Raw genomic sequence first — 144,179 nt, forward strand, 5'->3', positions numbered from 1 at the left:
AATATATTGGCTTCCCTGATGGATCAGATGGTAAAGAATCTGTCTGCAATGTGGGAAACCCAAGTTTGATCCCTGGATTGGGGAGATCCCCTGGAGAAGGAAATGGCAAACTACTCCAGTATTCTTGTCTGGAGAATCCCATGGACAGAGGAGCCTGGCGGGCTACAGTCCATGGGGTGGCCAAGAGTCGGACACGACTGAGCAACTAACACTTTCACTTTCACACTAGATTATACGTTTTAAATGGGTGAATTTTATGACATACCAATAAAGCTGTTAAATAAAGTGGAGGCAGCAGTGGTGGTGGTCGTGGCGGGCTCAGTTTGGTGGGGTGATACTGGAGAGAAGGAAGATGAGAGTTGATTGACATCTAATATACCTCAATCCATGTACAGCCAAGTCTGAGTACTACAGATTTTTTCTATGGATTTTTTTTTCCTTTGTGCCTTCTGGTTGAATTACATTTCCCCCATGGCCAACACTGAATCTATGCATAAGAATTTGTGAAACAGATTATAAAAATCAAGCCATGTTTCAATTGCCATTGGATCATGTGTAGAAGGGACACTTTTGCTTTTCCCATACGGTGTCCTTAGCAGGCAAAACTGACTTCTTAGGAGTGATGGGACTGTAGCCAGACTTCTTCTTCTCATGTGAGTACAAACTCAGACAGGGTCCATGAAGAAATTAAAGCAGACATCTGGGGTCTATAAGTTTTAATAATTTTAAACTAGCTACAAAATGTCAATCACATCACAAACTGACAGAGGAGACAGAAGGAATTTAATATTACATGCCGTAATGATATTTATCTCATAGTTTATCTATATTTCATTCATTTACATTATTTTTTTTAAAGGTTTCTTTATCAGCTACTAAATATCTCAGCAATTTGGTGTGCATAGCTCTAGATTAAGCAACAGAGAATTGTACTGATAACAAACCACAGGGGAAATAGTGATTAATAAGAGTCAGCCTTATAAAATTTACATCTCCACACTGTTTCACAGCAAGGTTGCTTTCTCCAAAACACAGTCTTCAAAAGCAGCAAACAAACTCTATATTACATCCATTGGACATAATTTCAGTCAAACGTGTGTTTTGCTGGAAATGATTAAATGGTGAGTATGTCAAACCCATCTTTTTTTAAAATTATTTTTTTTTAAAAAGGATGATCATGGTTGATAAGTTTAAATATTGACAGAAAGAAAGTGACACCACTGCAGTTTTGCTGGTATAACTTAATCTTGACAGTGCCTCAGTACTGAGCATGCTTTGTTGTTGTTTTCTGTTGTTGCTGTTGTGTGTGTGTTTTCTCATCAGTATGCTACTGTCATGGAAAGATTTTGTTTAAGTAGGAATCTAAAAATCTATTTAGTTCTCATGCATAAGTGCATAAATCACATCACTTTGAGTGCAATGCCTGTTATGTGATTCCACGTTGTCTAATCATGAAATCATAAAGACAGACACCAGCCATGAGGAGCAAAGACAGCGGGTTTTGAGTTTCAGAGCCTGATGCCCGAAGAAAGGACCGTGGCAGCAGCTCTGCGGAATGTCACAGTTTTACAAGAACAATACTGTGGATTGAAAGAATCAACAGCACATCGAGCATTCCTAAATTGTTGTCATTCAGCAAACACCACTGAAAAGAGAAAAGGTAAAATGAAACCCAAGACATCTTACATAAAGTGTTAGAGCCACCAAATGACCACTATATACAGCCTTTGGAAAGAAAGAGACCCAGGAAAAACAGAAGACACACAGTATCGTTGGGCTGATGGACGACACAAGACATTCACAATGGGGGCAGGGTGATGTGTGCACGTGTGCAGACCTACTAGGTTATACCATGAGAAAAGCATGAAGGTGCTAATCTTGCCCAACAGCATTTGGAAGAAGACACAGATGGGCCATTTAACCACTCCCCAGCATCTTTGTTGCACGTTGGTTGGCCTCATCAATTCTGGTTTTGTTGGAATCAGCCTGGAAAAAGGGGAAAGAAAAACAACTCAGTTTACCCATTAAAATGCTATTGGACCCCTTCAGGGCCGAGTTCAAATGCCTCCTATTGGGTGAAGGCATCTTGAAACTTTCCTTCTCATCAGAATGACCCATCCCTTCTTCTGTGTTCCCAGAACCATTGGCTGGACTTGAGCATGATCAGAGAAGTTTGATCTCATGACCTAGTTCTCATGACTGTTTCCCCTACCACAGACTGTTCTTTGGAGGACAGAGACATATCATTTATCTTTCTCTTCTGGAATGACACCCAATGACTTCTATGGCAGACACTCACATCTGTTAAACTGAGTTGAATTCCTGCTATTTGTACAGTTACTAGCGTCACTTTGGCCAGGTTACTTAACATTTTGGGGGCTCAGCTTTTTGCGCTGTAAGCTGGGGTCAGTAAAGAACACTGCTGGTGAGCACAGTTCCACTACTATGTTCCACTCATTCAACTTGGACAACATCAAGATAGATATCAACACTGAGGTATATACTGTTACTAGCTCCTTTTCCAAGTGAGGAAACTAAGCAGAGAGGATTTAGGCAATTTTGTCTAATGTCACAGCACTAATAAATGGGGAAACCAGGGTCAGAAGGCCTGGCGTCAGAGTCCACACTGTAATCACTGTTAGCATCTTACTACTTAGGTTTGCTATGAGGATGAAATGAGTTGCTGCACATAATGGTCTTGGAATAATGTTTTGCAAAAATGAAGTGATCAATATATCTTATCTTACAATTACAGCTGTTGGGTGAAAACGTGGTTTGCTTTTGCAATATTAAATATTTTTTAGTCCCATTTCTGAAGACTTACTCCTGTGAGCTTGATAACTGGCTTGTTTTAACAGAGACACACTTACTATCATTTTGTATTTTGACCGACTGCCTCACTGCTTGAGTTCTCTTTTGCTCTACATGCATCATGAAACCCAGGGCTACTACCTGGATATACTTTTAACCTTCAGAAAATGAACTATTCCTAACATCACTGAGGAACATATGAGCCAGCAAGCAGAAGAGAAGACAAAAATTCCTTTCTGGCTGTTGTTTTTGCTCTACTGTGGTTGGCAGGGTTGTCTGTCTCTCTCCAGCCTGGGAAGAGGGGAAGGGAACTGAGAGGCAGTGTAGGGACACTGGGCTGTTTTTATATCAACCAGCACTTAGTCAGTGATTACTGATTTCACATCAACAACTATTCTTGGTGCTTTGTAATCTCCACCAAGTCGTGTCTTCTTTATCCAGTTTAGTTGTGAATTCCCAGGACACTAGAGTTATCGCTATTCAAATAGAAATTTGCCAAGTGAAAGAAAAATATTTCTAGACTGTTCATAACTTTGAATTATCTGGCAATAGCTCCTTACCATCTGTTTGGATAGTTAAGAGTTGACTTCAAAACAGATAAGGCAGAACAGTAATTTTCCTTGATGGCTTTGATCTATAGACTCATGGTTTTGACCTTTAGGTTTGTAATTTGGAAAATGGGTATTTCTCTCCAGTTTTCCCGAATGCTTTAGTATTCCCTCTTTAGCTACAAATCCTATCAGAAGTAATAACACTTTGATCTAAAGGAAAATTAGAAGCTCAGATCAATGTGAAATGTTCCTTAAGATTGGATTATGCTGATTATTTTTCCAGACTTAACTTTAAGAACTGCTCAAATAAGGAAAAAACATACATTTAAAAACAGACAGCATTTCTGAAGGCAAACATTCTAGGATTTCTTGCATTACGAAGGCACTGGTGAGTCTTCATGTGATGGTACAAGAGGATGTTTTGAAGTAGAGCATGAGGCTACTCTTTGGATACCCTCAAAGAATCTGGGAGGAGCTAGAACAGACATATCTTCAATGAGCATCTGTGTTGTCCACCTCAATTCTTTCTGAAGTGTATCAAAATTCCAGTCCATACAATACCTGACACCAAAGGAGCCAAATCTTTATTATATTATATAACATATGTGCTTTTAGGAAAAAAATCCTGAGATAATCTTCTTTTAGTTGTCTTCCTGGTATTTGGAGAATGCATCTGTGTTTACTCTATTTATATCCTGTAGGACATATTTATGCAATATATCCCATCTCTGTTTTCACATTTCTATTTAGAGAATCCTAAACTCGCTAATACACTCAAGATACACTACATAACTTGCCTTTGTGAGGAAACCAGGATGCTGATGCAAAGAACCTGCGAAAGAGGTAGAAGGGCTGTTTAGGGGCTGTTCATGCTTCTGAACACTCTGAAATCTCAACTCCAGACCATGGCAAGTAAGCTCAGACTTCCAAAAGATGATATCTCTAACTTACATGACAGCCTGTTCTGATCCCAGATTTTAACTGTTCTCTTATTATTTTTCCCCTGGAGAAGGAAATAGCAATCCACTCCAGTATCAGATGAGGAACCAGGTCATGAAGCTGGTGGGCAGGAAAGCCTTGCTGGAACTCAAGATCTTAGTTTTCAAACACCATGCTTCCATACTGATGCGAGAATGTGAGCAATGCTCAATCTTCAGCTTTACTTTTAACCTATTTTAACGTGTGCATCGCATCTTGCACTGACAATTTTAAATCCAAGTTTGAACATTATTGTTTCCTTAGCAACAGTTCCCATAAAGACATGACAGAAACTTGCCCCATTTTAATAGATTTCTAAAAGAATCATACAATTTCAACCTTAGAAGATTGCCTATTTATAAATACTCTAAATCAGAAAATAGGGTTTTTAAAGGGACAAAGCAATTTCTTGACAGTCCATAGGAATGTACTGAAGACTGCATTATTTTGGATTCCCAAAACTTTACTACTAATTGAAGTGATGAGAAAGGATCATGATTGGTGGGGTTGGGTGAGGGTGGTTGTTTGGGTCATGAGAGAATATGGGAGAAATAGAAGATTCTCTTTAGTCCTACAGTATGATTTTAATCCTAGATATGCAGAAGATCTTTGCACACCATTTTCTATGATCAGAAGTAAGAACTTGCAAAAGAAGGTAGAAGTCTACTAATAATCATGTAACATGTATCATTTGGGGCAATGCTGAATTGAAATGGGCTTTATGTCAGTCATATCTGCATTGTTGTTTTGAGGAAAAAAAGGCTAGTTATTTGAAGGCAACTAGACCCTTGCCCCACTTCTTAAGCAATTCAGCATCCAAGGATGAGATAAACTGTAATGGCTATTTCCTATCCTCTTGCCTGACTTTTGATAAAACCCAATAGCTGCACAAGTCTTGGCTCTTGTAAACTAGGCCCAGAATGAAAACTTTTCCCCTAAAGAACAGACCTAGAAATGTGAAGTGGTAGATTAAGACATCACCTGCCTTTCCAGGAAAACTGCTTGCTTAAAGCCCAGCTCTGTCAATAAAGATTTGACCCCTCTTTCTTAGTAGAAGTTCTCTTTCTAGGACTCTAATTGAGTTAGAGATACATTATCTCCCTATATCTGTGAGTCAATTGGGTCCTTTGATAGAAAAATGGCTACTTTTCTTTTTTTTTCCCCCAAATCATTTTCCTATTGGAAGGTGGTTCAGCAATTATTTCTTAGTTCATTTTTCTGGGCCATAATGGGTTAGATCCATTTCTGTTGGCTCCAGTACTTTTGGAAAGTCTCAATATTGTTCTAAAAACCTATTGATCTACACAGCTTAAAAGCTTTAGCACATCAAAGGCTCTTACCAACAATAAGCATGTCATGACTTGCGAAGTAGGCAAAGCACAGGTATTTTGTCAACCACACTGACATATGTGTATCTCAATATTGATTAGGCAAAATATTATGCAGTCAAATATCTTTATAAAGTGCATAGAACACAATAGGGCAAAGCGTTCCCTTTATGTCTACTCATTCCTTTCTTAAGTCAGTGGAGGATGCTCAGATACCAAGAAACAGAGTATTTAGCCTTATGATTCAAGAGAGCACAAAAACCGTCCTTCTACCCCCAACCAAAGTGGAATGAGTTGTTGAAAAGAAACTCAGGGTTTCAGGCTCAAAATTTCAGTACCTTCCAAGGAATAAACTCACATCATATAAGATTAGCTAAGTAGAATTGATTATAGATGCACAATTACCATTAAACTCATAATTTGTCTATTTCTTCCTGTTGGTATTTGGATATCTTAAGAAATTATAAGTAATATTTAGGAGTCTATTGATTAGTGAGGGGATGGAATACAAAGACATAGAGACTGTATCAGATTTGCATAGTGTAGAATATCCGGTGTGGGTGCCCCAAATCTTGTTATAAAAGCTTTCCAGTGCTTCTTTCTGTTCCCTCCTAATCTGAAGCCCCCAACCCTACCTTTTACCACTTGACCGTCTCTCCTCTTTCTGACACTAGGCGGCTCAGTCTGAGTGTGACATCTGGTGTCCTTACATGAACTCAATTTCATTAGATTATGTTCCCTACTTTGAGATCTGGACGTGTGCACTCTTGAACTGAAAATGGAATCTGGGCCTTTTTAAACTATCATTTAAGCTTCCGCACTTATAAAATCAAAGCTTCTATTCATCTTACGGCTAACCTAAAATAACTGTCCTTCCCTCCATTTCCTGATTCTATCCCTACATCATCTCTGACAAGCTCACCAACCTTCAAGACTCGATCCAATTTCAACTTTTTGGGTGAGATTTCCCCATCCCCTGACCCTTGAAATCTTTCCCCATCTAACCTGACTTAGCATTTGATGTGCAACTTTCTTGACAAATTATATTTTCATCTGGATGCTCACTGCCTCCCATAGGCTGTGAGTTTCTTGGAGTGGAGATGGTGTCTTTCTCATCTTAATATGTCTTTTGAGGCCTAGCACAATGCCTGTAGTAAAGGTGGCCCTGAGGAATATCTGCTAGAGTAAATTCTACCCTATTATTTACTTATCTGTTGCTGCATTTCTGACTCGGAAAATTAAGGGGAAGATGTCTATCTACCAGGACCTGAATCCAAAGTCACGGTTTGCGGGTCTTGTTATGCCCTCCATGCTTCCTCGGTGGTTATTTCAGAGAAGGTGATGAGCAACAGAAACCTGCTGACTGCCCCATGCTCACCTTCTCCATGATCCTGTCGATCTGGCGGTTCTGTGTATCAATCTCATTGCCCATATCCAGGGCCATATGACGGAGGTTTCCAATGATGCCGCTCACCTGCTCCAGGTTTTCATCCATTTCATTTTCTCGGGCATCATTTGTTACCCTGGGCATCAAAGAAGAGGTTTTAGAAGATAAGAAAAACTCAAATGCCCAGGACCCAAAGCTTAGTGAAAATCTATTGATCTCCAGGTATTAATCTGATCCTTTTAAAATCTCTGTTCAATATGAGAACATTTTAGCTTTTGTAGATAGGAAAATAATTTGTAAATGCATTATTGAACACTTAAATTTCTACTTTTAAAGAAGGCACATTAAGCAGATTAATATATCTACTTCTCTCAATTCTACCAACACATCATTTCCTCCCTTTATGATTATCCCAATTTTCATGTTTTAAGGCTAAAATTATTTTAGTTGGGAGGATTCCAGGTCAGAGAATGAAGGTGGAACCAGTTAGAAACTGTATTTTTCTTTCTGAAATGTCAATGAAAATCTCCAAGACTCAAACTTATAAGAAAAGCTATTGCACTAAGTCAGAGAGTTTCTCCACTCATCTACTTCTCCGTTTGGGACCAACGTTAATGGGAAGAGTAATGAGAATAACAGTCTGCCCCTTAATCCTATTTGCTCCCAAAAACTCCAAAGGGAGCTACTTTTTCAAGATGACTTTTACTTGCTCAGGTTTCAATGCTATGTGGTTTTTAGTGACATTGTGAATAGGTGATTTCAAGGAAGAAACTGTGATAAAATATTGTTTCAGCCTAAGTAAGGAGGGAGGAATTGGCTCTCAAAATGCCTTACCCAAAGGGAGTTCCCATGTTTTTCATAACTCAGCTTAACAGTTAAGAAGGCACTTTTTTTTTCTTAAAAAAACTTTTAATTGCAATTTAATTATATATCATATTTACTAATAGTTACTATATAGCCACAGTTCACCCCCTGCACTGTATGGATCCATGCACTGCTCAAACTGTCTTTAAGAAAGAACTCATTTTTTTAAAAAAGAAAGAAAGAACTCATCGCCCAGTTGCAAGGAGTGTGGTCAGCTGACAGCTTCTCATTGTTCATTCCTTTAGGTCTGCCTTTGAGCTGAGGTCATGTTCTTCTCAAGGTGGCCCCAGCCAGTGACAAAGCAAGACTTTTTACAAAGACTTAGTCATTTCTACCTACCATGGAATTCCTCCAATGAGCAACTTTGCTGTGGAGCTCCCAATGAGTTGGTCGATTGTTTGCCAGCTCTGCTTGATGGTCTGACAGCTCTTCCCCAGTCTTACTTCCCCCCTTTCCCTTCCCAGTGTTACTCTCTAATAAACCTTTTGCATTCTCTCTCATTCTTGGCACCTGCTTTTGACCCAGCTGATGGACAAGGGCACATACAGCACTAACTCTTTATCGTAAATGGTAAATACTTATTTCAAAATGTCTGAGTTTTCCCCACCTCAGATGGCGACGGGCTAAAATTTGCTCACAGGGGTTAAAACCCATCCCTCATGGTAAATCCCAATGTAGACTGCTCCTGTAGGATTTTTAAAGCAATCTAGGCCAGACAAAGTTAAAGGAGAACTTCCCAGGTTTCATATGTAGAAAATAAATTTACATAAATGATTGTCAGCAGCTATGACTTACCTCTGGTTCCATAGTTCTCAGCCTTCTTTTCATATTAAAATTTGAGGGGCTCTAAAAACTACTGACACCTGGATCTCACTTCTAGAGATTCTGATTCTGATTCAGTTGGTATGGAGTAAGCCCAGGCATCTCAACCTCTGCCCACAGCCATAACTACTGTTGGGTTCTGGTGACAGTTCTCTCCTGTCCCTTTAGGATTCTTCCTGCCATTGCTAGTTCATAGATGTTTCACCATTCCTTATTATTGACCCTTCCCACATCTCTGTACATCTCATAAATTCTGTCCAATCAAAGTCATGGAGTGAAACATTTGTTGACTGCCACACTGGTGTTGGATGTAGTCACGAGGCTGGCTTTGTCCAGTGAAATGTGGGCAAAGGCTTGATAAATGCTTGCATATGGGAACCTGCCCCTTGGTGCTGCCAGCACCATGCAAGAACCATGGGCTTTCCTGGGGAGAGGTTGCATAGAAGAGAAGGGACGCCTCATACCCACGGCCCCAGCCAACCACCAGACAAGGAAGCACTGCTGTCTTAGATCATCTTGTGCCCACTGGCATGTAATGAGCGAGCCCAGGAGATGCTCTCAGAAGATCTGCTCGGACAACACAGAGATTCAGAAGTTAAAAAAAAAAAGAAATGGTGTTTTTTCTCTTTTTTTGGCGGCACCACTCGACTTGTGAGTTCTTAGTTCTCCGAGCAGGGATTGAACCCAGAGCATGATGGTGAAAGCACTGAGTCCTCACCATTGGCCTGCCAGGGAACTTCCCAGTGCTGTTTTAAGAACCACTCAGGTTGGAGGGGTTTGTCACTCAAAAGTAAGCAACTGCTACAGGGCCAGCTACACAAGGCTCACCTGCGGATGAAGCCACCACTGATGGCCATCTGCTCCCGTTCGTCAACCACCCGAGCAGGCTGGCTGGCCACAACTCCATCCTGATTATTGCCCCAGGCTTTTTTGTAAGCATCACTTGATTTAAGCCTATGCAAAAAAGAGGGTGAGTGACAAGCAAAAGGGGCGGCGCATCAAGCTCACAACAATCATTACCTCTTCAAGCTCAGAACCGAACCAAGCGAATGAGTTTTAATTCGAGGCATTAGAGAATACCGATATATCATAATCCAGACCCAAACAGTTGGCCACCACCAAGCCTCAGCTACTCAGGATTTCATTTTTGTTAGTTTAGTTGGATTTAAGACAAGGATTAACGTAGTTGGAGGACATTCAATTCTATTTCAATGACATGGTTATATTTTGAGACACAAAACACAGAAAAAAACATACTGGCAGACAGACACAAAACAAGACTGCCAAGTAGAGTGTGTATATCACACCACAGCAACACACTGTCATCAAGAAAAACATCCTGGACCAAGTTTTTACACACCATCATGCAAAGATTCCCGTTTTAATTGTTTTCCCCCAATGCATGTGCAGAACCAGGCATTCTCACTCTGCATGGAGAAAATATAGGATTGGTGGCTGGCCAAGGGTGATGGTCTTTGAATTGCCTCTAGAGTGATTTGAATTAGATAATATATCGGTACTTCCAAACAGTCACCATACATCCAGAGTCGATGTACAAACCTTTGTCCACAGAGACAAAAAGTAAAAGAGGCATAGTAAAATGAATGCAGGAAAATAGAAGAGAGAACAAGCCATCTAGCACCAAAAAGGGAAACCCCTCTACATCTTCTTCATGCACCAGCTACAGGCATGAGTAGAAAGTGAAGCATTCTCATTTAAGCCAAACTACTCCAGAAGTTGACCATTCTCAAAAAAGGCACTAGCAGGACAGTAATAGCCTTCATGAGGATTTGAAACGCAGGTTCAATAGCTTCTTTGTTGGACTGAGGGGCAGGATGGGAGTGGTTACAGCCGCCTACTTCAAACTATCCTGGGATGTGGTAGGGGAAAGTGGTCTGGAACTGGTGTGGTCTCTGTGGGCCGTATTTCACTGAGCTGCCTTGGAGAGAGACTTAAAATCCAGGCATACCTACTGTGCCCAATAGACACGTATGCAGCATATTTTGGTGGGTGTGTTGTAACTGAGCAATCAAAGATGTTTTTATGTTCTTTGCATAGTAGAAACCACACGCTTTTTAGTCCAAGAACAGAACTTCTTTTGGTCCCCTTTTCACATTTTCTATTTTCTATTATATGACACCAGAATTTAACCTTTTTTTTTTCTTCTTTCTTTTACTGGAGGACCATAGCCATCTATTAAAACTGGCACTAAGACTAATACTTGCAGATTAGGGACCAAGAAACCCTGGAGACAAATTGGAAAATTGTACAGATGGAATTTCAGCAACTCCCACATCTAATGTATAATGCCACAGCCTTCAAGCAGGCAGAATTCACTGCTCTAAAGAGCCAGGGCCACTTAGTGGGACAGGATCCAAAAATGAATTTAATAGAGTTGAGAGTATGGCTTTGTTTTTGTTATTTTCCAAATCCCCATCCCCTCCCTCCTCACATTAACAGAAGTTATATGGACCTTGTGATGCTTTCTGCTACGTAAAATGTCTGGTGTACCATCTTTGGCAGTCAAGGGAGTGGGAAAGTTTGCGTTTCTGAACGAAGGCGAATCACTGCACCCACAATGCTGCACATAGACTCACATAACTGCAGGACATCTACCATAGTCCCTTGAAACATGCCGAGACAGGGCGAAGCCCTCGGAGAGTGCAGGGCGCCACCAGCCACTGCGCTGTGACACATGGTTTTTAAAGCATTATTTACACACAATAGGGAACACTTCAGTCAAGCTTTGAAGCTCAGTTAGGGTCTCTTGTGTAATAAGGAATTAGCGCCAACTGGTAGGTGGAATTCCCAGGGGTCATGATTTTATCTGAGCATTAGAATCTGTCACAGGGAGGGAGGGGGCCTGCCTCCACCCTTTGTCCACACACAATTGGTGGACAGGAAAATATGTCTATGAAATTCATCACAAAATACGTAGACATGTCACCTGGGGGCAAGTGGCCACTGAAAATGATGAACAGTTAAATCCTGACTAACTGGAATGCTTAGGAATGCTATTTTGGTGAATTATAGGACTTTCTTAACACAGTGGGCCATGGAGGTAAATTTAGTTTCAAGAGTGATGGCTGACTATCTGTTAGATTCTTGAGCCACTTTCCTGCCTTAGAGTTTTAGGGCAGGGAACATGATCAAAGCATTCCTTGGTTTTGGTTTCTTTTGATATGTCTGATGGCCTTTCCCCTGCAGCTCAGCTTTCACTGCTTGGTCCACTTGGACGTGGAACTTACAGAACGAAGACAGTGAGAGAATGCAAACTGCCTAGACTGACCTTTAGAGAAAGGCTTTTAAGTCCTTGATGGGATTTTTCTCTTTGTTTATTTATCTCGTTTTGCTAAAAGTTGAAAGGAACAAAAATATACATATACTTGAAGGTTCCAGTTAGCTAGATTCCAGTTAGTCAGGTTTTACTGTAGATCATTCTTAAAAAAAAAAACCCAAAAAAAAACCACTTAAATTTATTTGCAAATTGAGCCCCTCCCCTCCTAAATAGGAAGTGGGATATTTTAAATCAGCCTCAAAGTTTAAAGGATGTGAATGGTCATATAATCAGCTAGAAATGACATTGATTTCTATTCTAAAAGCTAGGATCAGGAGAGCTTTTAGAAAAAGGCTTCTGTCCAAAGGGAAGTAGGAGGGGTGAGGGGGATTGGGTAATGGGTTTAATTTTTCAAATGCATGTTGGACAATCCGCTCATGCATTTTTTTTTCCACTGCTAGTCAAATAAGACTACCTTCCAGAACACTTATTTTCAGGTTCCTTCTGTTGCAAACCTTTATAACCACATGTCACATTTCTGCTACATTCCAAATAAGCGTTGCAGAACCTTAACAGTTGAATGTTTTGTGATGTCGTGCATGCAAAATCTACACATTTCAACATTTCGTCCAGTGTACGGGGGATCTTCCAAAAGGAAGAATTGGAGAGGGATGGGTCCAATTTGGCTAAGGCGTGAGCACTTCTTGCTGAAGGACTCATTGCCTCTGCGTTGGGTGCAGCTGCGGCATCTATGGTCTAACCGCTGACCAGATTTGGTAACTGGTGGGCAGTTGAAAGGGTGAATCTCTGTCTTACTCTCTAACTTATGGAATGCTTGTTTGGGCCAAATTACCTGTTACTTTTGCTTCTGAAAAATCAAACCTTGATACATATGTGTATCTCAACTTCCAAACTTACCCCCAGTCTTTTCTAAATCTGCAATTTTGGTTTTGGGGATTTAGAGAACATAAAATTCCCTGGGTGGTGCCTCTCTTTCTTGAGGTTAGTTTCTGTCTTGAGGTACACTTTCTGGAAAATGTTGAAACGTTCATCAATAAAAGTTGCTGACAGTGAAGCTTTCACTGTAGTATGCCTGATTTTTAATGCATCAACAGTTAACTCCCACTAATATCATCTATGCTATGAGATGAATGCATTAGATACGGTATTGATCTGTTCTGCATGCCACATACTCATCCTGCCTTTGCACCCAGCAGGAATGAGCTTGTCAAGGCTTGGAGATGGGCCTTGGGAAACCAAAGCTTCAGGCAGGCAGGCAGCACCTACTTGTTACAGGGACACACACAAAGCCCGCAGAATTTTCCTAGATCCGTCAAATTCTTTTCTGCTTCTTTCATGTCCTTATTGATTTGGTCCATCCCTTCCTCAATGCGTTCCAGTTGTTCTGATTAAACACAAGTATTTTATCCCCACAGAATGAAGCGGATGGAAAAGGACAAAGAAAAAAAAGACAAAACTTCAGACATTCACTTTGACATTAAAAAAAAAAAAAGAAAGAAAGAAAGAAAACTGGACGCCACAGATTAGAGCTGGTACCCAGTACCTACTTGTTACAAGGACATATGAAAAGGCCACAGCATTTCCCTAAATCTTTTAAATTTTTCTCAGCCTCCTTCATGTCTTGGTTGATATGGTTCATGCCTTCTTCGACACGATCGAGTTGTTCTGGTTAGGACAAAGGGATGACAGTGTGGAATGAATTTTTTGGGGGTTTTCAACAGAACATGAGAAATGAAACGGAATTTGAAAAAGAGGGAGAGCTATTACAATGCATTGTCTGAGGAGATGCATTGCTAGAATCGGCTGTCGATGCCCTATGCAGCCAGGGGTGGAAGGAAATGAACAAAAGTGATGCTCATATAGTTTATAGCTCAGACATGATTGGGATGGGGTAGGTAAGCCTGCTTGATTCTGAATGTCCAGGAAAACAGCACAGCATATTCACTTACTCAGACACCAGTGAAACCCAAGAGAAAGAAAATGGGGTGTTAGTTTATGTTTTAAGTGTTCAAACGCAATGGTACTAGAGAAAGTGTCTGCTTCAACTTTAAAACATCTCTCTCTTTTGGTTTTTAGCATCCTCAACCAGCTAAGGATAGAAAATAATCCACTTTCTCCTTTGGGAAAAATAACAACTATAGAGATAATTAGCAATAGGTACCATATCCTTTTTCCCCCTAGCAGTGGCTGTCTAGCCAAAGACAGGCCATAGGCAGTTTTTGGTTTTGAATACTCAATTCATAGAAGCTGTTAAGAAAAGCAATATCAGCATAGCAACATTACAGGTACTGGAACATTAAATTCCTGGAGAAAGGTGATGGATTGGAACATGAAACAGTACTAAGTCATCACTGCCAGGAAAGCTGACCTTAGACAGTATCTTAAGATATAGATTGATGGCCATAAAAAAAATCATACTTCTAACTTGCCAGGGTTAATTAATCAACTTGATTAATTTTTCAAAAGTGGTGTCATTAAATTGAGTAAACTATAAGTTCCATGAAGTGATTTTTAAAACAGCTTTTATGACAATTAGAGCTTTCCAGGTAGCTCAGTGGCAAAAAATCTGCCTGCCAATGCAGGAGATGAGGGTTCCATCTCTCGGTCGGGAAGATCCCATGGAGAAGGAAATGGCAACCCACTCCAGTATTCTTGCCTGAAAAATCCCATGGACAGAGGAGCCTGGTGGGCTACAGTCCATGGGGTCACAAAAAGTCAGACGCGGCATAGCGACTGAGCACATAAAACCATTAAGGCAGCAGTGGGATGTCTTGGCCGTCTATTTACAAAACCTAATTACATTTTTATTCCTCTTTTCAACTATATTTTCATACATGCATGCCTATGCCTCTGGGAAGAAAGGCATGATTAGAATAAAACTGGTAAATACTTTCCTGTATAAAAGGGCATAAATAGTTACTTAAAAACAATTTCACATTAAACTGTCATTCCAAACTGGAGAGACTGTCTGTCCATTTGTAAAATAAGAAGCTATTGTGTTGTCCTTTGTGGGGCTGAGGAACAGAATTCAGCTTATTAGGTAGGAATCTGCTGTCTCTGCTCTGCTTTTCAAGAGACAGGGGAAAACAAAATGTTTATCCAGTATCTGATAGCCACAGGAAATAACAGTGCAGTGCTGGCAAACCTTTGCTAAATAAATGTAGGTATAGTCATATTTTTCAGAAAATTTTTGAAGGGGCTTAAAAAAATGGATGACAACTCTTTACATTCCAGAGAATTTTGTACTTTTCCAAACACTTCATTCCAGTTTCCTTAAGGAATGCAATAAATTAGTCTGTAGATCAAAATAACTATCAAATGAGGGGTTGGTTTGGGGAAGAGAAGCCCAGTATCTTCAAAACACATTAAGAACAGACAGAATAGGGATGACAACGCCCAACTGAGGAACTGCTGGTCTGAGGTGGACTGAAGCACATATCTGCTTTCAGTTCAGTTCAGCCACTCAGTCGTGTCCGACTCTTTGCGACCCTATGGACTGCAGTACGCCAGACTTCCCTGTCCATCACCAACTTCCAGAGCTCACACAAACTCATGTCCATAGATGTGGTGATGCTATTCAACCATCTCATCCTCTGTTGTCCCCTTCTCCTCCTGCCTTCAATCTTTCCCAGCATCACGGTCTTTTCCACTGAGTCAGTTCTTCACATCAGGTGGCCAAAGTACTGGAGTTTCAGCTTCAGCATCAGTTCTTCCAATGAATATTCAGGACTGATTTTCTTTAGGAGCGACTGGTTGGATCTCCCTGCAGTCCAAGGGACTCTCAAGAGTCTTCTCCAACACCACAGTTCAAAAGCATCAATTCTTCAGTGCTCAGCTTTTTTTATAGTCCAACTCTCACATCCATACATGACTACTGGAAAAACCATAGTTTTGACTAGATGGACCTTTGTTGGCAAAGTAATGTTTCTGCTTTTTAATATGCTATCTAGGTTGGTCATAGCTTTTCTTCCAAGGAGCAAGCATCTTTTAATTTCATGACTGCAGTCACCATCTGCAGCCATTGTGGAGCCCCCCAAAATATAGTCTCTCACTGTTTCCATTGTTTCCCCATCTATTTGGCATGAACTAATGGGACCAAATGCCGTATTCTTAGTTTTCTGAATGTTGAGTTTTAAGCCAAGTTTTTCACTCTCTTCTTTCACTTTCATCAAGAGGCTCTTTAGTTCTTCTTCGCTTTCTGCCATAAGGGTGGTGTCATCTGCATATCTGAGGTTACTGATATTTCTCCCGGCAATCTTGATTCTAGCTTGTGCTTCATTAAGTCCAACGTTTCTCATGATGTACTCTGCATATAAGTTAAATAAGCAGGGTGACAATATACAGCCTTGACATACTTTCCTGATTTGGAACCAGTCTGTTGTTCCATGTCCAGTTCTAACTGTTGCTTCTTGACCTGCATACAGGTTTCTCAAGAGGCAGGTCAGGTGGTCTGGTATTCTCATCTCTTGAAGAACTTTCCAGTTTGTTGTGATCCACACAGTCAAAGGCTTTGGCATAGTCAACAAAGCAGAAGTAGATGTTTTTCTGGTATTCTCTTGCTTTTTCCATGATCCAGCAGATGTTGGCAATTTGATCTCTGGTTCCTCTGCCTTTTCTAAATCCAGCTTGAACATCTGGAAGTTCACGGTTCATGTACTGTTGAAGCCTGGCTTGAAGAATTTTGAGCATTACTTTGCTAGAGTGTGAGATGAGTGCAATTGTGTGATAGTTTGAACATTCTATGGCATTGCCTTTCTTTGGGATTGGAATGAAAACTGACCTTTTTCAGTCCTGTGGCCACTGCCTAGTTTTCCAAATTTGCTGGCATATAGAGTGCAGCACTTTCACAGCATCATCTTTTAGTATTTAAAAGAGCTCAACTGGAATTCCATCACCTCCACTAGCTTTGTTTGTAGTAATGTTTCCTAAGGCCCACTTGACTTTGCATTCCAGGATGTCTGGCTCTATGTGAGTGATCACACCATTGTGGTTATCTGGGTCATGAAGATCATTTTTGTATAGTTCTGTGTATTCTTGTGCCCTCTTCTTAATATCTTCTGCTTCTATTAGGTCCATACCATTTCTGTCCTTTATTGTGCCCATCTTTGCATGAAATGTTCCCTTGGTATCTCTAATTTTCTTGAAGAACTCTCTAGTATTTCCCATTCTGTTGTTTTCCTCTATTTCTTTGCATTGATCACTGAGGAAGGCTTTCTTATCTCTCCTTGCTATTCTTTGGAACTCTGCATTCAAATGGGTGTATCTTTCCTTTTCTCCTTTGCCTTTTGCTTCTCTCCTTTTCTCAGCTATTTGCAAGGCCTCCTCAGACAGACATTTTGCCTTTTTGAATTTCTTTTCCTTGGGGATGGTCTTGATCACTACCTCCTGTACAATATCATGAACCTCTGTCCATAGTTCATCAGGCACTCTGTCTATCAGATCTAATCCCTTGAATCTATTTGTCGCTTCCACTGTATAATCGTAAGGGATTTGATTTAGGTCATACCTGAATGGTCTAGCGATTTTCCCTATTTTCTTCAATTTAAGTCTGAATTTGGCAATAAGGAGTTCATCATCTGAGCCACAGTCAGCTCCCAGTCTTCTTTTTGCTGACTGTATAGAGCTTCTCCATCTTTGGCTGCAAATCAATCTGATTTCAGTGTTGACCATTTGGTGATGTCCATGTGTAGAGTCTTCTCTTGTGTTGTTGGAAGAAGGTGTTTGCTATGACCAGTGCGTTCTCTTGGCAAAACTCTATTAGCCTTTGCCCTGCTTTGTTTTGTACTCCAAGGTCAAATTTGCCTGTTACTCCAGCTATCTCTTGACTCCCTACTTTTGCATTCCAGTCCCTTACAATGAAAAGGATATCTTTTTTGGGTGTTAGTTCTTGAAGGTCTTGTAGGTCTTCATAGTACCATTCAACTTCAGCTTCTTCAGCATTACTGGTCAGGGCTAGACTTGGATTACTGTGATACTGAATGGTTTGCCTTGGAAACTAACAGAGATCATTCTGTCATTTTTGAGATTGCATCCAAGTACTGCATTTTGGACTCTTTTGTTGACTATGATGGCTACTCCATTTCCTCTAAGGGATTCTTGCCCACAGTAGTAGATATAATGGTCATCTGAGTTAAATTCACCCATTCCAGTCTATTTTAGTTCACTGATTCCTAAAATGTCAATGTTCACACTGGCCATCTCCTGTTTGACCACTTTTAATTTCCCTTGCTTCATGGACCTAACATTCCAGGTTCCTATGCAATATTGCTCTTTACAGCACTGGAATTTACTTCCATCACCAGTCACATCCACAGTTGGGTATTGCTTTGGCTTTGGCTCCGTCTCTTCCTTCTTTCTGGAGTTATTTCTATACTGTAGCGTATTAGGCACCTACTGACCTGGGGAGTTCATCTTTCAGTGTCCTATCTTTTTGCCTTTTCATACTGTTCATGGGGTTCCCAAGGCAAGACTACTGGGGTGGTTTGCCACTCCCTTCTCCAGTGGGCCATGTTTTGTCAGAAGTCTTCATCATGACCCATCTGTTTTGGGTGGCCCTACATGGCATGGCTCATTATACATGCAGGTGTTTTGTGGAAGATGAAAGTGGTTTCTGTGGTGAGACTTCACCTCCTAGAATTATCAAAGTAAAGATTTCTCTTGATGTGTTCACTGTGGGTGGCATTAGCTGTAAAGAATGATTTGAAATACTGGTTTCTACATTGCTTCAAAAATCTGAAGTCTCTCAAGTTCACTTGAGTGATCTTGGCTGAATCTTAGTTGCTCTCATTGAACTTGTGAGAGACTAGCTGAGCATTCCTCCTCTGGGGGAGCTCCACTTCCACCAGCCTTCTGGGTTGCTCTGGAGCTCCACATTCTCCCCTTGTCCCTGAAAGTCTGCCCTCATCAGAGAGGAGCTGAAATGGTCCAGCAGAGTGCTTGAAACCAAGAGGACTGTGGGGAGGCAGGCCCACATTCCCGTATCTGGGTATAGAGGGCAAACATGCTGGGTTCAACTAATAAACTGACACATGCACAGGTTTTGGCATGCGACATACATTCAGGTGTTTGCCCTTCCTAAGGAATTTCTCAAGTTAATACTTTCAGCAAAATATTAACTTCCTGACATCTCAGGAGCCCCACTCACTGTGTCTCTAGGGATTAGAAAATAACATAAATAAAAGTAAATTGGTGCACAAGTGTTAGATTTCTGAGCCAGAGAATTCAAATTAAAATATACAAACAGGCACAGTCAAATCCCTATTTCTGAGAGTGGGCTTCTGCCATGGGTTCCAGCTTGGACAGCAAAGATCACAGCAAAGTGGAATTCTGGAGCTCTTTCAGAACAGCTGATTCTGAAAACCATTTTATATCTACCAATATTGGCTGAATGTATCATTATACACAATGTAAGTCAAATCCTGAAAAAACATCATGGAACAATTTTGTCACAGATATTCTAATGATAACATTTTTTCCTTTTCTTGTCCCCTCTTAGATTGTGAATGCTATGAAGTCAGGGACTTTTGCCTGTTTTCTTCAGTGCCATGGCACATAGTGGGTACCCCAAATAATATCAATCTTTAGAGTGTGATTGAGTTATGTTTGTGAATATGTTTGGAGTATAGGGACTTAACAGCACTTCAATGATTTCTGTGAAGGTATTTCTCAGGAAATGCTTGAAAGCAATCAATATCCTCATTCCATTCTGACATGGACAACATCTCAGAGACTGATGCAATGCAGTATTCAGGCTTGACTGCTCCTTACCTCCTTAAACTTACTTTCTGACTGTTCTCTGTTTATTCTTGGAGACCGGGAGGGAAATAACATTTTGGATTGGGGAGGTGTTCCAGTACATCACACTATCTGTTGGGGCAAGAGATTGTTCTTTCCTGTTTCTGCCATGATATTTGGCGACTGGTTATTTGTGATGGATACACCAATGGCAGGATGCTTAGGGATCTAAGTTTAGATATCGTTTCTACTAATAGCTCAGTTGGTAATGAATCTGCCTGCAATGCAAGAGACCCTGGTTCAATTACTGGGTTGGGAAGACCTGCTGGAGAAGGGATAGGCTACCCATTCCAGTATTCTTGGGCTTTCCTTGTGGCTCAGGTGGTAAAGAATCCACCTGCAATGCAGAGACCTGGGTTCTATTCCTGGGTTGGGAAGATCCCCTGGAGAAGGGAAAGGCTACCCACTCCAATATTATGGCCTGGAGAATTCCATGGACTGTATAGTCCATGGGGTCGCAAAGAGTCAGACACAACTGAGTGACTTTTGCTTTCTACTAATATTACTTATGTAAAGCAGCATGGGGCCATTAGAATCTTCAATCTAGTAAGAAAAAACCAACAAAGGGGACAAGAGATATGGAAGTGAAAGTTTAAGTCATCCCACATTAGAGGTAAGGGTATATCAGGGGGGTTTCTCTTGTAGAACAGAAAAATCCCAGGACGCAGTACATTTCCAGGGCCAGCTGTCATGCTCAGCGTTCCATGGCCTCCTGATACCTGAGTATAAAACAAGAATCCCATAAGGAATTTCTGAGTTCAAGCATTTAGCAGGGCAACCTGGAATGGCTCTTTAGGAGGATGACTGTTTCTTGAGACTTCTGTGCAGCTGAAGGGTAGAAGCAGTCAACACTTTTGGTGTTCAGGCAAAGATAAAATTAGTAGAGCATAAATTGGAGAGAAATTTTAAAGCAGTTATTGATCTACACAACTAAACACAGCATATACAGCATCCAAATACATGTACAATGGCAGAGAAGATAGTTGTTGACTCATTTAAAAAGCTCCTGACCTCTTCTTACAGTATAAATGGAACATATACCACTTAAGACCAGGCAGAAGCCACCTACTTTTGAAGGTTTACAGCTGTGTGTTTCTCATCAATATCAATTATCCATCATGCATCTGGTAAAACCCAGGTTATCCTAGGAAATATGTTCAACTGAGAACTTAGCTGTGTGGCCATAACTGAAATGTCTTAGCTGAGAACACTGACTGTCTTGCAGGGAATATTTGTACTTTTGCTTTGTTTCTCTGAGAATAATATAAAGATATTCTTGGGAATCATTTATGTTTAAGAATAATTTATTTTTGCATTTGTTTGGAGATTTTGGTAAATTTTGTCTCTAGATTTTCTTCATCAAAGTACAATGTAATTTGTAACTCAATATCTTACTTTTTTTTTTTTTTTACCTTCAGATTTATATGTATTATTTTTCATGTCTTTATGTCAAAGTTTTATAGTTAGGGGCAAAATGGCATTATCCTGAACCTTTTTCAAATCTTTCTTTCTATTGGAAGGCTTCTTTTCTACCCCCTTCATATGCAAATCATTAACTAAAGAGCATTAATAAGGTAGAACTCTATATTTCTTGAGTGTATATGTATCAATTTAGCACTGCAAATGAAGTACCACTCTTCTATATGGGCACATGTTGCCTAATTAAATACAATTTAAAAAAAAAAAGCAGTGATAGTGCAACCTGAGTTTCAAAGTCTGGGACATTGTTATACAGATCAAATCAGCAAGTCTTAAAATGTATAGCAAATTCATTTGAGGAGTTCTGAAGACTGCTGTAGCTATTGTAATCCCTTCAAAATACAACTCTCCTAGACTTCATTATTTTTGTATTAATTTTGCAATTTATATCTTTTTAAATGGGGAGGGCAAGTGTTGGGATTGATGTTCATTGTTTTTTTAAAAAAACTTTTCTCTTGATTTTTAAAAACTGGTTAGTGTATGTGTATTTGAAAGTTTTAATACAAATAAATAGTATAGAGACAAATGTCTTTAATGACAGCCATGAGGGTATTACTGAGATCTCCTTCCAAGTGGGGCCCTTCAGTTAGCTGACACCTCCAGCTGTCTCTCTATGATCTCCCATATTTACATGGAGGCCACGCCCTCGCCGGGATGCTCCTAGCCAATGACTGGGCACGACTTACTAGCGAGGAGGCAAATCTGCCCAGCATGGGGTTGCCTCGCTGGGTCGTCTTTGCTCCTGGGCTGCACATCAGTCTGGCTGAGACTTTCTCAGAGCAGCACTGCAGTATGAGATTCCTACCCAATCCTCCGTCCACCCCCTCCCCTCTCAAAAGTGTCAGGCTGACATCACAGAAGGCTCTCCCTGCCTGCTCCTGCTCTTCTCCTCTTCACCAATGTACTTCTAATTGATTCCTAGCAGTTGTTTCTCAGAGGACCCCTAAGAGTAGTTCAGTCCCTCCCAGCCTCTGCCCCAACCCCTCAGAGGTCAGTAAATAAAGATTTATATTATATATTGCAATGGTTGCAGACACTTTATGCAGAATTTCTTTCATGGCCATACCATAGTTGATGTGGTTGGCCTATTCACTGCCAGACACTTAGGCTGTTTCCAGTTTTACACTATTATAGGTAAGGCATGTATATTTTTCTTCACAGATTCGTCAATGAATATCTGCAGCATCTAATTCTAGGAGTGAAATATCTTGGTCGAAAGATGGGTGCACATCAAAATGTGTGTATATTATCAAATTACTCTTAAACGTTTGTATCAATCAACAATGCCCACATGTAGGTTGAGGGTTTCTGTTTTCCTGACATATTCACAGTATTGATTATTATCAGTTGAAAAAAGTTGTGCCAATCAGCTAAACAGTGGCATCTTATTACTGTTGTTGGGTAAACCATCGTTTCATACGTCTACATGTAGGCTGATGATTTACATATTAAGGCAATTTTCCTCTCAATTTGAGGTTTATTCCTGGAGTTTGTTTATGATGTTCCATGTTTTAAATAAATGTTACCTTTTTATCTTTGACATTTAAAAATTTCTCATGATTGCTGAGAGTTTTCTAATGCCGACATTAACTACAAATAGAGAGAAAATATTTCGGCCAAATCTGTTTGTTATGATAAGAATTTAGAATGGAATCAGGTAACTAACTTCTAGCTAGAATTAAAGCATCACTGAATGACTAGACGAATAAGTCAAAGGGAAAAATGTTAGTACTCCCTTCTAGATTCCACTATAGACTATAAAGATGCTATACTAAAATGCTGGTACTCTGATTTTCACTGCCTCTATTTTTATAATTAAATGAAAAAGTTCAAATATTTTAAGTGGTTCAATTTTCCATTTTCCAATGATTCCCCTAGTTTACGTCCTGTTAAAAAAAGCTTCTAGTTATTTAAGGAACTCTCATAATGACTTATAAATCAAAACTGCCAGATGTTGAATTAGGATGGTCAAAATAAATGGGCAATGTGGTACACGATTCTCTCATTCTATCTAGGAATTATTAGAAGAACATCAAATTTATGGGAAAGATTGGGGCTAAGGGGGAGAATCCCTAAACTGTCCAAAATATTTAAAAAATCCAAACAAATGACTTTTGCCTTCAAAATTCTTTTACCCCAACACATATAACAGGGAGTGTAGTACCATTTATTCAACCATGAAGACATTTCTATACATATACCAATTTCTTTGAGAGAAAAAGGAACAAAAAAATAAGATGAAAACTAGAACTCTTACACTTATATATGTGCATAACACATGCAATGACCACCTGTGGATGCACAAATCATTTTTAAATGCATTTTATTCAGAGGAGGAATTGCTCTTACTGAAGAAATCTGAACTTACCTCCTTGTTCATCCAACATAACCAAAGTCCTGATACCAGCATCTTTACTCTACATTCCAATAATGGTAGCAAAGTGGAAAAAGAGTTAGAGAGAGAGAAAAGAGAGAAAGAGAAATCAGTAAGGGGACTATTGGCCCTAGAAATGGAAAACGAAGAAGGATCAAAGGGAAAAGAGGAAGGAAATATGGCGAAGAATATTAGGGGCTGGGGAGGGACTCAGAGGAGCGGGCCACTTATGGACTTGATCCATCAGTGATTCTCAGATAGAAGACGGGGATACAGCTCAGTCTCTAAGGGGCAGGACTGGGGCTGGGGCTTGACATGCACTTGGAATACACATGTATAATATCATACCGTGATTTTATGTCTGGAAAATAAAAAATGCCTATAGTTTTGGTAACACCAACCATAGAAAGAAAAGTCTTTCAAAATCTTTGAGACTAAAACTTCTCTGGCTTGATATATCAAAAAGTTTCCATCAGTGAACTGGGGAAGGGTGGTCCACTGGGAAGATGTGTGTGGGAGGTGGGGTGAGATTTTTAGGGTTATCAAAAAAGATGACTGCATCACAAAGGTTGAGAAATACAGCTCAAAAGGAAATTCAATCTTCCATTTATTTTTCTCTATGGAGAGGTTTTCTACAAGATTTAGAAAAGGGATTGAAAGATGAGAGATAAGGGCTTTTTCTAATGAAATCTAAAATTCTGTACAACAACGTAGTGTGAGAAAATAATTCATCCACAAGTTTTACTGCAGTTTTTCGGGTCAGGGGAAGTCTATAAAAGGCACCCACACCTCACTCCTTATGATCTCAATATGTCCAACAGCCCTGAACTATTTGGTGGAGGGAAGTGTGAGCTGGTGGTGGGTGGGAAAAGGAGCAGAGATATTTGTATTGCTCATACTTAGGAATCATCACTTCCAGGAATTCTAACTAGTTAATAAAGACCTTCCATTTCACAGGGTGACTGTTGATAGGTATTAAATGGTACTGCTTACAGTTTGGATTAATTGGTTTTCCAAGGAACACTCATGACAGCCCTGAGAATAAATTCTAAAATAACACAACTCTCATGGCTCCTTTTATTTTCTACTGGCTTACAGTAAACTAAGAGAGGGAGAGAGATGTTACTGGAGGTCAACAGAAGGTTTGGGTTGTTGTTGTTGTTTGAATAGTTCTTCAAAGATTCAATACCAAGAGTGCTTAAAAAAATTAAAACAATGAAAATTATTTCTGTGAGCTTTTATAAACTCACCATTTCAGCAAATGTGTGCAGTTAACTCTCCCAGACAGAAAAGTCTATTTTGCTTTTTTTTAAAAAAAAAAAAAAAATTGAATGAAAGATTCTTTAAAGTGCTATATAATTTTCACAAGGTTCACATACCTGATTTCATATATCTCATAATGGCCCCTTTTGCCCCCATCCTTATATGGCCCCTTCCCTTTTCTCACTGGCAACCACTAGTTTGTTCTCTGTATCTGTGAATCTGCTTCTTTTTTGTTCTAGTCACTAGCTTGTTGTGTTTTTTAGATTCCACATAAAAGTGATATCATACAGTATTTGTCTTTCTCTGTCTTATTTCACTCAGCATAATACTCTCCAAGTCCATTCATGTTGCTGCAAATGGCAAAATGTCATTCTTTTTTATGACGAATAGTATTCCATTGTGTGTGTGTGTGTGTGTGTGTGTATATATATATATATATATATACCATAGCTTCTTTATCCATTTATCTGTTGATGGACACTTAGGTCATTTCCATACCTTGGCAACTGTAAATAATGCTGCTATGAACACTGGGGTGCATGCATCTTTCTGAATTAGTGTTTGAACACACTTTGATACACTTTAGCTGCAAATTCAGGCTATAGTTTTGACAGTAATATCTCAGCGTGACTTCAAGAGTCATTGACAGCATAGATTCTGTAGCTAGACTCTGCCCTGGAATCCTGGTGATTTTCTTTCCTCGCTACGAGTCCTTGGGCAAGGGTCTTAATTGTTCTGGGCCTCAGTTCTCTCATTTGTAATATAGTGATCATAATAGTTCATATCTTACTGAGTTGTTACTTGAATTCAATGAATTAATAGTCAGCACATGCTAGAACAGTGCCTGGCCTATAGTTAGCATTACAATCGGGTTACTAAAATAAACACCTTCACAAACTGCATCTATAGCAGGATATCTGGGCAAACTAAAATATCATCGTTACCAACTACTGTAAGAAACTTCTAGATCACTGCTTCTCAAACTCTGATGTGCATATGAATCCCCTGCATAGGAAACATCTTGTTAAAATACAGATCCTGATTCAGTAGGACTGGGCAAGAACATTTTGCATTTTGCATTTTGAATAAGCTCATTGATGCTGGCTGGTGCAAGTACGTACACCCTAGAAGATTCTAGACCCTAGAAGATACTTCAAAACCTTGTTCTTCAATGTGCTATAAATGGAAACTCATCTACACTAGCCTGAACTTTAACAGGGGTTTCCCTTGTAACTCAGTTGGTAAAGAATCTGCCTGCAGTGCAGGAGACCTGGGTTCAATTCCTGGGTTGGGAAGATCCCTTGTAGAAGGAAATGGCAACCCACTCCAGTACTCTTGCCCGGAGAATCTCATGGACAGAGGAGCCTGGTAGACTAATTTCTGTGCCCCTTTTCTGAAAATTTTAGCCATTGCTTATGAGAAGAAATTTTAAGAAAGAGAGACAGCTCATTCAGACATACAGATGTGATAATGCAAGTTCTGGTGAGGACAGGCTCATCGTAGGAAGCATCTTCTTTTGTGAGGACCCAACTCAAGGTCATATATGAGATCTCTGTTCCATTCTATTAGGAACAGAGGGTGGGCAACAGATGAGTGATTTCAGTTTAGTCAACCTAGCTCTCAGCTGCTGACCCTTTTTGCTCTACTCATTTATTTTATATGAAGCCCTGCAAGTATAATTTCCTCTTTGTTCAATTTGGTGCTCAATATTTCAGTGCTGGAATGATTCACTGAACAATCCAGATTTGCCCCAATTTGGGAGGACAGAAGTGGTGAGCACAGATCAGAAAGTCAAGAATGCTGGGCCGAGTTAGCTCAGCCGCCACCTGAGACTGGGGAACAGTCACTTGACCTTTCTAGACGCTTCCCCATGTTTTTCTTTAAAAAAGAAAATTAATTAACTTATTTTAATTGGAGGGTAATTACTTTACAATATTGTGGTGGTTTTTGCCATGCATCGACATGAGTCAGCCACGGCGCACATGTGTCCCCCGATCCTGAAGCCCCCTCCCACCTCCCACCCCACCCCATCCCTCTGGGTTGTCCCAGAGCATGGGCTTTGAGTGCCCTGCTTCATGCATGGAACTTGCACTGGTCTAGATGCTTCCCCATGTTTCAGACAAGGACAGAGATGCTAAATAAAACTGGGAAGTTCCTCGGTTGGTTCATTCACTCATTTGTTCATTTACTAAATGGTTATTAACCTTCTACTCTGCCCCTGGAACTAAGGTAAGGGCCAGACAAATACACGGCTGAGAAGACAAGTATTATGTTTTAATTCAAGGAGGGAGAAGAGGTGGTTCTCTATTTGTCTTAGTCCAATACTTGGTTCTTGTTTGAGATTCCTGGGAAACCTGTCTACCCAATAACAGGGGGAGTTGGAGATGTCAGGGACTTTTTTTTTCATTTCCTTTTATTTAACTTTAGTTTTGTCTTATTTTTTTCTTGCTGATGAACTAAGACAATGTTCATAGAACATTTTATAGTCTTTCTGTTGTCATCCTGAAGTGCTTTCTCCAAAGTCCAATATACCTGAGCTAAAACTAGGCCAGTCTGGGCATTCTCTCAACCACTAGAGTTCCAAAACACCCTCCCATCTGTCTACCTGAAAAGAATTGTGCAGCCTGATTTTCCCCCTTTGGTAGAAAGTATGGCATAATAAAGACATAGCTTTAGAATACTTACTTTCTTCTTGTGGCCAAAGTGTTTCAAAAGATAAGTTGGAATGAAAAGAAAAGATGCTAAAATACCCATCAACGTTTGGGAGCCCTCAGTAACCACCACTGCATGAAGCTCTGTGTGGGGCTTTAGGATCAGCCTGCCCTGTAGCAGCTTGGCTTTTCCTGGCTTAGTTTCATGGCCCAAGGCATCAACATGTAGACACCATTTCCTGCAGTTAGTATTATGACTGTCCCTCTAGAATTCACTGTCCTCTCCTTTGCGCTCCTAAGACAGGTGTAGTCTTGACTTTGGAGAACTATTTTCATAAGTTTTCCTGCATGATATCCATTTTTATCTTCTACCCCCAGAGTCAGGCATTCCGTAAATACTTGTTGAAATGCATCCATCAAAACAGCCAGTTCCCAACTCCAGCCTAAGAACCAAGTGCTATGTGATTTCCAATCTTTGTAAGTGTATACAGTATTCAGCTTTTCTGAACTTTCTCCACTGACCTCCATGTGACTTTACATTGTCCTTGATAGGCTCACGGTAGCTTCTATTAAAAAGTAAACCTCCATGCTTCCACTCTGTTACACCCTGAAGTCCACGAGGAATGGCACAAAGTCCTATATTCCACTGAAAGTGGAACTGCTTACCTTGGGGAGACTTCACAAGCTGTATAACCTTTCCTGTCTTTAAGATTGAATTTCAATAACCATTCAGCTCAATTCAAATTATACGGCACTGATGTACTTTGGGATCATGGGCAAGATCCTGGTACTTCAATGCTCGAGTTTTCCTAATGATTTCTGCCCTTGATGAATATTTAATGATGATTCTCTTTAAGGAGAATTTCCTTCTTGATTGAAAAGCAGGGTATCATCTGACTAGCCAATGCCCTAGACATAAGGGGTGTCTGACCATCAATATAAAATAACCCAGGAGGATATAAGAGCAATCAATCTAGTCTCATTATGCCTTGCTCATAACTTCCTAAGGATCGAAAGTCTAATAGCCTCCTCTCTCTCATTAGAGGTAGGAGATAGCATCCATCTGCTTCATCCCCTGATCTAAGATGCAGCTTTATGCTTGATGCAGAGACACTTAGGAGAAACAAAAATGTATGATTTGAGAATCCTACTTCAATCAATAGAGCTTTTGAGATGTTTTCCTCCAGAATAAATTAGAGAATTAGAGCAGATGCTTCTTTTCCAAGACTGGCCAACACTGCCTGCAATTTAAGAAGACACACAAAAGAGAAGTGTGTGCAGCCCAAAGACTCAGGTTGGGGAGGGGCGGGGGGAAAGGTGTGTTGGATACATTTCTCTATCACTTGTCATGTTCTAGGCAGTGTTCCAACGTTGCACAGGTGGGCAAACTGGTGATAGTTTCTGTAGATTAGAAATTTGCTTCACACGTGCATACACACAAATGAAATGAAATATGAGCTTGGAGGCCACAGTTGAAGGTCATACAGATGTATCATTATACATCAAGCTAATGACATCAGCTGACTTCCAAGCTCCCTTCCTTCCAGTCACCGTGATAGCTCATGTGGGGATGTTACTCAGATTTATTCCTTTCACTTGTTCTCATGACAGGTTGAGGGGCAACACGTTTATTCAAGAAAGCCTTGCCAGCACTCTTAGTATATCTGCTTCCTTCTTGGTCCTCAAGTATTTCCACATGAGTGGTGTTCCCAGGATGGAGCAAAGAAAACATTTCTCTTCATTAAGAGAGCGAAGGTTGCCTCCTTGTGTGCCTGCCGGGGGCCCTTGGCTGGCCTGCCTTCCTGTGGGACCAATTTTTGTTACACTGCAGGCTCACACTATCATTTCTCATGACAGCAGACTTCGTTGGGCAGCCCGCCCCCACCCTCCCGGGGGTTGTCCGAGCTCTTGGTTGCCACCTTCTCCTTCCCCTTCCCGTGACAATTCACATTTAGCTTTATTTCATTCTTAGCTGAGAAGCTGAAACTGCAGAAATAAGGGAAAGGATGGCTTCTATAGTGTGAGAGATGGCTGCCCTTCCCTTTCGCCTTATGAAATTTATCTTTTCCTTCTTTCATGTCATTGCAGAAGCAATTAACAGCAGCACGAGGCCAGTAGGCTCATTTAATCATTCTGCTAGAAAACCCCCAAGATCTCTGAAGATGATGACCACACATGAATTCATACGTTGATAAGCATTTTCAAAGCATAGCTAAAACAGCAACTCACTGAATAAAAACGATTAGACTTGTTTTATTCAGTTAAGATAAATATAGCTCATCCCATTCTTTTTCCACTTCGTCTCTCCCAGTGGACAAGTTCAATTAATCCATTTATTCTTCCTGGTTGACTGCTGCTCTCCCAAATTGGAATAAGTGGAGTTTATTGCAAATGCCCTTTTGATTCCATTATTGCTATCTGCCCTATTTTCCCCATTTAAAAATAGGCAAGGATTCATTAACCATGCCTTGCAAATGAATGTTCAGTCCAGAGTCAGGAATGAAAAAAGAGCTTCTATATTTACATGACTAGACTTAATGCTTCCTTTTATTAAGGAATTCTCCTATTATTTCATGAATTTTAGTGCCTGACTCTAAATCTAACAATTTTTGAAAATATGATGCCTCTATGGAGACATATTTTTAAAAGTCATACGTGTGGCTAAAGTCAGAACAGAAAACCAAGATTAGATGCAATTTAGAGGCATCAAAATCAGTACAAATGAAGATTTTTACGTGGATAATTCTTTTGTATATTAAAAAAATATCACTCTGATATGTTTTTGAGATTTCTTGGAAATCTCAAAATCTCAAAAATTTACTTGGAAATACTATTTTCCTCTGCTTTCCAGACTTAGCTTGGGCTGGAGGGAGAGGGAATACTTTGATGTCTACTTGGCAGCTTAAATACAGCATCTCCTTCATTATGTGGCTTTCTGGTACCTACGTTCACACTGAAATCAAAGGGACAGTGGCCAAGGGAAAGACAAAGGGCTTAGGCAAAGAATACGTCAGCCAAAGGGAATGTTCATCTTAAAATATGGTCACTCCTTACCTCTTCAACCAGTTGTAGCATACGACGGGTGCTTTCCAGAGACTAAGACAAAAAAAAAACATAAATATTATGAGTGCAAGATCCAGAGGTCAAGGAAAATCAGAAAACTTTCTTCACTTGGGAAACACATAGGGCCATTATCACATGTTCTTTGAAGTTTGTAACAGAAACACAGTTTCAATCTCTTTCCTATCAGGCTTTCTACATAATAAGATTCCTTAAAGCAATTACATTAAAGCTGATTGTCATAAAATCAGAACCATATGAAGCTGATCTTGATATCAAAGACAAAGTAATCTGGAAAAGATAATTCTGCATGTGGAGGAGTCATGAAAAATTATCTCAAACACTCAGAAGACTAATTTGGTTTCCCTGGATGAAGAATATTGAATTTTAAAGACATTGTTTTTCATGAATTGAGATGAATCTAACATCAAGTTTCTTATAAAGCTCCTAGAAACACAATTGGAAGTTCTTATCAGTACAAATTAAGTTGTTGCCCTAGGGTGGAAAAAAAATCAAGCGTGTTTGAAATGACTAGCCTACAGGAGACAGCTATAATTATCTCCGTCCTGAGATAAGAAAAAATGAATTCTGCACTGGTCCCTTGGGCATAGTGTGGTCACTTTTTTCTCAGTTCTTTTGAAATTATTAGAATTCAGCAACGAGTGTGATTTCTCAAAAGCTGTGCTTTTAAGTGACAAACTTATTTGGAAGAGTTTTCAGGAACATGAAGCATGTTCGTTTTCTGGGAAGAACTGTCAGCAGGCTGCTTTTTGAAATAGAAGAGCTGTAAGCAGTGGTGTGCTGGTAAATGCCTAACAGTAGGCTCACCAGAAAACAAAAAAAAGTGTGTTATTTTAATGATATAAAGGGTGGATATAAATGATATAAAGATGCTATTTATATAATAGCATAAAACTTACCACTAATAATAAAATACATAATACTCTTCATTGAAAATTCCATATAGCCAATGGATTTTCCCAGAAAGCTTTGTTTATTTTGCTGAACTCTTATGTCCATAGCTAAGCAGACAACAAGCACAGCTCTGGCATGAACACTGGTTGATATTTTCATTTACATTAATGAATAAAAGCAAAGTGAAGGAAGATGTTTGTTGCAATTCTATTCATTTGTCAATGATGCAAGTGGCTTCTCTGCTGAAGACAATCATAGTTTTCAAATACTGGAAGATTTTCTCAGTTCTTTTGTGTGTGTGTGTGTGTGTGTATTTTACAGTGTAATGGCTGTGGATGTTCATACTTCAAAATTTAATCTGTTATTAATGTTTTTCCACTTTCTGAAGTCTAGAGGATCAGTAAAACAACAGGTCAAGTCCTGATTTGCAGTGTTTGCAGATTCCATGGTCTAAATATCTTTTCCCTCTCTGATTTCTAAGTTCCCCACGGTGTCGCTTGGGAAGTGACACTTGTGAACTTGGGAAGGTTCAACGATCACATGCGGGTAGACCATATCCGCAGACTACAGATACTGCACATGGCAGGAACTTTGAAAGCATAGATCATGGTAAAATCATTAGGATGCGATGAGATTTAAGTATTTATTAACTTTGATTTTAACAGAATCTATTTAATTTCAGTTTCTATAATTCAATTTTAATACAAGCTTGCAAAGTTCTGGACAATGTAACAACCAGCTTTCAGAAGTAAGCCATCTCCTGCACAACGCTGGCTGTAAGACATCCCCAGGCGTTGCTTTTCTCAGAGGATCTAAGATCCAAGTTGGGAGTTTGGGCTCAGTCACTGATCTGCATGTAAGTTTTATAACCAACCCACCCCTGTCTGCAGAGGCCTTAGGTATATAGGAAATCAACGTTTCTTCTTCTGAAACACGAGAAGAAGCTCTTTCCCCACCTCAGCCTCACTAAAACAGACTACGTGGCCGCCCATCTCTTGCTTGCTTCCCGGGGCTGGGTTCTGTCACCTCATCGGCCAGCTGGTCAGCTCTCCGCTGCATCTCCTCCAGCTCATTGCGCATGTCCGCGTCCTCAGCCATGGTAGCGGTGTGGGCTGGCGGGGCGCCTGGGTCGGGGCGTCAGGGACGGGTTGGCCACGGAACCTGGAAAGAAGCAGGTTTGACCATATGAGTGTTTGCACGTATACACGCTGTTGTGCCCAACTAGGGGAAGCTCTAAATGGTCCACACTCTGTCTCCACGCCTCAGCAATCTTCTGAGTTGGAAGTGGTACTCAGACAGGAGGGCAGAGAATTACGCTGCTTCTCCAAAAGCCACGTGAGAGCCTCGCTGCCTACTTACAGCGGAGCTAGATACTTGACTACCCATGAAGCATCCTGAAAGATTCACACCACCCACGTTTGGAAGGGAGGGATGTGGCTCTGGGTTAGAATTCATTTAACCTTGCATTTGTTTATTTTTATTTTATTCTTATCAGTTCTATTGAGGCATAATTGGCATACGATAAATCCCACATCTTTGAAGTATACAATTTGAGACATCTTGATACATACTCCCAAGGAAACCATGATCGCAATTAAGAATATAAACATATCCATCACCCCCAGAAGTTTCCTCTCAGGCCTTTTGTAATCCTACCCACCCACTCACTCCATCACACTGTACCCCGCGTCCCTGCCTCCCTCCCGGTGCTAAGACAACGGCTTATCTGCCTTCTGTCACTATAAATTAGTTTGCATTTCCTAGAATTTTATATAAATGGAATGATACAGCATGGACTTTTATTTGAGTAGTATTCTATTGTATTTAGAAGCAAAAGGCAGAAAATCTTTAGTCTCTTTCAGTTATTATCACAGATTGTTGGGAGGGCTTATGTGGGGGGTGCATAGAAATTTTTCTGAAGAAGAATGGGTCCTTGGTGGTGAAACGTGACCTGTGCATTTTCCTGGCTATGCTCTTAAAATCCTGTATGGTGCAAATTACAGGAACCAGACTGCTCCCTCCAGCCAATCGGCCCCTTCTTTCCCCTTCCCACCACTTCCTCCCTGTTAGTCACCAGGGTAAGTTCTCATGATACCATGCAGAGTTGTAAATGCTTTGCGTTTTAGCATAAGTCACCATTTTAGAAATTAGGGATCTAGGAAACAGAAATCGGAAGCAATTTTTATACCAAACCACTCCTGAACCTTGAGATGAGCAGAAACAAAATTCCCATGATCCCCTGTGGCTGGGATCTGCTCTCCAGGATAAAGTGGTGACCTAGTGGCAACACCGAGTACATCGTAGGTTGTAGCTGTGATGTCGGAAAGGCCTAGGTGGACTGTTGGCTCTGGCACTCAGCTGCTGGGTAACTCTGGGCAAGTGTATCAATGTCTCTGAGCCCCAGCTTTCTCAACAGGGCACATAATACCAGTCTCCTTGGCTTCCGGGGAGGGGCATATATATTATAGAAAGTTCTGATCAACCTCATTTGTAAGGATGTGGGAGCTTAATAATCAGAAAGGCTTGCACCTTCAGGATAAACCTGCAGCCTTTGCCAAAAGTAGAACCAATCTAGTGTTTCTTAATTAGCTTTCCTTTACTGATAGGAGGCATGTTGCTGCAGTGCTGAGCACCCATGGAAGCCTGAAACCCGGGAACCAGCAGAGGGCCTGAGTCTCCAGTCTCCAAGCAGCACCTCTCAAAGGATTTCCATGTGGAGACAAACACGAGCGCCCTCACCCCTGCTCTCATCTTGGTATTTCTGCTACCTTGGTGGAACTTCTTCCAGCCTACGCAAGAAACCTACCTTTCCTTTGAATAGGCCAGTTTGTTAGAAGGCAGAGGTCTGTGTGCTTGCAGATCTGTAGCATTGCTGCTGTTTCCCACTCCTCTAATCTGCTTGCTTATGGATGAGCCCTGTCTCTCTCAGTTACACACACACACACGTCTCATGTGTTTCCTTGGCAATCTCCTCTTAAAGCTGCTATTCTCAGCACTTGAAGAACAGCTGCAGGGACCACTATGCTCAAGCTCATGGTCACCTTTAGGGATACGGCGAATGGGCAGTTGGCACAGTGGCAGCAAAACCATGATAGACACCTTTTCTTTTTTTTTAAATCATTTTCACAATCCCCCCTCCCTAGGTGCTCCCAGCCCTTGTCTCACTCTAAAGAGTGTGGCTTTGTCTGTGATTGGGGGGTTGGGGCATCTGACAGACCTTGGATGCACAGTATTTCAAAGCTGAGATAGCAGTATCCACTCTCCTGGTAAGAATAGGGGGGACGAAAGCATGGCATGAACCTCCAGATCTTCTGTTGGGATGTTTATTGTTGGTATTTGATAAATTGCCCCCCCCTACACCCCAAACCCATGCATATTAGATTCTAAGCGATAGCACCAGAAGAAGCATAATGATACCGATCAGCAGTAATTTCAGTAGCTGAAAGAATGTTAATAGTGAAGTGGCATTTATTTTCCGGGTGACATACAACACTTCACTCAGATTAGCACATAACCTCCATCCTGGGTGTTGCCCGAGTTGGTAGTGTGGCCTCAGCCAGCAAAGCCTGTTTAGTAAGTGAGGAAATTAGAAGCAGAGCCTCTCAAATCTGTTCCCCGGGGCTCTGATATAAAGTCTCTCTCCATTAAAAGCCCAACAGTATCCTATTAATTAGCTCAAATCACTAGAGTTTATCAAAGGGTCTGGTCCCTCGTAGGTGTTCAATTTACGTTGAATGACTTGTTGAATGAATGAATGGACTGTTCTGACACCCCTAGGTGGCAATTGATGCTTTCAAGATAGCGATTTTCCAGATGTGGTCCAGGGCGGTACCTCTAAAACTTCAATGGACATCAGACTCACCACAAACCTTGTTGAAACAAATCGCTGGCTCTCACTCTCAGAGATTCTGAGTCAGATAGCCTGAGGTAGGGTCCCAGATTCTGCATTTCTAACAAGCGTCCTGGAGATGCTGGTGTTGTTGGTCCACAGAACGCACTTGGAGGCGCTCTGCTCCTCAGAACACTCCCCCGGAATGTTACTAAGTGTCCCCAGGTGGGGTGGGCAAGGCCCTGTGGTTGTTTAGAGCTGGAGAAACAGTGGGCTCAACCAGGGGCTTCCGGAAATCATGCTCAAATCCAGATCACTGCCTGCTTTTATTCTGGCTGAGTGAAGGGTGGTTTTTACATTTTAAGGTGGTTAAAAAAGACTCAAAGCAGAAAAATATTTTGTATATGTCAAGTGTCAGGGTCCATAAACAAAGCTTTGCTGGAGCGCTTCCACACTCATTTGCTTCCCTGTCCTCCATGGTCCTTTTAGGTCACTTTGACAGAGCTGAGTGGTGGCCAGAGACAACAGGGCCCTCAAAGGTGAAAATGTTTACTCTCTGGTCTTGTACAGAAAACAATTGCTAATCCCCAGGCTAAATAAAGTTAAACAGAAATCCTCAGATCAGTTCTTGTCCATGGGCACCATATATTTGCCATAGACGGATACCGGGTGTGTGTGTGTTTCTGTTTGTATTTATAGAATTCCCTCTACCTGGAGCTTCCTGTGATGGGGTTTGTGCCTCCGGGACCACATTTTAAAACAAGAAATGGTGCATGGAGTAAAATATTAATATGAAAGTGAATTTGCCTTTGATAGAGTTTTGGGACTGCAAGTCAGATACACGTGTGATTAATCTGGGATGGGCGCACAGCCCTCATAAAGACTCCTAGCTTTCATGACCAGCTGCAGACCAAGGTTCCTAGCCTCAGCTGCAGCACTGGTTTGCATCAGAGATGTCTTGAATATTTGCCGCTGTTGAGGTGCTCAGTAGAGAGTGGGCTGGCTGCAGTTACCCACTGACATCAAATGTAGTTTGAAACGCTCTCATTCTCCTGCATGCAAGTCTGTTTGAGACCCACGCTGGACATGGGACAGGTGGGCTTTGGAGAAAACCCTTCTCTGTCACGAAGGGGCTTACTCACTTACGTGAGTTAGGTTAAGACTGGACTCAAATATGGGGTTAGGACTCGAGAAGCGCGGGTGAGTATGGGTGTGTAGATGTGTGGCTTTGATGTACAAGGTTGACAGAGACATGGATGGCCATTATGCTGGGAACACCACCTATCAGTCCAAGCGCCAAAGGGCAGGAATGTCATGGAGAAAGTGTAAGGGAGTGTACCCTAAGCTAACATCTATTTCTCTTCATGTTTCACACTTCAATAAAAAGGAAAAAACCTACATACACCAGTATCCATTGGCTGAATTATTACCAAAAGCTGAATCCAACATCTTTGTGTCTCCTCACACTGCTAATCGTTTGAACGAAGCTTCTGTAGGACACATCTCTCTCCTTCTGCAGCTCCCGGCAGGCCAGAATACTGGCATGGGCAGCCTTTCCATTCTCCAGGGGATCTCCCCAACCCAGGGATCGAGCCCTGGTCTCCCGCACTGCAGGCGGATACTTTACCCGCTGAGCCACAGGGTGCCTGTTGTTTATCTATTTAATATGCAGCAGTGTGTATCTGTTAATCTCAAATTCGTGATTTATTCCTCTCCCCCTACCCCTTTGGTAACTATTAGCTTGTTTTCTATGTCTGTGAGTCTGTTTCTGTTTTTTAAAATAAGTTTCTTTGTATCATTTTCTTTTAGGTTCTACATATAAGTGATATCATACCATATTTGTCTTTGTCTGACTGACTTCACTTACTGTGATCATCTCTAAGTCCATCCATGTTGCTGCAAATGACATTATTTCACTCTTTTTTATGGCTTGAGTAATATTCCATATATGTGTGTGTGTATATATATATGAACATTATATACAGTATATATATATATATATATATATTTATGAACATTGGAATGCAGTTAACTTTTCAAATTAAGAATTTTTTTCTTTTCTGAGTATATGCCCAGTGGTGGGATTGCTGGATCATATGGTAACTCTAGTTTTAGATTTTTAAGGAACCTGGGCTTCCCTTGCGGCTCAGCTGGTAAAGAATTCACCTGCAAAGCAGGAGACCTGGGTTTGATCCCTGGGTTGGGAAGATCCCCTGGAGAAGGGAAAGACTACCCACTCCAGTATTCTGGCCTGGAGAATTCCATGGACTGTATAGTCCATGAGGTTGCAAAGAGTCAGACATGACTGAGCAACTTTCACTCACTCACACTCACTGACAGGTATATCTCACATATATTCCAACTTTTGATATTATTTATCATCTCTATTTATGTTTTTAATCTTCAATTCTTTTTTCCCTTACCTTTATTCTTATTTTACTTCTTTTCTTCCTAAGATGTGTTACTGCACTGTTCCTTTTATATCTTCTTGATAAAAGACTCATTTTACATTTTTTCTTATTTTTGGTACAGTATACTGCTTATTGCTATAAATTGTCCTGTGTGTTATTGTGGCCCTTTCTTACATGTTTTGACATATAGAGTGGTCTTTGTTATTTATTTCTAAATAGTTTAAGATCTCAGTTTTAATTTCTTTTATAACTCAAGAGTTATTTGAAAATTTGATTTTAAAATTTAAATTAAATTATTTTTGGTAATTTCTAATTTTACTTTCATTATGATCAATGAAGATGATCCATACAATTCTTGCTTTTTGAAATCTGCTGAGATTTTCTTTGCACCCTAACATATGGTCAATTTCTGAGAAGGTTTAATCTGTGTTTGAAAAGAAGGTGTATTCCATATTTGACACTATCTAGCTACCTACTCCCAACAAATGGAATTGAAAAGGAAGGTGTGTTATTTGAACTCTCTGAAATCCTTAGTCAATTTGATCTATTGATTCCTGTGTATTCACATTCTCCATAGGAGCTATTGCTTTACTCTTTTCTTCTTATGTTTCAGCCCATTTTTGCTTTTTCTGTTTTGCAGCTGTGTTATCAGACATATAGACCTTGCCCAGTGGCTGCATTTTCATGGTGGATTGCAGCTCTTGTCAATGTGAAAGAATAGTATTGTACCTGTGTACCCCATTTCATTATGTTATTTATGTTGCACAACTTAGGTCAAACTCAAAGGAGGGAATATATATCTTAGCTTATCCGTTTCATCTTCAACAAACAATAAATAAACCCAAAGGGCTACAACAACAAGAAGCCAGTATCACACATCCAAGTTGTGGGAGCTCTCACTTGGCTCAGGACTTAGAATCTAACAGTGGGGCAGCCCTCTGTCACTCTGGGCTTTCCTCCTCCCCTCCAGAAGGGGTCAGTACTTGGATGTGGTTGGAGGCAGGTCTCTCTTCCCAACTGTATAAGAATGTGATCAAGGATGGGCCCAGTGCTATTATTTTCCCAGTTGAAATTTCTCCTTGAGCTTAATGCAGCTATAAGATCTAAAGTGCTCATTCTAAGAGAATGGTGAGCACAGTTATTGCTGCTGAGACAAGTCTCTAAGATTCCTCAAGCACAGTGGGAGCATTATTTATTCTGAATTATCTGAATTAAGCCTAGGTTTGAAGCAGCATTTCTTGATTAAGATAAATCAGCTGCAATTATCCAACATTTTATGTCACATAACTCTTTTGTCAAAATATTAGATGTAATAATAGTCATTTATTTAGAATTTAATAAGTGATAGAAATCAGGCCAGGAACTTTACATTAAACTTTATATGGGGTTTATAATAGGGCCCCCCAAACCTTTGCTACTCCAAGTGTGGTCCCCAGACCAGCAGCATCAGCTTTGCCTGGGAGCTTGAAGATGCAGAATCTCAGGATCCACCCAGACCTAGAGAATCAGATCATCTGCCATAGAAGATCACTGAGCATGAAAAGTTTGAGACGTGCTATCCTAAACACACCATCTTCACATTAAGCATGAATGATGTGCCAGCTGATAACCAGCCAAGATCAGAGAACTGCAGTGGAGGAGACCGAGAGCCCCAGCTCTGGAGCCTGACCCTGCCTGTCCCTCCACGCAGACTGGATGCATTACTTCACTCTGCTCCGTCTATACAACCTGCATATACATCCAGCAGCATTTGCTTCCCAAGAAGCTTAAAGCTCCATGGGGCCATGGTTCTAAATGTCTCACAACAGAGTCCTGTCCTTGGAGGTGGACAAACTGGCTGATTTCAATGAGATTAAGTCATTCAGAAAGCCCAGAGAAGATGCTTATAAGAAAAAGCGCACTGGAGACTTTTCATCTTCCCCAAACAATAGAGTCTGTAAAGGCTAAGACTTATTGTTTAAGATCACTAGAACTCAAAAAAGAAAATGTTGGGGATTTTGAATATTGGAGACTCTATGGATGGTCCTGATAAATTCTTCCTCTTCTTCAGAAAATGATGATAATGCAAATGCATGTCTTAATGCTAAACTCAGGACCAGAGCAAAGAATAACGTCAGCAGATGACAGGCAACGAGATTCTGTTTGCAGTTCTATTGTTAAAAATGGCCATTTGTTAAATCTGCTGGGTCCATGGCTGTATAAGTTCTTCAAAGTGTGGACTACATTTGGCTCCCTGTTACTCTGTTTGGAACATTCTTGTGCATGAAATTTAACCTCTTTTCACTATTGGTTTTAATAAATGTCTTAGTTGAGTGAAAAGAGTACCTTTCAAACATAAAGAATAAGTGGCTCATGAATGAACTGACTTACTATCTTACGTCCATTTTATGTCTATTATGTGGTTCACAGATAAGTCACAAGTGACTTAGGGCTTCTCAGCAGCATAGTCTGAGTTCTCCTTGCATCTAAAACATTTTAGTTGCTTACTGAAATACAAATTCCCAGTCACACCAGCTATGGAACAGGATCTATGAAGGTGGGGCTGGCATATGCATTTTAAAATGTGTACCATTTTAAAAGTCTTTATTGAACTTGTTATAATATTGCTTCTATTTTACGTTTTGTTATTTTGCCCCTGAGCCATGTGGGGTTAGCTCCCTGACCCGGGATTGACTTGCACTCCCACTGGAAGGCAAGATATTAACCGCTGCCAGGTCTCAGAATCTGTATTTCTGACAAAACCACATGTCCTTCTTATGCATCCAGAATGGGAGGATCCATGTGCAGTATCATGTAAGACTGAAAGATCCTGCAAGTACTCAGCGGTCTGATAGTTCTATGATAAAACCATCTAGAAATGCAAGTATATGGCTGTCCAGCGTTTCAGAGGTCATCTTGATCTCAAACAGCAGTCTTCTCTTCTCCCCACCATGTTCTCAATATTTGATAGCATAGTATGTGCTGGGTTAGATACCATGAATACACTCCTTATAGGAGAATTTGACTTAAGAACCATCTCAAGTGACAAATATTTCAACCAGCTTGCAGAAGTGTCATTGTGTCCCTTAGTGTTTCTGAAGGACGGAACTGACTACCATTAGAGCCCAGTTCTTTTTAAGCTTGGTTTATTTATCTTCCAAACCGTTGCATCCCACACTATTCCTAAATGTGACTCTATATTTGTACATCTGGTTATATGAATACAGTCCTGATCTGGTTTCCTTTGATAAGGGAAGTCTAACTTCCCAAATGAGCCCCTTCCTGGCCTATTCTGGAATTAATGACATCAAGGCTGACAGGCGGATTTGGCTTGGTTTTTGTTTTTTTAGGGACCGGGGTCAGGGGTGGCCTGGCATTTCAATGCAGCCAGCTTTGGCATCTCTTAATTGCAACAAGGCAGCCAGCCACAACCAACACTGATTATGCCTAAATTTCCCCTTTTCAAAAATGCCAATGTTTCCTTTCTCTGTTTTGCAAATGTGGTCAGATGGGTATTTAGCAATGAGGTTTGTATTATGCAACAGTTTCTGACTGTTTACGTGGGAGCCACACTGGGAGGAATCACTGACCAGGAGAGAGGGAAAGGCAGAACTGAATCTCATCTCATTCACCCTGATCATGGTCAGAGCAAACCCCAGGAACTGGTTGGTCCATTTAACCAGTATTTGCCGAGTGCTCAGATTAGTGCAGCCACACCCAGCCTGCAGCTGGAGAGGAATGGCTTCCTCTAAAGGGTGGCTGTAGGAGTTTGAGCTGGAAGTCTTTGCTTTCAGGTCTCCTCCTCCATCTTGCCTTCAGAAGGAACTGATGAAAATGTATTACAAGGTATCCGGCTTGGTTTCCAAGGGAAGGATAATATCCATGTAAGACTAATACTTGGCCACATGAAAAACAAAATGTCCTAAACAAAACGATCTCACTCAGGAGCACATGAACAAATAGAAGCCAGGACCAGGCAGAAACACCTTCATTCTCATTGGAACAAAGTCTTCTTGTGTCCACATGACTAATCAGCAGTCAGAAGGAAGCCACGGTATGTTCTGTCTCCTGACACCTTGCCTTCAGTTGCAGATGCTTTTGGGGCTCTGCTTGCCCCCCTGTGACTTCCAGCCGTTGTTTCCGTGTGGTCACCCCTATTTCTGTTTCACTCCTGACTCATGCATGTGACCCTCTTCACAAAGCCGCCCTAATGTGGCTTCACCTGATCCGCTCGATCACCTGCAAGTCCCCAGGTCCCTCCGGGCAGACCCACAGCTGGCAACCTGCTGGCACAGGAGTACAGAAGCCCAGCTTTTTCTTTTTTTGTCCTAAAGCGAGAGACATCCTGAACTCAGTGGACGCTCCGGAAGTTTGCTCAGGGTCGCACCTGGAGACCTTGCCTGCCGTTGTCCCACTGCCAGGCTTCCTTTCCCTGGAATCAAGGAGCCCAAAACCAAGTGATATCTGTCAAAATTCACACTCATCACTTTGGGGTTAACTTGAAGTTGGGAGGAGTACAAGGGGGTCAAGAGCTTTGAAATCATATTATACTAAGGATGAAGGAAGGCGTGAGGGTGTTTAGCTGGGAGAGAAGAAAGCAGAACAAACGTGATGGTTACAAGGAAGAAATGTGATGATGCTCTTGGTGAACCCCAGAGGCCCACCTTCCTGAAACAGCTCTTTCAAGTGCTTCAGTACTCTTCATCTGGGATCTACTGGGAGGCTTGCTAATTAACATACTGGATGTTAGGGATGCTTTTTCATTGGTGAATAAGTGTTCAATATATGAGAACTGGCCAGAAATACAGGCACTAATATCCCACATAATATAAAGTGTGTGTGTATATGCATGCATACTTGCACACATACATACTCACTCAGTCCAGACCTGTGCCATTGGCCTAAGGTTGGAATTTGGTCTTTGATTCTGTTATGGTTAGGTAATTCCCTTGCCCACAGACTCTCACCTGAAGAGCTTGCAAAAACAGCTTGTTGAGGTAGTAAGTAACTCTGGAATAGGATCTGATAATTTGTATTTGTAAGAGACTCCCAGGTGATACTGCTACTGACAGTTCAGGGAACACACTTTGAGAATCACTGATATGGTCTGATTACAAGGTCACGTGAATCCTTCCACTAGAATGTTTGGCAACCTCCTGGATTAAGCTTTCCAGGCAAGGTACTTACTGGAGTGTCCAGAAGAACAGAAAGTTGGGATATGCACTGGTAGAACAGGCTGTCCATCTAGGGTTGTGTCTTTTTTCTGATATTTGTATGATGAGAACACTTCATCCTGAATCTTGTTTTCTTTCTAACATAATATCTAGTTTCAAAGTCATGTCAGAAGAGACCCACAGGCTCTAACTATTGGAGGCTGTGACTATCTACGAAATAATTGTCAGAAGACAATGAGCAATGGACTCCAAGGAACAAAACCACCAGCACTGGGGGGAAGTCATAGGAAAAGAGAGTTTGGCTCAATAAAGAACCTTGGAGCCTAAGGTCTGAGTTTGACATCTGGGATGGATTGAATTCCTTTTCTTGGAAATACTCAGGGAAAAGGTGGTGGCCTATGGTGGATGGATTCAATCAAGGGAGAGGACACTGGATTAGGCGATGTGTAAAATTTCTTTTCAAATCTGCATTCTTTGACTCTATAAGGGAATTTATGGTAGTGATGCTGCAAGGCCAGGTCCTTCTCCAGAGTGGGGTCTTTGTGGCCACGGCAACTGGGAGTCACTGATCAGCAACACCATCTGCTTCTCTGTGTTAAAGGATACGGGGTGGGTAGAAACCAGGAAAATATTTCCTAAGTGCTCGAGCTTCCAGGAAGGAGCTGTTTCATTAGCAAAGTCCACTTTATGGAGGTGAGAGAACCCAAAATTCCTACCTAATGGTTATTTCTTGGTTTTGTTGATAATCTCCTATCAAACAATATAGGCATTTTCTCCTGGACTATATAATTTTCACCTCTGATAGATAATATATTTTTTTGTTGGCCTTATATAAGAGCTCTGTCCCTTCTTGAAGCAGCCAGTATCTTCAAACTCAAGCCCACTCCAAGCACACCCATCACGGACCAACCTACTAGGCAATTAAACTAAGAAACTCATGGAAAATTACTTGTTCTAGAAATGAATTCACTTCAGGGTTTCTCTAAATAGCAAAGCTCCTGGCTTACAGTCTAGCATTTTCCAGATCATTAAGTACTTGACAGAGAGAGTGTGAACAAAAAATAAAAAAGTCTGGCCAGAGCATCAGGGACCTCAGCTAAATGCAGAAGGACTCCAAGAGATGGTAAAGTGTCTCTGATGTGATTGTGTAAGTCTTTGGTTCCCAAAGACTGATTTGTAGTATGAGATTTACTCAAATCTTCAGGTGCTTAGAACACGTCACTAGAGCATAAATCTGGTTTCTTCAATGACTTGATTTGGCATTCCTTAACATTAACATGGACTTCCCAGCTAACTCAGTGGTAAAGAATACACCTACAATGCAGGAGATGCAGGTTCGATCCCTGGGTCAGGAAGATCCCCTGCAGTAGGTCATGGCAACCCACTCCAGTATTCTTGCCTGGGAAATCCCATGGACAGAGGAGCCTGGTGGACTACAGTCCATGGGATTGTAAAAGGGTCAGACATGACTTAGTGACTAAACAACACAACACAACAACAACATTAATATGGAGTGGGTGTAAAAAGCACTTTGGATTAAACCTTGTGGGTAGAGGTCCTGGGAGTTTTTTTGCACATACTGAGAACATCAGAGAGAAAGAAGCTTCCTGTGCCCAAGTACTAAGATATTCATGCTGGATTAAGTCCCCACTCAATGCATTTCCAATGTTCGCTTCTATCATTGAATCTGTGTCTGATCATGGATAAATCCAATGCAAAATTCCAGGAAGTTAAAAACACAACTCTCATGAAAATATAGAGTAAAAATATGCTAAATATTTATTTAGGGACTTCCCTGGAGGTCCAGTGGTTAAGATTTTGTACTTCCAATGCAGGAGGTGTGGGTTTGATCCCTGGTCAGGGAACTAAGATTCCACAAGTTGTATAGTATGGACATAAATAAATAAATAAATATCATAGCTTAATAAGGAATTTTCTAAAAATCCATTTGCTTTCAGGTTTAAAAAACAGATTTACTTAATTCATTAGTGAGGGAACAACTAGATGAAAAAGCTTGTTCACAGATAATTCATATATAATGAGGCTGGATTGAGATTGCTAAATTAGATACAAGCTAGTTTATATCTTATAGGGCAGTAAAACCGTAACTTTTATACTAAACAGAAATCATTTAAATCTTTAGCACACAAAAATCTCCAAGCTGATCTTCACAGGGTCTGGAGCCTGATCAGAAGTTAATAGAAAGTCATACAAAGAGAAGTAAGTAATCGTTGGGTGAGTCCCTTAGACTTGTATCCAATTTCTTGTCTCATTTCCAAGTTTTGGATAATTTTTCTTATTGAATAGGTGACTTATGCCATGGGCACCATGCCATGAAATCTGTAGCTGCCACCAGATGAATTTCTTTTGCCTTGGAAGGTAGAGTGTTTTTTCCCGGTGTACTTAGTGAAAAGGAGTGATTTTTTTTGTTTCTCAGATCTGAGGTGGGTGGGGAGGCACATTTGTCTCCTATAGAACTTTAAAAAAAATCCAGATGTCTGTCTCATCGGAGCAATCCGATGAGAATCTCTGAGAATGGATCTAGATAGGAAGATATATTAACTCTGTCTGGGTGATTCTAACTGCAGGAAGTTTGAGAGCCACTGAACTACCTAGAATCGACATATCTGTGTGTATGTCTATAAATAAGTTTACCTTTCAGTTAGAGTATAATGATATATATCATCCTGTTTTTTCTTTTATTAATTATAGTTTGAAAACTTTCAGTAATCATTAAATGTTTCTCAGATATCATTTAAAAAGACTATATACTGTGCTTCATCATATAAATATGCTATGATTCATTGGATTTACCCCTAGACATTTAATGCTCTTTACTTGTTTTCTTTTCCTGTTATAAGTTAGACTGTCATGAACATATTTACATAGAAACTTTATCTATTTCTTGGATTATTTCCTGATAATGAATTTCTGGGAGTGGGTTTACAGGTCAAAATAAATAAATAAATGTTTCACAGACACTTGAGACTTATTACCAAAATTGCTTCCTATAAAGTCTTATCAATGTATACTCTTAAACTGATGATCTCTTCAATTTTTTATTTATAAGCTATTTAAATATTCTAATAACAGTCAAATATTCATTTTCTTTCAGTCTTTCTCAGTGGTTATTTTTAACTTTTTAATCCAGCTTAAATTTATGTTAGAGTGTATACAGAAACAGTTAAAACTATAATTTCATATGTTTTCCAAACAATCCCTTTTCTCAACATTCTTTGTGGAATAATTCATTCTTTCTCTATTAATTTATATAAAATAAAATATGTAGGTTAGTTAACTGTGCTTTGTAATGAGTGATAGACTCACAGATATTCATGAAGGTTTAAACTACTAACAAACTATTTTGACTGTATTCTTGTCTCAATTCTAACCATCACTATTTCTTAGAGATACTGAGTTCTGGTTTTAACGCTCACTCAGAGAACTCTTAGGTATTGAAAAGCAACTCAAATCTCATCCTTCCTAAGATGGCTTTAATCTGTCTGCAAGCAGCTTGTAGCTTTGCCAATAACAGGCCTGCCTAAATCCATCTGTTCTACTTTAAATATTCTCCCTCTGTAATGTTGGTTATACTCTTACATTACCTATGAAGAAAGGTTTTTCTATGTAATGTCTCCAATTGACTTATTACCAATTCTGAATTTAGTGGGATCCCTTTTCATATATTTTTGTTTACATATATTTATTTTTAATATTATTTCTATAGTAATTATAGCCTTGTTGTTCTGTGCATAATAGCCTTACTTAAAATAATTAAATGAAGACCAAATCTATCAAAGTCATATCACATAAAAGAAAAGGAGCCCAGAATTTTTAATTATGCTCAAGAAAACAGAAACATTTCTGATGACTGCAGGACATGAATTTCTCCTTCCTATTCCTTAAAATTCCTCTATTAAATCATAAGAAAGGTAGACTTCCCTACTCAGTCTTTTTCTTTATTTTTACTTTTTATTTTGTATTGGAGTATAGCCGGTTAACAATGTTATAATAGTTTCAGGTGAATAGTGAAAGGATTCAGCCATACCTATACAGGTATCCATTTCCCCAAACTCCCCTCCCATCCAGGTTGCCACATGACATTTCCTACTCAATTTTTTAATGAGCTGCACTTCATTAGCATTATCACCCTTTGTTAGCTTTATTGAGTTTGAGACACCTTCACTATGCATCTCCTATTTCCAGATATTGTACAGACCCCTAGTGACTGTGTGTTACAAAGAGGAAGAGCTGACCTCAGCGTACTTCCATTACCTTGAGAAGGCAGAGGAAATTGTGTGTGTGTGTGTGTGTGTGTGAATCATATGATACTGTTTCAGAAACTGAGACTAGCTTACCCTAACTCATCGACCCTCCCCACGCAGCCTCTATCCTGATCAAGGAGTTACTCGCTCCTCTGAAAGATACACGAAAGACAGTTGCTGAGATTAAAGGTATCATCTGTGGCCAGGGGAACAAGTATCACTTAGAGGTGCTTCCCAGCACCAAAAATTCCTGGTGAGACCATAGGTGGTGCTCATGGTCATTGCATTAACCTGAGGGCCCCTGGAGATGTGTGATCTGGCAAACTCAACCCAGCAAACTTCCAGGTCTTTCCCTTGCCGTAGGACGCGGGCTTCCCTGAGGTCACTTCAGGGACCCTTATTGGCAGATGGCTGGGCTGAGGAGTCCCACCACGTCTCAGCCATCCCCTCACTTCAAATGAAGAAACAGTAGGAAGCCCAGACCCCCTGCTGTGGCTGAGTTCAAGGAGGAAGCTGAACAAACTGTGCCGAGATCAGTGAGGCTCAGAGCAGCCTGTTTGGGGAGAAGCTCCTGAGGCTCTGGGCCTCCCCGTGCATGAGAAAAACCCCCCAGCAATGCAGCTCTGAGCAGAAGGCATCTTGCCTTAAGGACACGTCGTCTGTCCCCTGGAGGGTTCTCAGTGCTGCGCTCTTCACCCACTGCGACCCCAAGCCTCCCACCCTGCTTCTCCTCCTGCACCCAAGGGTTAGTCACGCAATCGTGCCCGACTCTGTGCAATCCCATGGACTGCAGCCCACCAGGCTCCTCTGTTCATGGGATTCTCCAGGCAAGAGTACTGGAGTAGGTTGCCATGCCCTCCTCCAGGGGATCTTCCCGACCCAGGGATTGAACCTGCGTCTCCTGCGTTGCAGGCAGATTCTTTACCACTGAGCCTCCAGGGAAGCCTCTCACAGTGCTTATAAAACCAGTCACTCAGGGTGGGGCCAGTTGCTCAAAACAAGCCCTGACTTTGTAGGAACTTCAAAGTTGGACTGCACATGTACACACTGCTACATTTAAAATGGATAACCAGGGAATTCCCTGGTGATCCAGTGGCTAAGACTCTGCGCTCCTGATACAGGGGGGCTGGGTTCGATCCCTGGTCAGGGAACTAGATCCCACATGCCACAACTAAGACTCTATGCAGCCAAATGAATAAAAATAAATGTTTAAAAAAAATAAATAAAATGGATAACCAACAGGGACCTACTGTGTAGCACAGGGAACTCTGCACAAAGTTAAGTGGCAGCCTGGATGGGAGGGGAGTTTGGGGGAGAATGGATACATGTGTATGCATGGCCGAGTCCCTTTGCTGTTGACCTGAAACTATCACAACACTGTTCACTGGCTATATTCCAGTGTAAAACAGAAAATAAAAGCTGGACTCTCCTCCATAGGGGCCCCACAAGTTCTGGGCAGAAAGACACTTCTATACTGGTGACAAAGGGAGAACGAAGGTGGTCCTGGGCTGACTCCTCCCAGGAGCCAACCCTGAGCCAAGAATCTGTGTACAAGACTCTCCTGGGGAAGAGTCTCAGCAGAGACCTGGGAGAGAACAGAGGGAAGTAGACTGAAGAAGGGGAAGACGTCACCCAACACAGGCTCATCCCGCAGGGAGCCCTGAAGTGTAAAACCAGCCTGAGATTATGTGCTGCCTCGAGGCCAGGGAGCTGGGCTTTCGGACTCCCACCCCAGTTAGTCATGGGCAAAAGCCTCTGCTTGGACAAGGGGCGCGAAGACTCCGCAGGCATTTCTGAGACTCTGTCTGACTGAGGCGAGCTTCGCAGGGCTGTACGCGGGCAGCTCTTTGTATGGCAGGAGGCGGGGGCTGCCTGAGGCAGCAGAAGCTGCGGACACTGGGTGAGGAGCTGGTGAAAAGGACCCAGGATCTCATGGCGGGCCCGCAGCGCCTGGGGGAGGAGCCTCTGGGGATGCATCTTCCAGCAGGCTTGGGCAAAGAAGTACCCCAGAACCAGGGAGAAGTCATCTGGCCAAAAGCAGGTGGGACGCCATCTGTGGGCTCTGTGGGAGCACAAGGCGCCTCCTGTTTAGGGATCCCAGCCAGTCAGCGGGGGGAAAGCCTGGCCAGCTCCCCCTGAGCCTGCCTGCCTGGGCCCTCTGCAGTGTCCACACCTTTCCTCCAGCGCCGGGCTGTGCATGATCACCAGAACTTTAGTGTCATTAGACTGTATGTGCAGCCATCAATCTGCGTTAGTAACACAAACACACCTTTGTAGCTGTTACTGAATGACAGCCCAAAGGGAAATGGTTCTGCATATAAAAATGTCTTCAATCCTCATCCCTCTGAGAAGGGCAACAATGCTCATCAGTTCTGTTAATACAGCCAGGACCCTTGGCTGCTCAGCCATTCATTCCAAGGCCCTAATAATGAGGCAAGGGCCACTGAGCACCGAGCATCTGCCCAGCAGTGCTGAGATGCAGGGTAATAACCAACTCTGTGAGGAGGGTGCTTTTATTGCCTGCATTTTACTGATAGGGAACCAAGGAACAGAAGGGTTGAGTGAATGGCCCAGGGTTCCATAGCTGGAAAGCAGCAGAGTTGAGATTTGAAGCCAGAGAGTCTGAAATCCAGAGCCTTTCCCCTTGACCACTGAGTTACAGCCTTGGGGACCAATAGTTCTAAGAGCTGCGGCGAGTAGCTCCAGGATGAGAAGAAGCCAGACTTCCATCAGGATTTGGCCCAAGGCCTGGTAAGTGAGTTCTACTTTAAGAGTTAAATCCAGCTTGGGCGCTCATCTATTCTTCTCCCAGTCCACAGGTGAGGAGTGAGACGTAATAGGGTGAAGGGAGGTGACGCAGTTCTTTACTCTTGGTGCCTCATTCTTGGTCCGTGTTCTTTCTATCCACCTTATTATATTATCTCATTCAGGCTCCTCAGCTATCCTGGAGTGGGGTGCCATTTCCTTCTCCAGGGGATCTTCCTGACCCAGGCATCAAACCCTGGTCTCCTGCATTGCAGGCAGATTCTTTACTGATCGAGTCAGGGAAGCCCTTTCTTCCTCAGAAACAGTAACTAAAAACAGTGAACACTGACTAGGTCCTCAGTATAATACATACCAGGTGTTTTGCTAGGCATTCCACATGCATTATTTCCTTTAATCCTAGTTATATAGGAGGCTATTTTTAATCTTCATTTTTTTTTCCAGATAGAAAGCCTGGGCTTTAGGAAGGTTTAAATATTTTGGCCAGGGTCACACAACTGGCAAGTGACCAAAACCTAAACCTCTTTTATTCTAGAATCAGTTGTTTTAATTGGTGTCAATAAAAATTATCCAAAATTTGGAAATAAAGGAGAATGATCACATCCTTTTCTATCAGACTGGAGAACTGTCTAACGTTATAGAGGAATGTTTCTTTGTTTGGCTTACTATTTTTCCTCTTTCTCTTTTAACAGCTTTATTGAGGCATAATTGATATAAAATATATGTACATATTTAAACTGTACTGTCACATGTCCATTGCCCATGAAACCAGCACCATGATCAAGGTAATAACTATATTCATCACCCCCCAAATTTTTACTATTTCCTCTTAATTAGAGAACAGACTATCAAGTTAAATGGCACTTTATAGACAACTGAGCAAATGAGTTTTTTGTCCAATAGAGATACAAATGGTTTCTCTTTAGTAGAAAAGATAATTCCAAGTATTACAGTTTTATTGCCCTATAACACATTAATCAGTTTCATACTTAACTGAAAGCATTTATTCTAACATCCCTTTCCCGACTGTTTATATAAATCTTTGTTCCTCAAATGCTCTGTGAATGTGTTTTCCCAGCCTACCAGTTCTCACTAATGACATAAATGAACCTTTAGAATATACTTACTATGGGCTGAGAGGACAGTCACGCTTTAACTCTTTGGACACTACTGAGTTTGCACGTGTGATTTGAGAATGTGTTGATGTATCCCTGTGTCTCCAGACAGTAAGTAAAGGCACCCGTTTTCTTATCCACTTAAGTATGGTAGAACTCCAGATGGTTCTAGAAGGTCATGGAAGCCATGGCAGAAACAAGGCTTACATTGGTATTTGGCATGTGCTGGTGGAATAACCTGGCAGACACGAGAGTACTGAGAATGCGTGCCTTGAGCCTCCAGGTTCCTCTTCCTTTCGTTCCTCCAGGTTTGAGATTTCTTTTTCTGGTAGCTGCACAAATACCTAAAATTTCCATAAATTCACTTTCTAGGAGGCAGGGATTACAGGCAAATGGGCTTTTCTGGGCCCACTGTTCAATTCACTAGAACCTCAAAGGGATGTGATGGGAAATGAAAGATTTCATGAATAACAAAACGGAAACAGAAAAGCCACCCAGGAAAAGGTTGGCCTGCTTTAATCACAAGCGCAAACATAGATCCTTTCAAATCGACTTATGTGTACCTTTTTGGAGGTGGCGGCAGGTTTGTTTAACATTTTCCAAAGAATCTGTCTCATACTTATTAATCATTGCTCCCTCGGGAGCAAGCTTGATGAAAATGCTTACTTACTTTTACTGTAATCCTCCAAATCCCTGTGATTTCGCTTGCCACAGTATCAACTCTAGACTCTGCCCTGCCTTCTTTATTGGGTCAGCTTCTGCCCGGCCTTCAGAATTCAGCACAAGTGGTATCTCCAGGAGGAGGCTGGTAGCCTGGGCCAAGGCCCCCTCTGACTCCTGTGTGCCCTTAGATGTCCTGTCCTAGTATTTCTCACTTCATGTTACACTGGCCTCTCTATGTCACCGACATCTCCACTACCCTCTCATGGGTCCTCAAAAGCCACCCTTTGAGGGAAGCTAGCACAGAGAAAACATCAAGTGCCTGATTTTGAGGACCAGGGCCAGAGCTCAGCCTTCCTTGGAACAGTCTTGTTGACTGACGCTGGGCTCGCACCCTCGAGCAGGCACTCACATACATGTTGCTTGTTTCCTGCGGCTTTTGGGCACCAGTCTTCCTTTGGCCATTGAAGGCAATATGTCCTTAATTAATCTGAGTATGTTAATATTTATTGGAGAATCCAATGAGCAAGTTAAGAAATCACACACACACATTATCTGACCTCTGTCATAGACGGTGGAGGGACTGTGAGAGACACAGAGACCACTCTTGGCCATCAGGTGTCACTTTCGTAGGGCCTGACTAATGTGCCCAGAAAAGGGAGCACAGCCATATTTGCCAGGGACTCTGGTTCTAATGAAACCAGTTGGAAGGCCATCAAAGTTCCCAGAACATGAAATTATGACTGTCTGCCTTGCACCCTTCTCCTCACTTAGACTCAGCCAGCTCTTTCAGAAATGCCTCTGGGCACCAGAACTAGCTCTATTTCAAAACAGTTTTTGTAGTCATTGTTCAGTTGCTCTGTTGTATCTGATTCTTTGCAACCCCATGGAATGTAGCACACCAGGCTTCCCTGTCCTTCACTATCTCCCAGAGTTTGCTCAAACTCATATCCTTTGAGTTGATGATGCCACCGACTTTGGTTAAAAATTAAGTTTTAAAAATAAGTGGTTTTCTGAAGAAAGTGAGTTCCCAAATGAAGAAAATTTCCTTTTAAAATGTAACTATAGAATCAGAGAACTCAAAAAGTTCTTGAAAGTTGAGGTCAGTTTTTTTTTTTTTTTTTTTGGAGAAGGGTGTTGGCTAAAGCAGTGCTAGTTGGGGTGTGATCTAGGGCTGGCAGCATCGCAGCTCTAGGGAACTCTCTGGGAATACAAATTCACGAGCCACACCCCAGGCCAACTGAACTGGAGTCTCTAAGCACGCAGCCCCCAAAATTATGTTTTCATAAGCTCTCCAGGTGATCTTGAGGGTCACTAGATTAGCAAACTCAAAACTCTCCACAGGATCAGTGGTCTTCCTTGGGGAGCAAATCAATCCATTCTACAGAGCTCTCAGAACACCAGAGCTTCTAAAAATGTAGCTGAGTGAAAATCACCAGAAGAGCTTGTTAAACAGAGATTCCTGGGCTTCAACCACAGAGATTCTAGTCCAGTGGGTTTGGGGTGCGGCTTATGAACTTGCCTTTCTGTCAGGCTGCCCAGTGGTTCTGCCGGTCCCTGGACCACACTTTGAGTAGCAAGGGCAGACATCCAGAAAGCCATGAGCTGGTCATACATGGCTACAAAAGCCACACTCCACGCAGTCAGCACATAATGATGCCCTGGCGACCACCAGGAGGGTTTTGATTTTTCCCTTGTAAGAAATCCAGTGAAACAAAAAACAGCATAGAAGGTTTTGGAGCAGGTTCTTTCTGTAGCTTCAAAAGGCAAAACCTTTGTGCAATTTTTTTCTTTCACCTCTTTTGATGAGGACAGTCCCTTAAATATCAGTAACCAGAGGCTGCTGGGAGTGGGGCTCATAAACTGCACATCTCAGGGCTTCCCAGCTGAGCCCCTCCCCAAGGAAAGGAATAAATAAATGAATGAATGAATAACTACAGAAATCACACGTATATACACACACACACTATGTAATACTATATAACTAATAATGAATAACAACCTCCACATCTCACAGTAATACCTGGTTATCAGAGAGCCTGCATATACATAATACATAATTATTCATAATTATTGCTTCTGGACTGTGAGATCATTGTTGACTTTCTTTTTTATACTTTTCTTTACATACTTTTTCTGCAATTAAAATTAATTGTTTTTATAACCAGAAGAAACACTATAAAAAAATGATATGCATTAAAGGAGTGAAAGTGTTAACAACTGAACTGGATGAGGTGCTGGGTTGGCTGTGGAGTATTATATGGGTCCTCATGGGTCTCCTTATCCTTAGAGCCAAGCATATATCTTATTGGCTTATTGTATACACATGTGTGAGTTTGCTCATTCCTATGCAGTCTATCAGGAAGAAAAACATCTTAGGCTTCATTACCCATGCGCATGGGCGCCAGATGATTGATTAGATTGGGGTGACTTCTATACCTCCTTGTATCCACGCAACCATTAGATGAACAAACCCAGGCTGGCCTAGTGGATTATAAGATAGACCATGTGAAACAGAGATAAGTCATCTCGGCTAAGACTACTCTAGACCAACTAGCTGACCTAGAACTGACCATAGAGTGAGCCCAACCAAGGGCAGAAAAACTGCCCAACTGAACTCAACCCAAACTACTGACTTAGAATCATGAGCTAAATAAATGGTGTTGAAGCCACTAAGTTTGAGGGGGCTATTTGTTACCCAGCAAAAGCTAACTGATACACTGGGTATACCTCGAGTTTACTATAGTGCCATCATCCTATCTCCATACCCAGAAATCATTTTTTTAAACTCTTCTATGTTAGGAGTTTTACAGATAGTGGTGCTATCAGGATGAGTAAGCAGCAGGCAGCAAGTAGAGCAGAAATAAAGTGTGCTCGGAAGGCACGTCAGTAATGGAAGGTGCTGTCTTCACATCCTTAATAAAAGAAAATAGGCCAAGAGGAGAAAAAGAAGCCTGACTTAATATAAATTTTTCATATGGCATTTCAGGAACAACCAGCCATTCTATTCTTAACCTTTTCCTCTATTGAAGCTGAAATGTATTTCCAGTTAAACATTTAGCTTGGTCTGAAAGGCAATACTGAAGTTGTGGGCCAGGACAGGAAGAATGGAGTTGGGAAGATAAAATGTGATAATCTCCATAGCAACTCCGTTATCATTTCCCTATCTCATAAGTGAAGAAAATGAGGAACAGGAAGATTAAATAACTCCCCCCAGATCTGAGGCTGGAACACCCGCCATTTAACCCTTACACTAGATGGCAGCCACATGCCAGGACAGTGCCTAGGATGTGGCAGATGGTCAACAAATACTGTGTGGGACTGATCATGTGAGCCCTAATAGGATGTTGCACTTGGGCCTGGTGAGCAGCTTCTGGAGAATGAATATTCGTGATGAGTACTGATCGACTTGCCTCTTTTATCCCCACCTTTCTCTTTATAGGGACACTTTTAGCATATCTATTCTTTATGGATTTCAACAAGCCCATGAATTTCTTTATGGTTTAAAAAGTGGTGATTTGGTAGGAAGTTCAGAAGACTTGTCTGGAAAGTGAGTTTTCCTTGCACACATACTTTTCACTCAAGTTCAGTGAGTGCTGTGGATGACAGCTGGGGGACTGGTGGAGATTCTGGGCATGGTGGGTAGGAAAAGCATCCCCCTAGACACACCTGCCATTGTCAAGGTGGTTTGCCTCTTTCCTCTCGTCTCTATGGTTCAGCCAAACATTAAAATTTCTTGGGTCCAGCTGACCATCCAATCTCCACTAAAAACCTTGCAAGCACGAACTGTTTTCCCTCTCAATAAACTGGTCCGTCCTTCCACCTCCTGTGCCCACCCCACAAACACGGACAGATGTGCACAGAGCACACATCACATGCCCACCACCCATTTTTTTTTTTTGCTCTCAATCAGGAAAATTCAAGTAAGACTCTATCTGTGAAATATTACTGCTCAGAATCAGTTCAGAATCAACATGCCCCTAGTGAAAGCCCTAGAATTCTGCATTTTCCCAGCAGGCTTCAGACGGAAGTGGAATCAGCACAGTCAAGTGCAAGATGAATTCCAATGAGCTCCACTAAATAAAGCCAAACCTCGAGGATACTCATTACCTGGGCTGAAGGGCATGAAGCTTTGAAGTCTCAGATGTAGGTAAAGGCATGTTTAAAATTTCAGTCATGATGTGGATTAATATACTTCTATTCCTTGCCAAATTTGGAAGCAGAAAGATGATTTTACATGGGGACAAGAAAGGACAAGAGAAAAGACAGCTTATGGTTTACATGTGCTTCTGCGGCTTCAAATAGGCTGCAGTGGTAAGTAAGCAAATAGACTTATTCATGAGTCTATTTAATTATAAATTCATTTTAAAAAAAGTACCAAGCACCAGCTGTGTGGGAATTGTCAGTGTTGTGTGTGCGAATAATAAACAGGATAGCATTCCCGTCACCAAGAAGCCTGTAGCCGAGTCCAGATGCAAGAACGTGGATCTGGAGACATAACTCAGGGTGAGGGCCTGGCAGTACTCAGAAACCCACCCATCTAGGAAATAATACTTTCTTTAGACTCGCAAATTTAAGAGAATATTCATTCTCCTGAAACATAGCTAATCTAAGTTTTCACAATCAGAAACTTCCTTTGTGTAACCAAACTCTTGACATAAAAATGACAGCCAGAAAAAAAAAAAAAAATGAAAGCCAGATTCACTTTCTTAAGTGAGCAAGACGGAGCACAAGGATGTGTTTTGAATGGTCCAGATTCTTTCATTCTGACCACCAGTTTGAGTTATTGAAAGCAGTATCCTCCCCGCTCCTATCTCCCCAACATTGAATACCTGCTGAATTTTCCCAAGTGCATACTCAAGAATTGAGAAAGCAAGTCAACAAGTGAGAAGATAAGAAGGAGACTTCCTGTGAAAAGGATACTTAATGTCAAATGGCCTTAGAGAGAACCAAACCTTACCATACATCTCTGCTCTCCTTCCCCTATCTCACTCCCAACTCACTTTCCTGGTATAAGTTTACCCAAGATTTCACAGGTACACTCCCTGATCGGGTCCCCTTCCCCAACCAGGCCATGCCCCATTTTAAACAGTCTCATAACACTCCATACATTTGATAGTACCATTTCAAATACTGTAGTGGTTTTAAGTATAGACTCCAAAATCAGCCCTCCTCAGTTCAAATCCTGGCTCTGTCACTTTCTGGCTGTGTCCTTTTAGGCGAGGTGTTTAACCTCACTGTGCCTCAGTTTTTCTTATCTGTAAAATGGGGTTAAGAGTAGTTCCTACTTCGCCGGCTTTTTTTGAAGACCAAATGAGTTAATATTTATGAAAATGATTAATTAGAACAGTGCCTGGCAGGTGGTAAATACGAAATAAGTGTTCATTTAATACATAAACATAATGGAATGAATTGTTTAATATATTCCTTTCAAATATAAGTTCCAACTTACTGTTTTTCATCACTGAGGTGAATTACCGTGGTACTAGATATCCAATGCACATGGATAGAGTAAGGAAGGCATTACTACTTCTATTGTTACTACTAGTGTTGATACCTAACATTTATGGAATATTTGCTCTGTATCTGGCAGTGTAGTCAAAACTTTATAGGCATTATCTGATGTAATCTTTACAATAAATCTTAGAATAGATATTAATACTCATTTTTCAGATGAGAAAACTGAGGCTCAGAGGTTACTAAACAATTTGCCCAAGGCAACATAGCCAGGAAGTGCTGATTCAGTCCCAGGGGGTCTGAGGAGTATGCCAAGTCCTGGCTCATTTGAGAAGTTTGCATGATAGTGACTGGGAACTAAGGCAAAGAGATGAGGGCAGTAAGTATGGTGGGCATGGAAGTGTGCCCCTCAGGTTCCTGCTGTGAGTGGGGTCTGGGTACCACACACACACACACACATACACACACCCCTTAAGGATGGGCTAGATTCAGTGATGTGTTTCTACAGTGAGCATACAGAAAGGAAAAACGGTGACTCTACAGGGAGAGACTTGCCAAGCACTGCCTTGGGCAAGTGGGCTTAGCAGTAAAGAATCCACCTGCAAAGCGGGAGGCACAGGAGATGAGGGTTCAATTCCTGTGTCGGAAAGATCCCTTGGAGGAGGGCATGGCAAGCCGCTCCAGTACTCTTGCCTGGAGATCCCATGGACTGAGGAGCCTGGTGGGCTGCAGTCCAGGGGGCCGCACAGAGTCAGAGACGACTGACGCGACCGAGCGCGCATGCGCGGGCCCTGGGCAAATTCTGCAGTAGACCTCACCAGTGATACTAGTGGATTTACCATCCCTCCTGCCAGGAGGGGATGAGCAGGACACTTCACTTCTGCCATGTTCTTTCCAAAAACCCACAACTCAAGTCTAATGCTAAGAGCAACAGCAGACAAACCCAGATTGGGGGACATTCTACCAGGTACAGGGCAATGCTCCTCAAGACTACCAACATTTATAAAAATCAAAGAAAGATGGAGGAACTGCCATAGATAGGAGGACATGGGGGAGACGTAACACCTAAGTGCAGTGTGGTACTGGCTTAGATCCTGAACCAGGAAAAGAGCGTTAATGAAAAAGCTGGTAGGATCCAAATAAAATCCGGACTTCCATAAATAGTAAGGTCAGTTTCTTAGTTGTGACAAATGTACCATGTGTCAAATGTAAAATGTGAAAATGTAAGGTGTTAACAGTGCAAGAAATTGGATGGGCAGTGTAATATCCTTGCGATGTGTCTGTAGACCTAAAATTATTCCTAAATAAAACATTTATTTTAAAATGCTTCCAGAAATTGTGACTTGATTGCTCTAAGATATGGCCTGAGCTTTGGAATTTTTATAAGAGCCATGGGAATTCTGATGTGCAGACAAGTTTTAGACACCACTGATCCACACTTTTAGGAGTTGAGCAGTAAAGCTACTTCCTTTTAGGTAAAGTCAAAGGGGCAGCTGTCTTAAGGTGACTCTACACCTGAGCTACTGCTTCCTCCTCTGGGATCTCAGTTCAGTCGTTCAGTCGTGTCCGACCCCATGGACTGCAGCACGCCAGGCTTCCCTGTCCATCACCAACTCCCAGAGTTTACTCAAACTCATGTCCATTGAGTTGGTGATGTCATCCAACCATCTCATCCTCTGTCGTCCCCTTCTCCTACCACCTCTAATCTTTCCCAGCATCAGGTTCTTTTCAAATGAGTCAGTTCTTGGAGTTTCAGCTTCAGCATCAGTCCTTCCAATGAATATTCAGGACTGATTTCCTTTAGGAGGGACTGGTTGGATCTCCTTTCAGTCCAAGGGACTCTCAAGAGTCTTCTCAAACACCACAGCTCAAAAGCATCAATTCTTTGGTGCTCAGCTTTCTTTATGGTCCAACTCTCTCATCCACACATGACTACTGGAAAGACCAAAGTGATATCTCTGTTTTTTAATATGATGTCTAGATGGGTCATAACTTTTCTTCCAAGGAGGAAGAGTCTTTTAATTTCATGGCTGCAATCACCATCTGCAGTGAGTTTGGAGCCCCACAAAATAAAGTCTGTCACTGTTCCCCTTGTTTCCCCATCTGTTTCCCATGAAGTGATGGGACCAGAAGCCATCATCTTAGTTTTCTGAATGTTGAGCTTTAAGCTAACTTTTTCACTCTCCTCTTTCACTTTCATCAAGAGGCTCTTTAGTTCTTCTTCACTTTCTGCCATAAGGGTGGTGTCATCTGCATATCTGAGGTTATTGATATTTCTCCTGGAAATTTTGATTCCAGCTTGTGCTTCCTCCAGCCCAGCATTTCTCATGATGTACTCTGCATATAAGTTAAATAAGCAGGGTGACAATATACAGCATTGATGTACTCCTTTTCCCTATTTGGAACCAGTCTGTTGTTCCATGTCCAGTTCTAACCGTCGTTTCCTGACCTGCTTACAGATGTCTCAAGAGGCAGGTCAGGTGGTCTGGTATTCCCATCTCTTTAAGAATTTTCCAGTTTATAGTGATCCACACAGTCAAAGACTCAGTGCCGTGGTTCTTTCTGAAATAACACTCCTTGAAAATGTACTCTCATATTTATTCTCAGAAACAGAATCATAACTCTTTGATGGGAGATTCTAATGTACTGGTTAGGTGGACCTAATCCTAATTATGCTGGCTAAATGGGTATTCAGACCTCCCTTTGTAGAACCAAACTGAAATGGAGTTGCTATTATCAGGGACGAAATCAAGATGGTCAAAACAGGCATGCAAAGGAAACGTAACAGCCTTACAGGACTTTACAGCTCTTCTCAGAAATCAGCAGAGGACACCAGCCAATCCCCAAACTCTAGTTCTGTTCCCGTAAGCTCTAGATTTCCTTGTGATCCTGACTCAGCTGCCCTGATCCAAATAAGAACAATCACTGGGCAATCGATCAGCTGAAAAAGCCAAATAACTTCTGTATCGATCCCATAAATCCCTCAGTCTGTGAGCAACTTAGAATTCTTTGCTCCTGGAGTCTTAAGCTTCCCAGTTCACAGGTCAAAAGCCTTGCAATAAACTCATCCTTCTGCTTTGTTTTACTCAGAGGGTAGAGCTTGTGTTATGACACCATCCAGCATGCCAGAAATTTATTCCTGAGGAGCTGAGTGAATGGAACATCCGGGAATCAATTAAGTGCCTAGTGAGAGTTGACCATTTAAAGGCTTTTTTGAAGAGAACCCGTTGACAATGAGAAGTTCCTCCTGTAACAGACCTCCTGTATTAGCTCACTTAATTTATTTATATTTGGTTCAGACAGCAGGGCACTTTATGGCCTAGTCACCTCACTCCCTCACTCAGGTGAGTCGTGGCTACCCTAACGGATGCTGGAGGCTCCCTGCCTAGATCCCAGTTACTCTGTACTGGAAGGTGTGCCAGTCCTCAGAGGCCAAGCTTGCTGTACTTACAGGTTACACCTTGACTTCTCCTGAGCCCTGCCCCTGGCTCAGGGGCCACCCCACCCTGAGATACCTGGGAGTCCTGCCCTGCACTCCAGGCTGCCCAGTGACTGGCTGATACAAGCTACCTCCTTGCCTCAAGGCAAGATGAACTGTGATGCCATGTGCCCTCCGGAGCTCAGAACCAGGCTGAGGCTAGTCCCCAGCTGAGATGGCATCCTTGCTCAGCTCTTTCCCCTTCCCCATCTTGCTCTCCTCACACGCTTGCAGGCTGACCTGAGAATCCCTCCTCTTCAGATCACTTGCACTTGAGTTCTGTTACAACCAGGGAACCAGACTTATATCTGCCCGCTCCCACTCCAAGTGGTGACTGGGGGACAGCAGTTAGGGTCCTCCCACCCCAATGATGCAGTATAGGGGAGAGAAGCCTCCTCTTGAGGTGCTTGTGGAAAGTTGGCATTCAGCCATATTGAGATATGGCTGTCACTGGATCTCAATTTCTGCACCCACAGCCACACTCAGGAGATGCAGTTGTCTCCTATTGGGCTCGCTATTTCCACTCTTGTTTCACCTCAATCCGGAGTGATGCTGGAAAAAGATAAAGCCCCTCTGTGGAACCCTCCAGAGGCTTCCAGCGCTCTTCCACCAAAAGCCGGACCCTCCTCGAGGCTCCGCGGCCCTGGCTGACCTGGCACTTCCCAGCTCCCGGCCTCACCCCACAGCCCTTTCTTCTCCACCAGCTTTGACCCCTTGCTGCTGAAAACATGGCCCCTGGCTCCTGCCACCAGGGCTGGTGCCTCCGCCTCTGGGGCCGGACTGCCATCCGCCCTCAGAGAGCCCGCGCTGACCCCTCTCTCATTTCCACTTCACCCTCTCTGAATCTCCTGCTTAGCCCCTGTGCCAGTGGATACCGTTTTTGGTCTGCCTGCTTGTTGGATGCCTGCCTCTTCCTGCTAAAGCGTTATCCCCCTGCCGATCTTGCCTGACTCTTCGCCCTGTTCGCCTAGAGGAGCGCTAGGCACCTAACATGCTCAGAAGTGCGCGGAAGGAGGGAAGCTGAGTCCACGGAGCTTGGTGCTCCAACATCGCGTCGAGGGGATCTAAGCCCACCGACGACTTCTGAGGCCCAGGAGGCGTTACCACACAGCCTGTAAATCACAGGAAAAGAGGCCACCCTTGCGCGGCGACGGCACTCCTCTGCCAGACTGCCCGCTCGAGGTCTGTTCCAGTCCCCATCTCTCTGGCCACGTCCTCACTGCTCTTCCTGGCTTGGGGGGCCCCAGCTTTGGTGGGACTCATGTACCGAGGGCCCACAGCCCACACAGCCCACCCCTCTCAAGCAGGGTGAGCGGCCCCAGATCTTTTGCTCAGCTTCACCGAGGCTTAGCGAGGCCGCGGGGCTTCCTCCCCACCCCAACAGCTGCTTCGCAGAGGCGTCTCCACAGCTCTCGCCAGGGACCCGAGCGCCTGCCGTGACTGCTGGCTCCACACCGTGACTGAAGCCTTTGCATCAGTCCCCAGGGCTGCTAATGGCGAACACGATAAGGCATTCCTCCAGAGCCCCCCGCTTGCTCTTCCAGGGCTCCGTAGGCCTTGCCTCTTTTGGAACAACGACTCTGGACTGAGGCAATCAAGGTCAGAAAAGTGCATGCGGGCCCCAACTCAGGCTGGCAGGCAGGCTGCAAAGAACCAAATTACCCAGTTCAGAGCGAGAGCGAGCTGCTGAGAAAGGGTTGTTTGGGAGGCTGCTGATGGACGTGCGTCTGGGTGTCCTCAGGAGAGGAGCCTGTGGACAGTTGAAGGGCTGCAGGAGATGGAACTGGCCTTTCCCCAGTGTGGGGGCAGGATTCTAAGACAACACTTCCCTGGTGGCACATTCTAAGACCTCACCTTACAATGCAGGGGGTACGGATCTGATCGCTGGTTGGGGAGCTAAGATTCCGCAAGCCTTATTGCCAAAAAGCCAAAACATAAAACAGAAGTGATATTGTAACAAATTCATTAAAAACTTCAAAAATGGTCCACATTAGGGGGGGAAAAAAAAAGACAGTGCTGAAGATTCCACCATAAGCTGTGTGTAATCACCTCCCATTGGGCACTGAGTGTGGGCATTTGTGAATGTGATAGGATAACACATAACCCGGTGATTAGGTTATGTCAAAGGAAAAGGTAAAGGGATTCTGCAGAGGTAATTGAGGTCCTTAACTAGTCGATTTTGAGATCACCTGGGGGTGGGCCTGACCTAATCAGGTGAAAGTCCTTAACCCAGGGAGTTGGTTGGCCCTTCCTGAAGAAATTCTCCCACTGGCCTTGAAGAAGTAAACTGCAGCTTTCTTAAAGGGCCTGTGAGGGGGCTTGCAAGGAACTGAGAATGGCTCCTGGTGGCCGGCCAGCCAGGGAACAGGGCCTCAGTCCTTCAGCCCTAGGAACTGAATCCTGCCAACCACCCAAACACGCCTGGAAGAGGCCCTCAGGAGGGTGCGGCCAGTTGACCCTGGACAGCAGCCAGTGAGGCTCCAGGCAGAGAGCCCAGCTACTCAGCGTCCAGACCCAGGACCCACGGGACCATGAGATGCTCTATGCCACCCAGCGCCCAGACCCAGGATCCATGGAACTGTGAGATGCTCTGTGCCACCCAGCACCCAGACCCAGGACCCACGGGACCGTGAGATGCTCTATGCCACCCAGTGCCCAGACCCAGGACCCACGGGACCGTGAGATGCTCTATGCCACCCAGCGCCCAGACCCAGGACCCACAGGACCTGTGAGACGTTCTATGCCACTAAGTTTGCGGTAATAACGTTACACAGCAATAGATAAGGGCTACACCTGGGTTTCAGAGAGGCTGTTGTGGGTTTGCAGGCTGCCTCCCCCAGACCAGAGGGCTTCTTCTCCCTCATCTCCCTCAACACCTCTACTTAGGGAGGGCTCACGGGTACTGCAGTGTAGCATGGAGGCTCTACTCATAACAAAAAGTCCCAAACTGTCCTTACTTGTGAGTGAGGGGGTTGAATTGAAGGCTTCTCAACATTTTCTCCAGCTCAACATTCCATGATTCTACGATGGAACCCCACCCTTGGGGGCACCACGTTGAGTGGTTCAGAAGCAACTAGATGGGATTCAAACTAGGCCTGAATGACTCAAGGTGCCCTAGCTTGCATCTCCATATCTCCATTAAAGCACTTTAGAGTATGTCATTTAAATGGGTTCCGTGAACCCATGGCATGAAATTTACATTCATTGATCTATACCAGGACATTTTTCCATCAGAGACCCTCCCTCCCCCCAGTTTGGGTTCTTTCAGGTCCAACTTTATCTTGTTTTTGTCCGGTGAGGGGTGGAGAGTTTTAGCCATTCACCAATACTGGCTTCAGAGCAGCACTGATGCGCTATCAATAATGTTTTCCAAAATGACAGTAAGGCCCCCATGAAGTCAGATATGTGGGTTCTAAAATGGAGTTGTGCACCATCATTATGCACCCCACATGCTCCCCTTCCTATTTTTTTTGCCACCTGGAGGCTGACGTTCTGTGCTGATTGCTGCAGCATCCTTCCTGGGACTGCGAGAGCTGCCACCTCCCTCCCACTCCCCGGCTGGCAGGCTGGAATGAGTTATTCCCTCTCTTGGTCCTCACCCCATGCCATTTTATTTTTTAAATGTTAACAACGATAAAGTGGGACTTACATTTTGGTTTGATGCTTAAAAACAAACCGTTTGATTCTATCTGCTTGGGGCCCATGGGTGCAATCAGCCTTAAGATCACAAGATGCCACAGAGAGATGGTCCTCTGACTCCTTCAGTAGCAAACCGGAAGCAGCAGGACCAAAGCACCTAACAGATGCTGGGTGGGGGGCACAGATCACGGGTGGGTGTGGGCTGGAGAAGGTTTAAGGACCCAGGGATTCAAAGATGTAATGAGCTTAGAGAGAGTGGTCACAGTGCCCAGGGTAGGGGGGCCTGGGAGATGACAGGCACAGCCCACTGCCCTGAGAGAGAGGTTACCTGGATGAGAATGTTAGTTCTGCCATTTTCAAGTCAAGAGACTAAGGTAATTTACTTACCTTAAATTACTTACTGAACCTCAGTTTTCTCAACTGTTAAATGAGACTAATAATACCTTGTAGTTTATCATGGGAATCAAATGAGATGATGTATGCAAAGAGCTTAGTGACTAGCACAGAGATGCTGAATAATGGTACCTGGTTGGAATGCAGTGAATACATGTTGGATAAATGAAGGGTTGTAGTATCTATGTGCCAAAGCTGGAGACAGCTGTGATGCTTGGGGTGTCTGGGGATGACAGTTTGCAGAATTGTAGCAGTCATTCTTGATGCTCTGCCTACATCACCTTGGTACTCTCCTCTCCCTTATATTCTAAGAGCCTCTATGACAAGCACTGATGTGCCTTAGGGGATTTCTGCATTCTCAGGAGTAAGCTTGGCATCTCGCAGGGCTGTGGTGCAAGTGTCACTTAGCCACTTAAGGACGGGAGTTGGTACATAAATACCCCCAGGTTCCATATGCCCTTCAGGTGGGGCAATTCAGGCATATTGTACGCGCCCTCTGAGAGAGGTCCTGCCAGGACTGAACCCTTGCAGGTGGTACTCTGCTCTCTGATGCCCCTTGTATTGGCTTCCTTCCCATTTGAGCTAGCCTCCCCACACACCACCCTGCTTCCTAGGATCACCTCCCAAATAGAGAACTACATCCTTCTCTCGGGCTCTGCTTCTAGGAGGACACTACCTAAGAAAGCATTCCAATTAAAACAGAGAGCATTCCGATTAAAACATTTAGAAGCCTGTGCATTTTCCTTTTTCTTTCTTTTTTTCCCCTTTGGGGGTTCAGTAAACTAAAGCTGCTGTGAGACTGAACAAGTGGACAGCCCTTCTGCCTGGGGTCTTATCCTCAGGAGCCTGCCGTCTGCCATCTGAAGTGGTTTGAGAAAATGAACAGCCAGGTTTCAGAATACTCTTGGGAAGTGCCTGACCAGAAAGTGGGGTGAGCCAGACGTCCCCTGCTAATCTGCAGAAGAGCTAAGATGAAGTTTCTGGTGCGGCTGCTGCGAGATCCCGATGCAGGTATCTGGCTTGTTTTCCGTGACGCAGCAGCACCGCTGAAAAGCCTTCAGGGTTTTTTCCACTGCCTCCTCCCTCGGGTTCCCTCATTGGATAGTGGGTTGGCTGAGGGTTGCTTCTACCGTTATGGGGAGCTTTTGCAATTAGAGGACAAAGCAGGGTTTTTCTCATACAGAGGAGACTTCTGGAAGGACAAAGAAAAAACTTCAAATACAAATTCACCGAAACAAGCCTGAGTGAAATTTCAGATACAGGAACATCATCACAAAACAGTAAGAAACTGATGTTTTTCTCCAGTTGGGCCACAGAAATGCTTACTCATCCTCAATGTTCAGAGCAGAAAATTTTCCCTTTGCCTCCTGAATTGACTAGACATCTGGGTCTGTGACTTCTTGGCCACCTTGGAGAGATGCAGTAAAAGGTTACAAGTGCCTTCTTGACCCAAGGATATCCAAGCTTAGGCCAAGGGCTCCGACTCTGGCTGAAGAAGGGACTGAGGCCTACAGGGTGGCAGGGTCATAATCACGCATTCCCAAGTTCCCTGCTTTATGGAAATGAGTGGAAGCCCCTAGATGGACAGGCAGAGCCTAGAGCCCAGCCTGTGGCGATGGAGGGGTTTCTGTGACTTATGCTCCCAAGATTGGTGGGGGCTGTGGTTGATAATTTTATAAAAATGGCTGAAATAATTCCCCTTTTGTATCTACAATCTTGGGTGGGCCCTCCCCCACTCACTGTATGTTTGGCCATGTGACTTACTTTGGCCAATGGGATGATAGTGAGTGTGGCCTCATGAACTTGAGAAATGAGAAACATGGCGGCCTGCCCTCTCATGATGGCTTTGGATGATATGTGGTCCAGTCACTCTTATTGCCCCAGCCAAGAGCCAGGACCCACCACCATTCACAGAAGTGAAGGCATCATGGACCAACAGGACTCCAGCCAATCTACTAGCTGAATAAAAAACCACTCAGGTCACCCACAGACCCATAAGCAATCAGAAATGGTTGCTGTTTCAAACTACTAAGTTTTAAGGTAAATTGTTTCATAACAAAGACTAACTGCTTCAGGGTCTCCCGGCTGTCACGGGTGCCTAGATGGCATGTAGACCCCCCCTTGCTCCCTCCATCAGCCTTCTCCCACCCCATCAAACCCTGATGAGCCACCAGAAGAAATCTTAGGACGTTTTCATATTACTTTAAAGCTGTTGAAAATATCTCAGAATATTATATTCTCAGTATCACTTTGAAATTATGGTAGTTTTTGGACCAAACATTGTTACTTAATACTTAAAAGATTATATATTGCTATCCCACAATTTAAATATTTTGATAGCTATACTTTAGTTGATTTCCTATGAAATCCTAAGTATTTCATTTTATACATTAAAATGTGTCACCCTGCAAAGGGATCCAAAGACTTCCTTAGATTGCCAGGAGGGTCAGTGGGAAAAAAAAAAAAGCTAACTCTATTCAGATTAAAATCAAAAACAAAAAAACTTGGTTGGCCTATTTAATACAAGCAATCTAGTCTCCAAATACTGACATCACTTATGAAGCCTAGGAAAAGATAACCCAGGAAGCTTCTAGCTATATCTGATTCCGACAGGATCATAGAACCACCAAGAAAGCCACAACTTTTAGGTAGTAGAAACAAACTCAAATGCCCTTACGGGCGGGGAAGAAAATAGATGTGAGAAATTGAAGCAGGTTTATAAAGACATTTAGTGCTAGGCTCTGTGGCAAATTCAAACAGAAATACTCTGTGTTAAGGCACTCAGATTTAAAGTGTTTGCAAACTCAGCATTGGCCCAATAAAGCAAGTCTGTGGACAGTATTAAGCCTAGGGGTCATTAGCTTGTTAACCATGGATTAAAAGCAAAACCAGCCATCTGATCAGTCCTTTTCCTTGAGCTGGCACTGTCATCAACTTAAGTAAGTAGCTGATGTTTCCCAGGGCAGTCAAATTTCTGATGCCTCAGTTTGCATAGCCACAAAATGGTTACTTTTTAAATAAATCACTTTCCTTTCGAGAGCAGTCATGAAGTTAAAAAATTATGTCATATCATGGGAAGCAATTTGTAAAAAAAAAAAAAAAGTCTTCAAATATTGGTCTTGGTTTGGTTTGCTTTAGCCACTAAGTTGTGTCTGACTGTTGGGACCCCAGGGACTGTAGCTTGCTAGGCTTCTCTGTCCCTGGGATTCTCCAGGTTTGGTAAGTGACCTGATAAAAATTAAGTCTGTGCACATAGGACACACTGTGGCTTATCATACCAACCCTGAACCTGGTTCTCCCTTCAAATGAATTGTGTGGTTCCAGCACATAAAACATAATTTTGCATGATGTTCACACCCACAATCAATTGATAGAAGCTGGGCACCTGGTCCAAGCTGCACCAGCCAGAGCTGTTCTGAGATCTTTTAACATGGGGTATAGACAATAGAAGGCAGTCCATTTTCAATAGCGGATGTGCAGGGAGCACAAACTAGGCATCCATGTTTCTGCTATACGGAGGGAGGACTTGACTTCTTAAGGAGAGAAAGTGCAGTCAGTGTACAGAAGGAAGCACAGACAAGAGGCAGCAGGGGAGCCTTGGAGGTGCTTAAACACTAGGTTTGCGTTGTTCCAGAATTCCAACAACCTCTCTGTCCTTCTCATGGTTTGACTGTTCAACATTTACTCAGATTCTTTGAGCAACCATTCATCTCCATTTTTGCCTAAATAACTTATATTTGGGCTTTTCTGTCGTGTGCAAAACCCAAATAGACACAAATAATATAGCCAATCATTTTAGGATGCTCTACCTGGCAGCTCAGAATCCAAGTGTTCCTCAAATGCTTTTATAAATGTTGGGTCACCATTCGAAGCCTGAGATCTCTGAGGGGAACAGCAGACTGAGACATCTCCTGAGTGGAGGGGAAATTTGGAAGAGCTGAGGTAGGAGCGGCAAGGAAGAACAGGGCAGGAGAGGAGCACTGAACTGTGAGTCAGGGGTCCTGCGTAATGCTCACCCTGTGGCTTGGTAAATAATTTAGCTCTGGGCCTGGTCATTTGTCATTTTTTTTTAATGCCATTTGTACGTTCTGCCCTAGCTCAAACCTCTGGTTCTATGTGAGCTGAGGACAGAAATCACACAGATCCTGATGTGAGCCGTCAGGATCCTTTCCCTAAGGACAGTTGGTGCTCTGATCCAGTGCAGAAAACAAAACATTGCAGGATGAGTGGGAAAGGTCGGGTCCCCTTCTCGCACCTGCGGCAGTTTATTGAGGCGCCCAAAGCAAAGGCATGGAGGAGTGCTTCATTCTTTGCACAGTGGGTACTGTTTCCTCTCTGGTATCCTTCAGAGGCTGCAGGCTGGAACTACTAGTTCCAGGGGCTAGTAGGAAAGAGAAAGAAGGGGCTACTCTGTCATTTGGTGAGATGTTAAATTTTTCTAAGTTTGGGGAGGGAGAATCTGAGAGCCAGAGATTGTTGCAGGGGGAAAAAGATAACAAAAGAGCCCTACGTTCCCCACCCATGACCCCTGTCTTCATTCTGTCGACATTGGTCTTCCTCATCCTTCAAACTCATTCTGATGGGCAATAGCATCCATATATTACTAACTTGGTCAGAAGAGTGAGTGGAGACTTCTAACCAGGGGCCCAGGATAGGACTTCTCTCTCTAAATACCTAGTCACAGCTTTTGTGTGGCAGAGAACAGGGGAAATGCCTCATCCTCATCAGATCCAGTTCAAGATCAGTGTGAAAACTTGAAGGACCTACTAAAGGCTATTGGTTCTCAAACTGCAGCATGTATCAGAATCACCTGAAGGTGAAGAAACAAGAAGACTCTTGCCCCATCCCTAAAGTTTCAGACTTAGTGGGACGGGATGGGGCCTGAGAACTGCATTTCTAACAAACTCGGGGGACGCTGATGTTGCTGGTACAGAGATGACAGTTTGAGAGCCAATGTCCCAGAGTAAAAAGCCATTGACTGCGGAGGGTCAGCAGTATTGCGCTCGGGATCTGAAAACTCGTTTCCTCTCTTATTAGCTGTGTGGAAGGAGGATGCATTCTCTGCCTCTCAGACTCGTTAATTCCTCCCTTGTCCCTTAAAATGGGAACCTTCACTCTTTGGGAAGATAGTTTCCACTACATTCCCTCCACGTCTTCCTTTATGTGCTCATCCAACATCCAACTTACATGCTTTGTAAGATGGGAAACAGGCAGTGAGCAAGTAGAGCCCAGTCCTCCATTTGGCTTTTCATTTTCTTATCCATAGAGAGGTTACATTTTGTGCTCCTCCAAGCTCCAAATCTGAGGCATGTTCTGCATCTTGGGAGGGATGGGGGGGAAGGCAGGACCAAGGTACTCTTGCTGTGCCTGACTACACTTATCTCTGAAGCCCTTCCTCCTTTTGTGGGTCTCAATTTGCAAGAATTCCCCCAAAATGTAAGGTCGCAGCTGCATAGAGAATTGCTTTGGGAGCATTTTCCAACTTTGGAGGGAAATCATTCTGTGAATGTAGGCTGGAGCATACATTTTGCAGTTCACATGACTTGTTTTATTATATATTTGATTTTATATTTATTGGTTTTCATGAATAAAGGTAAAAAAGGTTTTGATGAGGTGACACATGTAGGAATCTTGTATCTGGAGCTGGCTGCAAGAGAGTCTGTGTTTGAACCTCTCTGCCTATATATTATGTGCACATACAAAAACACACATGCTCACATACAATATTTAATAAGGAGCCCAATGGTCCCCAACAAAAAACATTAACACTCAATACAAAATGAAGCCAACAGACGTAGCTTCAGCAACAGTTCCTAACTTACAGCAAATTTTTTTTTTCTTAAGCTAAAGCAGAGCAGGGAATCTTACATATCATCTCTTTCTAACTCCTCAAGGGTCTTAACACCCAAGGCCTTAAGCAAGAGGGGACCAGTGCTTTGATAAAGCATAGCCCAAGTTTCTTCATTTCCAAAAGCTATCCTGAGACTCACAAAGCCATTCCCAAAGTGGAGGTGCTATTCAAAAGCATTTGAAAATTCCTTCCACAAATAGGAAAACCAAAGACTGTTGGCACGTTTTCCCATTTTACCGTGCAAGCTGCTGAAGCTAAAAGAATAATGTGGTGGTGTGTCCTGTTGTTTCCGTAAGCAACCCAGCACTACAAAGAGGAACAGAAGCACACGGCCTTTATGTGGCCTTTAGTAAAGAACCCTGCACATCTGGCACCGCAAATGGTGGTCAGTGGAACATGATGACGGCAGTTCCTTCTTTCCCTGGGGGAGGGAACAATACTTCACAAGCCCAGCGTCACATAGCATCACAAGACGCATGCATGGTAGCCACTGCTTTCTTCATACAATTGTGAAAACTGAGGCTCCGTCCAAGCTGGGTAAGTTGGTCAGGGTGATATAGCTGAAGTGGCAGAGATGGGCTAGGTATGCAGCCCTCTGACACTTGATTCAGCGCTTATTGAGTTTCTCCAGGTACCGTGCATCACCATATCCCACCTGAACTTTTTCGTCCAGAGGACAGAATTCTTTGGGTTTTGCTGCCTCATGTTCTGTACATCAGAGCACATTTTCTAAAAGAAGATCTCAATGTATTGTGTGTGACTCATGAGAAAATTCATGAGGTGGTAGGGAAAAACATGGGCTTTGCAATCAGAGAGACAAAAATTCCAAAGGCTTTTAAGGTTGCCATGGAAATTAAATGAGATAACGTATGCCAAGGACTAGTACAGTGTACTGTGGGCATTCAACAAGTTAGTTACTTTTTTCTTGTGGTCAGTAAGTGGTATGTTCACTCTCAGCTGGAGAAAGTAGGGTACAGAGTAACTGACCAGTGGTTTTAGACTTGTTTCAAGAGAAGGACTGGCAGGGGTGGGGTAAGAAAGAAGAATGTGAAGTCGCTCAGTCGTGTCCGACTCTTTGCGACCCTGTGGACTGTAGCCTACCAGGCTCCTCCATCCATGGGATCCTCCAGGCAAGAATACTGGAGTGGGTTACCATTTCCTTCTCAAGGGGATCTTCCCAGCCCAGGGATCGAACCCGGGTCTCCTGCATTGGAGGCAGACACTTTAACCTCTGAGCCACCAGGGAAGCCTGGGCGGGGTAGGGGGATGCAAAACTCAGTGGTCGGTTGATAATGGCTTTTTCTTAATGATTGTTGCTGCTTAGTTGCTAAGTCGTGTCCACTGTCTTGCAACCCCATGGACAATAGCCTGACAGGTTTCTCAGTCCATGGGATTCTCCAGGCAAGAATACTGCAGTGTGTGGCCATTTCCTTCTCCAGGGGATCTTCCCCACTTAGAGATCAAACCTGAGTCCCACACTTGCAAGTGGATTGTTTGCCACTGAGCCACCAGGGAAGCCCTTTCTTAATGATAAATGGGACTAATTTACCACATCATGTCTCAGTTTATTTTTCTCTCCTAGGCAAGAGGATACTGGATATTTGAAAGGACAAGTTAGAAATTACTGTTTGGAGGACACTTTCTCGGAAGTTAACTCAAAATGGACAGTTCGTATACATCAGGCCACCACTCCATCACAGGAGCGAGCAAATACATGGCCTCAAAGGCAAGAGTGGGCTGAAGCCACCAATCTGTCTCCACTGACTATATGTCTCAGTAAACATGCAGAGAGAGGCAGCAAAAATATCCTTTCTATCCTAACGAAAAGTAAAGAATTTTAACAGCTCATATATGTTAAACAGCTTGGCTATATATGTGAAATTGGCCTAAATCACTCATAGGCAATATTCTTCATGTTCTTCAGTGGTTCTTCATATCTGAATATAAACCTGCTTTCAGTAATGTTTTTCTTGAGACTCTTCTAACTCTTCACTAGCATTTTAACCCTTGACTCACAGGTGATAAAACAGCAGGTCAGAAAAATTAATTATTTGCCAAACTTTGGCAGCTAGTTGGGACGAACAAACGTAATTCTCTAGGACATAATTTTATTCCAACATTTAGGGGGAATCTGCATTTCCAAGTTGTTCTGATCATAATATCTGATCAATGAAAGAAGAATTACTTACAGTGGTAGTGTTCTCTGCAAAGGGGTAGCTGGCATCCTCATTCACTCATTCTTTTCCTGTATGCCTGGTGTGTGACAGGAGCTGTTACAAGTGCTGAGGATTCAAAGATGGTGAAGACATTGCCCTTGCTCCCAAAGACCTTTATAGTCCGTTAAGGTAGAGAAATGCACAAGCACAGAATTAGAAAGCAATGTGATGAATCTTATAAAGAAGATGGGAGCATTGCTTATTGGTAAGGAGAGGTAGACTCTGAAAAGCAAGAGCTGGGAGATCACTACATTCTTCTGTTTGTTCCTGAATCGCTGAAACTTGTTTAATGACAGGGGGTTTTCAGAGGGGAATGGATTGGCTTGGGAGGTACTGTCACCTTAAAGATGTTGTTTTTCTCAGTCACTCTTTTCTGGCATTGTGCCATGAATTTTATAGTTGGGACTAGGTTTTCTGGCCTAGGAAATACTGTGTTTCTTGAAGGCTGACCTATTCTCCCCATGAGTGGTGGGGAATGGTCTATATAGGGAGAGATTGGGGTACTGTAATATAACAGGAATATAAAGGAAATTTAGTGATACCTTAATTTGTTGCCACACAAACAGAGACACATTTGCACACAGGCATATCTTAGATATTTACTAAGTTCCTAGATGGCTGAGGATGGTTCTTAATTTACATTCTGCTTATGATGGCAACTTTTCCACAGACACTGATCACTGCGTAGAAACTTTCAATCAGGTGCATGTTTTGGACAGAGCCAAATGCTTTTCTAAGTTGGGTTAATGTCCTTGAGTCTAAAAGGGAGTCTATGTGAAATGTGTCTTCTAAAAGAAAAATACATCAAGAAGGGATGCCCAGCAAAAATACACTGAAGGCAGAATCATATATGTTTTACTCACTGCTCTATCTTCACTAACCAGTACTGTTTTCCTGGGACATGACAGATGTTCAATAATATTTGTTCAATTAATTAGTGAAGAGTGCTATAATGACAACTGATTTATGTTTGAGGAATACAGGGATAGTCACTCTGAAATTGGAAAAAGCTCATATATTCAGCAACTTCTCAAGCATAAATCAGGAACACTATCTTGCTTTCTAGTATTATAATGAAGTTATAATGGACTTACTTTCCTTTGAAAATGAAAAAATTCACTTGATAGAACTATTGCATATTGACATCTTTTGCCAGTGTTCTTCCCAGCAGACTTACTGGCATTTATTTCCCTCTACTTTCTGTTTACGCTGCAGTGTGATTTGCCTCTAACTAGCTGTCAGACCAACCTCAGCAAAATTTAAGAAATATACTGCTTCACAATTTGTCAGTCACTACTCTTTGAAACTGTACAGAACATGAATAAAAGAGACCAGCAACTTGGTTTGAGATTCTCCATGGAAAGGGAATTCTGCTCAACTTGCAGGACTCTCTAAGCTGCACTGAGAGACTTCTCTAGAATAGAGATGAGGCAGGAGCACAGGGAAACTCTGGTCTCTGGGGGCAGCTAAGAGGCTTTTGTTTTCTTTCATGTTATCAGTAAAGGACAGAAACCACTCACTCAAGCCTGTAGGCATAAAAAATCGTCTCCCAAGTTAAAAATCTATAATTAGGGTCATTTGGATATAGAAAATGATGGGGAAACTGGGACAAGATAGGCATTTTGTCGCATCTAGAACCATTCCAGAAGGAAAACAACCTTTTCTTCAAGTATGAAATGGACCATTTTGGAAAATGAGGTGAGCGAACAGAAAGTGCAGTCTCAATTTTAGATATGAGAATTAGCCATCTCTGGGTAATATAACACAATAGTTGCTCAGTTGTGTCTGACTCTTGCTAACCCATGGACTATAGCCCATCAGACTCCTCTGTCCGTGGAATTCTCCAGGCAACAATACTGGAGTGGGTGGCCATTCCCTTCTCCAGGGAATCTCCCCAACCTAGGGATCAAACCTGGGTCTCCCACATCGCAGGCAGGTTTTTACCATCTGAGCCTCCAGGGAAGCCCCTTTCGGTAACAGGAACCAAATAAAATCAGTAACAAAAACCCAACAATAGAATAAAAGGTAAGTAAGTTGTTTTAATTTTCCCTTCACAGGGATTATACTTCAGCTTCTTTTACTAACTAAGAGGATCAAATTTATTTTTCAAAACCACAGAAAGCAATTCATAAACCTAGTGCAGCTGTCATTCAGCACCAATCCAGTCTGAGCATTGTTAATTCACTTTGAGTTCCTCCAGAATGGTTGTTAAGCATTTAAAAGGAAGCACTAACACTTAAATAGGATTTTTCCCCATCTCTGTTTGGGGATACAGATTTGTTCTTCTCATTAGTGAATCGCTGCTGAAACTAACCTCTGTGAGTCAGTAGTAAGAAAATCAGTTAGCATCTCCTCTTGTAATATCATGCTTTACTTTGAAGGAAAGATGCTGAAGTCTGCAGTAAGAATGAGGTTATAGCAACAAGGGGGAACAAGGCTTTCTGGAATTTGTGAATTTAATCCACACGTGACTATGAATTTAATTAACATATATTGTACCACCAGCTGTAACCTCTGAACTTTACATCTCATAGCCTTTAAAGGTTCCTTCTCTCCCAGTCCCTCATCCTTGAAACTTTTTTGTAATGTTATTTCACCACCTTCTCCCCATCCTCCAAATTTTATTAGTTTTTGAGCTAGCTACTTAAATCATGTAATTCAGTTCATATGAAAATGTTGCTTTTTAAGTACTTATGATCTCACAGACTCTATAAAAAGCTTCTGTCTTCCCTTTTCTAAGAGGCAGGAGAGAAAGAAGAATGAGGATATAACAGCTAATAAATTGCTTTAAATCAGACAGAAGACATGATCAAAAGGGAAGAAAGAAAACTTTAAAAACAGTTAGTTGGGTTGAAAGAAGAATTATAAAAGGTTTAGGCAGGTTGAAGAAAACAGTCTGTGCCAGACAGCAATAAATCTGATTGAGAAGGAGGGGAGATCCCCCAAAGCAGTGATGACTCGGATTAGGGCTTTGAGAAAAAAGTCAGGATTTCTTAAGTCTGACCACAAAGTCCTCAGAAAGATGCTGTCAAAGAAATTATTGAGGGGAAAAAAAGAGAGAGAAACACTGAGGAGCAGAGGGGCGGTGGATATAATTAATCTTACGCTGAGAGAGGCAGTCAGGTCAGTTACTGCAGCAGTATGAAGCAGTAACCTGTGAGGCCACCAGGTAAACCGTCTCAGACTCACCACCTGGACTTCTCACCACTGATTTCATTAACTTCATTAATATGGTAAGGATATTGGAAAACATTCATTCAATTCTGTCATTCAGCAGATGAAGAAACTGAGTTCCAAGTGGAACTCAGTCCCACCATTCAGTAGAGGTTGAATGATTCATTTAAAGAAAATAAAAAGCAATTGCTTTGGGGCTAAATCCAGGTCTCCTGGCTCCTGACCAGCAAGCATCCTTGCCATCATGCTCTGCCATCAAACTGAAAGGGGAAAGATACTGCAAACAAACAAAAAATCGTGTGTATTCTGTGCCCTATTTGGCCAACATGAAAAATGGAGATGATGCAAGAGGTCGCAGAGTGTGTAGCTTAGACTGAAATCACACGGACTGCATTTAAACCCTGGCTCTGCTCTGTCATGTTAGGCAAGTTATTCAGCCTTTCTTTGCCTCAGTTTCCTCTTCTGTAAAACGGAAACAATAATGGCACCCTGGTTACAGGACTGTTATGAGGATTCAGTGAGCTAGCACATGTAAAAGCTTTTAGAATTAGAGGTTCACTCTTCTCCCCCACAGACCTATTCTGGTTAATCACAGCGTTGGATATCTCTAGTCTCAGATTTATGGCTTACTAAATGTTATTTAATATCATATATGAACTGACTATGGTTTGCATCATTTATTTAGACATTAGAAACTGCTTGGAGTTTTATATTGGGCGAAGTGCTTTGAGATGCTTGTGAAGAAAATTATGTAGAAACAAGTAGCTATTATCATTACAGCAATGACAGTAATTCTGGAGAGTTCAAAGTGCAGACAGCATTCTCTGGAAATTTCTCTGAAGTGTCTTTCCTCTTGTAAGATTACTTTTTAAAAAACTCTCTCCTCACCATGTTCTGCTTCCCCAGTGCTCTGTCCTATCTCTTCCCTTCTACTTAATAACTTGGAAGGCCCTCTGCACTCAGTTTAATAACCATCAGTCTGACCTTCTAAAGCATCAAACGTCACTATCTGCAATTTTGCCCCAGGGAGTCAACTTGGAAATCAACATGTTATCCTAAGGATGTCTCTCCTGCCAGTGTTTTGGTGAAGAACAGATGAGGATAGTCCCTTGACACTTCAGAGTGAGAACTGAAATAGCAACAAGATCTATGTCTGCAACTGCCATTTATTCCTCCACATGAAGCCAGGGACTATTTTGGGTTCAGCAGTTCCTTCAGAATTTCGAATTGTGAAGCTCTGCTGTGAGAGTAGCAAGCACAAGATTAAAAACAAAATGGGTATAGCACAGACCTCAAGCCAGCCCTGGAGTGAGAGTAATCAGCAAAATTCAGCTAGGATGCTAGGACGGTAGGGAAAGAAATATGATATACTGCCCACCTTACCTCAGTTTTCCAAACTTTTATCATAGCATCTTTTATTCCTTCCTTTCTTTTTTCTCCAGTTTTAGCCACTGGGAACTGGTTCTATGTGTCAAGCTGCCTGAAACATGAATAGAAAACCTGGCCTCTTTCCCCATCTATCCAGTTAGTGTATTTGACAATGCAGAATACTCAGAGAGTCCATAAGACTGTTCCACATGTTTATTATTCAGTGTACCTTCTGGATACCTCTCATCCCCAGATTTCTGACCCGATTCTCAACCATCTTGGTAGACACTCATCTTGAATAATTTGTTCCAGTCAGTAATTAAAATTTGAAACTTATCGTTAACTTCTGGATAGGACTTAGAAGCCCATGCCTATACTGTAGGATGATCTTTCTTAAAATTTATTATTTTTTGAGATATCTGGTTTCCTTTATTTTTTTATTGGAGGAAAACTGCTTTACAATATTATGTTGGTTTCTGCTGTACAACAGTGCAAATCAGCCATCATTACACATATTTCCCCTTCCTCTTGATCCTCCCTCCCCTCCCGTCATCCCACCACTCCAGGCCATCACAGAGCACCAGGTGGCTCCCCGCGTTACACAGCCACTTCCCGGCTATCCAGTTTACACACGGTATTGTGTATATGTCGGTGCTCCTCTCTCCATCTGTCCCTCTCTCCCCTTCTCCTGCAAGTCCATTCTCTATATCTGAGTCTGCATTCCCTCCATGCAGGGTGATCTTAACAGATGACTAAATGAGGACTGGCTATTATTTTTTAAATTTATCATCCTTTACGATGACACTTTGCTACTGTCTATTTCTGAGAGAATGCAAATTTAATTCCATTCAGTCAACAGCAATTCCAAAGTGCTAAAAAAAGACATGGCTACTTGGTACATCAGCTTCTGCTCAGAAATCATCTTCAAAGGATAAAGCATTAACTCCTCAGTGTAGCATTCAAGGCCCTTCACAGATGGCTCCAACTCACTGTTCTAGCATATTCCCCTTTACAAGCTTCCCACTCCACCCAAATAGATGGGTGTTTTTAGGGTTTGCTGACCATAACTTGAGCTTGTTTAACTTGTAGTTCTACCTATGCTGTAACTTTTACTTGGCAGACTTCCCCCCACCTCTCTCCAACCTCCAAAAGCCAGCTCAGGTTCTGTTTCTTCTCTCAGACCATTCTAGTCCACTGAAATATTGTCCTAAGAATTTTCATTCCTTACTTTTGGTCACATTGACTTAGCAAATAATTACATACTCCCTCATGATTTTCCTTCTACTGTTTTATTTTTTCTTTCTGGTATTATTTACAAATGTTTGTTGTTTATTGTTTTCACTAAGAGTACAAGATGTTAAACTTATTGAGATCAAAAACCATATAAGCATGAGATTTCATATCTTCAGTGGGGTTCATTTATGTATCTGGTGCTCACTGATTGATCAATATCTTTCAATCAGGTTTGTCTCTGCTGACAAGGGATGACATTGCAGAAATGTACCTAGCACTGAGGCTGAAAACACCAATTTTCTTCCCTTTTAGAGCTGTAAATTAGTTCCATGATGTGAGAAAAATAGTTTATTCATAGTGCATCATATAAAAAGTAGATTCATCTAATTTTAATCCTTCACGTCTTCTTTCTCAACTTCTCTCTCATTTCTCCTAATTGCCAACACCTACATGATCTGCTGAAGGCTGCCTGCTACAAGAAGAGGTGCTACTGGCAGACACCTCAGTCTTCTGGTTGATGGTCAATACTTAAGACGTTAGAAGTGTCTGTATATAATCTAATTCAGGGGCAGTTTGTGCTGTGTTTGTGCATGTGTGGTCATGAATGTTTAACAAAGTGAAAATAAAATAGTGAATTCTTGGGAGATTTTACCATGGAGAGGTTAATAAGATTACAAATTGCTTCATGTTCTGAATGCCAAGGTGGTAAAGCAGAAAATTCCAGCAAGCAAACAGGCAGGTACCATCGGAAGGTCTGTGTGTTAATATTTCCTGGCAAGTCTTTACATCCATCTGCTTCTGTCTCTTCTCACTGTATTGCCCTGGATTTTTTAAATTTAAAACTTAAGACAGGAAATATCTTGATTTTTTTTCCCTTGAAGCTTGTCAATAATGTAAATGTTAAAATTCATGTTTCAATTATGTTTCTGTTTAACTTCTCAGTAAGCCATTAGCTCCATAACTGTGCACATCAACACTTCCTGCCAGATCTGTGCCCTTTGCCAGCTTCACTGCAGTCCTCTACCTCTGCCCCGCTGTCCCAGTCTTCCACTAGCAAACAAACCCAGCAGTAATTACTAATGACCAAGCACGTAATTCCGGAAGCGTTGAGCTTTTTCATTTGTCGCAACGACGCAGAGAGCTGTCTGGACATGCAGCATGAAGTCAAAGCATTTTTAAAGATTCCTAGCCATCTTGTCTCCCCTCCTCCCATCACTAAAACACAGTTGTTTATTTCATCTGTAGACTGCAGAGTTATAAAATTCATCTATGCAGTTACATACACTTAAATAATAATTTTACATTTGTATCCAACAGCAGTTGAATATATACTTACATGGAACCACATAGTTATTCATAAAAAAATGTGAAACAGTAGGAAATAAATAGCCAGGAATGAAAGTACTTTCTCTATGTGGATAGGGCATTTGAGCACCTCTAGCATATAAATGATTGGACTTAATGACTAATTAGCTCCAATATAAGATCTTATTTTAAGGCTTTTCAAGGGATCATGCTAACATTTATTTAATGTATGGTATCTACATTCTTACATATGATGCTGTTACTCTTATTTAACAACTACTCAGTGAGCACAATTTTGTTCCTGGTCATTTTATATTGATTTTTGTCTATACCAAATGGCTGGAAGTATCCCTGTAACAATTTTTGTTCACTCAGAGGCTCAAAATGTCAGAATAGAAAATAGTTAAAGTACTTATCACTGCCTCAGCAAAATCCCGCAGTGCTGTAAAGGAAACCGCAGTAGATCTTTAGGTCAGAGTCCAGTTTCAGTCTAACACCATAGTCCTTCCATCTGCATCACACTGAAGGACGCAGTTGGATTCTTTTGAGGAAAACCAGTCTTAATGTTGTCAAAATCAGGAAATTATCCTGAGATAACCAATGTCCATAGGAAACACTCCCTCTCATTCTGAAACCACGGCCAAAGAGGTCAAATCTATACCCTACAAGACCCATAATATTTCTTAGAGATGTATTTTTATGGGTATGTGCTTGTGTTCATGCTTAATTACAAAGATGAAGGAGAGGAAGAGGGATTCACTATTGAAGTTGATTCTGCTCAGTTCAACTACCCCCATATTTTTTTATCAAATAGATACATGTCAAAATATATAATACTCCTATAAACAGATCGTGTTGGCATCTTCATATATACCCTATCCATGACCACCTAGGATCTGTAGACAGATCTAGTCTGTGTAATAAATAAGTAAATAAAACCCCTGATTTCCTACTGGAAGATAAGTACAGATCTTAAAAAATGTGTTTGTTTTCTACCTTAAAAAGGCGGGGGTAAGGAGTGGGAGAGGGTAACACAGAAAATTTTGACAAATGGACTTTTCTGAAGCTATGCAGGAGCTAAGGATGGGAACTGGTAATTGCCCGCAGAGGGGTCCGGTAGGCAGGATTTATTTTTTCCTTTTAACCTACTATGCCTGCTCTATTAGGGATATCCGAGAGACCGGAGTCTCAGAGAAGCGGTTTGGCCTGCAGCGCTGAAACCTCTAGCCCTGGCCAGGCGTCTCTGCCCCAGGTAGATGCGGCGCTGGGGCCGGACCGCTATCCGCGGTGCTGAAAGGTCGCGCGCGCCAACGCAGTCCCCTGGTGTTGCTGTCCAGGGTGCTGAGCGCCGGCCGCCGCAGTCCCGGAGGCGAGCCCGAGCCCCCGCCCCCGCCAGTCTTCCGCAGAGCCCTCCCACCCAGCACTACCCGCCCGCCTTCCGCCAGCCTGCTGTTGACGTGGAGCAGGCGGCATAAATCAAGTCTGTGGGGCATGGAGGCTGCTGTGGCGGCTGCAGCTCAGCTTGCCCGGGGCGGGAACTCCCCTTTCTTTCGCCTCCCAGCGCCCACACCCTGCCTTCTACCTAATTCTTCCCTGGATAATAGCACCCTAACGACAGCAGTCATGATAATAAGGTCAGAACGACAGGGTTGGTTTGTTTTGATCTACAGAAGGAAAAAAAAACAAAAAACAAACAGCAGCCTAAACATCTCTGAAAACTGCATCGCAAAATGGAAGAGACAGAGGGTCCCACTACTGTTTCAAAAGAGTAAGTTATTCCGTACGTATTCTTGCGCTTCCACCCGATCGCTCCATCTGCACTATCCCCATTCACCCCTTCCCCAAGCAGCTCACCTCGAAAATACTTTATAAAGCCCTAGGCGGGAGTCTAGCCGGACGCGCACACACGGAATACCGCACCCTGGGTGCACAAATTATTGTATTTGCCCACGCTCACTTGCTCTGCCCAGCTGTGGTCCCTTCTGGGTCTGCAGCCAGCCAGTGCCAGAACCACGACCTGGGGAGGGGGTCTCCTTACCTTGTCTTCTCCAGAGGGTGGTGTTCGCCCGGCCCCTGCAGGTTCCAAGTGTGGAGGAGCCGCGGAGCAGGGAGGGAAGGAAAGACAGCGCCTGACCTCCCCGAGGTTTTGTCTTCAATGCAACGTGAGCTCTGCCCTCATCAAAGATGGCCGTCCCTTTTGACGTCAGCAGCTTTTAATAGCCATCTCCTGGAGGGGCGGGGAGGAAGTGTGTTGCGGCGAGGGCGGGGGGAGGACGCGGGCGGGGGTGGGAGGGGAGGAGCCGCGAGGTACTGAGCGCTTGACTCAGCTCCCAGCTCGCTTTCCTGCAAAGCTTTGTATTTTAGTCTTTTATAGACACCCGAACGGGACTATTCTTATGATTCCACTTTAACACCCGGGAACGGGCAAATTCATTTATCTCGCGCGACTGGTCTTCTGATATTGTTTTGTTTGTATAGGTGTGTGTCTGTATGTATATGTGTTATATACATGGAATATATGCGATTATATGTATACAAAAATTTTCCCCTGCTGAGCTGAGTCTTTGGTTGAGTCATGAAACGGAAGGGGAAGGCAGAGGAGGAGTAAGGGGGTGGGGGATTTCAGCTGCAACTTGCTTTTTCTAAAAAAGCTGGTCCGAAGGGGCATCCCTGTCAACCCCCACCAGCTCCATATATGGTCAGGCTACGTGGGTTGCTATTTTTATGAGTGATTTCTTCATTTTATCAAAGTAGCATCGAGGGCTTGGAGTTCACGTTAATGTGGTCAGTTGCGGAGAGAGACTAGTACACGTTATTTTAAAGTACGTCAGAGCAATCACCACTGAGAGATTTCAAAGGAGTTGGGGGAAAGGGTAGGGAATGGTAGGTAGTTAACGCAACCAGCGTGGGTTTGCTGAGTTCAAGGCTTGGAGCTGAGAGTTGTTTGAGGAGGGCAAAATAGATGACGCTGTTTGGGTTTGAATTTGCAATCGGAGCCTAGGGTTTTATGTTGAACTTCTTAGGAATAGTCCACAGAGGCGCCGTATATGCCTTATAGGATCGACTAGGCTTCTGGGGAGCGGGTAGTATGTGGACAGCTACAGGTTCAAGGACTGCTGGGACGCTGCAAAATTCTGCTGGTTCATTCAGTGCGCAAACCCTGGGTACCAGACGAGGCTGGCTTTCCGATGCTCAAAACAGGACGTGGGCGAGAGAAGCTAGTAGTGCTGGTCATAGGGGAGATTAAAAAGAATAATCATAAAGCAATCATCTTGGCCTTTGTTGTGTGCTTTAGGCGCCAAGAAGGGGAGGAGCGGTGGAGGGCGCTTATGCAAATAGTCCCGCGGTGGCAGCCTCTCGGATGATTCATAGGTGTTGGGGAGGCTGTCTCGGGGCTCTCCGCGGGGAGGGCAAGCTGGGGAGCGCGTGGGAGGGGGACCTCGGCTGAGGAACTGTTTGTACTTTTCCGGGAAGGATGAGATTAGAAGTCGTGCCTCGCAGTGTTAAAATTTGATGGCCTCTTTTAGGCGATGGAAAATCCTTGTCTGGGGGTTGGGTGGGGGACAACGTATAACTTCCACCCCCCAGACCCCGCAACACACAACCCCGCTCTGAGGCATGAGAGTCAGCTTAGGTTTTTAATGCACGGGGAGAGAGAGAGACAGAATGAATCCCAGGAAACAAAGGAGAGAAGCAGAGTTGTGAAGGGAACATTTATACCGAATAGAACTGTAAGAATTTAATAAACAATACCTTTAATTGAAATGTGAATGTTATTGTCTCTTTAAAGACTTCTTGACCAAAGGGTATTTTGAAATATTAATGTTTTCAACAGTAATTAACAAATAGTGTTTGGGTTTTTATTAAAGCTGGATTCTGAAAACAAGACGTGTTGCAGAAATGTGTTTGCTTCATTAAACATTTAAGATTCTTATACAGTTAAGAAGAAAATCTGCCTGGTCCTCAGATACTTGGCCATGAAACTTTTAGTTACAACTGTCACCTTCATTGTAGAGCAAGCTGGTATGGGCTGGGAGAAGTGAAGTGAATGCACTGATGTCACAGCAAAACCCTTTATGATCAGGATTTTTTTCCTCTAAGTGTGACTTTTTTTTTTAGCCCATAAAAGTTGAGGGGTTGGGGAGCCTGCAGTGGGAAGAAACGAAATATGTGTATGGCCCTCGGTCTGAAAGTCATTCAGGCAGAAAATTTTGTGCAGGAATGGAGGAGGTGGGGGATTTTCCAGATTAAAAAAATAGTGAGACTGGAAAAGTACCCACGTCAGTGATGAAGGCTCACCCTGCAGCCGACAGCTCTGTGGCAGTCACAGGGGAGGACTGGCTTGGTATTCTGAATTTTCAACTGCGGATGCCCCACATTGACATCTTTAAGAATTACACACTGAGGAGGGAGTCAGGCTGATTCAAAGCATCACAGAAAACACCTCAAGCTCTCCAGGGTTATGCTGGGTGGAGGCAGCACTTCCCATTCTCTTGTGCTTCTGTTAAAAATGATGCTGCTTGAGATGTTCTTCATTTTGTTCTGAGAAAAGAATAAATCTAGAAAACGTAAACATTGGATAAATATAAATCTATTCAGGAAGAACAGGCCTCTCTAAATGCATTTTAATATGATAATGAGATTTCCCCCCTAGGGTTTTCTCCTTGCTTGGTTAAAAAAAAAAAATCCATAGTCATCCTTGCCAGTAGAGAACCAGCATATTTATGTTATTCAGGATCCATAAAGGCCTAAGCCATACTGAGAAGGAAAGTGATGGGAAATTTGCTCTGAAATGATTCAGCTGCCTGTGAGTTATTTCTACAAAGATCCAACATGTAGAGTAACGAATGCTTAGGAACTCATTTGATGAGTAATGAGAAAATTACCTGCTCTGCTGGATGGATATTTACACTATGCTAATTTAGTCTCTGAAGCTTTTTCTGGTACACCATGTGCCAAAGTATCCTGGTTTGCAGTAACTCCAGATGTAAGATATTTAGTTTATATCTCCCAGGTAAGGTACAAGATACAAACTTCCCTGGTGGCTCAGATGGTAAGCCATCTGCCTGCAATGCAGGAGACCTGGGTTTGATCGCTGGGTCAGGAAGATCCCCTGGAGAAGGCAGTGGCACCCCACTCCAGTACTCTTGCTTGGAAAATTCCATGGACGGAGGAGCCTGGTGGGCTACAGTCCATGGAGTCGCAAAGACTCAGACACGACTGGGTGACTTCACTCTCACTGTCTCTCACAAAGAATAATTATAAAAAAGTTTTCATAACATGTTATAAGGTCTTTCCAAAGTCAGTTTGCAAGTAGTTTAGAACTAGCCCAGCTCAGAACCCTCTTCTCCAAGATCATACCTATGAACAATATTTCAAAATATTGTGAGTGCACAAGAATACACAATTTGACAGATCAACCATTTTAATTCCTTGGTTTTTTTTCCATGTGGCTTACTTGTTGTTTTCTCTTTATACATTTTTCCAGCTCTGACCCCAACCCCTGCCCCATTTATAGACAATTACTTAATAGTACCTGGGGAAAACGTAAATGCTCTAAATCTAAACTCATTGTTCCCTGAAACTTCTGAGGCAGAGACATGTCTTGTAAGAGGTAGAAGGAGGACTAAGGATATTGGTTTCTGTTTCTGGCTTGCTGTGTTGGAAAAAAAATAAGACTGCACCTCAAAATTTCAGATAACACCTCATTCCTCACTAAGAACAACATTGTAGGATGGAAGAAGAAGTACTTAGCAGCCAGATGTTGAGTGCTTCCAAACTCCTAGTCCTTAATGCATCAAAATTGTAGGGTCTGTTTTGTACATGAATGCATCCTAGGACGCTCTCCAATACTGAGATATGAAGGTGGTCAAGCAGGGAGGAAGGACCCTGTGACAGGGACAAAAGGAAGGAGAAAATAGTAGCTGAAATTAGCAAATTTTCAAAGGGCTATTTGAAAGTGATCACAATATTCCTTTAGTAAGTCTTTCAAGAATTTTATTAGGTATTTTATAAATTTATTAGGTAGTAATAATTTTATTATTGATATATTATAAAAATAAATTTATTATTTAGGTATTAAGTAAATTTTATAAACTTATTATTTATAAAAATTATTCAATTTTAATAAATTTATTTATAAATTTATTTATTTATTTTATAAAAATTTATAAATTTATTATTTATAAAAAATAAATTTTATTTATAAATTATTTTATCTGTAACCTCTCTGTACCTTGGTCCTCTCAAGGGTTAAATGGGGACAATAATTATAACCAACTCACAAGGAAATTGTGAAGTAATGATTCAGTAAATCTCTCAATTTGATGAGACTTTTAACTCTTCCTCTAAGTAGTGACATAACTCTGCTTTAATATGAAGGGTTGATTTTTTTCATTAGCTGCTAATGAAATATGTATCAATTAATGACTCTGGTTTCTTCACCTGCATTGGTTCATTCATTTACTCAACATTTACCTGCCATATGCTTGACACTGGACTATACTGGGATTTTAGTAAAACAGAGGGGGGAATTGAGGATTAGAGAGGTTAAGTAATCTAACCATAGCTAATAAATGATACAGCTGGAATTTGTGCTTTGGTATAGACTGGAATCACTGTGGTTTAGTACAGACTCTGCCAGACTCATTGAACTTACTCCATCTGTATCTCTCCAGAGAAACAGAACCAATAGATAATGGATATATATAGAGAGAGACATACATTCTCTTTCCCCCATACTACCCTCCTCCTTCTTGCTCTCTAATATGTATGTGTGTGTATATGTATCTGTACTCTGTACATATATGTATGTATGTGTATATATATATATATATATATATATGCAAAGACATTTACTGTAAGGAATTGGCCCACATGATGATGGAGTCTGACAAGTCTCAAGACCTGCAGGGTGAGTCAACAAGCTGGAGATCAAAGACACCAAGCCAATGATGGTGTAGTTTTAGACCAAAAGCCAGCAGGCTCAAGATTCATGGAGAACCATTGTTTCAGTTTGAATCTGAAGACAAGGAAAAGCCAGTGTCCCAGTTTAAAGGAAGCCAGGCAAGAGGAATTCTGTTACTTGGGGGAGAATCAGCCTTTTTGTTCTACTCAGGGCTTTAGCTGATTGGATGAGGACCACCACGTTAGGCAGGGCAATCTACTTCATCAGTCTATTGATTTAAATGTTAATTTCATCCAAAGACACTCTCAGAGAAATGTTTGACCAGATATCTGGGTACCCTGTGGCTCAGTCAAGTTGACATAAAAAATTAGCCCCCATACCCTCCCTTTTCAGGTAACATCAACATATTATGGTTTCTGTATGACTAATTTCTTTAGCAGCTTTAAGGTTCCATCTGCTAATGGGCTTACCAGGTGCACTGGTGGTGAAGAAGCCATGTGCCAATGCAAGAGGCCTAAGAGATACCAGTTAGACCCCTAGGTTTTGGAAGATCCCCTGGAGGAGGGCATGGCAGCCCACTCCAGTATTCTTGCCTGGAGAATCCCGTGGACATAGGAGCCTAGCGGATTACAGTCCATAGTGTCGCAAAGAGTTGGACATGACTGAAGCGACTTTGCATGCATGCATGCTGCTAATGGGATGAGTCTATGGATCACTGACCATAGGTTTGGTTGGGATGAATTTCAAGACAAGATCTAGGCTGGAAAGATGGTTACTGGGAATAAGCAGAAGAAATGCAGTCCAAATAAAAGAATGCCAAGTACAATCAAGGAGGGAATTCAGAGATCAATACCTAATAAGGAGCGTAAATAAGAATTGGGTCAGAAGAAACACTCAAAATATACTTGAGAGAGTCAGCCAGAAGTCAGAACAGAATGTCAATATCAATGTCAGCTACTGTTTTTGAGGGATGATATGAGATCTTCAATAAGAATTGATTCCAAGAGCCAGGAACTCTGGCAGTGAAAATCAGGTTGGGATGGGTTGGTTTGAATAATTCAGGATATGGCTGGGATGGAGCAAGGCTCTCTGGGGTCATTCTGTTAGTGTTGGCCATGAGAGCAGTGCAGTTCTGCCAGCTAACAGGTACCAGGCTGGGCAAGGCACTCTAATATCTCAGCAGATAGCGTCAATGATCTATTGCTCATATCCAACGGACTTTCCATCTTTTTTAACCTCTGACTTCACTTGACGATTTGTACAACTCATTCCATGTCCTAAAGTGCTCTCTCAATGTGCTCTCATCTGTTTCTACCTTCTCTGTTGACTGCTCATTTTCTGCAGCATTTGGGGTGAAGAGTAAAATTGTGGTGTCCCGCATGTTAAGCTGGACATTTCCCCGAGCCCTGCACATATACCCATGGAACATGTTCTGACTCTACATCATGAAAACTTTAATACTCTAAGCCAAAGAGAAGAATATTGAACAGTTGACATTTGTACAAACTGTAAAGCACTGTCACACATGTAATCTCTTTTTATTCTCACAATTCTCTGAGGTATGGGCTTCCCTGATTGCTCGGGTGATAAAGGATCCACCTGCAATGCAGGAGACTCTGTTTCGATTCCTGGGTTGGGAAGATCACCTGGAGTAGGAGATGGCAACTAATTCCAGTATTCTTGCTTGGAGAATTCCATGACCAGAGGAGCCTGGTGAGCTACAGTTCATGGGGTCACAAAGAGTCAGACACAGCTAACTCTTTCACTTTATATTCCAAGTCCCACCTTCTTTCATGATCTTCAGAAACATATTCCTAGCTTCTTACTGAATACTCTGTCATCTGAAGAGTCAAAGGCATTTTGAACTGAACATATTTATGCATCAATTGATTGTTCCCACCCTCTTCCTCTTAAATCTTTTTTTATAAAATTCTTTTCTTTAAAGAGGATAATATGAGCTATTTATCTGGTCTAGTCTTACATCTGATGCATATTCTTATTCAGTTCAGTTCAGTTCAGTCGCTCAGTCATGTCCGACTCTTTGCAACCCCATGAATCACAGCACGCCAGGCCTCCCTGTCCATCACCAACTCCCGGAGTCTACTCAAACTCATGCCCATCAAGTCAGTGATGCCATCCAACCATCTCATCCTCTGTTGTCCCCTTCTCCTTCTGCCCTCAATCTTTCCACCTCAGGGTCTTTTCAAATGAGTCAGCTCTTTGCATCAGGTGGCCAAAGTACTGGAGTTTCAGCTTCAGCATCAGACCTTCCAGTGAACATCCAGGACTGATATCCTCTAGGATGGACTGGTTGGATCTCCTTGCAGTCCAAGGGACTCTCAAGAGTCTTCTCCAACACCACAGTTCAAAAGCATCAATTTTTTGGCACTCAGCATTCTTCACAGTCCAACTCTCACATCCATACATGACCACTGGAAAAACCATAGCCTTGACTAGATGAACCTTTGTTGACAAAGTAATGTCTCTGCTTTTTAATATGCTATGTAGTTTGGTCATAACTTTCCTTTCCAAGGAGTAAGCATCTTTTAATTTCATGGCAAAAATCACCATCTGCAGTGAATTTGGATCCCCCCAAAAATAAAGCCTGACACTGTTTCCACTGTTTCCCCATCTATTTGCCATGAAGTGATGGGACCAGATGCCATGATCTTCGTTTTCTGAATGTTGAGCTTTAAGCCAACTTTTTCACTTTCCTCTTTCACTCTCATCAAGAGGCTTTTCAGTTCCTCTTCACTTTCTGCCATAAGGGTGGTGTCATCTGCATATCTGAGGTTATTGATATTTTTTCCGGCAATCTTGATTCCAGCTTGTGCTTCTTCCAGCCCAGCGTTTCTCATGATATACTCTGCATATAAGTTAAATAAGCAGGCTGACAATATACAGCCTTGACGTACCCCTTTTCCTATCTGGAACCAGTCTCTTGTTCCATGTCCAGTTCTAACTGTTGCTTCCTGACCTGCATATAGTTTTCTCAAGAGGCTGGTCAGGTGGTCTAGTAATCCCATATCTTTCAGAATTTTCCACAGTTTATTGTGATCCACACAGTCAAAGGCTTTGGCATAGTCAATAAAACAGAAATAGATGTTTTTCTGGAACTCTCTTGCTTTTTCGATGATCCATTGGATGTTGGCAATTTGATCTCTGGTTCCTCTGCCTTTTCTAAAACCAGCTTGAACATTTGGAAGTTCATGGTTCACGTATTGCTGAAGCCTGGCTTGGAGAATTTTGAGCATTACGTTACTAGCATGTGAGATGAGTGCAATTGTGCAGTAATTTGAGCATTCTTTGGCATTGCCTTTCTTTGAGATTGGAATGAAAACTGACTTTTTCCAGTCCTGTGGCCACTGCTGAGTTTTCCAAATTTGCTGGCATATTGAGTGTAGCACTTTCACAGCATCATCTTTTAGGATTTGAAATAGCTCAACTGGAATTCCATCACCTCTACTAGCTTTGTTCGTAGTGATCCTTTCTAAGGCCCACTTGACTTCACTTTCCAGGATGTCTGGCTCTTGGTGAGTGATCACACCATCGTGATGATCTGGGTCATGAAGATCTTTTTTGTACAGTTCGTCTGTGTATTCTTGCCACCTCTTCTTAATATCTTCTGCTTCTGTTAGGTCCATACCATTTCTGTCCTTTATCAAACCCATCTTTGCATGAAATGTTCCCCTGGTATTTCTAATTTTCTTGAAGAGATTGCTCGTCTTTCACATTCTGTTGTTTTCCTCTATTTCTTTGCATTGATTGCTGAGGAAGGCTTTCTTATCTCTCCTTGCTATTCTTTGGAACTCTGAATTCAGATGGGAATATCTTTCCTTTTCTCCTTAGCTTTTCTCTTCTCTTCTTTTCACAACTATTTGTAAGGCCTCCTTAGATAACCATTTGGCCTTTTTGCATTTCTTTTCCATGGGGATGGTCTTGATCCTTGTCTCCTGTACAATGTCACGAACCTCCGTCCATAGTTCATCAGGCTCTCTGTCTATCAGATCTAGTCCCTTAAATCTATTCCTCACTTCCACTGTATAGTCATAAGGGATTTGATTTAGGTCATACCTGAATGGTCTAGTGGTTTTCCCTACTTCCTTCAATTTAAGTCTGAATTTGGCAATAAGAAGTTCATGATCTGAGAGCCACAGTCAGCCCCCATCTTGTTTTTGCTGACTGTATAGAGCTTCTCTATCTTTGGCTGCAAAGGATATAATCAATCTGATTTTGGTGTTGACCATCTGGTGATGTCCCTGTGTAGAGTCTTCTCTTCTGTTGTTGGAAGAGGGTGTTTGCTATGACCAGAGTGTTCTCTTGACAAAACTCTATTAGCCTTTGCCCTGCTTCATTCTGTACTCCAAGGCCAAATTTGCCTGTTACTCCAGGTGTTTCTTGACTTCCTACTTTTGCATTCCAGTACCCTATAATGAAAAGGACATCTTTTTTGGGTGCTAGTTCTAAAAGGTCTTGTAGGTCTTCATAGAACCATTCAACCTCAGCTTCTTCAGCGTTACTGGTTGGGGCATAGACTTGGATTATCGTGATATTGAATGGTTTGCCTTGGAAACAAACAGAGATCATTCTGTCATTTTTGAGATTGATTTACAATTATTGAGTACTCGCTATTAGGCATTGTGATGTGTGCTTTACATGTATGATAGCTTAAGGTGAACAGTGTTGGATTTGTGATTCCTGAAGAAGATTTAGCTTCGGGACCAGGGACCAGGCTTGATCACTCTAGAGCTTTTGTGTAGCAGAGCTTTATTAAAGTATGAAAGGGGATAGAGAAAGCTTCTTACACAGACATCAGAAGGGGTAGGGAGAGTGCCCCCCTCCCTAGTCTAAGCAAGAGAGTTCTATACTTTTTAAATTAGTTATTAAATAAATCAAAAGAATGTCTCAAGGTTGTCAAGATCTGTAGAGACCCACTGTCATAATTTACATTTTAAGATAACAGGATTAGCCAGAATGTTTTCAGAAAGGAGAAACTGTCCTTAACGCAGGATATACTGTTGTTATATAATCCTTAGTACAGAGTTTAAACTGAATTGTTTGTTGTGTAATCATCAGTTACAGGCTTAAAGAAAGGAACATTTTATATGACTAAGACTAAGGAATGTAGAGACAGAGAGAGAAAAAAATTGTTTGTCATTTCCTCCTCCTTGAGAATTCCAGACCCCTTTCTCCTTCTTGAGGGCTCTGGACCCCTTTCTTCTCCTTGGGGACCCCAGGCTTCTTATCAATCTGCCTAGGAATTGACTCTCTCATTCCCCCTTTTCTTTTAGGAGAATTATGTTGCCAAGAGAATGGGGCATCATTTTCATTCCATAACTACTTCCTGGTGTTGAGAGGTGTCATCCCTAAATTGTTAAGGCAGCATATTTTCCTAACCCTCATGTCGAGGGTCTCTAATCCAGGAGCCCCAAGTAATAGTTGGAGGAGGTTGTGGCACTTCTAGGAGCCTGGACAACCGTTTGTAACTTAAAAGCCTTCAGACAGTTAGAAACAAACCCCATTGTACAGTTACAGATGTAAGGCAAAATAATCATTAAGCCAAGTTAAAACATAATCAAAATTAAAAGTCACATTATGTCCATAGTTACATCAGTCCATCTTAGGATTGTTAGATGTCATCAGATCAAGAAGAGGCATCACATATGATTGTTGTTGGTGAAGGTATTCTCAGAGTTGAAGAAAGTCCTTTTCTTGAAGTGGAGAAACCCACCATGGGAAGCCTTCAGTTGATGAGGATGTTGAAAAGCTGAAAGCTGAGTCACGTAGTTAATTCTAAGGCTTCAGGATCTGTGACAATATCTGTGCACAAAAACTGTCTGCCATAGAAATAGTCCCTTCTTAGGGGCAGTTCGAGCCCTCATTAAAGCCATGGGTGAAACTTTAAACTAATTGTCTTGTGTTTCCAGAGTTAGCTTGTGCAGATGCCTCTTAATAATGTCATTAGCCTTTTCAACTTTTTCTGAAGATTGGGGTCCCCAGGAACAGTGTGATATTCTATTCCTCAAGCTTTTGACACCCCTTGAGTTATAGCAGCTTTAAAGGTGGAGTATTGTTGCTCTGAATTTTAGAGTTTAAGATCCCACTTACATCATGAGACGTCAGTACAGTAAGATTTTGTCCATTCATTAACCTCGGGCTTTAGTGAATACTGCTTTTGCTATGAAAATAGGTGAGGGTTATTGAGCTTAATAATAACAGGAACAGCATTTTGTGCTCGACCCATAGTTTTTCCATCAGCCCACACTCTAGGATTTACATTTTGTTCAATTAATGGGAGAGAAAGAGCAGACTCCATGTTCATGAAAACAGAGGCCTAGACCTTTTTCAGTATATCTCTTCCCAGAAGGGGTGAGGGAGACTCCGGCACGAATAGAAACTCATGAGAAAATTAGTACAGAGTCCCAGTTGCAGCTTAAAGGATGACTGAAATAATAACACTTGCTTATACAGAGAGTCCCATTACAGCAGTGTGTCAGGAGGAAAGTGGGCCAGGGGCTTCAGTGAGGACAGAGGAAGTTGCCCCCAGTGTCCAAAAGGAAATCAACCTGATTGGCCCCCCACCGTTATTAACACCTGGGTTTCCTCAGATGTTATTAGAACAGGGGCTTGTGGGGGGACCCTTGTGCACCTTCAGTCCTGATTATTCTCAGAGTCTGACCCCTGGGGCCTAGGCCTCAGAGGGCTGTCTCTTCTCCGGGGTGGTCCTTTACAGACTGGACATGGAGCCGGGAGCTGCTTCAATGCCTGAGGGCAATCTCGCTTGAGGTGCCCCTCCTTTCCACGGGAATAACAGGTCTGTCCCTTTTCCCCTTGGCCCCTCTGGGCATTTTTCTCTTCAGGCTGATTCTTAGAAGTTTTCACAGCCATCACTAGAGAATGGGCCTTGTCTTTGGTTCTTTTCTATTGTCATTTATCCTCCTCATATTCTCTACTGTAATATATTGTCTGAGCCAGATTAACAGTTTTTCTAAAGACTGATTTGGTCCGAATGCCTGTTTTAGTAACTTACGGCAGATATTCGGTGCTGACTGAGTGAGAAATTCGGAATCAATGTCAGTAAACTTGTGGAGAGCCTCCCATAGTATATCTAAGAATTTACCAGGAGTTTCCTTCTCTCCCTGTTCTATGTCAGTCAACTTAGCATTGTTTAAAGTCTTAGTGTGTGCTTGCTTAAGTCCTTTAAGAATACATCCAGCAAAGCCGTTCTGTTATTGGAACCACTTGGCTCCCAGTAGGAAGGAGGTCTGTTTCCCCTTGTCTCATGTTCAAGCCATTCATCTCCAAAAGTAGCAGCTTCCCCCAAAATCAAGTTTTTGAGTTGGGAATCAGTGTCTGTCCCAAGACATGTGTTCCGCCTCTCCAAGTAGCATCATAAAGTAAAGTTAGTCCTATAAAGCCTTCTATGTACCCTTTGGATCCTCTAAATAGTCTCAACCACAATTGGGACTTTGAATTTCTACCTAGACTGAGGCAACCCCTCCTGGAAGGGTGCCCTGCTTCTCATCCTGTTCAGTTGGGAACCCCAGATATAGGGGCAAAGTAAGAGGACAGGAGGGAGCTGAAGGTTTCACACCCAAATCTGCGCCCTTAGGACATAAGTCTGGCATGTCTCACAGAGACAAAGAGCAACACATATGGCACTTCTGCTCATTTCCCTTGTTTTCTACAGAACCGATCTAATTGTGAAACAGTATTATTATTGAGACCCTTCAACAGCAGGTTAGTGTTCCCGATCTTCCAAAGGATACTGTGGCAATTCAGCATCACAGAAGAAGATCAGGAGTGTCTTTTTTAAATTCTGGGGATTAAACTTATCCCAGTTTTCAAAAAAACATTTTAAAGGGGTGGTTACAGAACTGTTAGCTCCCATCTGTAAGAGAGAAAAAAGCGGCATCCCCAGCTGTGGCTTCTTTTCACCAGAGGCATCCCTCCCTGCTCTAGATGGGGGTGTAGACAGACTCTCCACTGAAGGTTTCCTTCCCTGGTCGGACTTGGTCTGTCCCTTACTGACGCAGGTGCCTTACTTCTCCCTCCTGGTTCTACCACCCAGGTCTGGTGGAGAGGCACCAGGGGTAGAGCTGATGGCGTCCCAGACTGATGTCCAGTTCCTCACCATTAAGAACTTTGTCTGGTTTTTGCCCCTTTTCCTCTGATGCCACCCAGGGTGGAGCAGAGTAGCCTTGTGGAATGTTTCCCAAGCTGGGACTCCTAGGGACAGCATCCGTGTTCCACGAGCCTCTGCACTCTCCTGAGTACAGTCCTGATTGCAGTAGAAGCGGTGAGTCAGAACCACATCAGTGTATGTGATGGTGAAAAGGTTGGCCAGCGAGGGAAAAGTGATTTTTGTCCTCAAGCTACTAGGACCAATCCTTCCAGTTCATTTCCATGGATTCCACAGAAAGAATATTTAGGGAGTTGAGACCGAAGTCATCAGAGAGCCTCCTCTGGTCTGCTAAGAGCTAGCACTACCAAAGGAAGAAGCCCATTTCGCTTCCAATCTGACCAAGTCCTGCAATTCAGGATCTGGGTCCTCAAAAGCCTCATAGTCACCAGCAGTGCTTTTATCCACATAGGTAGGAGGCACAGCCATGACAAAGGCTCACTTTCAGGTCACTGGCCCCTGAGGCAGGCAACCACGAGAGTGACCTCCAGCCTGAGAGACGTTCCTGAAGCTAGAGCTCTGCCTAGATCCCACACATGCTGCTGGAGCTAGAGCTCCACCTCGCCCCAAATGTACTCCTAATGACTTCCTAGCCAAGCTTGCCTATCTAGCGAGGCTAAGCACTTCCATCCATGGGGTCTAAGTAGAAGAACACAATAACAGCATGGATCACAAGTCTATGATTCAACAGATTATGTTAGTAGTTCTAATTCCCCATGCAATCATGAAATGGTCAAAGAGATCAGGAAAAGGTGACTGAGAAAGGAAGGTTCGTTCTACATGCTTTGCCCATCTCTGGCTGCTCCACTTGCAGGAATGTTGGGTGTCTCTTGGCATTGGCAGGTCAATATAAACCCCCAACAAGGTTCCCCTTTCTGGGGCTACCTTCAGTCATTACTCGGCACTGCAAAACTGCAGAGCAGGGCTCATCACTTGCTTTGCGCAGGGCGTGTCATTCATTCACACAAGAAGCAGAAAACGTGCATACTGAGAAAGCAGAGAGGCTAGAGCTCTTAGTGTTCTCATCTTCTCCTGAAGATCCCGGACAGCTCCCAAGATGATAGTTTATGGTGAATGGTGTCAGATTCATGATCTCCGAAGAAGATGATTTAGCTTCAGAAACAGGGACCAGGCTTGATCACTCAAGAGCTTTTGTATAGCAGAGTTTTATTAAAGTGACAGAGAAAACTTCTGACATAGACATCAGAAGGGGGACGGAGAATGCCCTCCTCACCAGTCTAAGCAAGGGAGTTCTATACTTTTTTAATTAGTTATTACATAAATCAAAAGAGTGTCTCAAGGTTGTAAAGATCTTAGGAGACCCACTCCCATAATTTACATTTTAAGATAACAGGATTAGCCAGAATGTTTTCAGAAAGGAGAAACTGTCCTCAAGCATTGTTGTTGTATAATCCTTAGTCCAGAGTTTAAACTGAATTGTTTATTGTGTAATCATCAGTTCAGGTCTTAAGGAAAAAAATGTTTTATGTGACTAAGACTAAAGAATGGAGAGAGAGAGAGAGATGCTTGTCCTTTCCTCCTCCTTGAGAATTCCAGGCCCCTATCTCTGCTTTGAGAGCCCCAGACCCCTTTCTCTTCCTTGGGGACCCCAGACTTCTTATTAACCTGCGTAGGAATTGACTCTCTCATGTATAAGCACGTTAAATCCTCACAGCAACCCCCTGGGAATACAGTTATTGGCCCATTTCAGATGTAGAAACTGAACTGAGACAAATAAGCGACATGGCTAGAAATTGGCTGAGCTGAGATTTGCCCTGTCTGACAATATAGCCATGCTTCTCACCCCTGCATTATAACTCTGCTTCATAAAGATCCTGTGCTAGAGTGCTTCTTAAGCTTTGACAGTCAGTGGTCTTGAGGAGGAGCTTGAAATTCTATCAAGCCCCCAAGTAGTGTCATTGCTGCTGATCCATGGATAACACTTCAAATAGCAAGACTCTGATTAGTTTGGCCAAGTGGTAGTCCAGCTTGGACTTGAACACCTGCAGTTGTACGGGACTCACTGCTATTTCAGAAAGGCAAGTCTTTTCATACACAGATGGCTCTAATCACTGTGAGACTTCCCCTTTTTGCATTTTATTGCTCAGAGTGGCCCAAATCCGGCTTTCTTGAGGCAGCACAGTAGAGACTCACAAACAAGATGGCCTGTGCTTATACCCTGGCTCTGCTCTCAACTGAGTGACTTTGGACAAGTTATTCAGCTGTTTTTTCTCAGCTTCCTCATTTTAAAAATTAAAGTATCATTGACCCACACTACTATGTTAGTTCTAAGCACACAACATAATGATTCAGTATTTCTATACATTAAGCAATGATCATCATGACAAGTCTAGTTACCATCTGTCACCAAAGTTATTACAATATTATTGACTGTATTCCTCATGCTATACATTTATTTTGTACTATAATCCCCATGACTCATTTATTTTGAAACTGGAACTTTGTACCTCTTAATCGCCTTCACCCACCTCCCTCTGACAACCACCTGTTTGTTGTCTGTATCTATGAATTTGTTTCTGTTTTATTATGTTTGTTCATTTCTTTTGTTTTTAGATCCCACATATAAGTGAAATCATACAGTATTTGTCTTTCTATAATTTATTTCACTTGGCAAAATGCCCTCCAGGTCTAGCCATGTTGGTACAAATGATAAGATTTTATTTTTTAATGGCTGAGTAATGTTCCATTGTATATATGTATAAAATATTAATATATATGTGTATCATACCTTCTTCATTCATTTATCCATCAATGGACACACTTTGGTTGCTTCCATGTCTTGGCTGTTGTAAATAATGCTACTATGAACATAAGGATGCATATATCTTTTCAAATTATTGTTTTTATTTTATTCAGGAAAATATCCAACAGTGGAATTGATGGGTTGTATGGTAGTTTTATTTTTAATTTTTTGAGGAGACTCCATAGTGTTTTCCATAGTTGCTTTACCAATTTGCATTTTCATCAACAGAAAAATAGAGTTCCCTTTTTTCCACATCTTTGCCAATATTGCTATTTATTGTCTTTTTTATAATAACCATTCTAACAGGTGTGAGATGATATCTCTGTGGTTTTGATTTGCTTTTCCCTGATGATTAGTGATGTTGAACATTTTTTCATGTGCCTGTTGGCCACCTCTATGTCTTCTTTAGAAACATGTTTATTCAAGTCCTCTTTCCACTCTTAGTTGCATTGTTTGTTTTTTGATGTTGAGTTGTATGAGTTTTTAAAAATATATTTTGGATATTTGCTCCTTATCAGATATGTCATATACAAATATCTTCTCCCCTTCAGTAGACTGCCATTTTGTTTTGTTGATGGTTTCCTTTGCTATGCAAAAGTAGTTTAGTTTGATGTAGTTCCATTTGTTTATTTTGCTTTTGTTGCCCTTGCACAAGGAGACATACCTCCAAAAATATTGCTGAGACCAAAGAGCATACTTAGGTGCTTAATTAACAATATCACAAGATGTCTTGTTTACTAAAGTAATACCCAGACGCATCTTAGTATTCTCCTTTTCTGGCTTTTCTTCATCTTCTCAACTCTCTGGGCTCAGGTCAAGACCTTTCCTCCTCTCTATACACTCATTTCTTGGTGATTTTATCTGATTCTTCACAGGTGGCGCTGGTGGTAAAGAACCTCCCTGGCAATGCAGGACACTTAAGAGACACAGATTTGACCCCTGGGTCGGGAAGATCCCTTGCAGAAGGAAATGACAACCCACTCCAGTATTCTTGTCTGGAGAATCCCATGGACAGAGGACACTGGCGGTCTACAGTCCATAGGATCGCACAGAGTCAGACACGACTGAAGTGGCTTAGCACAGAGCACACATAGCACATAGAACCTAAAGTAGCATTTATCTATTAATGCTCTCATATTTACATGTTTAGTCCTGTTTATCTCTTGAACCCCAGCTTGTACTCCACACATGCACTTAAATAAAAAGTAAATGTGGATTTATAACCTAGCATGAAGAATTTGTGATTTTTAACTCCAAAATGATTCCTCTCCCTTTGTTCCCTATGTTATAAATGGCAACTACATTCACCTACTTTCTCAGGAAGAAGATGAAAAATCTTATTTCACTCATCTCTTTCACATGTACATCTAACCCGTAAGCAAATGCTCTATTGTCAATACATTTTAAAAATTCAGTGACTTCTCAGCTTCCCATAGATCCTATCTTAGTTTAAGCCAACATCATTTCTCAGTGAATTATTAAAAGTAAATTCCTAATTTGTCTCCTAGTCCCTACTTCTCCACATAGCTGCCACAATGACACTTTTCAAAGGCAAGTCTTTCTCAAAAATGTTTGATGGTTCCTATCACACTTAGAGCTCTTCTCTTGACCTGTAAGATCACATTGCTGGCCAGCTCTCTAAATTTCTTTCCCAGGGCTCTCTCTCCACTTCTCTTCATTGCAGTCGTACTGGCCTTATTGTTCACTGTACAATCAAACTCACTCCCACCTCAGGACCTTTGCCTTTGCTATTAACTTTACCCAAAACACTACCCGAAACACTTGTTCCCACTCATGTCTCATTTTCTCAACTGCTACTTTTTCAAAGGAAACTTCTCTGAAAATCCAAAGTAGCTGAGCTTGGTTAATCTCCAATTCACTATCATTCTTTATTTTTTCACTCTGAATTATTTTTCTTTATAACACTTTTCTGCTCTTAACTTTTTCTATTGGTTTATTTATCTACATCTTATTTTGAAGAGGCAACAATTGTCAATGACATTAGCTTTTCCTTTGGGTAAATTTTTTTGTTTCTAAATAATATGAAGACATTTTTAACTCTTTTTTTAATTTTTAATTTTGGCTGCACTGGGTATTCAGTGCTGCACACAGGTTTTCTCTAGTTGCATTACGTGGGCTTACTTGCAACCCCACCCCCAATGTGGGATCTTAGCTCCCCAAACAGTGTTCAAACACACATCCCTTGAGCAGGAAGGCGGATTCTTAACTGCTAAGGAAAGGCTCTAACAATGTTACTTCTTGATTTATAAAATAGAATATCATTTGACTTCCTGTTATGATCAATGATAGTCAAGCTCTCTTAGATTTTCCTTTCCCTATTCTTTCAATATCCTGAGTTTTCTTTATACAATCACTTAGCCATTAATATGACTAGGTAAGTATTTTTCACTGACAAGTTAGCACCACACAATGAATATTCTGTTTCTTTTTAATAATTTTCCACTTTCCTTGGGGAAGATTTTAAGAGCTTCTGTAGAGGAGAAAAGGATGTTTGCTTACAAAGAAATATGAATCACATCAACATCAGGCTTCTCATCAGTGAATCCAGAAGGTAGGGTCAATGGGATAAGTCTTCAAATGTTGCAAGAAAGATAAAATTTAGTCTGTAAGTCTACACCAAGCCAAAGTGTTCATAAAGAATAAAGGACAAAATAAAGACCTTTCCAGATATACACAAAATCAGGACGTTTACTTGTGTACTGTCTGTGAAAAACAATTTCACAGCGTTGTACCCTAATAAAATATATTCACAAAGGAATCCACAAAATGCAGGTAGACTAAAGATTTAAGAAATATTAGAACTAATGTAGAATTTCTTTCCTAGTATTAAAGCTAGGAAGAAAGTATAGAAATAAATCATTGCAAATTGTATCATCTAACAAATAGTATAATTTAAAAGATGGTTGATTATGGTATTGGTCTGACAATGGCATTGAAGTTGTTGTTCAGTCATTAAGTCATGTCCAACTCTTTGAGATCCCATGGACTGCAGCACACCAGGCTCCCCTGTCCTTCACCATCTCCCAAAGTTTGCTCAAACTCATGTCCATTGATTTGGTGATGCCAACCAACCATCTCATTCTCTGCTGCCCTCTTCTCTTCATGCCGTCTATCTTTCCCAGCATCAGGGTCTTTTCCAGTGAGTCAACTCTGCACCAGATGGCCAAAGAAAGTATTGGAGCTTCAGCTTCAGCATCTAGTCCTTCCAATGAATATTCAGGGTTGATTTCCTTTAGGATTGACTAGTTTGATTTCCTTACAGTCCAAAGACTCTCAAGAGTCGTCTCTGGCATCCCAGTTCAAAAGCATCAGTTCTTTGGTGGTCAGCCTTCTTTATGGTCCAAGTCTCACATCTGTACATGATTACTGGAAAAACCATAGCTTTGACTAGATGGACCTTTGTTGGCAAAATAATGTCTGTTTTTGAATACACTGTCTAGGTTTGTCATAGTTTTTCTTCCATGGAGCAAGTGTCTTTTAATTTCATGGCAGCAGTCACTGTCCATAGTGATTTTGGAGCTCAAGAAAATAAAATCTGTCACTGTTTCTATTTTTTCCCCATCTATTTGCCATGAAGTGATAGGACTGCATGTCATGATTTTAGTTTTTTAATGTTGAGTTTTGAGCAAGCTTTTTCACTCTCCTTTTCACCCTCATCAAGAGGCTCTTCAGTTCCTCTTCACTTTCTGCCATTAACGTGATATCATCTGCATATCTGAGGTTGTTGATATTTCTCCTGGCAATCTTGATTCCAGCTTGTGAGTCTTCCAGCCCAGCATTTCACATGATATTCTCCACATATGAGTTAAATAAGCAGGAGGACAATATACAGCCTTGTTGGACTCCTTTCCCAATTTTGAACCAGTCGTTCCATGTCTGGTTCTAACTCTTGCTCCTTGACCTGCATACAAGTTTCTCAGGAGACACATAAGTTGGTCTAGTATTCCCATCTCTTTAAGAATTTTCCACAGCTTTCTTCTAAGACCAGTAAAAATAAAAAGCCCCTATTTTAAAATACCAGGAAAAGCAAAACTGCAACTTAGATTTTTGGTTCAAATAGGAAACAATTCTGAGAAATTTTTGATGGAGCTTAAGGAAATATTTTCCATATGTTCTTTCTCTTTATTTTCTTGTTATTATGGTGAAGATTTGGTGCCATAGGAATATTTTAAAACATACTATTTTACCTGGTTTTGTAATGGATAATAATTATATAATCATAATGTTTAAGTGCTATTTATTAATTTTCAAAGTTTGCAATCAAGTTGTATATCAAGCACATAAGATATAATTATTTATCTAACAGAATCTAAATATTATACAAAAGTGATGGTAGAACTTTCAGAATGTGACTGTTAAAGGAGGTGCTTTAACAGGAAGAGACAAGGTGGAGAGATTTTATTTAATGTACAAGATCCAATTCATCCAATTTTATTTGGTAAAGGGTTAAGAGAATAAAGCTGATAGAAGAAAACAATAAAGTTTAGGGGCAAAACCGAGATGACAGTGAGGGAAGACAGGGAGTTCATGTCTCCCCACACCTAGGATGCTCAGGAGGTGCGGATAGGGTACCTGTAGTGGACAGGCTGATGGAAGGAGCCCCAGGAGTGACCGGGTACCAGGTAAGGGGGGGTGGGAGAAGGTCTAGGTTGGGGGATCAATGACTGAGGGGCTGCTGGAGGAAGGGGAGCATAAAAATTGATACAGCCACTATGGTGATTCCTTAAAAAGTAGAAATAAAACTGCCATATGACCCAGCAATTCCACTACCGGGCATATACTCTGAGAAAACCATAATTAAAAAAGACACATGTGCCCCAGTGTTCATAGCAGCACTATTTATAATAACTAGGACATGGAAGCAACCTAGATGTCCATCGGCAGATGAATGGATAAAGAAGTTGTGGTCCATATATACAATGGAATATTACTAACCATAAAAAGGAATTCATTTTTGTCAGTTCCAGTGAAGTGGATGAGCCTGGACCCTGTTATGCAGAGTGAAGTAGTCAGAAAGGGAAAACCAAATGTCATATATTAGGACATATCTATGGAATCTAGAAACATGGTACTGATGAACCTAATTGCAGGGCAGGAATAGAGACGCAGACGCAGAGAACGGACCAGGGACGCAGAGGGTAGGGGAGAGGTTGGCCCGAGTTGAGAGAGGGGCGCTGACGTGCACACACTGCCCTTCTAAAACGGGCAGTGGCAGCCGCTGCATGGGGGCAGGGGGCTCAGCCTCGCGCTCCGTGACCACTTGGAGGGGTGCGGTGGGTGACGCGCTGGGGGAGACACAGTACGGAGGGTACGCACGTGTACTCGATCCACGCTGCTATACGGCAGAAGACAACGCAATATGGTCAAGTAATTACTCTCCCATTAAAATGTTTAAAAAAGAAAGGAAAGGTAATCATATTATATGATTACACAATGAGTTATACATAAAATTAATCCGCAGGAAGCCAAAAATTAACACAAGTAACAAAATTTAGGTGTTGGAATAAGGGAGAAAGAGCCAATTAGATCATGTTCTAACCTTTAATAAGAAAGAGTTAATAAGTATTATTTGAAGTTGGTAAATTAAGAAATAGAATTATATCACTTAAAATTAAGGTTATAAACAGTAAGAGGAACTTAGAACTGAAATATTTAAAGATGGTTACGTTGGAGAAGGATAAACACTAAAATGCCTGACTTTATTTTATTTAAAAAATTTTATTGAAGCATAATTGACTTTATATTAGCTTCAGGATATAGCATAGGGATTCAATATTTTTATATACTAATAAATGATCACCACAATAAGTCTAGTTACCATATGTTATCAAACTTGGTTATTATAATACTTTTGACTATATTCCCTATGTTGTGTATTACATCCCCATGACTTACTTATTTTATAACTGTTTGCACCTCTTAATCCTCCTTCCCCTATTTTGTCTATCTTCCCACTCCTCTTCCTTCTGAAACTCACCAGTTTGTCTCTGTATTTTTGAGTCTGTTTGTGTTTTGTTATATTTGTTTACTTGCTTTTTAGATTCCACATACAGTATTTGTCTTTGTCTGTATGACTTATTTCACTTCGTGTAATACCCTCTATGTCCATAAATGTTGCCACAAATGACAAGATTTCATTCTTTTTTATGGAGAGTTTATTCATTCATCTCTCAGTGGACACTTAGGTTGCTTCCATATCTTGTCTGTTATAAATGCTGCAATGAACATTGGAGTGCATATATATATATATATATATACACTTAGATTTTTGGTTCTAATATATATATATATATATATACACATATATAGATATGTGTATATTGAATTAGTGTCTTTGTTTTCTTTGGATAAATACCCAGAACTGGAATTGCTGGATCTGTCTCCTCAGGCAAAGACAACAAAAGCGTATGTAAACAAATGAGCCTACATCAAACTAAAAAGCATTTGGACAGCAAAGGAAACCAATAACAAAATGAAAAGACAACCTACTGAATGGGAGAAAATTTTTGTCAATGATATGAGGAGTTAATATCCAAAAATATACAAAGGACTCATACAACTCAATATAAAACAATTTGATTAAAAACTGTACAAGGAACCTAAATAGACAATTTTCCAAAGACATACATGTGTCCAACATGCACATTAAAAGATAATCAGCATTAGATAATCATCAGGCCAATACAAAGCAAAATCACAATGAAATATCATCTCACCCCTGTCAGTGTGGCTATTATAAAAAAAGTCAAGAAATAGCAAAAGTTAGCAAGGATTTAGAGAAAAGGGAATACTTATGCACTAATGACAAGGGAAGTGATAGTCGCTTAGAGATGTCTGACTCTTTGTGACCCACGGACTGTCGCCTGCCAGACTCCTATATCCATGAAATTCTCCAGGTAAGAATACTGAAATAAGGAGCCATTTCCTTCTCCAGAGGATCTTCCCAACCCAGGGATAGAACCCTGGTCTCCTGCACTGCAGGCAGATTCTTTACCATCTGAGCCACCAGGGAAGTAAAAATATTATGGCGGTTTCTCAAAAAATTAAAAACAGAACTATCATGTGCCTCGGCAATTCCACTCCTGGAGGTTTTTTTTTTTAATGTGACCGCATTACTGTCCTTAAAAAGGGTGGAGATATAAAAATTATTTCAAAACGCTTTTAAGCAGGCGCTCCTGACCTGGGTGGGCTGCAAGGCTCTATCCGAAATGTCTGTCTCATAATGCCTTGGCAATTCTAAAACCTTGCTTGTTCAGTCTGTCAAAATGGCATCCATTTTAGAGTGGAGAAGAAAAAAACATTGTTGAAGTGCATTTTTAATCTTTTTGTTCTTCTGGGTAATGCTAAAGAGAGAGTGTGGATTAAATGTGAGATGGGGGCTGACATCTGGGCAGCAGTCCTATTGGAGTCCACATTTTAATAATAAAATAGTGATCATAAAAGAGTTACTTTTGGAATGATGTGGTAGTGATTTCCAAAATCTGCTCCTTGACAAAAGCAATAAGAACATTTGCAAAATTTTTCTAAAACTTTTTTTTTTTGCCTCTGGAAATTAGCCAAAGGTTTGCAACAATCTGATTTAAACAATTTATTCAATAAAAATGGCTGAATCTAGGAAAGAACAGCAAGTTTTGTGGCATTTAACTTTTCTTACTTCCATTCCCCTTTCCATAGCTCTGTAGTACCCTTGCAAACCCCTGAGCTTAGAGGCCAGTGGAGGGAAGCATAATTGGTTTGGAACTTCCCAGAAGCTCCTTCAAGAGAGAGTTGTCATACCTTCCTCCAGGGGATGGATCTTCCTAAACCAAGGATGGAACCCATGTCTCTTGCATCTCCTACATTGGCAGGCAGGTTCTTTATCACTAATGCCACCTGGGAAGCCCCACACAATATTGTAAAGTAATTATCCTCCAATTGAAATAAATAGTTTTTGTTTTTTTTTTAAAGAGAGAGAATTGCCACTATTTGAACAGTTAGAACTGGACATGGAACAACAGACTGGTTCCAAATCGGGAAAGGAGTATGTCAAGGCTGTATATCGTCACCCTGCTTATTTAACTTATACGCAGAGTACATCATGAGAAACGCCAGGCTGGATGAAGCACAAGTTGGAATCAAGACTGCCGGGAGAAATATCAATAACTTCAGATAAGCAGATGACACCACCCTTATGGCAGAAAGTGAAGAACTAAAGAGGCTCTTGATGAAAGTGAAAGAGGAGAGTGAAAAAGTTGGCTTACAACTCAACATTCAGAAAACGAAGATCATGGCATCTGGTCCCATCACTTCATGGCAAATAGATGGGGAAGCAACGGAAACAGTGACAGACTTTATTTTTTTGGGTTCCAAAATCACTGCAGATGGTAGTCACCATGAAATTAAAAGATGCTTGCTCCTTGGAATAAAAGCTATGACCAACCTGGACAGCATATTAAAAAGCAGAGACATTACTTTGCCGGCAAAGTCCATCTAGTCAAAGCTGTGGTTTTTCCAGTAGTCATGTATGGATGTGAGAGTTGGACCATAAAGAAAGCTGAATGCCAAAGAACTGATGCTTTTGAACTGTGGTTCCTTCATTGGAAGGACTGATATTGAAACTGAAACTCCAATACTTTGGCCACCTGATGTGAAGAACTGACTCATTTGAAAAGACCCTGATGCTGGGAAAGATTGAAGGCAGGAGGAGAAGGGGACAACAGAGAATGAGTTGGTTAGATGGCATCACTGACTCAATGGACCTGAGTTTGAGTAAACTCCGGGAGTTGGTGATGGACAGGGAGGCTTGGTGTGCTGCGATTCATGGGGTCACAAAGAGTCAGACACAACTGAGTGACTGAACTGAACTGAACTGACCTGTTTGAAAGTTCCCTGGAAACTCCTGCTCTTAGGGCTTGTCTATATTTGTCCTGCACCAGAATGCAATCAATGTGAATAGTGTTTTCCCCAGGGCATTTGTCAAAAACAGTCAGCAGCAAATGTTTAACATACCAGCTGCCTGAGGCGGTGATAACTGTTGGGGCAAACAAGGCACTGACCAATAAACTTAAAAGGAAATACTGAGAAATGAGATGTCCATAGGATCTTTGAAAAGTGCCTATGATTCCTGGGAATCTAGAAAATCATGCACACACATGGGGCCGTGCACACGGCCATGAAAGATCTGATACAGCTCTATTCTTTGTTCTTGAGATGCTACAAAAGCGGGAAGCAAAGGCTAAGGCAATCTTGTAAACCACTTGCCAGAATGTTGAAACAGTACCATAACACATGGACAGAGCTTCTCAGCAAAGACTGTGCAACGTAGGGTTGAAAGGCATTTAAGGAAATCTATCCATTCATTAGCTGATCACTAAGTTAACTGAGCAGAGATTTTAGGACACATACAGCAAAGAATATAGAATTTATAGAAGTAGCTTGGAAAAGCCACTAAACAAGCAAACAATGGCAGCCACAAATGCTGGGGCTGTGTGTGGCAGAATTTGATTTCCAGAGTTGCCATGTTACACTATTTTGAATGTTCAGTTTTTAAATAAATATTGAGACATGCAAGAAAGTATGACCCATAAACATAAACAGCAGGAAAATCATCAGTAGAAACTATTCCTAAGGACACTCAGGCATTAAGCTAACTGGATAAAATTTTAAGTTAGTGATTAGAGATATGCTGAAGAACTAAACAAAGTCTAAAGAAATAAAAAAAGTATTAGAAAAATGACTTATGACATAGAGAATATCAACAGAGAGCTGTTATTTTTAAAAATAACCAAACAGAAATATTAGAATTTAAAAGTATAATAACCAAAATGAAAAATTCACTAGAGGAGCATAATAGTAGATTTGAGCTGGTAGAAGAAATAACCAGCAAATTTAAAGATAGGACAATTAAGATTATTCAGTGAGAAACAGAATAAAGAATGAAGAACTGTAGGCCACTATCATGCATCAGTTCAGTTCAGTTCAGTCACTCACTTGTGTTCAACTCTTTGTGACCCCATTGACTGCAGCATGCCAGGCTTCCCTGTCCGTCACCAACTCCGGGAGCTTGCTCAAACTCATGTCCATCGAGTTGGTGATGCCATCCAACCATCTCATCCTCTGTCATCCCCTTCTCCTCATGCCTTCTATCTTTCACATCATCAGGGACTTTTCCAATGAGTCAGTTCTTCACATCAGGTGGTCAAAGTATTGGAGTTTCAGCTTCAGCATCAGTCCTTCCAATGAATATTCAGGGCTGATTCCCTTTAAGATTGATTGATTTGGTCTCCTTGCAGTTAAAAGGACTCTCATGAGTTTTTCCAACCCCACAGTTCAAAATCATCAACTCTTCGGCGCTCAGTTTCTTTATGATCCAACTCTCACACCCATACCTGACTACTGGAAAAACCATAGCTTTGACTAGATGGACTTTGCTGGTAAAGTAATGTCTCTGCTTTTTAATGTGCTGTCTAGGTTGGTCATAGCTTTTATTCCAAGGAGCAAGCATCTTTTAATTTCATGGTTGCAGCTACCATCTGCAGTGATTTTTTAGCCCAAGAAGTTAAAGTCTGTCACTGTTTCCCCATCTATTTGCCATGAAGTGATGGGACCAGATGCCATGATCTTCATTTTTGAATGCTGAATTTTAAGCCAGCTTTTTCATTCTCTTCTTTAACTTTCATCAAGAGGCTCTTTAGTTCCTCTTTGCTTTCTGCCATAAGGGTGGTGTCCTTTACGTGTCTGAGGTTACTGATATTTCTCCCAGGAATTTTGATTTTAGCTTGTGCTTCATCCAGCCTGGTATTCCCATGATGTACTCTGCATATAAGTTAAATAAGCAGGGTGACAATATATAGCCTTTATGTACTCCTTTGCCAATTTGGAACCAGTCCATTGTTCTATATCTGGTTCTAACTGTTGCTTCATGACCTGCACACAGATTTCTCATGAGGCAGGTCAGGTGGTCTGGTATTTCCATCTCTAAGAATTTTCCAGTTTGTTGTGATCCACACAGTCAAGGACTTTAACGTAGTCAATGAATCAGAAGGAGATGTTTTTCTGGAATTCTCTTGCTTTTTCTGATTCAACAGATGTTGGCAATTTGATCTCTGGTTCTTCTGGCTTTTTTAAACCCAGCTTCAACATCTGGAAGTTCTTGGTTCATGTACTGTTGAAGCCTGGCTTGGAGAATTTTGAGCATTACTTTGCTAGCTTGTGAGGTAAGTGCAGTTGTGTGGTAGTTTGAACATTCTTTGGCATTGCCTTTCTTTGGGATTAGATTGAAAACCGACCTTTTCCAGTCCTGTGGCCACTGCTGTGTTTTTCAAATTTGCTAGCAAATTGAGTGCAGCACTTTCACAGCATCATCTTTTAGGATTTGAAATAGTTCAGCTGGAATTCCATCGCCTCCACTAGCTTTGTTCGTAGTGATGCTTCCTAAGGCCCACTTGACTTTGCACTCCAAGATGTCTGGCTCTAGGTGAGTAATCACACCATCATGATAGTGATCACTCTCCTCTTTCACTTTCATCAAGAGGCTTTTTAGTTCCTGTTCACTTTCTGCCATAAGGGTGGTGTCATCTGCATATCTGAGGTTATTTATATTTCTCCCAGCACTTTTGATTCCAGCTTGTGTTTCTTCCAGCCCATTAGATAGTGACTTAAATCTACATGAAAAAAGACGTGAAGATTATCAGTAAGGGCAAATACATGGTTAAATATAAAAGTCAGTAGTTTTGGTTTGTTTGTAACTCTTTTCTTCTATTATGAGAAGACATCTGCATTAATCCATATGTATGAAACTGTGTTGATGGGTTTATAATATATTAATATAAAGATGAAATTTGTATTACCATTCATATAGGTGGAGAGAGGGGATTGGAGGTATATCAGAAAAGTTTTTGTGTACTATTGAGATAGTTTCAATAGCAATATTAATATTAACTGGTATCATTAATTAATTTAATCCTAACTAGATTCTTAAATATGGTAATTGTAAATCACAGGGCAATTACTAAGAAAATAACCAGAAAATTACAGTTAAAGAAAAAAATGAAAAGAAAATTAAAATGGTATGCTAGAAAATATCAATTTAACACAAAAGAAGGCAGTGATGGAGAAATTGAGGGGAAATACATAGGATATATATACAAAACAAATAGCAAAAAGTCAAACATGAATCCTACCTTATCAGTTATATTAAATGTAAATATTCAAGACACTAATCAGAAGGCAGAAGCTGATCAAATGGATTTTCTTAAAAAAAACAATTGAACTATATGCTGCCTATAGGAGACCCAGTTTATCAAACACAAACATTGAAATTTTAAAAGATGGAAAAAGATAAACTATGCAAGCAGCAAGAAGAGATCTTCAGTGACCAGAGTAACAACAGACATGATAGATGTTTCAAATAAAAATTACTACTAGAGACAAAGAAGGACATTTATCATCTTAAAAGCATAACAGCAAAGCATGACAGACTGAAGGGAGAAATAGACAATCCAACAATAAGAGCTGGAGATTTCAACTCCCCACTTTCAATATGGAGAAAGCCCCACATAGGAAATTGATAAGGATCAAAGACTTGAACAACACTAAAACACTCTAGACCTAACAGACTTCTGCAGAACTTTCCACCCAACGACCACAGAAGACACATTACTCTCGAGTACACAACACTTTCTCTATGCACCTTTGTCCAAATTTCTCCCTGACCCTCTTTATAAGGATGCACGTAGTCTGATTTCATTTAGGTTTCATCCCAGAATAATCTAGGATAATCGTCTCATTTCAAGGTCCTTAACTTAAAATCATATCTGCAAGACCTTTTTCCAAATAAAGTAATGTTTACAGATTCCAGGGGTTAGAACCTGATATCTTTGGGTGACATTATTCAGCCTACCTCAGGGAGCTTTTTAAAAATATTGGTGCTTTAGTACCTTTTCCAAAAATCCTGATTTAATTCTGTTGAAATGGGCCCAGAACATTGAAAATGTTTTTAAAGTTTCCCAAGTGTATCCAGTATTTCAAACTACTGCTGTGAATTACTTGTTTATTTCCATTTGGTCACTTCCATCCACTCAATCCTTTTTTATTCAATTCCCTTCTTTCAAGGAGCCCTGATGGAACTAACCTGCTGCCTCAGGTAACTTCTACCAGAATAGATTATCAGGTAACAAATTCATATTTACCATGCTAAAAAATCTAAATAATTTTTGAAAGAATTGAGTAAGGTGTATTTCAGATCCACTGCATGGTTGCCAAGGAAATCTTAAAGGAAAAGAGGGACATGTTTTGCTTAGGAGTGCTGGGATATACCACAGAAATCACTCAAGACAGGGAGTCAGGATTTATTTTTATTCACTTAACAAAACAAACAAATATATATATATGTGTGTGTGTGTGTGTATATATATATATATATATATATATATAATTTATTTATTTTAGTTGGAGGCTAATTACTTTACAATATTGTGGTGGTTTTTGCCATACATTGACATGAATCAGCCATGGGTGTACATGTGTCCCCCATCCTGAGCCCCCTCCCACCTCCCCCCATCCCCTCCCTCAGGGTCATCCCAGTGCACCAGCCCTGAGCACCCTGTCTCATGCATCCAACCTGGACTGGCGATCTGTTTCACATATGATAATATACATGTTTCAATGCTATTCTCTCAAATCATCCCACCCTTGCCTTCTCCCACAGAGTCCAAGAGACTGTTCTATACATCTGTGTCTCTTTTGCTGTCTTGCATATAGGGTTATCATTACCATCTTTCTAAATTCCATATATATGTGTTAGTATACTGTATTGGTGTTTTTCTTTCTGGCTTACTTCACTCTGTATAATAGGCTCCAGTTTCATCCACCTCATTAGAACTGATTCAAATACAATCTTGTTAATGGCTGAGTAATATTCCATTGTGTATATGTACCACAGCTTTCTTATCCATTCGTCTGCTGATGGACATCTAGGTTGCTTCCATGTCCTGGCTATTATAAACACTGCTGTGATGAACATTGGGATACACGTGTCTCTTTCAATTCTGGTTTCCTTGGTGTGTATGCCCAGCAGTGGGATTGCTGGGTCATATGGCAGGTCTATTTCCAAGTTTTTAAGGAATCTCCACACTGTTTTCCATAGTGGCTGTACTAGTTTGCATTCCCACCAACAGTGTAAGAGGGTTCCCTTTTCTCCACACCCTCTCCAGCATTTATTGTTTGTAGATTTTTGGATAGCAGCCATTCTGACTGGCGTGAGATGGTACCTCATTGTGGTTTTGATTTTCATTTCTCTGGTAATGAGTGAAACAAATATAAAATGTTATATGTTGCTGACATCATTCTAAACACTGCAGATTTAACTTCTTCCAACTTATTGAAGTTTGAACTATCACAATGCCCATTGAACAGATGAGTAAACTGAGACACATCTTGCCCAAGTTCAGTTCAATTCCATTCAGCCGCTCAGCTGTGTCTGACTCTTTGCAACTCCATGGACTGCAGCACGCCAGGTTCCCTGTCCTAAACCACTCTGTGTCTCAGTGCTTGTCAGGTTCAGATTCAGGAGGTCTGGGGTGGAGTCCACGTTTCTAAGAGACTCTCAAGTGATGCTGGTTCATGGACCTTATTTTGGTGTGGTGCTGTGCTGAAGCATCAAGGTCAGTAATCTCCAGTTGAGGTGAATTTCCCAGCTTTACTGGCCTTCCCTTAAAATGGTAGGCATTGGAAGCATCTGTATACACTGTCTGTATGTCCCTAAGTAGGTTCTGTCCTGCTATCAGTCACCTCTCTTGGGTTAAAATGAGGATGCAGACAGCCTTTCTGTCAGGATTATAGGCTTCCTCATTTGCCTACTCCAGGCTTGCTTGGGTTTAAGGCACTGGACCAAAGCAGATCTCTGGTTTAGGGTTCAGGCAAAGTTAGTTGGTGGGTCCATGGCTACCATTTTATTCAGTGAAGGAGCCAGAGGGTCACTCTCCTTCCTGCCACTTGTTTAGAGTTCTACAAATATAGACTAGAGAGATGTATCAAACCCTAGATGACTGAGGCTGCGTGGCCACCCGTCAGCAGTGCTCCTCGGCGGACCCGCAGGTTGGCCAGCCACACCAAACGCTGTTATCACGAGCCACTGAGTTTTGGAGACATGTGCCGTTCTGCATTATTGTAGAAGCAGATTACTAAAAGACCGTCTCTGTGAACTGGGACAAATTTTTAATTCTATTTCCTTTGTAAAATAGGATCAACTTATTCAGAATTATTTTGAATAGTAAATAATAAGGGAGGTAAAAAAAAAATGGTATTGCATGAAATGGCAGGATTGCAACTTTAGTTTGCCCTCCTATAGCTAGTCTTCAAGAAGCTTGATCAAGAAAAAAATTTCCTGGTAGAATTAAGAAAAGATGGTGTGAAACAGACAGAAGTAAACATTTAGTGATCTTTGCTTTGGTGTCAGACAATTTCCTACACCTTTAACATATTTTATAATATTTTGTCTTCCCTATAAACCTATACGGTAAGTTTTATTATTCCCTGTTTATGGATGAGGAAACTATGACTCAGAAAATTGAGCTGACTTTGTCAATGTCAAATAGCTTATAGTGCAGGTCCTGGAATAAAAACAAATCTTTTTAAACTAGGTCTTTTTATTTTAATGACCTTGCTTTTTCCACTGTTAAAATCCAATTCAAACCTCATTTACACTGCAATTTTTAGTAAAATATTGTATTCTGGGCTCCCACTACAGAGTAAGATAGTAGAGGTCTTTGCTATTTCCATTTGATTTAATAAATTCTTCTTCTTTCTGTCTAAATTAGTCTCTCTCTCTCTCTCTCTAAACCTGTGTGTATGTGTGTTTCCCTCTCTCTGCTGCCTTCAGATCCCTGTAGTTAAAATTCTAGCAGAAGATAAGTGACTCAGCAAGCTGGATGTTAATCTCAGTGGTTTATTTATTCTTAAAGGAAAAAAATTCTCTTAACAGTATATCTAGAAGTAGGGGAATGAAATTTTTAAGGCTCTTGTAGGAAAAGCATCTTAGATATACACAACCTATATAGTATTTTTTTCTTCAACATGGCAGGAAAAGAGGTCCAAGCTCATAGCAGAATTTAAATAAATATCTTGTTTTTGTTCAGTCGCTCAGTCATGTGTGACTCTGCGACCCCATGGACTGCAGCATGCCAAACTTCCCTGTCCTTCACCATCTCCTGGAGCTTGCTCAAACCTATGTCCATGAGTCAGTGATGCCATCCAACCATCTCACCCTCTGTCGTCCCCTTCTCCCCCTGCCTTCAATCTTTCCCAGCATCAGTGTCTTTTCTAATGAGTTGGCTCTTTGCCTCAAGTGGCCAAAGTATTGGAGCATCAGTCCTTCCATGAATAGATATCTACATACCATTTATTATGCTCACATGCACAAGCTATTTTTTCTTCTGTATTTGATGCTTATGGGAAGTCATGCCTAGGATTGGCTTTGTCAAAGTTGATCCATTGCCTCTATCTAGCTCTTAACCTGCCCCCATGTAGCTCTTCTATTTTTATTCTTTTCTATTTTCATTCTGAAACAAAAGAGTCAGAACACACTTTTTCTGTTTTAAGCTGTATGACCTGGATTTGGGTGATGTATTGGTCAGAACAGGCTAGATTGTATTTCCCCTTGTGTTCATGATGGCCTCACCACTGACAGTTTATTTTTCTAACCTCTGCTTGTACAGTGCAGACTAGCAGGGCCTTTCTTCATCACCCTCAGTAATGAATGTCCACTGATGGAGACTCCAACCTGGGCTTTTGTGATTGTCAACATACGGAGAAAGGGGGGATCAGCCACACACAGGGACCTACCTGCTTCCACTGGAAGACACGTGCTCACTCCTGTTCATATTTAGCTGTGTAAACCAAATCGTGTGGCCTCTTTCACTTAAGAAGGTGGGGGAAGCGCAACCCCTCTATGTTCCTAGAGAAATAAAAACAGGCTGCGTGAGCAGCTCTAATAACAGGCCAGACGGCCTCCCTGGCGGCCTCTCTTGGACCAGTGATGAAATAGAGAGAGTGTTCAGTCGCTCAGTCGTGTCTGACTTTTTGCGCCCTCACAGACTATAGCCCACCAGGCTCCTCTGTCTATGGGATTTCCCAGGCAAGAATATTTAGTTGCCATTTTCCCCTCTAGGGACCTTCCCAACCCAGAGATCGAACCTGTGTCCCCTACGGCTCCTGCATTGGCAGGCAGATTCTATACCACTGAGCAACCTGGGATGAAATAGAATTCTGGCTAATTCACTTTCTTCTTGGGTGGACTAACTTTTAACCTTAAAAAACAATAATGCCATATCTTATTATATAGCTTAGAAGTTTGCATGTATAAGGAATATATACATATAAGTGATTTCAAATAAGGTAATATAGAATTTTATTCTTTAATATGATAATACTCTTAAAAATAGGCAATTTCTTTTTCAGTTCTTTTTTGCTTTTACGATTACAAGAAGGGGGTTCACATTGTTTGGCTTGTATTCTCTCTCAGATGTCAGGAGATATTGTTTCTTTTATTTTTAAAGTCATTAATGTATAATGATCACTGAACTCCAGGCAATTCAAACTTTGTTCATGTTAGAGATATGAAATTTGGCTTTCAAGGGTGGGCTCATCCTTCAAATATGTACCTATTTTGACGCTGCATGCATATGTCTAAATTTTTGCAAAACATAGATCCTCTTAATTTCTTAAAAAGAGTTTATCATATTTTCTATCAAATAAGGGTGAGATAACTTGATCTGGAAAGCTAAACACACTAACACAAAAGCAGTTTTTAGAGCAGTCCTGTCCATAGAATTTTCTAGGATGCCAGAAATTGTTCTAGAGCTGCAATATCCAAAAAGGATCCACTAACAACATTTAGCACTTGATATATGGTTAGTGTGACTGAGGAACTACATTTTAAATTTTTACTTAATTTTAGTTAGTTTAAATTTAAATCTAAATAGCCACATGCTGTTAGTGACTATTGTATTGAATAGTAGAGTTTTAAGAATTTGGGCATTCAACCTATGCTTATTATTGTTGGATTAAAAAAAGAAGCCTAAAATACATCCTTAACTTGAAATAAAGGAAGCTGATGAGTATATCCCTGGTCTGCCTACTGAAAAGCCGAGATTCCCATGGAAAGGTTTTCTCACTCTGGGGTGTGGGTATCTTGGAATTCTAGGAACCCGCAGAATCACTGCTTTGGGAGCGGACTCTGGGTTAGGCCATGCTGGGTGGCAGTCCTGGATGGTGGGATAGGGTGGAGCGGAAGCCAGCACTTGTCATGGAGCAGAAGTATTATGTCAGTCAGCATGGTGACCTTAATACCCTTCCTGGCAAGACCCATGAGCTCAAGGAGGTGGCCTGAGATAGTAAAAAAACAGACCCTGCCAGCTCCTGCTGAAAGAGACTCACAAACATACAATGATCCTATCCCTTACTCCCTCTATTCCTCATCACTGATGGGGATCAAAGTTGACAGTTCTACCTCCAGTTCAGTAAACCCTCCTTATCATTCTGTGAAATGACAGTTGCTGTTTCTCAAACTTTAAGTATTAAACCAGCATAATCTTACCGTCTCTCAAATTCAGACACAAGTCAAATTCTCACCTTTAGATCACCCCTCCTCAATATAGATATTTGGGAGTGAGCACTAACCACCACCATCATTAAAATAAAGCAGTTGGAATATCTCCTCCTTTCTGATTTGTCCCAAGACCTCCAATCCTTAGTATGCACCCTCCACTATGCTAAGACCTAGCCTCACAGAGACAAACTACTCATGGTCCTTCCTCCAGGGAGCCCAGAGTCAGCAGTGAGAGGCAGACAGAGGAGGTGCTTGGGGACATAGAATAAGGAGTGATACAGTGGGAATATGCAAAGTGAGATTAACATTCCCTCCAGTTACTTGGAATTCAGAGAAAGAAAAGTCTTTCTAAAAATGTTTGTAGCAGAGACTAGCTCAGAACTCACCAAACTTGTTGCTTCTTTCTGGTCTCCCAGGCAATACTACCCAGCCTCACTGTTATTTATTTCAAGACTGTGTGTCTGGCCACACTGATGTGCCTCCTATAAAACCTCTTGTTTTATTCTTCATGTTCTTTCTGTATAGGAACCATGAAAGCCGAATGCAGAGGATGGTAGTACCATTAGCTGAATGGAGCTGGGTCCTTGACAACATTGCTTGGAGGAAACACCAGGAAGGCCTCACGAATCCAGCTGGACTGTTAGGTGAGAAATAAACTTGTACTGTGTCAAGCCACTATAATTTGAGGGCTGTTTGTTGTAACTGTTAGCATCAATTACCTTTATATGGTTCAGCTGGCTTCAACTTGGATATCAGATATAATCACAGACTATTAGAACTTAGAAACTTCTCAGTCTATTTCATTTCTTTATCTCATAGAAAAAGAAATGAAGTGACTTGCCTAAGTTCACCCTGCCAGTTTTTGGAAGTCCCAGGACTAAAATCCAGTCCCCCAAGTCTCAGTCAAAGGCAGGCTCCACCAAACCAAACTTGCCTCTCTTAGTCTATGCACACTTTTCAGTACTTTTATACAACTGCCAGTGAAACAAAAACATACAAGTCGAATTTTGTGAAAAATAAAAATTTATCTTTTTGAGGAAGAGAATATTAAGATTTAGCCCCAAGATTTAGCCTAATCTTTTTTGATATTAATGTATCTAGGCTGTTTATAACATACTGAACTTAAAGCATGCTTTAATTTGTTTATCAGGACAAGTTCAGGTTTATCACCAGGACAATGCCTTATTATGTTGTTTGTTTTTGTTACACTGTGCCTGGTGCTTAAGTTTATCCACCTTCCGGAAGTGAGAGGTTGAATTCTTTGGGTACAATATATGGGTTCATCAATTTCTGAGAAAAGAAGACTGTAACCTCGCTGACCTTCAGTGTCATCAGATTGAACTCAAAGTTTCTTAGTACATGGACTAAATCCATGGTACTTATGCTATCTAGGATAAAGTGGGGCAAAGAAAACCACACACAGGTTAATTTAATTGCTGTAGCAGATACTATACTTGCATGATCTGTTATAGATACCAAATCTTGATTCATTTGTGTGGCAACCAGCCTAGCCCAGGTGTGAATGGTGATGAATATAAACCAGATGTGCCAATCTTGTCTCCTTTGTAAATAATTTTTCTAGAAATGGGAATGGGGACAAATTTTGGCCAGTGAAATGTAACTAAAAATCTGCTGGAGGTTTCTGGAAAATATTTTCCTCTCCAAGTCGGACATGACTGAGCCTGCCTGCATTCCTTGAAGAGGGAGATGCTGAGGAAAGGCCATTACTCTCTGCCACTGCCTTTCTCCATCTAGATTTAGTCATGGGTGGATGAGACTCTGGAAGTGGGAGCAATAGTCCAAGGTAGGAAACACTAATGTAAGTGGGGCATCTCTTTTTCATATCCCTTTATACCATTACCTTCAACCCTCCCGATAAGCATGCAGTTGCTTGTTTCTCACTTCATTGCAATTGAGGGATTAAAGGTTAGGCCCTTTAAAACCTCCCAAATATTTATTGGCTTCCAGCCCCCCATCCATTCTCTGACAAATTAGCCCAGTCTCTGCGTTTCCATCTCTTCTATCTTGCCAGGATAAGGGTGATACAGATAATATTTGTCCTCAAGTTTCTAACTTATAAAACTGCAGTGATAAAAATCTACCTGTTATTGTTTTTAAAAGGACTATACTGAATTCATTTATTCAACTCATATTTACTAAGTGCCTATGAAAGTGAAAAAGTGAAAGTGAAGTTGCTCACTCGAGTCTGACTCTTTGCGACCCCCATGGAGTGTAGCCTACCAGGTTCCTCCGTCCATGGGATTTTCCAGGCAAGAGCACTGGAGTGGGTTGCCATTTCCTTCTCCAGGAGATCTTCCCAACCTAGGGGTTGAACCTGGGTCTCCTGAGTTGTAGGCAGACGCTTTACCATCTGAGCCACCGAGGAAGTCCACACTAAGTACCTGTAGTGAGCTAAAAATTGTGGTTAGCGCTGATGATACTGAATGAACAAAACAGACATGATTTTTAGCCCTCATGGAGATTCTGATCGGGTAGGAAAGACAGGCAGAAAAAGTAAACTGTTAAGTAAACATACCAAGAATCAGAAAGAATTTCAATGAGCTAAACAGGATAGAATATGGAGGAAAATGAGTGGGGCAGGAATGCTACTTTAGATAGTCCAGAGAAGACCTATAAGAGGTGGTGAGATTTAACCTGAGAAATATGGAATGGAGCCCGCCAGATAAAGAATGGGGAGCAAGGAGAAGATTTTGTAGCAGATGAAAAGTAAGAATAAAAGTCTTGAGATAGGAGGAGCTTGGTTATGCTAAAAGAAGTGAGAATGTAAATGTGGCTGGAATGCAGTTAATTATAGAGAAAAATGGCAGGGACTAGGACATGTAAGGCTTTATAGTTCATAAACAGGAGTTTTTATTTGATTCTAATTGCAATGAGAAGTCTTTGAAGGGTTTTCAGCAGGGGAGGCATGATTTTATACTATTTAAAAATTAAAACTCTAGCTTTTGTGTAGAAAAGATGTAGAGATGTTCAGAGTGAGGAGACCATATAAAAGGCTACGCAGTGCTATAGGTAAGTAGTGGCTTAACCTGAGAGAAAAGATGGAAGTGGGACTGGAATAGAAGTGAATAGATTTAAGACAAGTTTAAAAAGCTGAATCAACAGAATTTTCTGATGGATTAAGTGTGGGAGGTAAGGGAAAGGAAGAACTTAGTGGTGTCTTCCATATTTTTGATTCAAAGAACTAGATGGATGGTGCGGCTACTTTCTGAGAGGAAAAGACTAGAGAAGGGAGGTTTTGGACTTGGGGTGAAAATCAACAGTCTGATGTATATGTTTTAAAAAAAGATGGCTAAAAGTAATTTATTTAGAGATATCATATTGGTAGCTGAATGTGTATTTATAGATAAGTATAAATTGGTACAACAGTTAGCTATTGCTGTGTAACGAACCATACCAAAAATCAGAAACTTAAACAACTATTTTGTTAGCTTGTGTTTTTTGAGGTTGATGAGTTACCCTAGGTTAAGTGAAGATCTTAATTGGTGTCACCTGGGTTCTCTAGTGAATCAGTAGTCAGCTGAGTGTTGGCTAAGTGGTTTTGTTTTTGAGGGTTGGTTGATTGTCAGATGGTGTAGTGATCTATGTGGCTTTTCATTCTTTAGTGGGCTGCTTTGGTCTTGTTCATGTAATAGAAAGAGGGTTCTAAGAGTTAGTAGAGTCTTAAGCTCATAACTGGTCAGTCATCACCTTCCCAGAATTCTACTGATCAAAGAAAATTTTAAGGCCAGCCCAGATGCAGTGAGTAAAGAAATGGAGTCTACCTCATGGTGTGAGCTGTTGCAAAGTCACATGGCAAAAGGGTATAGACACAGACAGGTCATTAACTGGGGCCATCAATGGAATTAATTGACTATCAGTTCAGTTCAGTTCAGTCGCTCAGTCATGTCTGACTCTTTGTGACCCCATGGACTGCAGCATGCCAGGCCTCCCTGTCCATCACCAACTCCCAGAGTTTACTCACACTCATGTCCTTGAGTCAGTGATGCCATCCAGCCATCTCATCCTCTGTCGTCCCCTTCTCCTCCCGCCTTCGATCTTTCTCAGCATCAGGTCTTTTCCAATGAGTCAGACTTCGCATCAGGTAGCCTAAGTATTGGAGTTTCTGCTTCAACATCAGTCCTTCCAATGAACATTCAGGACTGATTTCCTTTAGGATGGACTGGTAAGATCTCCTTGAAGTCCAAGGCACTCTCAAGAGTCTTCTCCAACACCACAGTTCAAAAGCATCAATTCTTTGGCACTCAGCTTTCTTCACAGTCCAACTCTCACATCCATACATGACCACTGGAAAAACCGTAGCCTTGACTAGATAAACCTTTGTTGACAAAGTAGTCTCTGCTTTTTAATATGCTGTCTATGTTGGTCATAACTTTTCTTCCAAGGAGTAAGCATCTTTTAATTTCATGGCTGCAATCACCATCTGCAGTGATTTTGGAGCCCAAAAAATAAAGTCTGTCACTGTTTCCATTGTTTCCCCATCTATTTGTCATGAAGTGTTGGGACCAGATGCCATGATCTTACTTTTCTGAATGTCGAACTTTAAGCCAACTTTTTCACTCTCCTCTTTCACTTTCATCAAGAGACTCTTTAGTTCTTCTTCACTTTCTGCCATAAGGGTGGCGGTGTCTGCATATCTGAGGTTATTGTTATTTCTCCCAGGAATCTTGATTCCAGCTTGTGCTTCATCCAGCCCAGCATTTCTCATTATAAGTTAAATAAGCAGGGTGACAATATACAGCCTTGATGTACTCCTTTCCTGATTTGGAACCAGTCTGTTGTTTCATGTCCAGTTCTAACTGTTGCTTCCTGACCTGCATACAGATTTCTCAAGAGGCAGGTCAGGTGGTCTGGTATTCCCATCTCTTTCAGAATTTGTGGTGATTTACACAGTCAAAGGCTTTGGCATTCCCTGGTGGCTCAGAGGTTAAAGCGTCTGCCTGCAATGTGGGAGACCTGGGTTCGATCCCTGGATCGGGGAAGATCCCTGGAGAAGGAAATGGCAACCCACTCCAGCATTCTTGTCTGGAGAATCCCATGGAGGGAGGAGCCTGGTAGGCTATAGTCCACGGGGTCACAAAGAGTTGGACACGACTGAGTGACTTCACTTTCACACAGGCAAAGGCTTTGGCATTGTGAGTAAAGCAGAAATAGATGTTTTTCTGGAACTCTCTTGCTTTTTTGATGATCCAGCAGATGTTGGCAATTTGATCTCTGGTTCCTCTGCCTTTTCTAAATCCAGCTTAAATACCTGTAAGTTCTCAGTTCTCCTACTGTTGAAGCCTGGCTTGGAGGATTTTGAGCATTACCTTGCTAGCATGTGAAATGAGTGCAATTATACAGTAGTTTGAAGATTCTTTGGCACTGCCCTTCTTTGGAATTGGAATGAAATCTGACCTTTTTCAGCCCTGTGGCCACTGCTGAGTTTTCCAAATTTGCTGGCATATTGAACACAGCACTTTCACAGCATCATCTTTTAGGATTTGAAATAGCTCATCTGGAATTTCATCACCTCCACTAGCTTTGTTCATAGTGATGCTTCCTAAGGCCCACTTGACTTTGCATTCCGGGATGTCTGGCTCTAGATGAATGATCATACCATCATGATTATCTGGGTCATGAAGATCTTTTTTGTGCAGTTCTTCTGTGTATTCTTGCCAGCTCTTCTTAATATCTTCTGCTTCTGTTAGGTCCATATGATTTCTGTCCTTTATTGAGCCCATCTTTGCATGAAATATTCCCTTGGTATTTCTAATTTTCTTGGAGAGATCTCTAGTCTTTCCCATTCTGTTGTTTTCCTCTGTTTCTTTGCACTGATTGCTGAGGAAGGCTTTTTTTTTTTAATCTCTCCTTGCTGTTCTTTGGAGCTCTGCATTCAAATGGATATATCTTTCCTTTTCTCCTTTGCTTCTCTTCTTTCACAGCTATTTGTAAGGCCTCCTCAGACAACCATTTTGCTTTTTTTGCATTTCGTTTTCTTGGGGATGGTCTTGATCCCTGTCTCCTGTACAGTGTCAAAAACCTGTGTCCATAGTTCATCAGGCACTCTGTCTATCAGATCTAATCCCTTGAATCTATTTGTCACTTCCACTGTATAATCATAAAGATTTGATTTAGGTCATATTTGAATGATCTAGCAGCTTTCCCTACCTTCTTCAATTTAAGTCTGAATTTGGCACTAAGGAGTTCATGATCTGAGCCACAGTCAGCTCCCGGTCTTGTTTTTGCTGACTGTATGGAGCGTCTCCATCTTTGGTTGCAAAGAATATAATCAATCTGCTCTCAGTGTTGACCATCTGGTGATGTCCTTATGTAGAGTCTTCTCTTGTGTTGTTGGAAGAGGGTGTTTGCTATGACCAGTGCGTTCTCTTGGCAAAACTCTGTTAGCCTTTGCCCTGCTTCTTTCTGTACTCCAAGGCCAAATTTGCCTGTTACTCCAGGTGTTTCTTGACTTCTTAGTTTTGCATTCCAGTCTCCTATAATGAAAAGGACATCTTTTTTGGGTGTTAGTTCTAGAAGGTCTTGTAGGTCTTCACAGAACCGTTCAACTTCAGCTTCTTCAGCATTACTGGTTGGGGCATAGACTTGGATTACTGTGATATTGAATGGTTTGCCTTGGAAATGAACAGAGATCATTCTGTCCTTTTTGAGACTGCATCAAAGTACTTGCATTTCATACTCTTTTGTTGACCATGATGGCTACTCCATTTCTTCTAAGGGATTCTTGCCCACAGTAGTAGATATAATGCTCATCTGAGTTAAATTCAGCCATTCCAGTCCATTTTAGTTCGCTGATTCCTAAAATTCCTAAAAACTAATTGACTATAGTATATGTTATAATTCAGGAGTCTTCAGCATATAGGTATTATTTAAACCATAGGAAAAATTGGCTCAACTAGAGAGAAAGTATAAGTCAAGGAGAGAAGAGTTTTAAGAAGTTCCAGCATTTGGCTAACGAGGTTGGGGCCAGCAAAAAGGCTAGAAGGCAAAACAGGAAATAGAAATACATAGAGCGTGTACTAATGTTTAACAAATTGAGTCTCAATATAGTTTTATTCATTCATTAAGGTGTCTTCAGTTCAGGGAAGACTTAGTTAGCTCTATGGCAGGAAAAAAAATGAGCTATAGACTATGAGAATCCTGTAAAAACCATGTAGAGTGTATAATTTAGTTGGAGGGACAATTTCATGCTCCCACAAAGTTAATAATAATGTAAGATAGCTATACAGGTGTTTCTCAAGGGCCTATCACTGAGAAATCTTTAGCAAGATAAAAGTCAACCCTTTGGCTGGTACATGGATGCTTTTGTTTTGTGAAAAATTCATTGAACCATAGTTTATTACTTGTATAATCTTCCATGTGTGCATTATATTGCAATAAAAAGATTAAAAAAAAAGTAGTTTATCCCCCTGAGCTATTGATACTGAAAATGATTTAGTTTGATTTAAAATACTATCTTTTCACAAGAACTTCCTTTTGTTATACTAGCTTTCATATATATGGTATATTCTTATATAGTTCAGGACTAAAACTTAGACAAGAAGCTTGACAATAAAAAAGTAAATTCTTTTTCCTTATAAGCAATTTAATCATGATTAATTTTTAAACCTTTTTTCAGTGGTTTTAAAAAAATGTATTCTCTTTGTCTTCTACCTCAGCTTGAATGAACTCCCAATGTGAAAAACAATCTAGTTCTCTGCTTCAGCATGCCCTGTGCTTTTAAAATACGAGCCAAAGAAAATTCAAACAGAGGAGAAATTCCTTTTTGTTATAAATTTTTGCTAACAAAAGGTAAGAAGTTCTTTTGAAAAAGACAATTGAAGGAAAAAAAATTTGAAACAGTTAGAAAGAAAAGACCTTGTAGAAATAAAATAAAGACCAAATCAGATAGGGGCTTACTTGGAAAACTAGAATAGGGACAAATTGGCTGGGTCAAAAAAGGAAAACACCTTTTAGGAAAACGGCTATAGAAATAATCATAGAATTTAAAGTTGGTTTGGATGATTTAGGAATGCTGGGGAGGAGGGGTGACAAGACAGCTCAAGTTTGAGGAGATTTGCATCATGTTTTATGCACAGTTGAGCTAGAAGTTGTTTTTATAATCAAAGCAACTGAAAATGATTATTAACTATATATTCATGGCATGTGAGCATTGGTAGTGACTGAACTCTCAGATAGCTGTTTGAGTGATGAGATACAAGGACCCTCAAATCAGAGGAGGAAGCCAAGACCCAAAGAGATTAAGTAATTTGCTGAAGGCCCTCTGAAGAGCCAAGAATAAAGAGTCATAGGACCAGTCTGAGTTGTTGCTGTTGTTTGGTCGCTAAGTCACGTCTGACTCTTTGCGATCCCATGAACTGCAGCATGCCAGGCTTCTCTGTCTTTCACTATCTCCCTGAGTTTGCTCAAACTCATGTCCATTGAGTCAGTGATGCCATCCAACCATCTCATCCTCTGTCGCCCCCTTCTCCTCTTGCCCTCAATCTTTCCCAGCCATCAGGGTCTTTTCCAACGAGTCTGAGCTAATCACCTCAAAATCTAAACAGAGAGACTTGCTGTGTTTTTGTAGGTAAACCATGCAAAAATGGACTTGGTAGAAGATGTAGTTGTTGTGGATTTTTTTTTTTTCATATTGGGCAAAGCCTGTTACCAGAAGCAGTGGGAATGCCAAAGTAAGTGATTTACAATGGGTAACAATATTTCTGTAAGAGAGACGGTGACAGTTTTAAAAAATGGCCACAAATTCTTTGCTATTTCTTTCATTGAGAGTTTGAGGGTCCATGTCACCTCCCCTGGGCCTGGGTTGGGCTGTGACTACCACCTGCAGAACAAACTGAGGTTGGAAAGCAAGTATAGAAGCCAAGATACCTGTTCAGAGGTTGTTGTTTCCATTCAGAATGATGGCAGCTTGGAGTAGGGGGATGATTCTGGCGATGGAAAGAAGAAGCTCTAAGAGGTGGAATTTAAGAGGTGGAATTAACTGGACCTGATGATAGAATGGATTATGGGAGGGTATGGCTTGAACAGTAAGAAGGTTCTGATTTCCCTAACTGGAAAAAAACTAGGCATAGAGCCCCAACATTCTATTGGGATGACCATGAGATATTCTGCTTTCTGTTGGTGGTTGGATTTCAAATGGGCAATTGGATCCACAAGTTTGGAGCTCAGGGGAGAAATCTGAGGTAGGTATAGAATTTCTCTTATTATACAAAAGTTAATTTTTTTTTTTAAACTTGAATTATTCTTCTGGCTTTTCTCCAAACCTATGAATTTCAATATTCTCTTGGGCTTGCCAATCACTTTAGTTCCAGGTAACAGAACACCGCGGTCATCTTCTCCATCTCTGTTTTCATATATGAAGGTTTTCTTCAGCTCTCTTCTTTTGTGAAGTAAAACAAAAGCTAACCAGATTTCTGAGTTCTTAGCCAGCACATCAGAAAACAAGGCTTCGAGCTTAAATGGCTCCACTGTACACTTGCAATTTCACAGCAGCCCCTAGGGGTTTAAGGGAATTATTGCAGGCTCAAAGTCAGAAACAGCTGGTGCCCCTCATCAGATTTGCCTGTACAATTCTGTAACTCAACATGACAGATTACATCCATTTTTCAGTTTATAAAAACCTCAAGAGAAGGTCACTTCTCCAGATCTAATAACTACCCACGGGACTATATGCTGGTTGGTACCGTACTCCTAAATCCACACTGTCCTCCTCTCAGAATTACCATTATTGTCCCAATAGGTCATTCTGTTCCCTCAAACTAGCTAGCTTGACCCCATTAAGTCATAGTTTGGAAAGAACACCTGTTTAACTTCTTTCCTCAGAAATAATTTCCATTATTTCTGCAATCTTTGTAATCATAATGGTAGCAAGAGTAAAATCGGCCACATACCCGTATGTATTGGCTATTGTTCAGGATTTCTGGGCTCAGGAATCAAACTGGGAAATGGCCCCATGGATAACATGAGGTAAGTTCTGTAAGGGCCCTATCAAGCACAGAGGGAGAGCACGCAGTGACAACAATTTTGTCTCTTTAGGAGTTGAGGGCAATATCATTATCAGAGGAGAAAGCAGCATTTCTCACAAACGGTTAAGATCACGATCATTCAGATTGCTGCACTTCTAGCTCATCTTTATCTTTCAAGTCTTAACTCTCAAATGCCCCTTTTCTCAGAGGCCTTTTCTGCCTGCTCGTTCATCTAAGGAAACCACCCTCTTCTCTGGCCAGTTACTCCTTTATTCATTACTGTATCTATTCCTTTCCTTGTACTCATGATAATTATTTGTAATTTCCTTGTTTCAATGTTTGTTTATATGCTTATTTGGTATTCAAATGCTACTTTATCCCTCATTCAGAATAGGTGCTTAATTAATTAATGAAATGTCTGAACAAGGCCCAAATCACCAGCTACTCTAGTGAGAGAACTCCATTCAATTGATTATCTGGTGTCCTGTGCCATGCATTATCCAATAGAAATATAATGCAAGTCATTTATGTAATTTTAAATAGTCTAGTCACTAAAGAAGTAGAGAAATATGAAATTAACTTTATAATATATTCTGTTTTATGTAATATATCATTTCAACATGTAATCAGTATAAATAAGATTAATGTAAAAATGATTAGTAAAATAGTTTACATTCTCTTTTTTTTAGTAAGTCTCTGAAATCTGGTATTTGATATAGTACATCTTTATAATGTTAGATTTTTATAGGAGCTCCTTGATTTGTGTTTTGATTTTATAAAATTTATAGTTGAAAAAGAAGACTCATATCCCCAAGCAGTTCCAAACATGTTTAAACATTTTCTGAAAATGAATCAAGGATCAGATTTTAAATGTGAATTTAAGTAAATTAAAATGAAAGAAAATTAAAAATTCAGTTTGTAATTGCAGTAGACACATTTCAAGTACTTAACGGGGCTAGTGGTCACTACATTGCAGCATAGACATCTTGTCAAACTTTTCTCATCATGTTGTTTTGTGGAAACGTGTCCTTACGATCAGATTGTGTTATTCCAAGAGGGAAAAGAGAAGGAAGCTTGCAACATGAAGTGGAAGTGTTTGCCAGGAACTTTGGCAGGTATTTTCCAAATAAACTTTCAAACAGGCCTATGAGGCTGACTCCACTGTGCCCATTTTATCGCTTGGGAAACCGAAAGCTGAGCGAGAGAGAACTTGCTGCAAGCACGTGGCGTCTTTTTCTCTCTCCAGTGGTTTCTGGATGATAAGAGTGAGCAAATGGATGCTCATCCTCAGCTTCGTACCATGTCCTCCTCATCGTTCTGGGTACTATCCTGACCACATGACAGCATGCCCAGCTCTTCAGGTGTGAGTCACATATGCAGCCTTTCTGCTTCCAACTCCTCACAGATCCTGGCGAAGTTTGGTCCTGACACAGCAGGTAGATGGGCCCCTAGGCAGAGCAGCTGGAGTTTGTCAAGCAGAGTAAATTGAAGCTGTTTTTCCTAGACACTCCAAGGACAAAGTTAATGGCAGGAGCTGAGCTCTGCTGGAGTAAAGAGATAAGATGACCACTCGTGAGGTCAGTGAGACCTCCCCAACTGCATATGTGCAGAAAAGCTCCTTGGGGGGTCAAAAGGGAGGGGGGCCACCCCAAAATAAATATTTTCAAACTGCCCATCAATATCCCTTTTCTTTTCTTCCTTAGTGACAGAATCCCTTATTTTTAGCTGGACACGTGCTCCTCCCCTGAGAACAAAGACTATATTTCTCTACTTCCTTAGCTAGCTGTGGTTGTGTGACTACCTTTTGGCCAATGCAGTATAGGAGGAAGTGTGTGAGGCTAATGGGAAGTTTGCTTAAAGAAAGAATTTCTACCTTCCCTCACTTCCTTCCTCTATTGCACAATAGAGTGGCCTCAGCTGAATGCAGAGCTGATGGCTGGAATTTCAGTATCCATGTTGGATCATGAGGTGGAGGCCATGTGACATGAGGTGGGTGCCATTGTGCTTCCTGAGAACTTGTTTTTTGTTTAGTCAATGCAGAGGACCGTTGCTAGTAGTAACAGTCTGCTGTTACTGTTAAATAGTAGGAGGGATTCTGGGCCAAGCTGGGGCCACCTGCAGGCAGTATCTCCCAAGCCCTTCTGCCTAAATGTTTATTCTAGGTACTTGTGCCCGAACTCACTTTCATTTTACTATCTATCACACTGCTTTCTGAGTTTCCTAGTTCTTCTTCCTCCAGGCATTTCATCCTTCTTTTCTCTCTTCTAATAGAACTCGTTTGTCTGTCTAACTTTCTGGTTATTGACTTGCTATTGGAGATTGATTGCATTAATGTCACAGATTACCAGGCCCCCCTTTATCCATAGTTTTCTTTGGTGACCTTTCACACTGATTCTGGGACCTGGCCTTGAGATATTTGATTAATGAGATAGCAGCTATCTTTTTGAAAAATGTATGCACATTTTTCCTTTCTCTCTTGGATCTCTGCACTACCAAGAGAACATGCCTGAGTTAGCCTGCTGGAGGGATGGAGGGATGTGAGAGATACATGGAACAGAGCCAAGGCATCTCAGCTGAGGCCACTCCAGACCAGCCAGCTGACAGCCAGCCTGGCAGCTGATAGTGGATGTCTGGGCAAGCCCTGCCAAAATCAGTCAATACTGGTCCAGGGTGGCAGAACTTCCTAGTGGAATCATAGGCTGATGAGAATTTACAAGTGATTGTTGTTTTATAACACTAAGTTTTGGGGTGGCTTACTGCATAGCCATAGCTACACTTCCTTCTCTACCTGCCCCTTCCACTACCTTACCACAAGCATCTCTGCTTACAATCTATATGATTTACCATCTATATGATTACATAAGTTGATATTCTTAGTTTAACTAATGCCCACCTGAGATTTTTGGCTTAAAACAGCAATCATTTATCCATGATTATTCATGAATCTATGGGTCATCTATTTGATCTGCTGTGGGTTTTGCTTGCCTGATTTTGGTGGGACTTGCTCATGCATCTATGGTCAACTGGAGGTTAGGCTGATTTATTATAGCAACACTGGGATGATTCTCTCTCCACGTGGTCATCATCATGGCCTGAGCTTATTCACGTAATAGTCACAAAGCTTTAGAAGTACTCAAGAGTGATGAATTCTAACATGGAAGCCCCTTTGAAGCCTCTGCTTACATCATTTTTGCTCTATTCCATTGATTCAAGCCCAGAATGAATATGGAAAAACATTGTAGAGTGACATCAGAAAATTAGGATCACTAGTGCAATTGATCCACTGTAGTGATATCACACAGACACTTTGGTTTCTCTGAGCCTTGGTTTCCTCTTTCAAAAATGGAGATAATATTACTAAGGTGTTATATTTGAATTATATGTAAATATGTAGAAGTCCTGGGGCTTCCCTAGTGGCTTAGACGGTAAGGAATCTGCCTGCAATGCAAGAGACCTGGGTTCAATCCCTGGGTTGGGACGATCCTCTGGAGAAGGAAATGGCAGGAAATCACCAGTATTCTTGCGCAGAGAATCCCATGGACAGAGGTGCCTAGCCAAATACAGTCCACTGGGTCACATGAGTTGGACATGACTCAGCAACTAAACCACAACAACCAAGTGAAGTCCTAACCCTCGGTTCCTGTGAATGGATCTTATTTGGAAATAGGATCTTTGCAGATATAATCAAGTTAAAATGAGGTCATTAGAGTGTGGTTTAATCCTGTATGACTGTTGTCTTTGTGAGAAGAGGAAAACATCATTAAGACCCAGACACACAAGGATTGAGGCAGATGTAGGCATAATAGAGCTGCAAGCCCACAAATGCCAGGGATTGACAGCCACCACTAGGAACTAAGAAGGGGCAAGGAAGAATTTTATCTACAGCCTCAGAGGAACATGGTCTTGCTAACACCCTGATCTTGGACTTCTGGCCTCTAGAAGAGTGAGACAACACATTTCTGTTGTTTTTAAGCCTTTCAGTTTGTAGTACTTATTACAGCAGCCCTAGGAAACTAATACAGCTCTACTCCTCTGGCTTAAAATTCAACATTCAGAAAACTAAGATCATGGCATCCGGTCCCATCACTTCGTGGCAAATAGATGCGGAAATAATGGAAACAGTGACAGACTTTATTTTTCAGGGTTCCAAAATCACTGCAGATGGTGACTGCAGCCATGAAATTAAAAGACACTTGCTCCTTGGAAGAAAAGCTATGACCAACCTAGACAGTATGTTAAAAAGCAGAGACATTACTTTACCAACAAAGGTGCATCTAGTCAAGGCTATGGTTTTCCAGTAGTCATGTATGGATATGAGAGTTAGACTATAAAGAAAGCTGAGGGCCAAAGAATTAATGGTTTTGAACTGTGGTGTTGGAGAAGACTCTTGAGAGTCCTTTGGACTGCAAGGAGATCCAACCAGTCCATCCTAAAGGAAGTTAGTCCTGAATATTCATTAGAAGGACTGATGCTGAAGCTGAAACTCCAATACTTTGGCCACCTAATGTGAAGAACTGACTCATTTGAAAAGACCCCGGTGCTGGGAAAGATTGAAGGCAGGAGGAGAAGGAGATGACAGAGGATGAGATGGTTGGATGGCATCACCCATGCGATGGACATGAGTTTGAGTAAACTCCAGGAGTTGGTGATGGACAGGGAAGCCTGGCATGCTGCAGTCCATGGGGTCGCAAAGAGTCGGACATGACTGAGCAACTGAACTGAACTGAACTCCTCTGGAAGAACTTTTATCTAAGTATCAGTGAGAGAAGTGACTACTGATGGATGGACGCTGGCCCTACAAGTAGATCTTCTGAGGTAATGCCAATCCCATTTCATATTGGGAAGAATCTCTTCAATAAGGGGTGAGAGTGCACAGCTGTGCAGCATCAGAGCTGCCTCAGATCTCTGGTTTTAGAATCCTTGGTTTTTCAAGGGAAACACCGCTTGTCTTCCTGTCAGCTTCCCTCCTGGCTTGTGGTCAGCTCCCCACACCTACCCACACCAGTCCTTGGGAGGCACGTCTGCAGGGCTGGGTTGTTTCCATTTTCTGAAGAAGAAGCTCTGACCTCTGATTGCTGGCCTTGCTCCCATGTAACTCTAGCTCCAGTTAACATTCCAGGAAGACAGAAGCTAAATTTAATCCCCTTTAACCTTGTGATTTCTATACCATATCCTCCATTCAGACTCTTGTATTATGCATGGAACTTGATTCTGGGCATTCTAGAGGCAGCAGTGGTAGGTTTTGTAGTCAAACAGGTGGGGAAAGTCATGTTTCTCCTGTGGGAAATCTCACATCTCCTTAGACATTTTAGGAAGTTTGGCACATGAGAGTGCTCCCAGAATGCACCACCAGATTCCTCCCAGAATGCACCACCAGATTCCTCCCAGAATGCACCACCAGATTCCTCCCAGAATGCTCCTTGCTGTTTCCCGACCTCTAGCATTGTTCATTCTGTTCTCTTTGGCAAGACAGTGCTTCTTAAACTCTAAGAACTTTATTTTTCTACAACTTTAATGCAGCGAAATATTTTTTCCACATTTGCATTATAGTGTCTTTTTATTAAATTATAATTGACTTATTATATTAGTTTCAGAAGCACAGCATAATGATTTCATATTTTTATACATTAAAAAATGATCACAAATCTGGTTGCCACCTTTCACCAGGAAAAATTATTACCAAATTACTAGTTATATTTCTTATCCTGTACATTGTATCTCCATGAATTTATTTTATCGCCATAATTTATTTATAATTTATTTATCTCCATAATTTATTTTATAACTGAAGTTTCTACCTCTTGATCTCCTTCACCTGTTTTGCCCATCTCCCACTCTCTTCTCCTCTGGCAACCACCAGTTTGTTCTCTCTATCTGTGAGTCTGTTTCTGTTTTATTTGTTGTCTTTTAGAGTCCACATATTCACTTAGCATAATATTCTCTAGGTTCATAAAGGTTTTTGCAAATGGCAAGATTTCATTCTATATTATGGTTGAGTAAAATTCCATTATATATATATATATATATATACACACACATATATGTATATATTTTTTGTTTTGTTTTTGTTGTTTAGTCACTAAATCTTTATATATATATATGCATACACATATATATACACATATATGCATACACATATATATATGCATACACACACATATATATATATTGCATACCACAATTTCCTTGGACACTTAGTTTGCTTCCATTACTTTGCTTATGGTAAATAATGATATGATGAATATAAGGTACACATATCTTTTCAAATTAATGTTTTTATTTTAATTGGAAAAATACCTAGAAGTGGAACTGGTGGTTTGAATGGTAGTTCTACTTTTAATTTTTAGAGAAAACTTCATATTGTTTTCTGTGGTGGCTACACCAATTTACATTCCCATCAATAGTACACAAGTGTTTCCTTTTCTCCACATCCTTACTAATTCTTGCTATTTCCTGTCTTTTTGATACTAGCCATTCTGACAAATGTGAGGTGATTTCTCGCTGTGGTTTTGATTTATATTTCCCTGATGATTAGTGATGTAGAACATCTTTTCATGTATCTGTTAGCAATCTGTACCTCTTCTTTGGAAAAATGCCTATTCAGGCCCTTTGCCCATTTTTCAATAAGGTGTTTGGTTGTTTGTTTGTTCTTTAGTTTTATGAGCTCTTTATATATTTTGAATATCAATCCTTTATTAGGTATATGTTTGCAAATATTTTATCCAATTTAGTAGGTTTTCTTTTCATTTTGTTGATAGTTTCCTTCACTATATAAAAGATTTTTAGTTTGCTATAGTCCTATTTATTTATTTTTGCTTTTGCTCCTCTTTTTTGAGGGACATAGCCAAAGAAATATGACTAAGACTGATATCAAAACATACACTGCCTATGTTTTCCACTAGGAGTTCTATCCCTTCAGATCTTTTATTTAACTGTTTAATTCATTTTGAGTTCATTTTTGTATGTGGGGTGAATAAGTAGCTCAGTTTGACACTTGCACAGGTAGTTATGCAGTTTTCCCAGCACCGTTTATTGCAGAGGTGGTCTTTGTGTGATTGTTCATTCCTGCCTCCTTTGTCACAGATTAACTGACCATACAAGCATGGCTTTATTTCTGGATCTATTCTGTTCTGTTGATCAATGTATCTTTTTGTGTCAGTACCATATTGTTTTGATTACTACAGCTTTGTACTATAGTTTGCAATCAGGAAGAGTGCTATTTCCTGCTTTATTTTTCTTTCAAGACTGCATTATTCTTCCGGATCTTTTGTGGTTCCATACAACTTTTAGTATAATTTGATCTAGGTCTGTGAAAAATACCGTTATTATTTTGATAGAGATTGTATTGAATCTCTATAATGCTTTGGGCAGTACAGATATTTTAGCAGTCCACAAGTATGGTATGTCTTTCCACTTATTTGTGTAGTTTTCAATTTCTTTCATCAATGTTTCATAGCTTTCAGAATACAGGTCTTTTACCTCCTTGGTTAAATTTATTCCTAGATATCTTATTCTTCTCAATGCATTTGAAAATGAGATTTCTTTCATCATTTCTTTCTGGTAGTTATTGTTAGTGTATAAAAATGCAACAGATTTCTGTATATTACTTTTGTATCCTGAAATTTCACTGAATTCATTTATTTGTTCTAATAGTTTTTTTGTGTGTGTGAAATCTTTAAGGTTTTCTTTATATAGTATCATGTCATCTGCAAATAGTGCCAGTTTTACTTCTTCCTTTCCAATTTGGTTTCCAAATTTTGAGAATTTTAAGTCATGGGTCAGAATGGAGAGAGCACAGACCTTGAGACAAAAGACCTGAGTTCAAGATTCATCTTTAACACTTACTATGCATCTTTAAGCAAGTCATTTAACATCTCTGTACCCTAATATTACTATCATTATTATTATTGGTGGAGAGAATAACTTCATTCTGAGAATCAGCTAAGATAATGAATCTAAGTATGCTAGACTATGTAAGGGTTATTCAATTCAGAAAGAGATGTATTTATTCATTCACTCAGCTAACAACAATTGAAAACCTATATATGTGCAGGTCCTCTGCTAAATGCTGGAAATATAGTAGTGAACAATATAGTTGAGGTCGTTACCCTCATATATCTTACATTCAAATGCAGGAAACAGACAATAAACTAGCAAAAAATAGGCACAATTGCAAATAAATAGATAATTACAAATTATAGTAATTTCTAGGAAGGAAGCTATTATAATAGTAAACTAGGAATAATTAGGAAGCCATTTGGGCTAGATGTTAAGCAACATGGACAGAGCTAAGATTGTCTAAGATTTGAAGGTTCTAATCTCTATGCTTGGAGGAAAAACTAGGCAGGCAAAAGTGTGATGAGAAAAAAACAATCTTTTTGCTCTTTTTCTATAGTACAACCTTAATTTCCTGTAGATCTATTTGTCTTACGGCCTTGCTACTCTCTACTCATTGGATCACCAAAGAAGCATCCTATCTTCAGGAGAGAGCAGATGCCCCCCAGACAAATGCCAAGTGTCACTGAATTATAGAAGGGGCTTTCTCAAGTCTAGTGAAACAAAAGTTTAGGAAGCTAGCTTTTCTTGACAAAAGAACAAAGGAAGTTTTAAATTTAAAATTTTTCCTTTATACCTTAAGAGCAATTAGAGTCTGAACACAAGGTTTCAAAATGCCACAGAGGTAGAAAGAATTTAGTCTGTATTTGAAGGGAGTTTCAATGAGACAAAAAGGGGTGGAAATTTTCCTACCACTAAAACAGAGAGGGAAACTGAAGGATAAGAGGTCAGATATTAAAAAAAAAAAAAATAGAGGTCAGATATGAGTGAACTAGGTCTTTGTGCGTGCTAAGTCACTTCAGTCATGTCCAGCTCTTTGCAACTCCATGGACTGTAACCCACCAGGCTCCTCTGTCCATGGGATTCTCCAGGTAAGAGCACTGGAGTGGGTTGCCATGCCCTCCTCCAGGGGATCTTCCCAACCCAGGGATCAAACCTACATCTCATGTCTCCTGCATTGGCAGGCGGGTTCTTTACCACTAGTGCCACCTGGGAAGTGTTTTTATATCTTTGTAGTAGATATAAAAACATCTTTCAAAACATGGTTTTAGGGAACATTGTTGTTGAACAGCAAACATAAATCCATAAATGCCTATCTCCTTATTGACAGGATGAAGATTTTGTTAAGTGTCCATCTTTATCTCACATAGTCCTTGTTACTAGGAAACTACACTCACCTCCAATGACAGTAGTGGGACTTAATTGAAGTAAATGGTGCAAGTATTGAAGTAAATGCAACCCCTTAATTGCAACTGGTTCAGAAATACAGCTTTTAGCCAATTAGCATATGGCCTTCTTTTGTCTATTCTTGTTTTGAGTTGGTCCAATCAGGCTGAAGGAAAAGCCTTCTACTACAAGGTTACAGAGAAGTTTTCTCCTGCCCTCTCCCATTGCTGATGGAGGAAGCAGGTTGCCAATACTATTTACAGTCAACTTCTGACCAAATTAGAATCTGGCTTTGGAATGAGGCCAACGGTGTGACTCTCAGAGTGAAGAAGCTAAAAGAACCCACATTCCAACGGAATTTGTTAAGGTCTTGAACCAACCAATTCCAATACTAGACTCCCCATTTTGTAATATTATAATTTTATTTCCTCTTTAGTCAATTTGAGTCAGGCTTTCTGTTATTTAGAGCCAAATGGGAGAAATAGTCAGACTGTTCTGGAGAAATGCCAAGGTAGGGAGAACAATTTCTCACTTTTATGAGTAGATCCTAGGAAATTTTAAAGATTATTAGAGGAGTCTTATGTCAACAGGAGGAGGCTAAGGCAAAAGAGAAATGCACACACGGCATGATATGATTAAGCAGCAAAAAAGCGTATGCCACCTGCATTAACCTGAGAATGCTTTATAAAAAATTCAGAATTTCTTGCATGCTCAAGGGGACAACGGGACATGTAAGACAGTTGAGGGAGCTGCCTTGTGACTCCTTTTCCAGTAAAGGGTGTGGTCATTTTGTAGTAGCGGGCAGTAAGATGTGTCACGCAGGCTAAATTTGAATGGAAATCACTGCAGGAAGGATAGGTCAGCAAAGGCAGACCATGAGTTACACAAGCCCCGTCAGCACTGGCTGCAGCAAGATTAGAGTTTTACCAGATAAGGGGAGGCATATCTGAACTTGAGGTCATTGGGAGTCAGCAGAGAACCACAGGTAGGTAAGAATGTAAGCATCTACCTATACCCAAACTCCATATTAGAAGGGAAGATCAAATTGTGAAACCAGCTGAGAAAGAAGAGATACAATCTTGATAGAGCATCTGGAATTAAAAGTGATTAATCACATATCTAAATGAGACTGGGTTAATCTGAAAGAGACTGTGTTAACCTTACTCTGGTAGTTTGCATTATTTGCTGTAATTATTTGCCCATCCTGTATTCATGCCCTTGATCATGGGACCTCATAACTCCTCTTTCTAATGAGGTAGAGTCTAGGGTGGAGTCTTTCTCCACACTCCTAGATGTGTTGATTACATCACCTGTTTTAGTGAATAGAAGGAAGCTGAAGGGATTTGTTCCAGTTTGAAGCCTAAGTCTCAAAAGGCCTATCTGTTCCCATTTTCTTGCACTTTTATGCCTGCCATCATCATGAAAACATACCCAGGCTGAAGAGTTATGTGGAGGAGGACTGAGTCACTCTAGTTATACCAACTAAAGACATTTTTAGATCAGCTAACATCCAGACGTCCCCAGATGTATAAGTTTTCTCTTAACACTGTAAAAAAATTATCACAATTTTAGAGGCTTAAGAGGGGGTCTTCCCTGGTGTCTCAGATGGTAAAGCATCTGCTTACAATGCGGGAGACCTGGGTCAGGAAGATCCCCTGGAGAAGGAAATGGCAACTCACTCCAGTATTCTTGCCTGAAAAGTCCCATGGATGGAGGAGCCTGGTAGGCTACAGTCCATGGGGTCGCAAAGAATCTGACAAGACTGAGTGACTTCACTTTCACTTTCAAGAGGACACAAATTTATTGTTATAGATCTGGAGGTCAGAAGTCTCAAATGAACCTGCAGAACTGCATTCTTTCTGGAGGCTATAGGGGAAAACCTGATTCCTTGTCTTTTCCAGCTTTTAGAAGCTGCATGTATTCTTTGACTCATGGACCCTTGAACCATCTTCAAAGCCAGCATCTTCTGTGTGACCTCCTACTAATTTCTTTTATGAACCCTAGTGAGTATATCAAGCCTCACCCAGATAATCAAAAATAATCTTTCCATCTCAAGATCCTTAATCACAGCTGCAAAGTAATATATTCACAGGTTCTAGGGATTAGGATATGGACCTAATCTTTGAGTACCATTATTCTGTCTACCATACCAGATACATGAGCAAGCCCAGACTAAGACCAGCAGATATAGATGTATGAGAAATAAGTGTCACTGAGGTTTTGAGATCATTTTTTATGTGGCATTGTTGTGCCAGTCGATAAGTGACACGTGATAGAGATTGAACTACTCTTAATTGGTAAGTTTGAAATTATATCTTGCCATTAGTTAAAGTAAAATCTACGTGCAAAATGAGAATAAAGTAGTAAAAAAAGTTACTTTACTTTTGTTCTTCTTTCTTTTCTCTTTCTTTCTTTGTTTCTACTTTTTCATTGTGGAAAAAAGGAAATATGTAGAAAAACTAAAATATAGAAAAACAAACTGAAATATATAATTAAAAAGTCATTTTTCATGACATCATTCTAATATGATTACTATCAACATTTTGGTGCATACCCAGAATTTTCAAGTATTCAATCCTTAGAAATTCTATTATGGGACTTTCAGTGGAAGGTTGACCTGACCCAGGAGAGCTCTCTTTTCATCTCAAATACAGAACAAGCATATTATAAAATAATAACAGGAGTGAGAGAAGGTTAGAGTTAGTGCATTCTAAACTATTGTACTGTTTGGAAGAAGGAAAAACAGTGAAGATTATCTTGTGATTTTTTAAGGAGAAAGATGAAGATTAACTTGTGATTTCTTAAGTGTAAGTGCTAAACACTTAAGAGTAACAACTAAACCAGTAGAAATAAAATGGGACCAATAAAGGAAGCCAAAGGAAATGGATCCAACAAAATTCAGGAACAGGAAGCAAAGAACAATCTCCCAAATGGAATGCACAAAATAAGATGGCAGAGATAATTCATTATAATAATACAGATAGATCATATAAAAAGTAGAGACAATTAAACTGGTTTAAAAAATGTGTATTTGCTACTTTCCAGACATGCATTTAGGGCTTCCCTGGTGGCTCAGAGGTTAAAGCGTCTGCCTGCAATGTGGGAGACCTGGGTTTGATCCCTGTGTCGGGAAGATCCCCTGGAGAAGGAAATGGCAACCCACTCCAGTATTCTTGCTTGGAGAATTCCATGGACGGAGGAGCCTGGTAGGCTACAGTCCAAGGGGTCACAAAGAGTCAGACACGACTGAGCGACTTCACTTCAGACATGCATTTAGGTAGCAAAACTCAGAAGTGTAGGAAACAAGAGATGGAAAAGGTATTTGATGTATCAGGCAAATACTAAAAGAAGGATACAAAGCCCTGTATAGACCGAAGAGCTGTATGTACTGGAGAAAATTTAAAGATAAGGTATAGAGCTATAAAAATGGAAGATTATATAGTCATGTGATAGAATACTAGGTAACAATTACTATGAATGAGCTAGAGCCATATACATCAGACTACAGCCGTATGAATCAGATTTCAAAGCATGTTGAATGGAAAAAGAAATGGAAGGATGTTATATTTGGCCTGACAACATTTATCCATATAAAAAAGCAACTCTGTATATCTCCCATATGTATGTGGCAAAAATAGGAAAATCTGGACTAGGTGATATACACTAAATTTATGAATCAGTCAGTTTGAGAGGGGAAGATAGGCTAGAGAAGTAGAATAAACAAGACTTCAGCTGATGTATAATAGTCTAATTATTTTAAGCATGCTGAAGGAGATACATAGTTGAACCTTGAACAACATGGATTTGAACTGCTCTGGTCCACTTATACACAAGATTTCTTTTCAGTAAATACCACAACAGTACAAGGTTTACTGTTGGTTGAATTTGCAGATGCAGAATCAAGGATATTGAAGGCCAACTGTAAAATTATAATTGGATTTTCTATTGCACTGGGGGGCATTCTTCACTTTGCATTGTTCAAGGGTCAACTGTAATTAATCATTCACATCACAAATGCAAACAACTGATGTTGAAATACAGACCAGCATTGCTGTTGCAGTTGTTGTTCAGTTGCTAACTTGTGTCTGACTCTTTCCAACCCTATGAACCACAGCTTGCCAGGCTTCCCTGTCTTTCACTAGCTCCCCGAGTTTGCTTAAATTCATGTCCATTGAGTTGGTGCTGCTATCCAACCATCTTATCCTCAGTTGCCCCCCTTCTGATCCTACCCTCAATATTTCCCGGGATCAGGGTTTTTTCTAATGAGTCAGCTCTTTGCATCAGGTGTACAAAGTATTAGAACTTCAGTTCCAGCATCAGTCCTTCCAGTGAATATTCAAGGTTGATTTCCTTTAGGATGGACTGGTTGGATCTCCATGATGTCCAAGGGACTCTCAAGAGTCTTCTCCAGCACCACAGTTTGAAAGCATCAGTTCTTCAGTGCTCAGCCTTCTTTATGATCCAACTCTCACAAGACTACTGGAAAAGCCATAGCTTTGATTATACCAACATTTGTTGGCAAAGTGATATCTCCATTTTTTTAATACACTGTCAAGGTTTGTCATAGGTTTCCTTTCAAGGAGCAAGTGTCTTTTAATTTCATGGCTGCAGTCACTGTCCACAGTGATTTTGGAGCCCAAGAAAAGAAAACTTGTCATTGTCTCCACTTTTTCCCCATCTAGTTGCCATGAAGTGATGGGACCAGATGCCATGATCTTAGTTTTTTGAATGTTGAGTTTTAAGCCAGACTTTTCACTCTCCTTTTCACACGCAAAAAGGCAAACTGTTGTCTGAGGAGGCCTTAAATATACTGAGAAAAGAAAAGAAGCTAAAGGCAAAGGAGAAAAGGAAAGCTATAAGCATCTGAATGCAGAGTTCCAAAGAATAACATGGAGAGATAAGAAAGCCTTCCTCAGTGATCAAAGCAAAGAAATAGAGGAAAATAATAGAATGGAAAAGACTAGAGATCTCTTCAAGAAAATTGGAGATACCAAGGGACCATTTCATGCAAAGATGGGCTCAATAAAGGACAGAAATGGTATGGACCTAACAGAAGCAGAAGCTATTAAGAAGAGGTGGCAAGAATACACAGAAGAACTGTACAAAAAAGATCTTCATGACCCAGATAACCACGAGAGTGTAATCACTGACCTATAGCCAGACATCCTGGAATGCAAAGCCAAGTGGGCCTTAGGAAGTATCACTATGAACAAAGCTAGTGGAGGTGATGGAATTCCAGTTGAGCTCTTTCAAATCCTAAAAGATGATGCTGTGAAAGTGCTGCACTCAATATGCCAGCAAATTTGGAAAACTCAGCAGTGGCCACAGGACTGGAAAAGGTCAGTTTTCATTCTAGTCCCAAAGAAAGGCAATGCCAAAGAATGTTCAAACTACCCCACAATTGCACTTACCTCACATGCTAGCAAGAAGTGAAGTCGCTCAGTCGTGTCCGACTCTTTGCGACCCTATGGCTGTAACCTACCAGGCTCCTCCATCCAGGGGATTCTCCAAGTAAGAATACTGGAGTGGGTTGCCATTTCCTTCTTGAGGGGATCTTCCCAACCCAGGGATAAAACCTGGGTCTCCTGCACTGCAGGGAGACTCTTTACCATCTGAGCCACCAGGGAAGAGCCACCACACGGGGTAGCAAAGTAATTCTCAAAATTCTACAAGCCAGGCTTCAACAGTATGTGAACCATGAACTTACAGATGTTCAAGCTGGATTTAGAAAAGGTAGAGGAACTAGAGATAAGATTGCCAACAACTGTTGGATCATTGAAAAAGCAAGAGAATTCCAGAAAAATATCTGCTTCTGCTTTATTGACTACGCTAAAGCCTTTGACTGTGTGGATCACAACAAACTGTGGGAAATTCTTAAAGAGATGGGAATACCAGACCATTTGACTTGCCTTCTGAGAAATGTGTATGGAGGTCAAGAAGCAACAGTTAGAACTGGACAAGGAACAACAGACTGGTTCCAAATAGGAAAAGGCATATGTCAAGGCTGTATATTGTCACCCTGCTTATTTAGCTTATATGTAGTGTACCTCATACAAAATGCTGGGCTGGAAGAAGCAGAAGCTGGAATCAAGATTGCCAGGAGAAATATCAATAACCTCAGATATGCAGATGACACCACCCTTATGGCAGAAAGTGAAGAAGAACTAAAGAGTCTCTTGATGAAAGTGAAAGAGGAGGGTGAAAAAGCTGGCTTAAACTCAACATTCAGAAAACTAAGATCATGGCATCCAATCCCATCACTTCATGGGAAATAGATGGGGAAACAATGGAAACAGCCCCAAAAACATTTTTGGGGCTCCAAAATGACTGCAGATGGTGACTGCAGCCATGAAATTAAAAGATGCTTGCTCCTTGGAAGAAAAGTTATGACCAACCTAGATAGCATATTAAAAAGCAGAGACATTACTTTGCCGGCAAAGTCCATCTAGTCAAAGCTGTGGTTTTTCCAGTGGTCATGTATGGATGTGAGAGTTGGATCATAAAGAAAGCTGAGCACTGAAGAACTGATGCTTTTGAACTGTGGTGTTGGAGAAGACTCTTGAGAGTCCCTTGGACTGCAAGGAGATCCAACCAGTCCATCATAAAGGAGATCAGTCCTGGGTGTTCATTGGAAGGACTGATGCTGAAGCTGAAACTCCGATACTTTGGACACCTGATGCAAAGAGCTGACTCATTGGAAAAGACCCTGATTCTGGGAAAGATTAAAGGCAGGAGGAGAAGTGGACAACAGATGATGAGATTGTTGGATGGCATCACTGACGTGTGAACATGAGTTTGAGCAACATGAGTTGGTGATGAACAGGGAAGGTTCGTGTGCTGCAGTCCATGGGGGTCGCAAAGAGTTGGACATGACTGAGCGACTGAACTGACTTTCACGCTCCTCTTTCACCTTCATCAAGAGGCTCTTTAGTTCCTCTTCACTTTCTGCCATCAGAGTGATGTCATCTGCATATTTGAGGTTGACAATATTTCTGGAAATCTTGATTCCAGCTTGTGATTCATCTATCCTGGCATTTCTTGTGATGTAATCTGCATTACATTAGGAGACTCAAAACAGCAACTGGGGAGGAAAAGTATTTCTGGAGGGAGAATTGAATGGTCTTGGTTCAGGTTCACACACTCCATTTATATGGTGAACACTATGCTTTGTGCAAATAGAATCCACGTCTGCCATGTTTTCTGATGTGTCTCAGAGCCAAGTCCAGAGAAAGAACCACAATGTATTTGGTGGCTGAGCTTGAGAATAAGAGTGTCAGTTTCTTTCATTGTAAAGCAGCAAATTTAAAGAATGTCATCCTTAGTCAACTCAGTTCAGCTCAGTCATGTCCAACTCTTTGTGACCCCATGGACTGCAGCATGCCAGGCCTCCCTGTCCATCACCAACTCCTGGAGTTTACTTTATGGAAAATTTACCAGGAGCCAAGTGATATATATTGTAAGAGAAACAACTAAGAAAAGAGAAGTGTAGAAGACAAAGCATCAGGTGTAGAGACCAGAATACTCCTCTGTAAGAAGAGGACTTGGAGAAGCTCATCGGTTTAAGTTTCTCACTTGTCAGATACGAAAGGTTGGGTCAAATCAATTCAGAGTTCAGTTCTCACTGGCTCACTATATGTGACTTTGCAACTCCTCCCATTAAAAAGTGGAGCTGTGACTTGCTTTGACAAATAGTGTTTGAATGAAAATGTGCAAGCTATAAGCCTCAATGTTAAGATTCCTTGTGTGAGATTTTCTTCTCACTCTTGGAAGTCTGCTTCCACCACATACAGAAGCCCAGGCTAGGCTGCTAAAGTTTGAGAGACACATGACCCAGTCCCTCCCCACCCAACAGCCAGCCAGCTCCAGAAACAGAGCCTCTTAGCTGACCAGACGCTGACTTCACATACACGGATGAGCCCAGCTGACCCTAGGAGACAGATCCATTCAACCTTAACTCAAATTGCGGAGCCAAATAAATAATTATTTTTTAGTCATCAAGTTTAGGGGTGGTTTGTTATGCAGCAATAGCTAAGCGATATAATTTTTGAATTGAAAATTTAATGAGTCAATTACCCTTCCCTTCCTTATACCTTCTCAGAGGGCATGTTTTCTAGGAAACTTCCCCCAACCAAGAAAGCATTCACTGCGTCATTTTGATCTGTGTAACTTTCTGTATCATTGTTCTATTGGCTATTTAAAGACTACACATCATACCTGGAACCTCTTTATTTCTGCCTCAAGCTTTTGAAAATTTACTTATTTGGCTGCACGAGGTCTTAGTTACAGCATGGTAGCTCTCTAGTGGTTAGTTGCCCAGTAGCATGTGGGAGCTTTTTCTTATATAGCTAAGGCCAAACTACCCCAGGCTCTCGATTTTCAGTGAAGAAAACAATTCAGTAGGGCGTGTCCGTCTTTAGTTTCTGCACCCTGTCCTCTGACAGTCACCATCCTTGAAGGAGGGCAGCATCCTCTGGTTGTCTTTAGATGCTTGGAACTGTTGCCCAAGAACATCTAGCCTCACTTGTGTGGTGATCCTTTAGCGCAGAAGTCTGTCCTTTGCATTTCAAGGTGATACCTGGTTATGTAACAGATTAATTCTGGTGCTGGCACGTCACAGATGTCTCAGCTC

The 144,179-nt window shown here is 41.3% G+C and overlaps 1 protein-coding gene and 1 non-coding gene across 3 annotated transcripts; both read right to left on the reverse strand.

The window, feature by feature from the left end:
• Window positions 1–701: 701 nt before the first annotated feature.
• On the reverse strand, window positions 702–82,074 carry SNAP25 (synaptosome associated protein 25). Of its 2 annotated transcripts, none has more exons than XM_043478403.1 (8): window positions 81,924–82,074; window positions 32,602–32,736; window positions 30,655–30,696; window positions 23,681–23,729; window positions 13,306–13,423; window positions 9,570–9,695; window positions 7,047–7,191; window positions 702–1,986 (listed from the first exon to the last, which is right to left on the reverse strand). In XM_043478403.1, the coding sequence occupies exons 2-8, from the start codon at window positions 32,671–32,673 to the stop codon at window positions 1,918–1,920; spliced, it is 621 nt and encodes a 206-aa protein (XP_043334338.1). In that variant the 5' UTR covers window positions 32,674–32,736; window positions 81,924–82,074; the 3' UTR covers window positions 702–1,917. The 2 variants fall into 2 exon arrangements, with proteins under 2 accessions (XP_043334338.1, XP_043334339.1); XM_043478404.1 differs by lacking the exon at window positions 13,306–13,423 and adding an exon at window positions 13,587–13,704.
• On the reverse strand, window positions 71,764–71,835 carry TRNAW-CCA. Its single transcript has one exon. It is a non-coding gene; the product is annotated as a tRNA-Trp (tRNA).
• Window positions 82,075–144,179: the final 62,105 nt, after the last annotated feature.

Source organism: Cervus canadensis, chromosome 10 (genome assembly GCF_019320065.1).
Source record: "Cervus canadensis isolate Bull #8, Minnesota chromosome 10, ASM1932006v1, whole genome shotgun sequence".
Classification (NCBI taxonomy): domain Eukaryota; kingdom Metazoa; phylum Chordata; class Mammalia; order Artiodactyla; family Cervidae; genus Cervus; species Cervus canadensis.

Coding starts and splice junctions, on each gene's coding strand:
- SNAP25 (XM_043478403.1), bottom strand. CDS start 32,673: ATGGCTGAGGACGCGGACATGCGCAATGAGCTGGAGGAGATGCAGCGG. Junction 30,697..32,601: donor CTGACCAGCTGGCCGATGAG/GTGACAGAACCC, acceptor TTTTTGTCTTAG/TCTCTGGAAAGCACCCGTCG. Junction 7,192..9,569: donor AGTGGTGGCTTCATCCGCAG/GTGAGCCTTGTG, acceptor TTTGATGCCCAG/GGTAACAAATGATGCCCGAG.